This window comes from Lotus japonicus, chromosome 5 (genome assembly GCF_012489685.1).
Source record: "Lotus japonicus ecotype B-129 chromosome 5, LjGifu_v1.2".
NCBI lineage: Eukaryota > Viridiplantae > Streptophyta > Magnoliopsida > Fabales > Fabaceae > Lotus > Lotus japonicus.
This window is the reverse complement of record NC_080045.1, coordinates 60,603,430-60,743,532: the sequence shown is the minus strand read 5'-3', so window position 1 is coordinate 60,743,532 and position 140,103 is coordinate 60,603,430. Positions and strand designations below refer to the sequence as shown.

Sequence of the window (140,103 nt, the reverse complement as noted above, 5' to 3'; positions counted from 1 at the left end):
CACAGCCTGCAAGTGGTGGTGGAGCTCCTCCAACAGGAACAGGAGCGGCACCACCATCTCAGCCACCATCTGACCCTGACAAGATTATTCTTCAGTTCGGGAAGGTTGGCAAGGACATGTTTACAATGGACTATCGGTACCCGCTGTCTGCATTTCAGGCTTTTGCCATTTGCTTGACTAGCTTCGACACAAAATTGGCATGTGAATAGATATTATATGTGGTGAGACAAATAGGATTTGTTTAATCTCCATTTTAGACATTCATAGGATGGTGAAACTGCATCAAGACATTTTAAGCCTCATAGTTTGTAAAGTACAGAACAATCTGTTATCTGTACCCAATGTCCCTATTTTTTTCCCTTTCTTTTAGCCATTACCCTTGTCTTTTGAATTCTCATGCCAGTTTGGTTTAAAATTCAAACTTTGTTGATGTAGACTTCCATGCTTTGTTGAAAATGGAGTAAACATCATCTTTGTCTCGGAAAGATATTGGGCGGGTATTCACCGAAAGAAACAAATCATTTTTTTGTCACTCAAAGATGGAAAGACGATCAATATAGTTCTTTTGCAACAACTGATTTAGTCCCTGAAAACAACTAAATTGATCTTCTTTTACATCGTTGAGAGATAGTAGTGATTTATTTCTTTCAAAGACTAAATTAAAGTAACCCAATATATTTTACCGGGCCAATATGATGATTTACTCGATATTAGATGTAATGAAAATGTAGTTTATACAATTTGTGTTTGGTCTCTCATGTCTAGAATCTTAATTGAGTTTTAGAGAATATGCTGGGTTCTAGTGCACGTGCCAAATAAAGTAAGAATTGGTAAATACAGATGGAAACTTTGCCATGAATTGTTTAATTTTTTCAAACTTGATGAGGAGCCTACCGTGAAGTACCATTCCAAATAGTACTGGAGCCACCATTAGTCAAACCCTGCAATAGCAGTTTTTTAGTCTTCACATATTTGTACAATTGCATCAAATCGGGACCTATATTATTTGGACTTTGCTTCTTTCACACTTCATTTTATTTTTTATTGACCTCTATTTCACTCATTTTTATTTCCATATCTTCACTATTTAATATTTTATCATCTATCACACTCATATTTTCTCTTTCTATTTTTCTTTTCTTCCTATCTCTCTCCTCCTTCATCCATTTTCCACTTATAGGTGAGTGTCAATGAAACATCATATTATTTAGTGAGCCTTACATGGATTTTAATCATTAAAAAAGTGTTAAAAAGCTGATGAAAAAAAGTGTTGCTGGTATTTCAGCATCAAGGAATATAAGAGGATCCTAACCATATATAACATCTATTATTTATGCTTATGTTTAAATGTTGAGATTAAAACTTGAGATGGAAAGTTGTTTTTACAAATGAGAGGATTTATTCTACCAAAACTTTTCCTGACTCAAGACCCCGGACCCGGTGGTTAGACTTTTATTATCTAACCAGAACTCCTGTGGAAATTCATTACGCAATAAAATTTGACATATCATTTGATACTGAGTTTAACTATAATGCAGGGACATATCTAGGTAGGGGCAGAAAGGGGTTATCGCCCCCCAAGAATTTTGAAATGTTCACCGACTATATGTATTTTTATATAGAAGATGTTATAACATTTTGTGATGCTCATCAAGTTAAAGTTCCTGACATGAAAACCCCTTATTTAATGAGTAATGATCGTTATAAGAAATAAGGTGGAGATATGGAACATCCTTATAGGATAGATGTATTTTATTCTGCAATTGATTTGCAACTATATGAATTAAATGGAAGATTTAATGTAGAGGTAGTGAAACTTCTCATACTTAGTTCAGCTTTAGATCCTAAGGAAAATTTTAAATCATTTGGTAATGAGAAAATATGTAAGCTTGTTGAGAAGTTTTATGCAGATGATTTTTCCGAGCTAGAAAAGAGAAATTTGCCGTTTCAACTAAGACATTATCATTTAGATGTTTCCCGAGATCCTAATTTAGGAAAAAATTCCAATTTATCCGAGTATTATCAGAAGTTAGTTGAAACTGAAGAAACAACAATATTTCCACTTGTTGATAGATTGCTACGTCTTGTTTTGACATTCCCTATTTCAACAACATCTACAAAGCGATATTTTTATGCAATGAAAGTTGTTAAGACTTTGGTTTTGCAACAAAATTGAATATGATCTTCTTATAAATTTATTAGTTGTATATATCGAAAGAGAAATTGTTGAAACATTTTATGTTGATACAATAATAGGTAAATTTAGTACTATGAAAGAAATAATAGTTGTATTTAAATAATCTTTTATAATATTCAATGAAGATTTTTTTAATCTTATATTTCGCCCCCAACAAGAAAATCCTGGATACGCCCATGCTATAATGTATGGTGCGCCATAATGTATTGTCAACGACTCAACGTACAAAATTTAGACATTGTGAACCAATTAAATTTTCACACATTTTCTCTTACCATGCAACTACCATTTTCTCTTAAAATTTAAATTTAGTTAACAATGTCAAAATAAATTATACCTTCACTCCTCGTAATTTTTCTCTTTCATAAAGTTGGTCCAGTATTTGGCAATCGGTTAATGGATCATAACTACTTCCATGAATTGTATTAATGGCTGGGAAGGTCCCCGCCAGTATCCTAATTACTTGTCGAGTTTTTGCCAACATATATTGTCACGTGTTTATCGCTTTGGTGATTTTTTTTTTTTAAATTCTACCACCGGCTTTCTTAATTTCTTTTCAACACTCAACTAAACTTTATATAACTCCGACAAAATTGGCGTGGAACCCATGTAGACCATACATAGATTTCAAACAATAAAAATGAAGAAAGGGGAGTACAAATTGAGTGTTGGTAGCACTGTTCAAACAAAGAAAGTTGTGGAATTCAAGAGCACTTTCAAAAGAAGAGTAGACCTTGACATTCTCCACTAGATTAACCATTTACACTTTGTTTGGTTAGAGTGAGAAAAAAATAATATGTGTGAAATAAACTAAATCTAGTAAATTGTTCGATAGGGTAGAAAGATAAGAGAAAAAATAATGTGAACATTTTCTCCTCTTATTTGGTTGAATAGAAAATAAGAAAAAAATGTTTTTTTTTGTGAAATTACATTAAATTCTTAACTTAGATATTTAAATATTTATATTTAGGTATAATAATAATTGAAGTGTAAATGGAAAAGTGGATACGACGGTGTGATGAAAGGACCCAAAAGTCTTACAAATTAAAAATTCAGAGATTAAAATTGCTCATTTTAAACATTAGGTAACCAATAACTTATGGTTCTCAATAAATTAAAGACTCGGGAACCCGAAATTTTGTTTCTTATAGTAAATAAATTACTCCTTAATGCATGTCACAATCTTAAAGTCACAAATATTAAGAAATGAAGGGAGTAAAGAGCTGGTCCAAAACGAGAGCACACCTAAAATATGTTGAAGCATAATCAACACAACATTATCCCTAGCTAGATGCAACTGGCAGCATATAGATTAACATAGATTAACAATTGCACTAAACGAACCTTCTCAAACAAATAACATGTTTATTTTCAAAACTTGCTCAGGATACAAGAATACACATTTACTCAGAAGTTAAGATTTGTAATTTCTAAGCATAACTGATTTCAGAGCATTTCACCTGATCTATGGGGGTTGAAGCCCTTGACAGAGTTACGAGATGTGAGCACTGGTTGTTGCAACATGTTAGTACTAGTGAAACATGATCCTATGATGCTTGCTCTTTGATCTGATTGCAGAAGAAGCTGATCATGGAGGGTGAAATGCAGATATCCCTGTCATTGTGGAGAGTTAGCTAGCTAGAGGAAAACACAGTCATCAATTTCTCTCCTAACCACCTCCTCTTTCTCTCTCCCTATCAGTGGAGATGCAAAGTACACCATACATAAATATACTGCGCGCGAGGCACGTGCTATTTCATGGGGTTGAGAATATAATTTATCTTTGTATTGTACTGGCTTGAGGACTTGTCAATTTGTCATAACTCATAACGGCATGTTGGTAAAAAAAAGTTATTGAGTTTAACGTATGCTTCAAAAGACTTGATTTGTCTTATCCTCTCCTCAACTTATAATTTAAAATAAATTTTCAGAAATAATTTTCAACTTTAATCAGAAAAAGAAAATAGTTTTGTTTCTTGAAATCAGAAAAAGAAAGGCTTAATTGTAGTTTTTCTCCCTCATCTTTCACTCATGTGTGATTTGCCTCCCTTATGTTTAAAAGGAGCACATTTACTCCCTCATCTTTCAATTTGTGCAAATCAACTCCTTCCGTTAATGAACTGTTAAAAACTTAACGGAGCTCGCTGACGTGGCTTGCTATTTCCACCCCGTTTTCTATTTACACCCGCGCCCCTATTAGAAATTCTAATAGATAAATCGTAAAAAAAAAGGAAAATGAAATTGAGGAGAGTGATTAAAACATTTTAACCTTAATCCTGAATCAGATTCCTAAATCTACACGGAACCGTTAGAACCATTTATGCTTCATCTTCCATCTTCCAGACAAAAAGACTTCCACCAAATCAATAACCAAAAATTAAAACTTGATACAAATGAACAAGCTTTGAACCCTAGATTCAACCCAGATCTCAAGCACTCCACATTAACCAGCACTTCCATTTCCCTTCCCTTGCAGAGAGCCCTTCTCCCCTTCGTCCTATCTGACCTTGAACTCCACTGATCGCACACCGCCGAAGAGAGTAAGAGCAAGAGCAAGCACTTTCACCTTCTTCGCCACATCGTCGATCTTGTTCGACCACGCCACCGTTTCTTCGCCATCAACCCTCATCCGCGGGCCGCGGAAAAATAAAAGAAGGGAAGGAGAAGCTGATAACAGAGGTGAGGGTGGGTGACTTTCCTGATTGTTCTTGGGCGTTGATGATGAAGACGAAGCGACGACGTTGACGGTGAGACCGTTGGGACTATAGAGGAGTTGATCGATGGTGAGGATGGGTTTGGGATTTGGAATTTCCTTTGTAGCTTCAAGATGTAACCATACCAAAATGAAATTCATATTCAGGATTTTAGCTTCATCCTCTTCCCCTCTTTTTCTCTTGATTGTTTCAAATCTAGAGTTTCTGGAAAGATTTATGAAAATTTCAGATTCTGGGTTCAGCTCCATCCTCTTCCCCTGCAATCACACTCTTTTCTGGGTTGCCTAGGTTTGATTCAGTGACAGTGGGTTTCATGGTGTGAGATTCGAATTCGATTTCATGGTGGTTAAATGAAGAGAGAAGAAGAAGAATGGAGCGGTGGTGTTGGTGTTGTGATAGATGGAGGGTTGATGTTGTTTAATGGTGGTGGGGGTCTGTGTGTGGCGGTGGTGTTTAATCGAGAGATTGAAGATGAAGATTGAATAAGATATTAAAAGAATTAAAATTGAATTAATAGAAAAAGAATTATTTTTAAATAAACAATATATGACATGGTATCCTAGTGGCGGGTAATGTCAGAGCCACATCGTTAATGAAGTCCACATAGACGATTTCCGTCTGAAATTGGATGACAACTTAACGGAAGGAGTTGATTTGCACAAATTGAAAGATAAGGGAGTAAATGTGCTCCTTTTAAACATAAGGGAGACAAATCACACATAGGTGAAAGATGAGGGAGCAAAACTGCAATTAAGCCAAAAAGAAAATAGCTACTTTTTGTTTGAACAATTTATATATTTTGTAAAGTTTAAAAATCTACAATTAAAAAAAATAAAAGTAAAATATGAAAATTGTTCTTACATAAACAATGAAGACCTTTCTCTAGGGTTATGGTAGGATCGGTAGTCATTGTTATGTCAAAGAGAGAACATCCTTTTTTATGAATGGGGGTTAGCCTTTTATAGTGGGGTTGAACCCTAAATCTAAATCTATTATATTTGGGCCTTGTTAATGGTCTATTGGGCCTTAGTATCAACCCATACGCCTAAAAAGTCCTTTTTGAAGGAGGTAGTGGGTGGGTAGCCTTGCGATTTCTAGGATCCTTGTCTTTGTACATGTCGCCTTTAGTTTCTTGCTTCTTTTCTTCTTTGTATTGGGTTGAAGTACCCCTTGTACTTCACTTCAATATAATTATAATTGCTTATCAAAAAAAAAACTAAGCCTATATGGACACTAGCGAGCTCCTCCGTTGACTCGCCTTGCCTAGCGTTGTCCTAACGTTAAGGTCTCGCAAGTATCTTGTTTGGCGGGACCTGTCCACATGCCCGCAAGACGCTGAATCCTTGTGCAGAAGGATGAAGTGCGTCTTTATTATCAGGTCCTGACCCGCCAACATAGGGCGAGTCCTGTCCACATGCCCGCAAGACGCCGAGTCTGAAGCAGGAGTGTGTCCTAATTGTCTCAAGTCTCAAAGAACATGTGCCGCCCTTAGACGGCTCGTTATGGAGATAACCCTTTGACTAGCGGTCACGACCAATACCCTCGGGTGTCCCCCCACAACTAGCCTTTCAGGTTACACCGTTCTAAACTCAACTTTAAAAGTGAAGTGTGCCCTCTATAAAGCATATAGGTCGCCAACATGGCGTAGTAGACATACAACTCGCCATAAAAGCGACTAATAAATACAAGTGCCAACAATGGCGTAATGAACATACAACCCGCCACAAAAGCGACTAATAAATACATTTGCTACCATGTTTGAAGAGGTCATCCTATGTGGGAAGTATCTGACCAGTCCACATGCCCGCAAGACGCCGAGTCTGAAGCATGAAGACGAAACGCGTCTTTACTCCAAGATGACAATGATAAGATGACGAGATCAAGCCACCAAAATCTGTTGCACAATGTCGTTCCTAACGACGCAGTCATATGTTCTCAGCTCAACATATAGCCATGGAGAATCATGCGAGCATTGAAGATATTGACTTGTAGAATCATACTTTTGAACTCATCATTAATTCACTAAACATGTAACCTTGAAATAAAGTTCAAATACCACCAACAACCAAATGTTTTGAGAGTGACAATAGTGGCGGGATGCAAATAACTTGTTTGTTGACCTTGCTTTTACACTTGGCCTGTTTTCACTTCGTTATGAGGTCGCTTCATTCGCGCCCCAAGTCTTAATGCGGCTCTTAAAGCGCGAACCATGCGATCTTTATCTCACATATAGTAGGCGAGACCATCCTAGGTTTTGGAGATGTGAACAACCAAGTCACATGAAGCGGCTCCTAGCGCGCTAAACCGTGTGGCCACTATCCAACATATAGCTGGCGGGACCAGCCCGGGTTTGGAGATGTGAACAACTAAGTCACATGAAGCGGCTCCTAGCGCGCTGAACCGTGTGGCCATTATCCAACATATAGCTGGCTGGACCAGCCCAGGTTTGGAGATGCAACGTACGCTGCACAGAGTCGTTCCTAGCGACACAATCACATGTTCCCAGCCTAACATATAGCCATGGAGAATCATACAAGTGTTGGAGATATTGACTTGTAAAATCATTCTTTTGAACAAATATTCAATTGCATCTTTGAATATAGATTGTAGACAACAGATTAATATCAAATTCATTCGCATTTTGTGAATGACAAAATTTCAATGGTGTGTAAGTGTAACCATAATCAACAAGTGTAAGATGGTTAAATCTGTGGGCGCCAAAATGTTCTTACATGAACAATGAGGACCTTTCTCTAGGGTTATGGTAGGATTGGTAGCCATTGCTATGCCAAAGAGAGAGCCTCCTTTTTTATGAATGGAGATTAGCCTTTTATAGTGGGGCTGAACCCTAAACCTAAATCTATTACATTTGAGCCTTGTCAATGATCTATTGGGCCTTAGTATCAACCCATACGCCTAACTAAGCCTATCTGGACACTAGCGAGCTCCTCCGTTGACTCGCCTTGTCTAGCGTTGTCCCAACGTTAAGGTCTCGCAAGTATTTTGTTTGACAGGATCTGTCCAAAAAACATTACTGAATTATATTTAAAAAATAAAATTAAGAACTATTAGTAACATCGGTGTTTTTTATAGCAATTTAAATTTTTAACATTTTTCGAATATTTTTATGGAAAAAACTTAGATACTTATTTTATCATTTTTTTAACTAAGGGTTGACATATTGGTTCAATACTTCGTTCTACTTTCAACTCTTGTGAAGTATAGAAATTTCTTGTCAGAGCCACACCACTTAATGCACTGCCCGTGTAGTGAAGGACTAGTCTCACGACTATTGACCTTTATAAAAAATGACAAGTATATTAATTTTTACTATTGACTATTTTAATTATAACTAGATATTATACCCGTGCGTTGCACAGGTTTACTTACAATATTATTTAACATTATATAAAAATTATTATAGTTTAACTAAATATAAATTAAAATATTATTATAGTTATTTTGTATAAATAATTAATATCACTCAAATTTAATTATTAGCATAGAAATAATTTTAACAATTAAAAACTTTATTTATTTAATAATGTGAAAATTTGTTAAGTTAATTTGAAATATTTCAATTACGTAAAAATGTTAAGTAATAAGTGTTTAATGTCATGAAATAAGTTTTAATATCATTTTTTATATTTTTTACTTAGAAAGTCATTTGTTGTGACATGTCAAGATCAAGAAGAATAAATTAATGTTAACTTAATTTTTGAATTATATTAAGTGGTAACTTAATTAAATAGCCTTTTGACAAAAAAGTAGCATAAAATATTATCTTTTGAATTTAATTTTTTTCAGCTTATTTGGTTTGTGGATGTTTTCTCACATCCGATAGCCATGAAACTAATCCCTTGAGGCTCTACAATCACGTTAAGTGGATATGTCAAGCCTCTCACAACAAACATTTATTCAACTTTGACCATTATTATTTTTCTCTATTATGCTTCCTCGAGTAATTTGTACTAATATATCATAGATAAAAAAATATATTCAAATTTGTTTTTCAATAATGCGCATATATGTTATAGCTAATATTAAATACATTTAAGCGACATTTCTCAATTTTAAAATATTTTAAATATTATTTATTGTTAAATAATTTTTATTTTTGATATTTGTCAAATGCATAACTTAAGATAATTTCATTATTTTTTTAAAAGTCAATTTTAATTTGATAAATGTTGTTATTTAATGTAAGTAGTTGAATATTTGTGGAAAATCCAATTTTATTTTTTAGTTTTTAATATATATTTTTTGGTAAATCGGAAAGATAAATTGCACACTTCAGGAATCGATCCCTGGACCTCCCCCTACCCAACTCATATGTCCCCCCCAGCTCCTAAAACTTGAGATATCCTATGAAGACATTTTTTAATATATTATTACAAAGAAAATTTATTATTTCTTAATGTATTTTAAGGGGTTATCTAAATGACCCATGTGGGTTACTAACCCACAACTCAATGGACCAATCATATTTTTTATAAATACATTACTAAATAAAATATATAAATTCTAACTCATTTATCTTCAATGTGATTGAATTTTGAGTTATTTAACCCATACATCTCATGAGTCATTTAGACAACCCCGTATTTTAATACAAATGTATGAGAGTTTTATGGTTTAATGTATTTAATGTAAAACTCAAGTCTCTTTGACTTATAAATATAAATTTCTTAATTTTAAAACCATTTTATCTAAATTATTTTTTAAGAAATATTTTTTTCTTATTGAATTTAATTTTTAATATTTGTGAAATATAAAACTCATGTAAATTTTAAGTTTATGAATGTTGTTATTTAATGTAAGTAGTTGAATAATTTTTTACAATATATTTTTTTTAATTTTATTATTGTTTAATATGTTTATTAATTTTTTTTTTGTTTGGATGCTTTTAATACAATGCAACACTTGAGTTTTACTTATGTATTTAAGGGTTAAAAACTATAACCGTCCCTGAACTTTGAGCGAGTTTTGAAAACCGTCCCTCGCCGTAAAATTATCTGAAAACCGTCCTCAGACTTTTAAAAACAAATTTGACCCGTCCCTCCGGCCACCATAGGTCCTGCCGGAGCTTACGTGGCCGTCCACGTCATTAATGAGAGTCCGACGTGTATTTTTTTTAAAATAATAAATATTTCCTAATTATCTGAATTACCCCATTTATCCTAAATTAACTCTAAATTCCCAAATTAACCTTAAACCTAGTTTCTTCATATCTTCATTATCATCTCTCTCCTTTACCGTTTCTGTTCTTTCTTATTTCTTCATCTTCATCTCATTTCATCTAACAACAATATCATCATCTTCTTCATGTCTTCATTTCCTCCAACATCTCAAAACACGCCACCACCCCCAACCCTAACACATCGCACCACCGTCGCAACCACATAGCGTCGTCGCCGCAACCACACCGCACCGCCACCCCCAACCCTAGCCCAGACCGCGCCTCCACCTCCAACCATCAACAAACCTCAAAACGCGACCTAGAAAGAAGGGGGTTTTGCTGGGTTTGAAGAGAAAGAGGGGGATTTGGCTGGGTTTGAAGAGAAAAAGGGAGATTTGACTTCAGATGTGAACAACAGTGGAGGAGCTGCCGAGTTTCGTTTCAGATCTGAACAACGACGGTGGGAGACTACCTTCTTCTTCTTCTTCTTCTTCTTCTTCTAGGGTTTTCTGGGCTTGATGTGTTTCAATTTGCGCTTTCTGGGTTTCGATTTGTGTTTTGGGTTTTGTGGGTGGTGGTTCTGGGTTCGATGTTGAATATGTTGCAGTGGTGGTTCAATTTTGGAGCCTGTGTATTCTTTCCTGGGCTCTGGGTTTTAGGGTTTGTGGTGGGTTCTGGATGTTAAAGATAATAATGAAGAAGATGATGATTTCTAAATTTGTTTCTTCAAGTTGTTTAAGACTTGATTGTTATCAGATTTGCTTAAATTTCTGGACTCTGCGTGTTTGAAGTTTTGCACAAATATGGTGCCAACGCCTAACATAATGATAAAGACATATTAACTATTATTGTATTCCTTGAATACTTTCGTCAGGATTTTTGGTATGCCCAGCAATTGAAGCTTATTCTTATTTTTATTTTGCCATGGAATCTTATTTTGCCATTGAAAATTCCCTGAAGCTTATTCTTATTTTGCCATGGAATCTACAGTAACAAAGTTTCAATGGAAGATGATGAAGAAGTTTTTTTATTTTAAAATTCAGGATGAAGATGTTTATTTTGAAATAAATGATGATGTTTTTTTTAGAAATATTTATTATTTTAAAAAAAATACACGTCGGACTCTCATTAATGACGTGGACGGCCACGTAAGCTCCGGCCGGACCTATGGTGGCCGGAGGGACGAGTCAAATTTGTTTTTAAAAGTATGAGGACGGTTTTCAGATAATTTTCCGGCGAGGGACGGTTTTCAAAACTCGCTCAAAGTTCAGGGACGATTATAGTTTTTAACCCTGTATTTAATGCTAAAATTCAAGTGTGCTTTACATATATAATATAAATATATAGGGGATGTATCTTATGAGAAAGGTAATCTTATGTGAGAAAATGAGAATAAATCACGACCGTTAGATCTAACAATCAACGGTTAAGATTAAAAGAATTTAATGGTCATGTGATTGTCACATGATCACTTAAAAAAATCACATGACTTAATGTTTTAATCTTGACCGTTGATGGTTAGATCTAACGGTCGTGATTTATTCTCATTTTCTCACATAAGATTACCTTTCTCATAAGATACATCCTCTATATATATATATATATATATATAGATAGATATAGAAACTTTCTCAACTTATGATTAATAACTAAAACTAAAATAAACAATTAGTGAAGAATATAAACAAATAATTATTAACAATCTATTATTATCATTAATGTAAAGGTATAAATTTCAATTATTATTATTGTTTAAGAATTTACCTCAAGTTGTAATGAATAATTAAAATTTAAATATTTAATTTTAAATAAGAGAAATTGAAAATTTAAATATTTACTTTTAAATATGAGAAATTGAAAATTTTAATAATTAATATTTAATATAATGAATAATAAAGTGGATGTAGTTTTTATTTTAGTCTTCAATTTTTTATTTAATTTATTCAATACAAAATAAATATATTATTTCTTTATGTGTTTAATGCTATTTTTTCAAGTCTACTTTACATATGTATACATGTTTAGATAGAAATATTTTTATTCTAAAATTATTTAATCTGAATTATCTATGAATAAATATTATTTTATTATTAATTTAATTTTTAATATTTGTCAAATGCAAAGCTCGAGTCAATTTTAAGTTTATGGATATTGTTATTTAATATAAGTAGTTGAATAGTTTTTTATGATTTAAATTTTTTTCTTCAGTTTTTAATATATTTAATATTTATTTTTTAATGTATTTAATATTAAGGTATGAGAGCTTTATGGTTTAATGCATTTAATACATGCAAAAACTCAAGTCTCCTTTACATATATATATAACATATATAGAAGAAATGACAAGTATATAATGAAAAATTGAGAACAATCATAAAATTATGTAAGGGGGCGTTTGTTACATGGGTATATAAAACATTCCCGGGAATGATGAGTGTGGGAATGGAGATTCCTTTGTTTGGTAGAAGATTAGGAAAAAAGATACACAGGCATGAGATATTTCCGGGGAAATTTTTTTAGTTCATTTCAGCAACTCTGCATTCCTGGCTTCAAGGGTGGGTATGCAAGATTCCTGGGAAAGTTGTTAAAGTGGGTGAGTAAATTTAGGATTGAAATTTCATATTTACCCTTCTATTAACCCACGTTTCGTCAACCCACGTTCCCTCAATTTTTGCTAGTTCTTGTTGCAGAATGGGTCGCACACTTTGGCACCATTTATACTTCCAATTTACATTTTCTTCTCTGCGTGTGGCAGCTTGTTACACAACCAGTTTATTATATTTTCTAGCACTGTGGTAATACTAATTTTTTTACTGGTTTTTTAGTTACGTGCAAAGTCATGAATAACCAATGTTTTTTTACTACGAAACCAATGTATGGATAATGTTTGTATAAATAATATCTATAAAAATACATTTATTTCATAATATAAGCATAATAATCACGTTATTTTTATTTTTATTCAATTTTTAATAAGTCCATTTAAAATATGTATATAATTTACAGTAAGGATAACTTGGTAATTTCATTACCTATTCCTGGGAATATGCATTTCTAATCAAACGTGTTTTATAATTATGCCCAGGAATATAAAAAGAGATTCCCGGGAATTAAATTTGTTAACCAAACACATTTTTTTAATGATTCCCAGGCATAACATTCCTATCTTAGTGCGTGTTTGGTTTCAAATCTGGAGAGGCCAAACGTAGATCCAGAAATCCAAAAACAACTATTTCTTGCTTCTGAAAAACGTGGATCGGGCCAAACGTGGATCCTGAATAAGTTTTCCAAACACACCCTTAATATTCCTGGGAATCCTCTTACCCGGGTATCATTTTTCATAACTTGTAACAAACGCCCCCTAATAGTATTAAGAAAGTTGATGAGTGAGTTTTTAATTTGCCAACACCAAAAACGTTATCAGACTCACACAGGCCCAAAACAGCTAAAGGAAAAGCCCACACACGACCATGAGGGGAAACCGGGTTTACGACAAAGGTGTCTCCTCCGTCAAACAAACCTTACACCTTCTTCGTCTTCCATCTTTGGTTCTTTGATTCTTTCCTTCTGCTACTTCACTCCATTTCGCTCTTCTTCTCTCACACTCACTTGATTTTTCAATTCAACCGTTTTCCTTCTTTTTTAGCATTCACATTTTGATTTTGCTGTAACGCAATGCTATGGTGATGCCCAATGATGCTTAACTAGCTTCCATTTTCAATGAGATCTCATCAGATGAGCCACTGGTTCTTGTTTTGTCATTTGCTTTTCCACCACTGCAACCATCAACTCCTCTTCCCTCTCTCTCTCTCTCTCTCTCTCTCTATCTCTCTATCTATCTCATGCATGCATACCCAAACCCACACACACATATATGCAAATGAATAAGGAAGCCAGTGATACTGTGTGGTGGTTTGGGAAGGCTTTTGATGAACGCTAGTGGCTTTCAACTGTGTGATTACTTCTAAGCTATCAGATCTGAGGGCATTTTAACTCAGTTTTCTAGTTGAATAGTTTCACTTCTCTAATTGTGGTTTTTGCTCACTGAAATTTTGTTGCATGCCCTCATCTTTAGCAAGTTTTTTTTAGTTTACTGCGCTTTTTAGCAATTGAAGTAGTTTGTGTTGTGTTTGCATTTGCCTGATGTTTGAATAACACGGTTTAGACTGTTGGTTTTCATAGAACCCTTAGCAGTTAGCATCATCTTAGACTTTGCCTACTCATTATGTTTATTAATTTGTGGTGATTTTTACAGTCTTGTTTGTTTGTTTGTTTGTTTCTTTTCACTGCAGATACTATGTGCAGAGACAATGATAGTTTCATGGTTAAAATACCAATGACCGACCGTAGAAGCCTTCGAGATGGTAAGGGGTTTTGTTTTTTGTAGATATTTATGTGTGCTGAGTGACAGAAATTTGCTCTAGTTACCTGATTCATTGCGTCCAACAAGGAATGGTATATGAATTGTTTTTATTATTTTTTTGATTCTGGTTAGTTGATTCTTCATGGTTTCCATTGATTTAAAATGTAACTGGTTTGCTTCTATGTTGGCCCCATGATGAAAAAAGTGGACTATAGAACAGCCACGTGGTTTTGTTCATAACTGGACCTGCATCCCCCCCCCTCTCTCTCTCTGTCTATATATGTGTGTGTGGGATTAGGATCCTTTTATGTGTGTATGTGTGTGTGTTATGTGATGGTGCAAGAAGGATGTGAATGAAGCCCGTGGAAAAAGCTGTTAATGATTTGTATTTAGCAATGGGATCTGAGGGCTCTGCATTTTTTTTATCCCAATAAATTGGCTTACATAGTTCCTGAAATGAATACTACTGTGTCTGTGTGTGTCTGTCCATGCTATATATCTTCAGTGAGCATTTTAATCTTGTCTTGTTCACTGCCTGTTTATCTCATCCCATCCTACTTGTATTTTTGCATTATAGTTATCTAATTTATATCCTGCCCAATGATGGACAAATTGAACAATGAGCAGCTGCACAGTTTTGTTCATCACTCGACATGTGCCATCTCTTCTTCCTCCTCCTCCTCTCTCTCTCTCTCTCTCACTCACTCACTCCTCCACTCTCTATATATCTATATTTATGTATGCGCGTGTGTGTGGAGATGGTGCACGAACGGTGTGAATGAAGCCTGCTGCATAAGCTGTAGATGATCCTTATTAAGCTATGAGATCTGAGGGCTATGCATTCCTCTCCCCTTGACTGGTTACATTTGGTTTCAATTTAATTATTAGTATGTTGTTGCTCTTGCACTTAATGAATTACTCTGTTATCCAGCGTATCATTTTCACCTTCAAAAATATATTTCTTTCTTTCAGTTGTTTTTTGCTTGTTTTCACTTTTAATTTATACTTCTTGTGAATTTTGCCTTGTACTGTCAATATTACTTATTCAATTTCCTCTGGGTTAATTGATTGAAATATTTCTTATGGATCCTTGTACGATATGGTACTCTGAATATTATTCAAATCCTTTGCATCTCTCTGCCTTTCTGCCCACTGCCATAGATGACTGTGCTGCTATTGCTTTGGTTCCTCTCTCTCTCTCTCTTCTTGTACTTCTCCTTATTACTCCCTTTGTTCCTAATTGTTGTTGTTGTTGTTGCTGGTGGTGGTGGTGGTGGTGATGGTGGTAGTGTTGTTGCTGCTCAGTCTCTAAGTGTGGGTAGAGATGGTGGAGGTGTGAGGTTGTCTCGATGGATGTTGAATAAACTGCTCTGGTGATATCTGAGGGCATATTTTTGATCTCGGGTTTGAATAATTTTGTCGGTTTGTTTTGTCGGATTTTAAATTTTAATATTATGCTCTCTTTAGAGCATTTGGGTGACTTTAATCAAATATGGCCCATGGATGGACGATTAGGTATCGTCGAGAAGTGTTTCATGACCATGTAAATTTTTATATTATGCTTTTTTTTGACTCTCGGTTGATTTTTCCATTCAATATTCTTACGTATTTTTTAGCATAATATTTTGATGTTGTAACGCGATGCTATGTTGATGCCCAATGATGCATAACTAATTTCATTTTGCAATGAGATCAGATGAGCCACTGGTTCTTGATTTGTCATCTGCTTTTCCACCACTGCCACCATCACCTCCTTCTCTCTTTCTCTCTATCTATCTATCTATCTATCTATCTCATGCATACACACACACATACAAATGCAACAAAGAAAATATCAAAATAATAATATGTGGTGGTTTGGGAAGGCTTTTGATGAACACCATTGGCTTTAATCTGCGTGATTGGTTCTAGCAATGTTATCTGAGGGCATTTTCTGCGTATTACCTCGATTCCCTGTTTTTCAACTCCGTTTTCTCGTTGATTAGTTTCAGTTCTAATTGTGGTTTTTGCTTACTGAAATTTTGTTGCATGCCCCTGATCTTTGGCGAGTTTTTATTTTATTTTACTGAACCATTGAAACAAATGTACAGCCTAGAAAGCTTCATCTCACCCCTAATGTTTTTGTTTTTTTATTATCGGGATACATGAATATTTGTTCCATAATAATGTATGTTATTTGAATGGTCTTTTGATTGATAACAATGGGCCTGGTGCACTTATTTTTTTTCTTTTTGAGGAAAAAAGTGACTCCTTCTTGCCCTGTTGATGTTTAGCAATTGTAATAGTTTGGGTTGTGTTTGCATTTGCCTGATGTTTACATAACACGGTTTAGTCTCTATTTTGTTGGTTTTCATAGATCCCTTAGCAGCATCATGTTAGACTTTTCCTAATCATCATCTTTATTAATATGTGGTGAATTTTACTCTTATGTTTCTTTCTTTCTTTTCACAGCAGATACTATTTGCAGAGATGATGATAGTTTCATGGTTAAAATACCAATGACCGACTGCAGAAGCCTTCGAGTTCGAGATGGTAAAATCTAAGGGTTTTTTTTTTTCCGGTAGATATTTATGTGTGCTGAGTGACAGAAATTTGCTCTAGTTACCTGATTCATTGCATTTTTTTTTAAAGTTATTGTTTCTTTTTACGTTTTTCTTTTTACACATAATATTTTGATGTTGCAACATGATGGTGCCCAATGATGCATAACTAAGTTCATTTTCTTTGATATCAGCTGAGTCACTGGTTCTTGATTTGTCATCTGCTTTTCCACCACTGCCACCATCAACTCCTCTTCCCTCTCTCTCTCTCTCTCTCTCTCTCTCTCTCTCTCTTTCTCTCTCTCATACATGCATACACACACACATAAACAAAAGAAACAAAGAAAATGATCATCATATGTGGTGGTTTGGGAAGGCTTTTGATGAACGCCATTGACTTTCAACTGCGTGATTAGTTCTAAGCTATGAGATCTGAGGGCATTTTTACTCAGTTTTCTAGTTGAATTGTTTCAGTTCTCTAATTGTGATTCGGCTCACTGAAATTTTGTTGTATGCCGTCATCTTTGTTGAGTTTTTTTTGGTTTACTGCACTATTGAAACAAATGTACAGCCTAGGAATCTTCATCTGACCCCTAAAGTTTAGGTTTTTTTTTGTGGGATACGTGAATATTTCTTATGGATATGCCCAATGATGAATGCTCCTTGTACGATATGGTACTCTGAATATTATTCAAATCCTTTGCATCTCTCTGCCTTTCTGCCCACTGCCATAGATGACTATGCTGCTATTGCTTTGGTTCTTCTCTCTTTCTTCTTCTTCTCCTCTTCTTTATTACTCCCTCCGTTCCTAATTGTTGTTGTTGCTGGTGGGGGAGGTGGTGATGATGGTAGTGTTGTTTCTGCTCAGTCACTAACATTTGGTAGAGATGGTGGAGGTGTGAGGTTGTCTTCATGGTTGTTGAATAAGTACTACTCAGGTGATATCTGAGGGCCCATTTTTTATCTCGAGTTTGAATAATTGTCTGTTTGTTATGGAGGATTTTAAATTTTCATATTATGCTTTCTTTAGAGCATTTGGGTGACTTTAATCAAACATGGCCCATGGATGGATGGTTAGGTATCGTCGAGAAGTGTTTCATGATCATGTAAATTTTTTTGTTATGCTTTCTTTTCTCACTCACTTGACTTTTCCATTCGGTTGTCTTATGTATTTTTTTTAGCATAGTATTTTGATGTTGTGTTAACGCGATGCTATAGCGATGCCCAATGACGCATAACTAAATTCATTTTGCAATGAGATCAGATGAGCCACTGGTTCTTGATTTGTCATCTGCTTTTCCACCACTGCCACCATCACCTCCTCTTCTCTCTCTCTCTATATATATATATATATATCTATCTCATGCATACACACACACACATGCAAATGAAACAAAGAAAATAATTATATGTGGTGGATTGGGAAGGCTTTTGATGAACTCCATTGGCTTTAATCTGCGTGATTGGTGCTAGCAGTGAGATCTGAGGGCATTTTCTTTGTATTACCTCGATTCCCTATTTCTCAACTCAGTTTTCTCGTTGAATAGTTTCAGTTCTCTAATTGTGGTTTTGGTTTACCAAAATTTTGTTGCATGCCCCTGATCTTTGGCGAGTCTCTTTTATTTTACTGAACGATTGAAACAAATGTAATGCCTAGAAAGCTTTATCTCACCCCTAAATTTTTAGTTTTTCTTTAGAGGGATACCTGAATATCTGTTCCATAATATGTATGTTATTTGAATGGTCTGTTGATTGATAAACAATGGGCCTGGTACACTTTTTTGTTCTTTTTGAGGAAAAAAGTCACTCCTTATTGCCTTGTTGATGTTTAGCAATTGAAATAGTTTGGGTTGTGTTTGCATTTGCCTGATGTTTGAATAACACGGTTTAGACTCTATTATGTTTGTCTTCCAAGAGCCCTGAGCAGCATCATGTTAGACTTTGCCTACTCATCATCTTTATTAATTTGTGGTGAATTTTGCATTCATGGTTCTTCTTTCTTTTCACAGAAAATACTATGTGCAGAGGCAATGATAGTTTCATGGTTAGAATACCCATGACCTACTGCAGAAGGCTTCGAGATGGTAAAATCTAAGGGGTTTTGTTTTCGTAGATATTTATGTGTGCTGAGTGACAGAAATTTGCTCTAGTTACCTGATTCACTGCGTTTTTCTTTTTAAAATTTATTGTTTCTTTTTATCTTTTTTTGCATAATATTTTGATGTTGTAACATGCTGGTGCCCAATGATGCATAACTCATTTCATTTTCTGAGATCAGGTGAGACACTGGTTCTTGATTTGTCATTTGCTTTTCCACCACCGCCACCATCTCCTCTTCTCTCTCTCCCCCACTACACCAGTATTTGCTATATTTCCAGGGACCAAAAACATATTTAAGCCTTTTGTTTATGCGGTGGTTTGGGAAAGTTTTTGATGAACGCCACACCTCTCCTGTGTGATTTGTTCTAAGCTATGAGATCTGAGGGCTTTTTCTGGTTATTACCTCGTTTCAATGATTTTAATTGTGTTCTCGTTGAATCGTTTCAGTTCCCTATTTGCTGTTTTGTATTACTGAAATTTTCTTGCTTGCCCTCATAGCTTTTAGTTTTACTCCAGTATTGAAACAGGTGTACAGCCTAGAAAGTTTCGTCTCACCCCTAAGTTTTTTGTGTTTTGCGAGGCACATTAATATTTGATACATAATGATGCAAGTTATTCATATGTTCTTTTGACTGATAACATTGGGCTTGGTACTCTCTTTCTTTTTTTTTTTTTTTGAGGAAAGAAATAAGTAACTCCTCCATTCCCTGTTGATGTTAAGCAGTTGAAGTAGTTTGAGTTGTGTTTGCATTTGCCTCATGATTGAATAACATTGTGCAGACTATATTTTGTGGGTTTTCATAGAGCCTTTAGCATTATGTTAGACTTTGCCTTCTCATCATTTGTATTAATCTGTTGTGATTTTTACTTGTCTCTTTCTTTCTTTTCACAGTAGCTTCTATTTGTAGAGACAATAGTTTGATGGTCCTAATACCTATGGCCAGTTATAGATTCAATTGAGTTTCCCTTACTTGATCGTAGTAGCATTCGAGATTGTAAAATCTGAGAGGTACGTTTATTGTATTATTTTATTGTTTCTTGTTGGGGGATTCTTCATGTTTTCCATTGATTTAGTGGAAAAAGCTGTTGATGATTTGTATTTAGCTATGAGATCTGTGGGCTCTGAATTTCTTTTTATTTCCCCCCAACAAATATGCTTCCATATTTCCTTAAACACATACGTAGTGTTGATACTTTCTTTGCTTCCATAGTGAGCATTTTACTGTCACTTCTTGTTCACTGCACATTTTATCTCTTCCTTTCCTGCTTGTATTATTTCATTTATAGTCATCTATCCTGCCCAGTGATGGACAAATTGTATCAATGAGCAGCTGCACAGTTTTGTTCATCACTCGTCAAAATTGGTTTCAATTTAATTATAGGTGTGTTCTGGCTCTTGCATACATTTCTTGGTTATCTGAGATATTATTTTGTATCTTCCTTTACCCTTTTTCTGTTACTCTGGAGTATTTTTTTCAGATGTTTCTTTCTTCTTTTCACATTTAATTTCTAATTGTATATTTTCTTTGTACTGTCTGTAATTCTTATTCAATTTCTTCTGGAGTCTGGATTATTTGATTGATATATTTTTTATGGATATGCCCAATGATGAATGCTCATTGTAAGATATGGTACTCTGAATATCGATCAAATCCATTGTATCTTTCTGCCTTTCTGCCCACTGCCATAGCCGACCAGCTGCTGTTGCTTTGGTTCTTCTGTCTTTCTTCTTCTTCTTCTTCTTCTTCTTCTCCTTATTACTCCTTCCGTTCCTTATTATTATTATTATTTTTGTTGGTGGTGGTGGTGGTGATGCTGCTGAGTTGCTTACAGTGGGTGGAGATGGTGGAGGTGTTAGGTTGCCTTGTGGAAACTTGCTTGATGGATGTTGAATAAGTACTACTCCAGTGACTTCTGAGGGCACTTTTTTTTATCTTGAGTTTGAGCTTACCAATTTGTTTTTGGGGACATTTGAATTTTTATGTTATGAATCCTTTTGAGCACTTGTGTGACTTTAATATCATTGTTAAGTGTTTCATGACCTTATAATATTTTTTGGGGAGGTATATGTTGTAATGTGATGGTATGGTGATGCCCAATGATGCAGAACTAAATTTATTTGAATGACATCAGATGAACCGCTGGTTTTTGATTTGTCATCTGCTTTTCCACCACTGCCTCCACCTTTTCCTCTTCTCTCTCTCTCTCTCTCCAACTTGCTTACACACACATATATATGATGATGAATTGACGATGATGATAATAATTAATAATTATATGTGGTGGTTTGGGAAGGCTTTTGATGAACGCCACTGGCTTTGATCTGTGTGATTGGTTCTAACTTTAAGCTATGAGCTCTGAGGGCATTTTTCTTCGTATTACCTCGTTTCACTGTTTTTTAAATCTTTTTTCGTTGGATTACTGAAATTTTGTTGCGAGCCCTATTCTTTGCAGAGTTTTTAGTGTTACTTCAGTGTTAAAACGAATCTACAAGCACAACCTATAAAGCTTTGTATAACCCCAAAAAGTTAGTTTTTTTTTTTGTTTTTTTTTGCGGGGCTATATGAATATTTGATCCGTACAAATGTATGTTATTTGAATGGTCTTTTGACTGATAACAATGGGTTTCCTACTCCTTTTTTTCACCCTATGAGGAAAAAAGTGACTCTTCCATACCCTATTGATGGTAGCAATTGAAGCAGCTTGTGTTTTGTTTGCATTTTTCTGATAATAACGCTGTGTAGAGCCTTTAGCACTGTAGCCTTCAGCTTAATTAACCTGTGGTGATTTTTACGTCCTTGTTTCTCTCTTTCTTTTCACCTTCCACTGTAGCTACTATGTGCATAGAAAATGATAGTTTGACAGGCAATATACCAATGACCGCAGAAATCTTCTATGTGCTAACATACCAATGATGCTTTGAGTGACTGAAATTTTGCTCTCATTACCTGATATAATGTCCAAATATCAGTGCTATTTCAATTGTTTTATTAATCAGTGGTAGGTTTATCTTCGATTTAAATTGTATCTTGTTCACTGCACATTTATCTCTCCCCCTCCTGCTTGTATTATTGCATTATAGTTATCTATCTTGCCCAATGATGGACAAATTGAACTATGAGCAGCTGCACAGTTTTGTTCATCACTCAGCTGCATTATTCCCTTGACTGGTCATATTTATTTTCTACACGCAAATTTAGAAGTATTATTGATGAAAACCCTAATTCCCAAATAGGAATTAGAGGAAGATACAAAGAGAGATGCCAATTTGCCAAACACTCTCCTCAGAATTACAAACTGGTATCCAATAACCAGCCACCCAAAACCTAATTCTCTCGAAAACTCATCCTAATAAAGGTACACTCACCTCTATTTATACTAAACCAAATAACCTAATATAATATAAATAAAATATAAAATCTAATGCTGACTGGATAAAAGATATAATAAAATCTAATACTAACTAGCTAACCCCGTGTACCTATCACACACTGTTTCATACATACTCTTTATTAACTATTTGATGCTCTTAGAAATGAGGACCTGAAGTCATTCTCATATAAAGTAAGTTTTCCATGTATCTCCTTAGCCAGTTAGCATCAATTTGTGCATGATCTAGTTATATGCATATGCATCAATTTGTTGTAAATGCTTTCCATGTTGTAGATTTATTGAGGTAAGTTATAACCTAACATGAATAAGTAGGTATGTTTTTGCATTGTAACTTACATGTACATAGATAGGTTCTTGTTCCTCCCTCCAATTATCAAACACAGGCCTGGAGGCTTTTGATTTATTTTTTGTGTTGATATACTGGTATTACTTGTGCCCACTATATTGTACTTGACTGGGTGATTTAGCACTTGTACTTATCATTACATGGTTATCCATTACTTTCATCAGCAAATTTACCTTCCTTTTACCTCTATCTTTATCTTGAGTTGTTCCTTGCTTTTTTTGTTGATTTACTTTGTCATTGAAGACTGTCAATACTCAATATTTATTATTCATTTTCCTCATGATTTTGATTGCCAAATTTCTTCTGGATGAAATGCCCGATGAAGAATGATCATTATGAGATATGGTACTCTGAATATTAGCCTTTCCATCCCTTCTGCCTTTCTTCCCACTGCCGTAGCAGCAGCAGTAGCAGCAGCATCAGCATCATCATCATCTTCTTCTTCTTCTTCCTCTACTTGTTGTTATTATTATTATTATTATTATTGTTACTGACAGTGGGTAGAAAAGGCGGAGGTGTGGGGTTGTGTCCTGTTTGCACTGCCTTGACCGATGTTGAGAGGCTTTTATGGATGTTAACGAAGTACTATTCAGCTGAATCTGAGGGCATTGTTTTTATTGATGTTGTGTCTTGTGTACATTACATTTTTGTTATTCATTTCCTTGAGTATTGGTGTTACGTTTTTTATTCATACTTCTTGGTGCTTGCTTTCTTTCCCTGACATCTGCATTTTTTTTATTAGGGAGCTGCTTGATAGATAGTGGAATGTCAAGTGTAATCATCTCCTTTGGGAAGGTAAATGCTATGTGGATTTCCTTGCTAAGCTTGCTTGTAGATGTAGTGTAAAAGGGGCAGAAGTTTGTTATTCTACTAGATCCTCCTATTGAGTTGGATGCTATAATAACTTTGTTCATTTGGAATTAGTTTTTATTCTCTTACTTTGGGGTACATCTACTTTTGTGCACCTAAAAACAAAAATTCCCTCTTGTCTTAGTTTTCTCAGTTATGGTGTCATCATTTAATCAGAGAACTTTTTTTTGAGTAGTTTGTTAATATTATATAACCCTTCTCCTAGTGATATTTAAATGGAGAAGTTCATTAATATACAAAAGAAAAGGGACAGAAAGATATTGCATATGCAAAAAGAGCAAGTTTTCAACTAAAATACAATTGATAATCTAATCTATGTTCACAATTTGCATCACCTGGATTTTAAACCCGTAGATTTTCATTCCAAAGTAAATTCCAAAAGATTTTCATTTAAACCCGTGGATTTTCATTCCAAAAGAATGTTAAAAAAAAGTAAATGACTGTAATATGATGTGTTTAATACTGGAACATGTTTGTTTTAATAAATATAATATTTTAAAAAAGATGGATAAAAAATTAATCAACTTGTGTGGTTGCCTCCTTGACTTCGTAAAGATATATATTCTAACAAATTTTCTAAAAATATTTTGGATGATGAAAAAGTTAGTTGAGCATTATATTTTTTCTAAATTTGAGAACCTATAATCTAGAAATAAAAAATAAAAAATTGGAAACCTGATTATTTTTGAAATATATTTGAGATTATTTTAAATTTACTACAATAAAACCCAGAGTCTCACAGGCCCAAAAGTAAGGAACCAAACACAGGCTCGTTTCGCCCAAATTCGCATACAGTTTGTCTTCTCCACTTCTTGATTTTCAAATTCAAGATTTATTCTTGCGCTTTTTTTTGCATGGTATTTTGATTTTGCTTTAATGCAATGCCCAATGATGCTTAACTAGCTTCATTTTGCAATGAGATCAGATGAGCCAGCCACTGGTTCTTGATTTGTCAATTGCTTTTCCACCACTGCCTCCACCAACTCTTCTGTTTCTCTCTCTCTCTCTCTCCACACACACACATACACATGCATATATATGATGATGAAGATGAAGATGAAGATGGATAGATTATATGCGGTGGTATGTGAAGGCTTTTGATGAACGGCACTGGCTTGAGTCTTTCTGATTGATTCTAAGCTGTCAGATCTGAGGGCATTTTCTGCTTATTTCCTCGATTCCCTGTTTTTTAACTCTGTTTTCTTGTTCGATTGCTGAAAATTTGTTGTATGCCCTAATTTTTGTGTTGATGTTACGCAGCTGAAGCATTTTGTGTAGTGTTTGCATTTGCCTCTAGTAATTCGTTCGATTGCTCTAATTTTGTTGCATGCCCTAAAATTTGGTGTAGACTGTTTTGCTGGATTTGCTTAGAGCCTGTATTACCATGTTAGATTTTACCTTCATCTTAATTATTCATTGGTGATGTTTATATTCTCCTTTCTTTCCTTTTCACAATAGTTACTATTTGTGTGGATGCAATGGTTGTTTGATGGTCAAATACCAATAACCTTAGAAACATGTGATATAGTAAAATCCCAAGGGATTTGCTTCGCATTTCTTCAATCACTGATTTTAAAATTTAAATTGTCTGTTTACGTTTTTTATTCGCATGATATTTTGATGTTGTTGCAAGGTGATGCCCAATGATGCATAACTAATTTCATTTGCAATTAGATCATCTTTGGTTCTTGATTTGTCATTTGCTTTTCCACCTCTGCCACCACCACCACCACCACCGCTACCGCCGCCTCTTCGCTCTCTCCTCCACACCTACATTTGCTATGTTTTCAGGGACTAAAAACATATTTAACCCTATTATTAGTTATATGCAGTTGGGGAAGGCTTTTGATGAACGCCATTGGCTCTAAACTGTGTGATTGGTTCTATGCTATGAGATCTGAGGGCATTTTCTGCTTGTTACCTCGTTTCACTGTTTTTTTAACTCTGTTTTCTTGTTCAGTAGTTCAAGTTCTCTATGCCTCTATTTGTTGTTTTGTATTACTGAAATTTTGTTGCAATCCCTCATCTTTGGCGAGTTTTAGTTTTACTGCAGCATGGAAATAAACCTACAGGCATCATATTTGTTGTTTTTTTTTGCAGGGTAGATGAATATTTGATACATAAAAATGCTTTTGACTGATACCAATGGGCTTGGTACTCTATTTTTTTAGGAAGGAACTCAATACACTGTTGATGTTAAGCAATCGAAGTTGTCTGTGTTCTGTTTGCATTGAATTGCTTTGTTTCTATTTTGCGGGTTTTCATAGAGTCTTTAGCATCATGTTAGACTTTGCTTTCTCATCATCTTTATTTATATCTTCTAATATTTACATCCTTGTTTCTCTCTTTCTTTTCAGAGTAGCTACTATTTGCAGAGCCTATGATAGTTTGACAGTTATAATTTCCTATGACCAGTTATGAATTCCATTGAGTTTTCCTTACTTAATGGTAGAAGCATTCGGGGCTGTAAAATCCGAGGGGTTTTATTTTTGGTAAATTTGTATGTGGTCTGAGTGACCAATATTTGGATCTAATTACCTGATTTATTTTGTCCAACTAGCAAGGGTACATTTATTGTTTTTATTAATTGCCGTTTCTTGTTTTCGGCTCTTTCATGTTTTCCACTGATTTAACGTAACTGGTTTAACTGGTTTGCATTTGCTGCCCGATGATGAAAAAGTAGAGTATTGAACGGCCATGTGGTTTTGTTCATAACTGGACCTGCACCGCTCTCTCTCTCTCTCTCTCTCTCTCTCTACTTTTTTTTTTGATAGGCAAATGTTAGTATACAATATAAAACCATTCATGTGACCCTTCCCAACAGCTTAAGCATTTTGGATATGGTGCAAGAAGGCTGTGAGTGAAGCCCATGGAAAAAACTGTTGATTGAAATTAGCTATGAGATCTGAGGGCTCTGCATTTTTTTCCTATCAATTATTGCTTAAATACATCCTGTTATTCCAAGGGAAACAAAAAAACATCGGTACTATTGATGCATTTTACTGTTGCACCTTATTCACTGCACATATTATTTCTTCCCCTCTGTTTGTATTATTGCATTTTAGTCATCTATCCTGTCCAATGATGGACAAATTGAACAATGAGCCGCAGGTTTGTTCATCACTTGACATGCACCATTTCTTCTTCCTCTTCTCTCTCTCTCTCTCTCTCTATCTATCTATCTATATATCGATCTCTGTGTGTGTGTGTGTGTGGAGATGGTGCATGAACGGTGTGAATGAAGCCTGCTGCATAGGCTGTAGATGATCTTTATTAAGCTATGAGATCTGAGAGCTAGGCATTCCTCTCCCCTTGACTGGTTAAAATAGGTTTCAATTTTTTTATAGGTTTGTTTCGGCTCTTGCATAAATTTCTTGGTTATCCTAGATATTATTTTCAACGGCATATGTATCTTTTTTTTTTTTTGCCTTTCTCTTTAACTTTGGGATATTTCTTTAGGATGTTTCTTGCTTGTTTTCACTTTTAATTTCAACTTGTATATTTGCTTTGTACTGCCTTTATTAGTTATTCAATTTCCTCTGGATTATTTGATTGATATATTTCGTATGGATATGCCCAATGATGAATGATCATTTTAAGATATGGTACTCTGAATGTCATTCAAATCCGTTGCATCTTTCTGCCTCTCTGCCTGCTGCCATAGTCGACTATGCTGCTGTTGCTTTGGTTCTTCTCTCTTTATTACTCCCTCCGTTCCTAATGATTGTTGTTGTTGTTGTTGTTGATGGTGGCGGCAGTGGTGAGTCGCTAACAGTGGGTAGAGATGGTGGAGGTGTGAGGTTGTCTTGTGAGAACTGGCTTGTTGATGTTGATTAAGTACTACTCTGGTCACTTCTGAGGGCACTTTTTATTATCTTGCGTTTGAACTTGTCAATTTGTTTCTGGGACATTTAAATTTATATGTTATGCATCCTTTTGAGCACTTGTGTGACTTTTAAAGCTTTGCATAGAGTCTGTAGCATCATGTTTGGCTTTATCTACATCTTCATAATACTTAGATGTTGTAACATGATGGTATGGTGATGCCCAATGATGGATAACTCATTTCATTTGTAATGAGATCAGATGAGCCATTGGTTCTTGATTTGTCATTTGCTTTTCCACCACCACCCTTCCTCCTCCTCCTCCTCTCTCCCTCTCTCCCCCCCCCCCCATGGCCCATGCATGCATACCCACGCACACATATACGATGATGATGATGAATATATGTGGTTGTTTGGTAAGGCTTTTGATGAACACCATTGGCTTTATCCCGCGTGATTACTTCTAAAGCAAAGCTATGATATCTGAGGGCATTGTTATCATATCATATTGAATAGTTTCAGTTCTCTATTTGTGGTTTTGGATTATTGAAATTTTGTTGCATGATCTGATCCTTGGCTGAGTTTTTAGGTTTACTGCAGTATTGAAACAAATGTACAGCCTTGAAAGCTTTTCTGACCCCCTAATTTTGGGGGGGGGGGGGGGCTCTCACCTATTTGCACTTGTACATGAGTTCCTGCCAGCATTCAGAACCAACATGGTAAGTACTTTTGCTGTGCATGTCCCCCTAAACATCTAAACTTCTTTCAACATTGACACTTTATTTATTTAATGATTTCATTTGATCTTGGATTAAGTTTTAAATATGATGTAGCTTTCATTTGAATTTGGTGTTTCATTTTATATAGTTTTATCAATATTTTCTTATTATTTTCACTTTTAACTATATTAAACACACACACACACGTATATATATATATAAAATAATATGCTTCAGGGTTTTCTTTAGAATGCTCATCCAAATGCACTAAAATCTAAGTGTGCTATTAACAACATTGATCTGATGTTGCACTTTATCAATTTGCTGTTTATAAGAATGTATACATCTTTGTAATGGGATGCACTAAAATCTAAGTGTGCTGTTAACAACATTCATAATGCATGTATATCTTCATATTGGAATGCCCGATGACGAATGAACATTATAAGATATGGTACTCTGAATATTAGCCTTTCCATCTCTTCTGCCTTTCTTCCCACTGCCATCACAGCTTCTGCTGCTGCTGCTGCTGCCACTACTCTTCATCGCCATCTTCATCATCATCTTCTTCTTCCTCTTCTTATTATTATTATTATTATTATTGACAGTGGGTAGAAATGGCGGAGGTGTGGGGTTGTGTCTTGTGTGCACTGCCTTGACATATGTTGAGAGGCTTTTATAGATGTTGACAAAGTACTATTCTGCTGACATCTGAGGGCACTGTTTTTATGGATGTTGTGTTGTGTGTTGTGTATATTTCATTTATGTTATTCTTTCTTTGAGTGTTTGTGTGACGTTAGCTATCATGGAGAAGTTCAATGACATGCTTTGACACCACTCTATTCCTCTATATTGCCATTTATTTACTGCTCCTCACCCTTTATACTTCTAGGTGTCTCTGTTCGTGGTACCTGCATTTCATCCTTTATTTGATGAAGGAAAGAGAAGGTTGGTCCCTATCTATTAAATTTTCAGAATCAGTTGACTGTTGATATGTTTATCTTTCTCCCTATCCTGCAAGCTGCAATGTGTGTTCAGATACAAAATGGGACCTAAAGAGTGAAGACACAAAATGTCCATGGATTCAGGCTTCTATGATATTAAGATTCCGAATCATGTTTGTAATTTTCTGTACCCTTTCAATCTTACATTAAATAAATCTTAGGTACAGTTTCATCTATGCCTTGTGAAAAATGGTAATTGTGAGATGTTATCAAACTAAATAAAAAGGGCGTAGCTCTCATGCCTTTTTTAGAGTGAATTGGTTAAAATCAGGTTCTCCCATTTCGTCAAGCATTTCTTTTATGCTAAAGACATTGCTATATGTATTTCAGGGCCACATTTATTATATGATAAACGGAAATGATTAACTTCATAATAGTTTTATCCATCTTTCTTTTCATTCAACCATATCATTTATCACATCTTTTATCTTTCCATTTTTTATCTCTTTCTTCTCTCTACTCCATTTACATTTAAATTTGAGTAAGAACAAAACTTTTCTGGAGATACTGTAGAGTATCAAAATGCATTTGGAAGATAATTTGATTTAATATATTTCCATTTAATGTTGGATTTTAGCCTTTTTGGAACAGCTATTTAAATGGGAAAAGGAATGTAAGTTTAAGGGAATTGTTGGAGGAAATGTTATTAATTTGTAGCAAATAGCAATGCCCAAATGGAAAAAAGAAATTGAGATAGAATAATTTGAGGGAATAGGAAATGGTTTTGAAGAAAAAAATTACAATAACTGCATCATGGCCGCATTGCCCGCAACTAAAATTGCAATCGTGACAGTAATCGCAATTTTTCTTCCTCTCGCAGTTATAGAAGGTAATTCGAGATCCTAGTTGTCCCTGGGTTTCCTCGCGTGGTTGACAGTGAATGTGTCGGTGTTTCACCGCTAAACCCTAGTTGAGACGAGACGTTTCTTAACTAAATTATCTAATCCGCTTATATGATTCTCGCAATCCTATTTCTAAAAAAAACTAACTTACACCGGCCCAAATCACTTGCAAAAACAGCCTAACCCTGATCCGATCGGCCCAAAGTAAAAGCCCAGACGAACCATATAGAGATAGTTACCTCCTCCGTCAAACAAACCCTACTGCACCTTCGTCTTCCTTCTTTCTGCAACTTCACTCCATTTCGTTCTTCTTTTCTCACTCTCACTTGATTTTTCAATTCCATTTTTTCTAACTTTTTTTTCCGCATGATGTATTGATTTTGTTGTAAAACGATGGTATGAGTATGGTGATGCCCAATGATGCATATCTAGCTTCATTTTGAATGAGATCAGATAAACCATTGGTTCTAGATTTGTCATTTGCTTTTCCACCACCGTCGCCGCCACCACTGCCACCACCTCCTCTTTGCTCTCTCTCTCTCTCTCTCCTCCTCATGCATATGATGATAATAATAATAATAATAATGATAATATGTAATACTCCCTCCGTTCCAATTTATATGTGGTGGTTTGGAAAGGCTTTTGATGAACGCTACTGGCTTTAATCTTTGTGATTGCTTCTAAGCTATCAGATCTGAGGGCATTTTCTGCTTATTACCTCGATTCCCTGTTTTTAACTGTTTTCTCGTTTGATTCCTGAAAATTTGTTGCATGCCCTAATTTTTGTGTTGTTGTTACGCTATTGAAGCATTGTGTTGTGTTTGCATTTGTCTGATGATTGAATAACGTTGTTTAGACTATTTTGTTTAATCTGTGGTGATTTTTGCATCATTGTTCCTCTCTTTCTTTTCAATGTAGCTACTATGTGCAGAGACAGCAATGAAGACTATATGATTGTTGAATTCGAAGGGGGTTTCGTTTTTGGCAGATATGATATGCTTTGATTGACTGAAATTTTGCTCCAATTGTTTAATCCTTAGTTTAACATCCATTTGTGTATTAACTATTTCAGGTCTTCCTTTAAAATGTATGTTTGCTTGCATTCAATAGCATGCATTAGTTACATGCTATCTATGTTGTAGATTCTTGGTACTCCTTCCAATTATCAAAGGAAGTCCTGGCAGCTATTTATTTATTTTTTCCTTGTTGGTATGAAGCTATTATTTATGCTTACTATATTGTGCTTGTCTGGTTAAATTATGTTTCTTTTTAATTATAGTTTTGATTTGGCACTTGTAATTTATTGTTACTTGGTTATCCATTACTTTCATCAGCAAGTTTACCTTTCATTTTCCTTTATCTTTAGCTTTTGAGTAGTTCGTATTCTGTTTGTTGATTTACTTTGTTATAGAAGACCGTCGATGCTAAGTTATGAACCATTTTGTTTTCCTCATTTATGTGGTTGTCAAATTTCTTCTGGATGAAATGCCCGATGACGAATGATCATTATGCGTTATGGTACACTGAATATTAGCTTTTCCATCTCTTCTGCCTTTCTTCCTACTGCCATCACAGCTGCTGCTGCTGCTGCTAACCTTCATCATCCTCATCATCATCATCACCAGCATCTTCTTCTTCTTCTTCTTCTTCCTCTCATTGTTATTGTTGTTGTTATTATTATTATTATTACTGACAGTGGGAAAAAATGGCGGAGGTGGGGGTTGTGTCCTTTGTGCACTGCCCTTAACAGATGTTGAGAAGCTTTTATGGATGTTGACAAAGTACTATTCTGCTGACATCTGAGGGCACTGTCTTTATAGATGTTGTGTCTTGTGTACATTACATTTATGTTATTCATTCTTTGAGTATTTGTGTGATGTATGTATTTCATGACTAGACATCTTGCCTTTTGATCTGTTGGTCTTCATACTTCTTGTTACTGTCTGTCCGTGACATGCACTTCATCCTTTTTTAAATGTTCTGATGATCTATTGGATGCGAAAGTTGGTCCTTATGTACTAAATTTTCAGAATCAGATCATGTTACTGCAATACTGCTTGAATCAGATCAGATCACTGCTTTTTGTGGCCAATGTCATTCCACATAAATATTCTTGATCTTTTTATTTCTTTTGCCCTATTGCCGCAATATTCATTCAAATACAATTTCAATGAAGGAGTGAATGTGTTAGGACCCCATTGCAAGGTATGGGACTTGAGTCCCACATTGGAAGTATGGGATTCTAATGTGGGGTTTATAAGGCCTTGGGCTCTCCAACTACAACAGCTAGCTTTTGTGGTGTGGTTCTCCCAAGGTTCTTATCAATGGTATCAGAGCCTTCCACCATGTCTCTGAGCTGCAAACGAGCGGCGCGGGTGGTGACGCCGGCATTGCAGTGTTCGCCCGGGACTAGTCGTGGGGCTAGTGCACAGCCAGCCCGCGTGGGCGCCGGGGCTGCGGAGCGTGGTGGGATGTTAGGACCCCATTGCAAGGTATGGGACTTGAGTCCCACATTGGAAGTATGGGATTCTAATGTGGGGTTTATAAGGCCTTGGGCTCTCCAACTACAACAGCTAGCTTTTGTGGTGTGGTTCTCCCAAGGTTCTTATCAGAATGTCTTATTTATGGAACTAAGTTGCTGAACTATTTTTGAATTCTTTGCCCTTGCAATTTCAAGTAGTTGACAAGTGAAGTTAGAAGTTGAGCATGGTGGTTGTGACAATGGTGGTCATGAATGGAAGACGAGGTAGCTGTTCACATCATTATTTATTTTTATTAAAAGTAATGGTGTGCATCGCAACTTTACATTCCATTTCCAACCACAATTGAAACAGTCACAATGCCTCATTTTCAAGCTCTTGTTCATTTCTTAAATATCACCCGGCACATCACTCTCCAACATATTTTTTGCCTGTGATTCCTGCCGATTCCTTCTGTTATGATGGGTTCCAAATTCAACGTTTCTTCTTAACTTATTTTTTTTCTTAGGATCATAGTTCCCATGGATTTAAGCTCTTATGAATTCAAAACTAGACCGTGTATATTGTTATCACATCTAGAATCCTTCAAATTTTAGTTATGTTGGGAACTATTGGCATGAGGGGATTAGGATCTTCATATGAATACTCATGTACCATCACGTGATGATTAAATAGCTACATCATTTCGTTTTTCCCAATGTTTTAAAGAAAGTACAGGAATAAAGTTTTGTATTGAAACAGCCAAACATACACCTCAATAAGTGCTGTTAGTTATTAGTTTTAGGACTACAACTCTACAAGTTGATGCCTAACCTACAACTATATGTTGGAGTTATGTTTGATTGTTCTTCTCGCATATGATTAAAAAGTAATGTTCGATGATGATTATGGATCTTCAATGTCTAATTAGTGTATAATATTCTTTCTTACAAAGTTGAACATAACTAAAACTATACATTCTGGCTCTCTAAAGTAAAGGAAAATAGAAGTGTATAGTCTAGAAAAACACAAATACTTTGGGAGCAAACCTTCTGTGTTACATGTGCCATGACACATTTTGGTGTGTGAAATGGGATATATAAACTTTTATATTTGAATATTATGGAATTGCCGGCTTAAGCAAGTGAAATAGTAATTTTTATCCTTCCTTCACGATTATGTTTTAAATTAGAAGTTGTTACATAAGACAAAAAAATGTAAGTTTTATAGTAAGTGCCAAAATATTATTTACTGTTGAGTCTTGAAATAACAAAAGCTTTTTAAAAATGTGGCAGTTACCCAAGAGGGGTAGATCAGTTTAGCACGCAGGTTGAGTGTGTGGGAAGAGTTCTCGGGTTCGATTCCCACACAATACACAATGGGAGAGGGATGATGAGTTTTAACTGTGACTAAATCTTGAATTTGTCAGCATCTAAAGGGTGAGGCGGATGTTTATAAAAAAAATGTGGCAGTTTAGAAAAAAAACAAGAGTTATTAAAATTCAGACAAATTAACATGACACATAAGCACAATATGTCAATACTCAATAGCTTAAACTATAGAGAGATCTAGTTTAAGGACCAAACAATGTATAACGATGCCATTACATAGAGAAGAGCAAACCACTCCACGTGAATATTCGATCAAGAAAAGTTTAACAAAGACCAAGACTCCCTTTTGAAGTTAATTAATGCTCCAATTTGCTTCTCCATCCAAATATTGTGGGCTTCCTTATCCTTTATACAATACTATTTTTTTGCATATTTGATTGCTCCTCTTTCTTTAGCAGAAATAAATTTGAAGACATGGTGCCATTCACCAACTAAGAGCTTGCTGGAAGCTCGAATAGTCAAAGCAGAATGTCCTTACGGGAAAATTAAATTGAATGATTAGAAGATACAATTTTCATTCTGATTTCCATTTGCTAGATGCCAATTGTATGTAGGAAAAATAGTTGCCAATTGTAATAGGAAAAATAGATGTGATAGGAAAATGAGTAGTTTTGTTTTACACATCATCCAACTCTTAATATGTGCTATGTATTAAGTTATTTTAAATTTATAATTTTTTTTTAAAAAACTGCCACCTTATGAAAATGATGTACTGAGTTTTTAGTTTTTTCTTTCATGGTGCAAATTCATATGGGCAATTGATACAGCTGTTGACGTTAGGGGTGGAAATAGGCCATGCGGCTCGTCAGGGGCCTATAGCTCATCTCGTTTGAGGCTCGGCCCGGCTTGACTCGTTTACTAAAAAGGCCAAGCTTAGGCTTTTTAAAAGGCTTGTTTAACTAAAAATGTCAGGCCCAAACAATTTAAAAAGCCTATTTGGCCAGATAGGCCGGCCTACTTATATATTATATTATTAATAATATAAATATAATATAATTATATATTTTTTTTAAACTGATGTATACTTTAGTATAAAAGAAAACCCTAAGTCTATGCCCTAACCTAGACTAGAAACGTTCCAGACATATTCAGCATAACACATCCTCAGCCGCACAGGACGTAGGCTGCAGCCAGTCGCCACTGTTGATCTGCCGCTACCAAGTCCACCTCTCTTGCAATGATATAGGTTTAGTTTTTGAAATGCAATGATACAAGTTTTTTTATTTGAAAAGAAAGTGCAATGACATATAAAATGCTTATTAGTCCGCCAGCCTAATGACCTTCTTTTGATAAAATTGTCTGTTAAATTAGGCTTTTAAGAAGGCTTGTAGGCCAGGCCAGGCCTTTTCATAAAATTTGGCCTATTGATAGGCCACAGGCCAAGCTTGGGCCACCAAAAGAGAATGCAGGCCAGACCTAGGTCACGCAAAGCTTGGCTCAGCTCGGCCTATTTCCATCCTTAGTCTATTGTGCCAATCCATTCTAACAAATAATTTTCTCATAGTACTAATAAGTCTTTAGTACTACATGGAGAAAATTTTATCCCTTAACAGAAATAACGTCTCTCCTGTCCAGTGCATTGAATTGTTCAAAACCAGAAGAACATGCTGCCTGCCAACTACCACATGTTTTTTGAAGTTAGCCATTTAATTTAATTAAATAGGATGAAATCCTTTGATGTGTTCAACTTCTTAAAGTAAGCTACTCATATATAACGCCAAATATTCCAACTTATTTTGTCTGCATCGATATCATCCATTTCGGTGGACTTCACTTCTAGAAACGTCGTTGAAAGAAACCTAAATTTACATTATACTCTTCCTTTCTGAAGAACATTGGTGAAGAGGATATATCATTTAGAAGAAAACAACTAGGAGTATTATACTCCCTCCGTCCCTAATTATAAGCTAAAGTTGTAAAAATCACACTTATTAAGAAAGCCTTAATTGATGCATTGGTTTTCAAAAAAAATGTACAACTTTCTATGTTTACCCCTATTTATGATAACACTTTTTCATCATTGTACTACTAATGGTGGTGCTCCACTACCAATAAATGCAAGGGTGAATATGGAAAGAAATATTAACTTTTGCAAGATTAGCTTATATTTAGTGACACAAAAATGGTCTCAATGTTAGCTTATAATTAGGGACGGAGGGAGTAATATTTTGTCTACTTATTGTTTCTTCAATTATAATATTGATTAATAGGTTGTAGGTTAATACAGCAAGTATATATACATTTTCAACGGGAAAATAATGACGACTAAAATATCTTGATGGAGTTAAACCTTTTTAATCGCAAATAGTGATAGGTCTAACTCAGTGTGATCTTTCACACATAAAAATATGAGAGGGCCGGGTGTATAAAATATTTATTTAATAGGTGAAAGTACGTAATATGATTAATAATGTATTTTTAAGATTATCACTTATAGTGACTATTAAAAATTGGAATTAATGACAACTTGTTTGCATAACTGGTCACACAGGTTTTAAGTTCAACTCTCTCATTCTCATAGGTTGAGGATTTAAATCCATCTATGTCTAGTAAAATCTCGGTTGGTGGATAATCCTTCTTAAAGAGTTTCCTTGACGCTCATGCTGGTTTCCCTAGCTAGCATGCTACCGATACTCTATCCGATCTGAAAGTGTTTTTTATCTGCTGTACGTAGTATTATTTTTAACCAAAAAATTATATTTAGAATTGATGACATCTCATTTGGTGTGGACCTTATAGTGTTTAAATGAAAAAAAAAATGTTATCAATATTTATGATGAAGTAAAATAAAATTAAAGAAGAGAAATGACTCTCAATGAAAGGATATGTCTTAATTATATAAAAGTTATGGTATGAATTATTAAATCAAAAGCTTAATTTTCCTTTTAACATCTCATCATTATAGATAACTCATGGTGAGAGCAGAATGACATATGAATTGAGGAATTAGAGGTCCAAAGATGAATTCCCCTATAAAAAAACTAGTCGATAAAAAAACACTATAAATGAGTCTCATTGTTTTTAGATTTTTTTCGGTAATCAATAAGAATTATATTGATCATGAAGTGAAGTACAAGGGGCACTTCAGTACTTCAACCCAATACAAGAGAAAAAGAAGAGAGAGAAAACAGTAAAATACATAGTAATTTCAGTGACAACTTGTCTATGAATGCATAAAAGGCCAAGAATGTAAATCTCCATAATTCGATATTAAGTTTTCTAGAATTGGATTGCCAGTACATAAAAATTCGTTGTGAGTGATATGATCGTCGAAAAAGTGAAAAAAATTTCATTTGGATGTAACAATTAGGGGTGCATACGGGCCAGGTAGATCCAATGAACCCGCCTGATCCAACCCGAAATCCAAACAAACAATAATAATATATTATTTAATATATATTTTTAATAGTTTCACCTAACATACATGTAAATTTTAAAACCCTTATTTTATTTCACAGTTTCACTTATCACATTCTTTACTTTTTGTTTCAATTTTATTTGACATGTCGGAGAATGGAGACATTTAAATTCCAAGTGTCATGCCATTGTCGTATGGATTAACTTAATTCCATTGCCGCAGTTGTTTTTCATGGTATTTGGCTCTATGTCATTTATGTAATACTATTTAATGCTATTTAGTATAATGTTTTGTGTCTTTTTTATGTTATTTGGTAGTATAACGTATTTACCAATATTTTCTTTTTTCTTTTTTAAGTTTTAATATTTTTTTTTCAACATTTAAAATTTATTATTATTTTAATATAGTGATCCAATCAATCCATCCAAACCAACTCGAAGATCGTCGGATTGAGTTGATTCGGATCCGTAGGTGAAAACTCGCAAAATCCAACCCAAAACATTTTCATTAATCCGGATCCTGGTTAACCTATAAATCCATCCAACCCAACCCATGTACACCAATAGTAACAATATCTTTTAACAAGTTGAAAAAAAATAAAAAAATCTCTTTTAACATGAGATTGTCCCGTTTGAACTTGTATCATCTCCTTGTTAACATGAGATTTTCCCATCTGAACTTGTTGCATCGCACTTATGCTCTACTTGATCAACACATGCAATTTTAATGTGTTAAAATTCATTTTAATCATGCCCAAAAACCTTACAATTCGTCCTCAACGGACCACATCCCTCCACGTGACACCAAATCACCACGTGGTCCACCATGTGTCGCAGTTACACAACTCCTCAGCACACAGCCTGGTAGCTTTAAATTCCTTTCCCTTCAGGTAGTATCGTACAGAGGAGACAACCCAACTGTCTCTGTCTCACAAATCCAACGGCTCACATTCCTTCCCTCTTCAAATCTCCGCCGCTGAACTCCAAATCTTGGTCCTTGCCACCGTGTCCCATACGTGTTCGGTTCGTGTTTAACCTCAACCTTAATTACCCACCTAAACACTAAAACGAGGTAAATAAAACACATGATTATGCTAATTAAGTAATTATAGAAAAAAATCATTTTCCTTTTTTTTTTTTGGATTCACTCTTTTTTTGTTCCGGCGTATGACACTATTTTCCATAAAACGCGGTCCAAATGTCAGCAATATAATCCCTCACCTTCCTACTAGGGTTCCATGCCTCACTTCTCCCCACATCTCTCTCTTTCTCCCTTGTCTGATTCTCATTCCATTTTTCCATTTTTCCCTTTTTTACTTTTTCATTTCTGGTTTCCAAACTCAATTTTTGGTCCTCACAAGTTATAATTGGAAGTTTATTTTTGATCCAGGAACTTCAATTGGAAGAAAAATTGGGTTTCTGATTCCAATTTTTCAAATTGGATACAATTCAATTTTTTAGGGTTTTCTTATTTTTTAGAAATTGGATTTTGAGAAACGGGTATGGGAAAGGGAAATTCAGGATTTTAAATTCTGGGTATTGTAATTGAAGATAGAAAGTTTTCAAATTTGGTGGAAAGTTTTGGATTTGTTGAATTTGATTTTTTGCAACTGTGTCTGTGAGATTTTTTTTTGGATTGTTCTATGTGAGAATGCCAGCGACGGACTATCAAGGTTCGTCTCCGTCGTCATCGCTAACTCAGTTTGGCCGTTCAATCTTCAGCACCAACCGTCGTGATCAGGTTCACTCCATGGAAGGTGGTTCAACCTTGGAGCATGAGCTTGAGTCCTTTCAGCAACATGTCACTGATCGGTTCCTTGATCTCTCTTCAGCTGGTCCTGACGATTTGCTCTCGCTTTCTTGGGTTGGGAAGCTTCTTGATCACTTCCTCTCTTGCCAGGAAGAGTTCAAGGCCATTCTCAATGCACACAAGGCACAGGCGTTGAGACCCCCCTTGGATCGAATGGTCGCTGACTATTTCGAACGGAGTGTCAAGGCTTTGGATGTTTGTAATGCAATTCGTGATGGGATTGAGCAGATTCGTCAATGGCAGAAGCTCTTAGAGATTGTGCTCTTTGCATTAGGGGGGAATCAGAGAAGCATTGGTGAGGGTCAATTTCGTAGAGCGAAGAAGGCTCTCATTGATTTGGCAATTGGGATGCTTGATGATAAGGATTCCAATGCTTCTGTTTCGCATCGAAACCGGTCTTTTGGCAAGAGTAGAGACAATCATCAGAGTCAAAATCATAACAATAACAACCATCACCATCGATCTTTGGGGCATTTTCGGTCACTTTCATGGAGTGTTTCTCGTACTTGGTCTGCTGCAAGACAGCTCCAAGCAATTGGGAACAACACGTATCCGCCTCGAGCGAGCGATCTTGTTGCATCTCATGGCCTTGCTATGCCTGTGTTCATCATGAATTCGATCCTGTTGTTTGTGATGTGGGCTCTTGTGGCTGCAATTCCATGCCAGGACCGTGGATTGCACGCGCATTTCACCATTCCGAGGAATTACACATGGGCTGTTCCATTGCTCTCTCTTCATGAGAGGATCTTCGAGGAGTCGAAGAAGCGGGAGCGGAAGAATGCTTGTGGTTTGCTCAAGGAGATTTATCAGATTGAGAAATGTGCTAGGGCCATGAATGAATTGGCTGATTCTGTGCAGTTCCCATTGACAGAGGAGAGGGAAGGGGAAGTTAGGAAGAGAGTGCAGGAGGTTTCACAAGTTTGTGATGCTTTGAAGGATGGACTTGATCCTCTGGAGCGCCAAGTGCGGGAGGTTTTCCATAGAATTGTTCGCAGCCGAACGGAAGGGCTTGACTCTCTTGGAAGGCCAAACAATGCTGAGTAAATTGGTGGATGCTCAAATGAAAATAGAAGTTGAGATAACATTATCATCTAATTTTTCTGCCATGGTAATAGAAGGCTATGAAAAGAAGATGCAAGAGATTGAGAATGGAGATAACAAGAGGAAGAAAGGCTGAGATTTGTGATTTCAATTGAAGATTAAGCCAACAATAAAGTGGTAAGGGGGAGGATTCTTGCACTTAAGAACCAAGTCTAATGTATAGAATTTAGGATATTTGAAGTGGATTCTTGTGATCTATGCTGTTTGCATTCCTCCCTCTTGTTTTTTGTCTTTGTGATGTTGCTTTGTCTAATCCATTTTCTGTATTACTTGCTGCAACCTCACTGGGGCTGATTTTGTTCATGAATATCTAGTAGATAAATTTTATTTTTTTGGTCCATATACTTACAATTATATTTGGAAGAGCAGATTATTGTGAAGCATTGTCTTCTTCCTTTTGGATTGTTTTATTTTACTCTATGAACTAACTGTAGAAGTAAGGATAGCCAAATTCTGAGTAATTTCTGTCTGTATCCAATTGCTTTTGTCCTGTTTTATTCGTTTTCACTATCATTTGTGGTATTTTGTTCTATACCAGGCTTCCAGCCCCACAATTTGTGATGGGAAAATAGTGCTGAAGAAGTTTTCCAGAATATTTGTTTTATTTGGCCTGTTCTTCCCTTGCTAAGATTTCAGTCTTATGCATTTGAAAGATATTACTGGAACTGTTTAACTGTCATAGATGAATCTTGAATCTTTAATGAGATTGAATTTCCAGTCAAGTCATTCAATTGAGTACTTTGACCTGGCTTGTTGCCATCCAAAATTGACTTCGTTGTTAACATGACTTGGTTCCTGGTCAAGGCAAAACTTGCTGACCATATGTCAATATATTATTTATTCTTTATGACCTCATGATTATTTCTGTAAGTATGTATATACATCTCTTTATCTATCTGTATCCATGTGCTGTGTCTGCGACTTGGTACTTTGGTTTGGAAGAATAAATGATTTTTGCTTCACTAGCAAACTATTTTCTTTCCAGCTCAATAGACTGAAAATATAAGAAAATTGTGTGCATGATTATCTGGTCCTGTATAGAAAGAATTGATTTCTGTTGGCTAATTCAAAAGGACTAAAAGTTGAAGGAAGGCCCAGCCTCCTTTCTAGCAAGTTTATGGTGTAGCATGCTAGAAAGGTGCATTAAAAATGATAATAGCATAGTGCCTACCTTAGCTTGTTATGCATATGGTGGTTAGAATTGGTCCTCCCAAGTCTGGAAGTTGATTGATGAAACAATCTACTCACCACCAATTAATTTTCCACCCTGGTGTCTGAAACAGTCTTTTTCTATTATGATAAGGCAATTTAACCTAAAAATTAGAACTTGGTTTCATGTTATTTGGTGAAATTGTTTCTTTTCGAATACATTATTTTTCATGTCACTATCTTAGCCACTTAAATAAATTTCCAGATCCTTTCTCATTCGTTAGGTCCCTCCTGAGGAAGATTCGGTCAAGCTAAATTCTGATGGTACCTTCTCTTTCTCTACAAATTTGGCAGTGTGTGGAAGGGTAGTCAAAAATCATTTTAGTGCTTTTGTTTCACCTTCTCAAAGCATTTAGGCACTTGTTAAGCTATTCTTGCAGAATTGTGAGGGATACTGACGGGTTTATGATTCCTCCAAAAGTGGGGATTCCATAAGATAATTATTGAATCAGATTCATCTTATAGTATTAAGCTTATGAGTATAGTGTGTGCAAGCTCTCATCCTTGTGTGCCTTTGATCCATCAAATTCGCCTTCTTCTACGAAGATTACTCATATCAGTTGTGTCATTCCTTAAGTCAGTTGCGAATGTGTTAGCAAAATATGGCTTAGTTTTGGCCATGCAGATGAGAGTATTTGACTTTTCTCCTGGTTCTTAATCTGTTCTTTTTAGTTAGATAGTGTTGCTACACTCTATTCGAAAGGCTTGAAGGTTTCTTATTGTTTGTTTCTTGGGTATAGAAAGCATTCAATTGAACATTTTTAAAGGGTCAATTAATAACCAAAGATCTTTAAATCAACTTAAGTAAATCAAAACTTTCTCACTTTTTTAAACCATATGCATTAACAAATACTCAAAAACCCAAGACCTCTACTTAGAATAGAAAAGCCCTAGTCAGTTGATTAACGCATTTGTTGTTCAATGCTTTCTCACTCTAATATAATGAATTACAAGAAAAATAAGAGAAACAAGCAAAGTTGATCCTCCAAGATACAAAGGAGGACAAGGTTTCCAAGGTTTGGGACCTCTCTTCTTCACTGGAGCTGTTTCCTCTTCAGTCTTATCAGGAACCTCTTCTGGTGCACTTTGCTCTGCCTCTTGTATCACACTGTTATTAACAACCTCTTCTTCCTTTACCTCCTCAAGTCCATCCCCTGATATTCCTTTTGCCATTTCCATTTTTGGCATCACAATTGTCAAAGCTGCATCTTCTTCGTCATACTTAGCCTTGATCCGATCCAAAACCACCCCATCAGGGATTTTGAACTTCTTTCTGAACCCTTTGATTTTTAGCTCTTTCTTGAATGGTATCATCTGCATTTCCTGCACTTCCTTCTCCCCACTAACTGAAATCTCAGTACCATCTTCACTAATACTAATGTCAATGTTATCTTTCTTATATCCTGCATTTGCACATCAACATGCATTTTAGTATAGAAAGGGAAGAATAAAACAAAGAAGAGCATTTTTGGAAATCCTTCTACAATTGATCTCGAAGCGAAAATCAATTTTGGGAAGAAGCTGAGATGTCTATTGAGAGGGGAAAAAACCATATTCTCAAAGATAGAATCTTAGGAATGCCTTGTAGTTGAAGTAAGTGGCTTCAAAATGTACGAATTAATTCCAAAGATAAGCTGATAGCCTAATGCAAACATACTAGAATAACTTTATTCTGAAGAGTTGAAAGAGTGAAGAAGAAACCTTTAAGATGTGCAGTGAGGGTGAACATTGCATCAGTTTCTTTGGACAAGAACAGAGGTCCTGCTCTGTCTTTGGCAAACTGAAAATCAGAAATGGAAGTGGTATCATCTCTGGTTCTTGTGATCTTGAGCCCCAACTCAACCTCCATAGCTGTTGATCCTTAATTTTTCCAGCAAATAAAAAGGAAATTAATGCTTCAAATTTTTGTGTGTTTCTTTGAATAGCATAACGGTTAGCATATTTTAGAGTATCCTTAGTACAATTTTGTAGTTCTGGGAACTAAACTGTGCAAGTAAAGCACATATTCATTTCTTCACTATACAGTATATATGGGCAACAACAAAGTACAAAGTGCTAAAACGTTGGTCAGTTGCTTTTTTGTTACTCTTCCTATTCACTCCTTACTAGTTACTACTAGCTTGAAGAAATCAATTGAAAAATTATATCTTCAAACCACTGACACACCCACACTTAGATATAAATAGATAGAGAAGAGAGAAAAGTTAGTGATATAATAGATGATGTTAAAGAAAAGAAAAGAAAATAGATATGGGAATATAAAATAAGTGGAAATGAGATAAGAAGAAGGTGTGGACACTAAAGGAGCTATGAGCTGAGAGAAAGAGGTGGTGTACAAAGTCCATATAAGTTTTGTAAGCCTAAATTATCATTGTGTTGAGGCCCAACAATGCAATATACAAAATGTAGCTGAACATTTAGTCCAAGACACTTATTGGGTTTTATTTTGTGCATGTACCCAAAAGCATTTATTACACAAAATATTCTTCTTATGTACTCCTATTTTGTATGCCCTACTTACCCTGCTTAATTATTGATGATTTGATCCAATTTTTGTTTTTCTCTGTCCATCATGATTTGTTTGTGCTTTGTGTTTTGTCTTTATTTTCGTAATCTCTAAAAATAGTTAATGAAATCAATTAACTATGACCAAGGGTGTTCTTGAAGTCACAAGACTAATATCATAAGGTTAATTTCTCATATTTCTCGTGAAGACATGATCTTTTGTAGAAGCATGATCATTAAATTTTTTTAGATGAATAAAAGTTTAGGTGAGTTAGCTCTGGTCACGACTATAATCAGGACATACTTTAAAGACGATAGTTTATTTATGATGATTGTATTTATAAATTGTTAAGCAATACTGCTCTTATATTAATCAATAGCAAAGATTAAATTCATAATCTTGTAAAGAAAAGTGGTATATTCCTTAAAATTGAATCAAAATGTGTCAGCACATAGTCATTAGATACAAATCACAAATGTGAAAGCTGCAAGTCCCCAATCCCATCAGTTGGTGAGATGTTAGATGTATCATTTACTCCACTAATCAAAGACCAAAGAACCTCTATAGTAAAGTTCGCCCTTGTTAAGGTTCATGCTGCTTTCAACTTTCATTAATGTCCAACTTGCCCCCACAGTGTGTTCTTATTAATTGTAACACACGTGCCCACCGCTTACTAGTAGTTAGCACATATCTATACGAGTGATTGGCAATGACTTCTCCATCGCTTTCTTAAAGTGGTCAGTAATGACGATTTGGATATGGGTTTGTTTGGTAAAATTGCCAATTTCATAATTAAAACTTTAGCACCGAACTTTGGAATGACCAAAATGACTACTAAATTTATAATGTTTTGAAATAAAAATCATTCTAGATATCTAATTAAAACATGTATATTATAGAAAACAACTGAAAGAACGATATATCAAGAACGAAGCTGGGGAAGATTGAGACAGGGGAAGGATGTAATGAATAATGATCCTATGCAGTGAATAACTGGAAGTGGATTGAAATGAATATACATACGATTTGTGGAGGAGACAAGTGAGGTGGGCAAGTGGATGATATATAGGGTAAGAGTACAGGTGTGTGATCCAAGAGTATTAGCATTGTTGATGTGTTGAAGTTTGATGGCTTTGATTGTCATCACTAAGCTATCATGAGAATGATATATATTAACACCAATCAATTACTAATTATGTTAAAAATTGCTTCAATGAACTATGTTTTTATTTTTACATTTAATACATGTTATTTATAATATGTTATTTAATTTGTGAAGAAGCTTTTCCAACTTAAAAATAAGATTTTTATTAGTCCACCATGGACAAAGCTTAAAATAAAACAATAAGTTTGGCCCCTTTGAGATTGGGCATTCTTTTCCTTCACTAGGTTTTTATTACAATGAGTTTTTTCGAATAAGGTTTTAATGAGGCCCTCTATCAAAGACTTCTAGTGGCCATAGTTTGGGGTTTTTTCTTCTTCTTTTGTATCCTGTTTTTGGGTTCGCCAGTTTGTTTTTTGTGGAGGTTTATCAATAAAATTCTTATTCAGCTTTAAAAAAAATTATTTACATCATGAGAATTAAACACTACATTTTTTTGGTATATATTTAACCTCTATAGATGGACCAATATAAGATAAGTGAATTAGAAATTTCAGAATTTTTTATTCATTGTTTGTAAATAATTATGTTGGTTCACTAGAATGTGATTAAATAATATTTAATTTCTCTTAATATTTTTGCAAATATTCCTAAACTTTTTTGTCCTTTATCTAGGTGTCTCCATCTTTTTTTTTTAACTCTAGGTGTCTCCATCTTTTTTAGGGAAAGATTGATCTCGTTCGAAAAATAAACAATGACAGTCCCTCCTGTCCTATTTGATGATGTTTCTAAAATCATAACTTGCCTCCTCAACCTTACAACCTAGTTTGATTTAGAAGAGAAAAAGATAAGAGCGAAAATGAATAAAAAGAAAAAGAGTAATATGGCACTCGGTATGATAGAAGAAAAGGAGAAGAAGGTAAAGAATGATGTTGAAAAGAAAAATAATTATTTTTAGAATAAAAGACTACGGTTTAATCTAATAAAAAGATGTTCTCTTGGACATATCATATTCACTCGAAAAATGATATTAAACAGAATAAGAGTGTTTAATTGGCGGTGCAAACGACTTATGATATATATACGCATTTTCACTTTTTTTCCACCTTCATTTTCTATTTATTTTTATTTTCATCTATCACATATTTACTTTCTCTCTCCTTTCTTCATATCTCTCTCTTCCCCACCTCTCCACACCTGAATATATAATTATTTGCTGCAAACACATTTTCACTTAGTGAAATAGAAGAATAGAAGATAGGAAAATGACATATTTGATAAATGATGTCATAGAAACATAAGAGAGATGAAGGAAGAGAAAAGAGTTGTGACATGTTGACACTCTACCATATCGACCTTATAATTTATTTACACATCATTTATCTTCATATCTTTCTTTTAATTTATAGTTTTTATCACATCGCATATCATATTAGTTATTTCTTTTTCTATGTTTCTTATATCTCTCTTGTGATATTGAGCGGAAAGGTGTAAACCAATAATAATATATACACACCTCATTTTCTAAACACTTTATTTCCACCTTTATTATTTCTATGTCTCTCCTCTTATCATTTATCACATCTCATACTTTCTCTCTTTTACTTTTTCTTTTCTTCTTATCTCTCTCCTCATTTCACTTCTTTCCATCTCAAAGAGAGGTGTGAAAGAAACATTATTCATTAACCAATATGCTTAGTAGTGTTGGGAATTGGCTCATTAGGAAAATCTGGGGCCCACATATTTTATTTTGAGGCCAAATTTTCAGTTTATTAGGATTTGATTTAATAGGGAACACAATCTCGGAAATCAAGATTCAAGAGCTGATCAGTTGATCTTCACGAGGGTTCAAGAATTCGCCAATGTGGAGATTGTTGGGATTGACTCATTATCTTATTAGTTATTTGGATTTGATTTAAGGGGATTGTGATATGGGTGTAGACGAATTCTATCTTATCATATGGTTTTAGATAAGACTTATCTTATCTTATGGGTTTAGATATGATTATATCTTATCGGTTAAGATTATCTTATCTTGTAATACTAAAGTTAGTAGTGTCCTATAAATAGATAAAACCCCTAACCCTAAAATTGTGCTAGTGTGCACCAGGTGCGCCGCAATTGGGCGGTATGCAAGTGTCCCGCAATTTGGCGGTGTGCGAGGGCACATAGCAATAGAAACTGCTATTGTAAACACAATTGATTATTGAGAATCAATAAAGGGAGCTATAGCTACTCTATAGCCGCAGAGGTAGGCACAATTAGCCGAACTGCGTGAACAAAATTTATGTATGATTTATTTATGTTTTCTCGCTCTATCATACTGTCTGAATCAAGTTGTCGTGCCTTTTCCTCACCAAGTAGAAAGTAAAAAAAGTTGTCTCAATTATCATATTTCTTGTTGCGTAGAAGAGAGACCAAAAAGCACACTTCCCCCACCTGTTTCGATTCCCTCACTCTTTTCTGTGAAGCAACCAATGGTTCCTTTTTCTTCACTAATTAACTCTCTCTTCAATTCTCTATTGGCCATAAGCATCCTTTACGAAATGGGAGCCCTTACCAAATAGGGCATCTACCTTCTTTACTAGTGGATTAAGATCTTATTGGTAAATATTTATATACTTTAATTATGCATAATACATAAAAAAAAATAAAAAATGGAAACCTCATGAAAAGTGAAAAGTCGACAATATATAAACCCAACTTATTACATTCTTACATGTACGTATACACATGAAGCAACATCAAGGAAATAAACATTCTCCACACCACTCAAAGTAATAAAACTGAAAGATGAATAAAGATAAGACAGATCGATAATTAAGCCAGAAGCATATAATAGAAGACGAAGCTAAGTAGAATAATTATTGATGATGGTACGTGCTTCTGCATGTGCTTAATTATATATGCATACACGCGCTCTCGATCGATCAGTCTCGGCCAAACAAATGGTGGTGCTTCTTTCCATGAGATTCCTCTTCTTCCTCTTTGGCTTCCTTTTTCTCATGATGCTCATGAAAGGCGAATCCACCAGCTCCCACTGCAGCTGCTGCTGCAACCTCCTCTTCTAACTTGTGCCTGTGAGCGTTCTCTGGATCTTTCTCTGACTTGTGCTTCTCATGCTATAAGAGTCAACATAAATAATTAAAGTAAACTCAAGGACTTTTCTCCAAATTATGATAGGATTTGTATATCGCAAACCGAGAAAAATGTACTTCACATGTTGAAATGACTTTTCTCTTGCAACAAATTATAAATAACATATACAGAATGTTAAAGTAAAAAATCATGGGTAAGCCAATTTTTATATAATTGTCTGTCATGATGAACTCACTATTCTTAAAGTTGAAACTATATATTAGATGAAATATTAAGAATGATTGTGTATTTACTAATGATTTCATTTTAATTTTGTTAGGATAGTTAATATTTTCATATATCTGTGTGAAGAGAAAAAAAGCAAATAGTATTAGTAAAGGGAAATTACCAAGGCATAAGCACCAGCAGCTGTGGTGCCTAATTCACCAAGGTGCTCAAGCTTCTTGTGGTGCTTCTCCTCCTCCTTATAATCAACCTCATCACGTCGGTTACCAGAATCATCATTGCCATAGCCACCACCACCAGTGGAGTATCCTCCACCACCACCACCGGTAGAATATTCGCCACCACCTCCACCACCAGTGCCATAGCCTCCACCTGTGGAGTATCCACCACCAGCGCCACCAGTGCCATAACCGCCACCAGAAGGCTCATCAGTGGAGTAAGCTGTTTTGTTGTATCCAGAGTCATAGCCGCCACCACCAGAATTAGGCTCATCAGTAGAGTATGATGATGTCTTGTTGTAACCAGTTTCATAACCACCACCAGAAGTCTCATATGAGGATTTTTTGTAACCAGAGTCATAGTCACCACCAGAAGGTTCATCAGTGGAGTATGATGTTTTGTTGTAGCCAGTCTCAGTATCTGTGGGCCTATCCTCATTCTTATGGTGGTGGAAGAGGCCACGGTCGCGATTCTCTTCAGCCATGGTGATTGCAAGGGGAAGATTAGATGAATTGAATCAAATGATAATGGAAATGGGTGTAAGGTGGGGTGTGATGCTATTGGAGAGGATTGGTTACCTATTTATAAAGTGGTGATCATGTTAGACATGCTGGTTAAGTTCCTGCTTTTTTGGGGAGGTCATAAATGATCTTGTGGAAATATTTAAAATTATGGGTCCCCCAATTGCTTTTTTTTTTATCTGTATTGAAAATTTCGGGTGAAATCAGCTCAGGTCACCACTATAAATTAGAGCATGCCAATCAAGGTCGTTTATAGAAATACTTATAAATTGCTCACCAATATGTACAATTTTAACATCAACAACAAGAATCGAACAGACCACCTTTTAAAAAGAAGTCTTTTATATGTACTAACCAGTGAGAATGTGAGTTACTTTATGTTCATGCATTTAAACATCTTTAATTTTAATTTTCAAAAAATCTTTAATTTTGGAATAGCTGTACACACAAAATTTTCAAAAAGTTTGTGCATAGCAACCGGTCTAACCGGTTGAGCTAGGAAACAATAAACCAATAATGTTATCTTCACACCTCTTTTTGAGGTGGAGAGAGGAAAATGAAGAGAGAGATAGGAAGAAAAGAAAAAGTAAGAGAGATAAAATATTAGATGTGATAAATGATAAGAGAAGAGAGATAGAAATAAAAAGATGTGGAAATGAAGTGTTTCAAAAATGAGGTGTGTATATATCATTACTCAACAATAAACAAGTGATTGATTCATTTGAAGAAAAATTAATAGATCTTGCAAATAGCGAGAATCGGACGAATCACATCAAATACATGTTATTGAATTGGCTTGAACCAATGTGAACCACAATCCAAAAATTAATTCTTATTTTTATATTTTTTACTACTATTCAATTTTTGACATGTAAAATATACAATATGGCGATTTTATGTCAACTTAGAAAATTAATTCGATTTTTTTAACGTTTATGTTAATAAAATATATAATATATTATCCAATATTAATCATCTGTTCAACCACGGTCTGGTCATGGTTGAATTGTGAACAAGCCATGTCTTCACTAGTTTTTAAACCACTTGTAATTGATAAGCTTGTGTTTTACTATCTACATGAAAAATAGAGATAGTCTATGTCACACTTGTCACATTAGAATACATTATCTAGTGAGAAAATTTGGTTATGGCTGTTGTACTAAAAAAACAGCTTGGAACTTAAAAAAAAAAAAGGAGAGCTTGAGGTCATGAATCTCCATTATAGGCATGGTCTTCAATTTCTAGAGATTACCTAATCTCGTAGAGATGAGGTAATCTCGTAACTTAATCTCGTAAGAGATTACTTCGTGGAAAAATAATACTATTAAAACTATAATAATGATTAAGTCACGAATAGTACTAAAAATTATTCAAATTATCCAACAATGACAATTAAAATCATGCATAAAATTATGAAATATCCAAACCTAAGGTACATAAATCATAACAAGTTAGCAAAACATCGATACAAGGTAGGATAAACTTAAATTAAGAGCAAATAAGTCACTAGTCATCCAAATTTAAAATCCTACAACACCGTCGAATTTAGAACAACTAGAATTATCATCTCCATGATCACCATCAAGTTCTTCCTCATATGAGATAGACTTAGACCATCCAACATTAAGTAGATCAAGAATCAAATTCTCAATGTTGTCTTGAACTAATTCAATGATATACACAATATCACCATAACCATCAATATCATTCTCCTCTACATCTACCTCTTTAGTGATTCATTCATCATAAGATTGGATTTCATCAAAAGGAGGAGGAAGTTGCGCTGGTGGTCGCGTGAGAGGATGAGTGAAGGCTGCCACGCCGAGATGAGAGAAGAAGTGGAAAGAACGACAGAGTTGAGTGGCAAGAACGACAGAGATGAGTGAAAACCCTAAAATTTGTGGGTCAAATGACTGAAATAGCCTTAGACAAAACATTTTTGACATTTTTAACAAACAAGCTAATCTCGTAATCTCACGATATTACACGAGATTAAGTGATATCAGCCGAGATTTGAAAAACAAAGTTATTACCCTCCGCTAGTTTCGTTTTTTTTACGTAATATCGTAATCTTGTAAGAGATTAAAAGATATCTCTAGAGATTGAAAACAATGATTATATGAACATTCAGACAACATAGAGGTGCGAGATTATTGTAAAACCTAGAGTATATACGAAACGCGTATATTAATTGATATATGACTTAGTTATAGTTTAAGCATCACTGGTCACATAGAATAACTCATTTATCTAAATTAAATGTCTGAGGTTCGAATCTATGCACGTGAATGCAATTGTGTCAAACACTTAGTGATGATATATGTGATTTGAAAAGAAAAACTTGTGGAGTTTACTTATTGTTGCTTTGAGATTTTTTTACTGTGTGTTTCAAGGTTTTATATACAAATATATATTTTCAATATTAGAATGCTTACATAGTTACATTAATGTTCACAAATTTGGTTGAAAAGCTACCTTATCCATTGGAACTTGGAAGATTATCGGTGAGTCAATGGCATTTTCAAATCTCTTCTCTTTGTCCTTTCGTTGCTTTTTTTCAAATGAGATAATTAAAGTTGAAACACATAGTTAATCAAAAAGACTAAAAAGTGAAAAGTTATAGCAACATATTTTTAAAATTAATTTCTTATCTAAAAACTCAATAAATAAATTATAAATATTACGTACAATGATTAAATTCCATTTCCAAATAAAATATAGTACTAAAAATATGAAAAATATATTATATTATTCTCTGTCAAATAATGTGTCAATGAATGAAAAGCATTGAATTTCCAAAAATAAAAACAAGGGCAGGACAAAACATAACATAACAATAATGAAGTTGAAAAGTAATGTCAATAGATAAAGAAGCGGATAATATGGACGGTGATTATGACCCATTTGAATGGCAGTTGCAAGTTGAACAGTTGGTTAGTGTCGGCAAGGAAAGGATATTCTCATATTCCATCATCACCACTACTCCCTAAACTCTAAACATATTCCTTTTTCAAGTGAAGAAAATACATTTTTTGTAAAATCAAAATAAAATAAAAAGCTAAAATAATTCTTTTGTTATCCTTGTTGGTGTTGACATGCTTGGAACGAGTGACAGTCTCTCTCAATAAATAATTTTAAGGTGTTTAATTTCATGACCTTATTTTTACGGAAAAAATTACAAGAGTTGTCTAAATGACTCATGTGAAAGTTTTGGTTAAATAACTCATAATGCAATCACATTTGAGATAGGTGAGTTGAAATTTATATATTTTATTTATTAATTTATTTCTAACTAATTTATCTCAAATATGATTGGATGATGAATTATTTAACCCAAACTTTTACATGGTCATTTAGACAACCCTAAACTACAATAGTTGTGAATCCATATTAGAACTGTTTAAAAGGGAAGATAGATGGATAAATCATTGAAAAACTTTTTAAAATGAAGATTAAATAAAATAAATTAGGGAGGAGAAATTAAAAAGAGAGGGGGTTGTTATGTAAGGTTAAGGTAGGATGTTGATACTTGATAGTATAGATCTCATAATATATGGTCGTGGTAGTTGAATTAATGAATCAATTAATTGGGCTTTTGGTAAGTGCCGCGTAAGGGCAGTGGCTAAATTGGTGGCACGTCGTGACGCCACGTGCAACAACCAATTGAACTGTTCAGTGATGGAATATGGTAGTCGATTCGTATAATTTGGTTTTAGTGGTCTATCTCATTAATTTTTATATGATCGATTTTTTTTTTTTTGAAAAAATAATATCACCTCTTAAGATATATATTTGTTTTGAGAGACGATCGGAAAGTCATCTTCCGACCAAAACTCAATCACTCTTATCTCTCGTTCCACAATCCTTGTGGACTAGAATTGAGAGACTATTGCTCATTGACCTACCGACTCTCATTGGAGTTGAAGATCCTTATCACTTAACTCGTTCCAGTATTGACTCTACAGCCTAACAATAGATGTAGTCGATTCGCATAATTTGGCTTTAGTGGCAATTTTTTTTATGTGGTCGATTTTTTTAAGAAAACAATATCACCTCTTAAGAAATATATTTGTTTGGGAGACGATATGAGGTCATCTGCCAACATCCAACTCAATCACACTTACCTCTCATTCTACAATTTTACCATAGCCGAGAGACTATTGTTCCTTGACATGCCAATTCACTTTGGGGCTGAAGATCTTTATCACTCCACCTATCTCATCATTGACTCTACAACCTAACAATAAAGGTAGGCATAAAAGCTCAGAGCCTAGTCGATCCCCACTAACGAGGTACCCTTGTCCGTTTGATCATTGTAGTCCGCACGAGAAGATTCAACGCTCAATTTCCACTAAAGACCTAAGTACTCATTACACTCTTCTAGATAACCCCTAACCTAAAAAAAATTCTCTTTAAATTGTGGGCCAATAGTAAAGAAGGGCTTGCAAAAAACAATCCCCTTTCAACCTATAGAAAGAAGAACAAAAGTAGCCAATAAGGCCCAACCCAAACATTGAGTTGCAATACATGGACTTAGAAACCTAAAGCCCAGCCCGTGAACAAGGGCAATAGAAATATAGGAAACCCTTTTTCTGATGGTTTGAGGTTTAAGCTTGAGACAGAGAGAAGAAGAGCCGCAGTGCCGCCGCGCCAATCTACTCAGAGCAGCAATCGTTCTCTGAATCTCTGCCTTCAACATGGTATGTCGATGTTCTCTTTCCCTCTCTTTCTCCTGTCTCTGCTTCTCTGATGGTTTGGCATATGAAACTTCAGTTTTATTTATTTTTCATTTTTGTTTGAATGATCCTGAAAAACGTCAAGGTTTTTAGCTTGTGATTTGAAATCAACGATTTTGAAACCGACCCATGTCGTTTCTATGATCATATATGGTGTAATGATTCTCAAATTTAATTTTTGATTGATTTTGGGTGATGGGGGTTTGCAGTCTCTTGTGGCGAACGAGGATTTCCAGCACATTCTGCGTGTGTTGAATACCAACGTTGATGGGAAACAGAAGATCATGTTTGCTCTGACCTCCATCAAGGGTATTGGAAGGAGATTCGCCAACATCTGTTGCAAGAAGGCTGATGTCGACATGAACAAGAGGTAAAAAGCCTTTGAACTTTTTTGATTGCAAATTTGCGTGATGGGTATTTTGTTGAAATGAATGGTTTTTGATGTTGTTGGCAGAGCTGGTGAGTTGAGTGCTGCGGAATTGGACAATGTGATGACTGTTGTTGCCAATCCTAAGCAATTCAAGATCCCAGATTGGTTCCTCAACAGGAAGAAGGACTACAAGGATGGCAAGTACCATCAGGTTGTCTCCAATGCCCTCGACATGAAGCTCAGGGATGATTTGGAGAGGCTCAAGAAAATCAGGTGATTAACATTTGTTGGTTTCATGGAAGTAATTGTTTAACTGAAAGCCTGGAACTAATTCACTATTAACTTTGTGATTGTTTGATCATTGATGATATTGCCAATCAAGCTATTTAATCTTAATTATATGTTTGTGATACTGATTTATCTTAACAAAACATTCCCTTCTCGCAAACTGTTGATTTCTAAACTTTTGCATACTTACTTTAGAAGTGTTTTTAAATGACAATCATGGGATCAGCGTGAATAAAACAACCCATTACCCCATTGCTCTAACATATATTTTAAGGAGACATATATGAACAATGTTGTATGTGTAGCTTATATCTTTTCAATCATCAAAGATATCATAAAGTCGCTAAGGTATCAAATGATGTGTTTGAGAGTAAGTACATGGAACATCATTGTCTCTTGAACTCTTATGCATTGTTTTCAAAGGTTAGCTTAAATGAAATGCATTACTCATTAAATTGCTGAAAGATTGTTAAACCAAACGAAAGCGTAGATACATGTTATCATGCTAATGTTGTGCTTTGAGCCTATTGATATATTGCACCCTATGAATTTGATTTGTATGCCTTCAACACTGTTTGCTCGTCAGGGTTTATTTGGTTTCATTGGTAGAACTATATGGACCTTGATTTTGTGCAATGTTGTCAACACAGGACCTTGGTTAGTGAAAAATAAGATTGCAACCTGACATTAAGTTTCAATGCAGGAATCATCGAGGTTTGAGACACTACTGGGGTCTTCGAGTGCGTGGCCAGCATACCAAGACTACTGGTCGTAGGGGTAAAACGGTTGGTGTCTCAAAGAAGCGCTGAGTTCTCATTTCCTATATTTTTCTTTCTTTTTGTTTCGGAAGAGTGAGATGTGTTGTTTGGACAAAATTTTATTTTGATAATGCATCCGGATTTTGTTGAAATTGAATGTGGATTGTGGTCAGGTTTGTTGATGTGATTTCTATATAGACGTGTTGTTTTTAAATCTTTTTGTGATGGAAGCTATTTTCGTTTCAATTAACTGTCTATGGCCAAATCTAAAGCAAGATTAGTGTTGATTACTCCCTCGTTTGATTATCAAATTGTTTCATGTTCTACTGCCTAGTATAAGGAGTATGAGGTTGTCCGTCATGGGTGAGCTTCTTTATAAGCTCTTATGGAAAAGAGTTTTTTTTATTGAAGTACTCAATCAAAAGCTACTTTTAGATGAATTATTGTCTTTGTACAAACATGAGTAATTGTTCATTCTAATTTCCATGAATGTGGTAAACACTTTTATTTTATGAAAGTACTAAAAGGGCATGTTTTAAAGGTTCATATGCCTAAATACTAATATTGGAACGGTTTTTTATTAGATTTTACTTTTTAAAAAATATTTAAGCTAATTTATAAAGATTTCATTTTTACTATTATTTTAATTAATATCTTAATTGATTCTGTTTAAATACTTTTGGCAAAAAAACTGTTTTAACATTTTTCTAACAATAATTGTGATGTTTTGCCTGCTCATGTTAGTGCTTAAAAGAATGGGCTGAATAATTTTCTGGTCTATCTAAAATGAGCAAGATTCGGCTTTAGTTTCTCATTGGAGAAACTCTGGGTTTTTATCCACACAATCAGGGAAATGGTTGGCTGTCTCTTTTTTTTTTTTTTTTGATAATTTGGAGGGTCTGAGACCCATGGTTGGCTGTCTCTTGTAAGCTTGAGCTCATGTGACTTTATGGTTCGGTTGACCAATGTCCTAGAGTGGCATGTCTGCGTATATATAAGTCTAATGTAGGGTCGAAATGTGATTTTAATTTCAAATTTAATTTATATGTATATAATTACAATTAAAAGTCCCCTAATTCCCAATTTTAGAAACCTTAATCCTAATTCCAAATCCACCAAAAATCCCTTGTGCTGAGGTTATTGTTGAAGTGGGTTGTATAATGAGGATGGATGAGTTAGGGTTTGGAAAAGGACCACAATGGAAAGAGAGTGGGAGTGCAAAAGAGGGAAAGGCTTTGCGATTGGGAGGGAATTCAAGGAAGGGCATCCTAAACTAAGTATATTGTGGATAAACTGGGTCAAGATGGAAATGGAATGCTTAGTAGTTAGTACCGTACATGTTCTGGGGTCCAATTAATTGATTAGCTTAGAAGAGTTTCAGAGAGATATTAGGCCATCACAAATGATTCGCAAACATTTACAAAGAGATGCTGGAAATCAAATAGTCTTGGGTGTTGCAAAAAGGAAAATGAAGAAGGGGTGGACTCTATGGCTTGTATATGGAAACTAGAATACAAAAAGTATAGTAGGGGTTTGGACACAATCAAGTAAATGTGACTTTTTAGCTTAACAATTTTAAACATGCTATTAGTATCAAACTGAGCAATTCATATCAAACTTGCTAGCGTTGTTGAGCTTTGCTCTGCTCTCAGTCAGCGCCCTAATCAAGACATTGAGCTGCATATACCGACACATGCCTCTAAACATTCGTCACACATACAAATATTGAGCAATAACGTGATCATGTTAAGATCGATTGTGGGCAGAACCACGTTGCCATCTTGAGGTCATGATGTGACCTATCCATTGTTGCCAAACATGCATCTATGGTTGATCTTTTTCCCATGCGATTCAATATGTGCTTAGCTAACAAGAAATCAAATTTAACCTCCATAAACTCTCACTTTGTTTCTAAACTCAGAATATTAATGTAAAATACAGATGGGGTGGATGGAGTCTAGGGGAGAGACAAGAATTAAGACACTGACAAACTCACAACAATAACCAGGTTTACTAGTGAGCTTCTCAAAAAAATGCCCCTGCTAATTAAACAATCAAATTTTTATAAGCCTGGCTCTCAGCATTTGGAGATAATGTAATAACTACATGGGGAAAAAGGTCTGAAAGAGGTTGAAACAGCATGGTATCCTCCAATCCAATCAGTTATGTGATCGAACATTCCAATAGACAAGCTTCTTTGTGTCTTCATTATAGCTGCTGCAAAGGTTGGCATAGTAAAGAATGTAGAGGGGAAGGGTTAGTGGAGAGATAGAGTTAGACAAGTCACTTAAAGATGTGCGAAAGCTAACTTTGAATACAACAATAATCAATTAATGGGATAACGATAAAGACTTACTAGGGTTATTGCTTAACTTTGAGACTGGTTTCTATGCGTTCAATTAACTGATCAGCAGCTAATGCTCCCTCCTGAAAATCGTAAAGATCAAAATTTTCTTACTTGGGTAAAATAATAGTTAAGATAGCAGTCAACATCCTTGTTTTCTTTTGGGCTGTCAAATACTCAAATAAATAAAACATGAATGAAGCTATAAAATGAAATGAATATCCGTTAAGGGATATTTCTTCGGCACCGACATAAATTGGAGGGGCTACATACCCTTTTGAATTGAACATAGTTTTTGCATGGGTCTTCTTTAATAAAGTTTTATAATTTACAATCTAGTCCTAAGATTTTACACAATACTGAAGGGTACTAAAACCCTACCCTTTTATAAGCGTACCGGAGCAATGCCCCTCTTTCAAGTAATGAGGCAAACAGGCCTTCAGGCAGACTTCAAGACCAAAAATGAAAGAAACAATTTGTACCCTTGAAGGTGAAAGTCTATTCAATTTTGTTCACATTGAATGCAACTTATTATGACAGACTAAGTAAATACAGATTCAGTCCATGAGAAGCTGTCAACCATTTAAGATGATGCTAATGAATTTTGACAATGTATGTATTCCATTCCAAATGACGGTGATAAGATTTAGCATAATAACAATTGACAATAACATCAAAGAAAGGGTTGCAAACGGCTAAATACTACATCAAGCTACCTATCTTCACTTATTCAAATATGATGTCAGGAGAAACCATTCGAATTACTAAGAGACAATCTTGTGCTATTATCCAATTAGGTTCTTTACATTCTAATCAAAGCAACCTCACTTTCATTATGTTGTAGACAACAAGACTTTGTGAATAAAGGTGAATGTGGCAAGTATAAAGTTAACACAAATTATGAACTATATGATTCCTGTCCATGCTAGTCCCCTAAGCACAAAACGTTTTCCACTTATGATAGCTTAGCAATCAAATGCAATAGTATTATGATGGTTTGTGACCTTCACATATCACAATTGTGTATAAAACCAGCACTAGAAGCAAGGCTAGTTGTAAGAACAGCATATCTCAGAACAACGCGCAACACGGTCATATAACATCAGAAAACATGATTGAAAACAACTTACAAAGCGATCAAAGGGTTCTCCATCCTTGAAGATGATGAAAGTTGGCAATGCCTCAATGCTGTATTTGTTAGCAATCTCAGGATACTTCTCAGTATCAATCTTGACAACCTGTATCTTATCTTTAAGCCGAGTACTCACTTCATCGAGTATCGGAACCATGAATTGACACGGACCACACCTGCAAAAAACAACAAAAACCAAAAACAATTCAAATTTTCATAGAAACTACAGCTTAAAACAACAGCAAAGGAGAAAAAAAAAAACATAGTACCAGGTAGCATAGAAGTCAACGAAGACTGGCTTATCAGAATTTGCGAGCATATCATCGAAAGAGGAGAAGGTTTGTTTCTTAGCTTGAACCACAGGGAGGAATCGAGGGGGAGCGCGTGAAGTTCCTATGCGGAGAACGCGAGTGCGAGAAGGGAAGTGCAGTGAGGGTGTTGTGGAGGAGAGCCTTGTGGAAGAAGATGGAGAAGGAGAAGATCCGAGACGCGTGGAGTTGAGAGAAGGGATTACAGAGGAAGTGACGGCCATTGGAAGAGAACGATGCCAACGAGGAACAGAGAAATGTGTGTGTGTTTGTGTTGTTTGGATTGGATTGGATGATAATATCTCTGCTTGTTTGGAATGGGAAATTGGGTCGGGTCGACAAGTCAAAATAAAATAACTTCCAGAAAAACAAATATTAATACCTTATCACACACTTTTCCTTGTCAAGCTATAGACAAACAAGTGTTCTTCCAGAAAATGAGCTAAAGATGCTCTGATCTCCATATGGTGGTTCATGGTTGTGTGCGTGAGGCGAAGCGTTGAATGATTGTGACAGTGCTCGGAGGGGAGCTCTTTGCAGAAGACATTCCAACCCTGAAGTCAGCTCAAGATTAGAGAGAGAAACTCAAAGTTATAAAAGAGCGTATAATGAGCAAAGCGAGCAATGTTTGTGTCATTGATTGATCAACGTGTATTTTATAGAACTTGATATGAACTAAGGGATGCATTTTACATTGCTCAAGCTATTGTGAATAACTATTGAGAAAATGACTAGCCTTTGGCAGTCTCCGAATCATTAATAGGTGTTGGACGAGATAGAAACTCATGTTGAATCCTCTAAGCCGACCAAGACGATCATTGAGCCTTATGACCATTTGAGTCGGCCAAAACTGAAGCCAACTAGGACTCGTGAATGGGCACATTGTGATATTGCAATTTCTATTTGCATCCACCATAAGTCTTAAAAATTCATTTCTGTTATACAATCATTCAATCAAACAATGTCTCTCTACCAAAAAAATAAATAACAACAAATACATGTCTAGTGATACAAGATGATGACAATAACAAACAACAGTCATCATACTAAACAATACAAATCCTAACTCAAGGAGTCATCTCCGATTAGCCTCTTTACGCCATGTAGTTAACCAAAACTACTGCTGATAGCAACAAAATACGTGGGAAATACATACAGAAAGTTGAAAACTGTGTGGCAAGAAGATCATCATCCATCACTTGTCAATGTGAAAGCCAGAATAACTATGGTCAGTGCAAAGACAATGGTGGCAGAGCTAAATAACTTTGAATATTTTATTGAAGTCTGTTTCTTGCTCTCTTCACTGCTTAATTCAATCTCTTTGAGAAGCTCCCTCACTTCCTCAATGTCAGAGTCCTTTGCAGCCTGGACGAGCCTACTTTGAATCTTCTCAAGTTTAGACAGATTCCTATCTCTGGATGCATCTTTTTGTGACCAGATAAAACCTGTCATCTTCCACAAGAGGATCCCCACATAGATGGCTACAATGCAGTCTACAGAGTAATGATGGCGTTCTCGCACTTCTCTCTGGGCACTGTGCGCTACGAAAAGCCATATAAGAGCTGAACTGAAACCTCCATAAGCTTCCTGCAGCCATTTTTAAGATATCACAGTCAAGAACTAAACTCCTACTTTAAATTAAATGCAAAAAGCGAGATGATAAGACATTGCAGTGTTGATCGAAATGAACTTCAAATCTTACTGTCCAAGCCATAGCTGTGAGCACAGCAACAAGCATGTGGCCACTATATAGGAGGTCATTGCAGCCACCTCCAGCTTTCTTTAACAAACTGAACCATGAAGGTCCTTCAGAGGCCGTCGGCCGAAGAAAATCGATCAGAAAGCTCGCCGAACCCCATTCTGGCTGGTAGTCAGCAGCAGGACTTCCAATGTCAACTAAGAATGAAGAATATTAATTTTCAGGATCTTCGCACACAAACAAAATTTCTGTAAAGGTGGACAGGTTCTTGTAGATGCAGAGGAAAAGGAATTAATGATAGAAGACATTTATTATGCAGCTTTGAGAATCAAATTACTAAAACAATAAAATCTAAAATTCATACAATCATACAGAATGTAATGTTCAGATTTCTTGATAAAATCTCATCAGGGAAACCCAAAGTGACTGTAAACAATTCCAGCATTCAAAACCTAGTATTTTTCAGTTTCAACTTTCAATTTGAAGTTACTTACTCTTTCTGGCCAATGAAGTTTATGAAAAACAAAAAATGTCAAAGGATAGTTTAGATGACCAACTCAAGTCAAATAAATTGATTAATATTACGGGCCACTACGATATAAGCTTCCCTGGAGTAAATAAGTACAAAGTCTGGGGACTAAGCTTAATAAGAGTAATGACAAGAACCCAGTGAAATAATAGTGTGCATACCATAAGCTTTATCTAGCTTTATCAGCTGGTTGATAGCATTATGATCTGAAGCATAGGGAACATAATATTTTTGAGCCCAACGATGAGGATATGACGGAACTCTAAACCGAGAACTTGCACACCAAGGACGGGCTGATGGCAGAATGGTAGATGGAAAACTTATGGCACGGAGAAGGCGGCCAATTGCCATGGTAAACATATATCTAGCACCTAGTCCAAGTCCAGGAGCTCTTACAGAGTCAAATAGCACAGAGAACGCCAACATCATAAACAACATCAAGAAATGGTGCAATCCAATAATGCGTGCTCTTAATATCTCAACAATTACACTAGGAAGTTTCTCATTTAATGCCAGGAGAAACCATTGACCAGTGTCTGGAAGAGGTGGCGTATTCCTGTAAGACAACAAAACTAAATAAGTTCATATTTCAAAAAGTGAATACAAAAGCAGGTTGAAGTTAGGTTCATGTCAAATAAGCCAAAACAAGCCATAGTTATAGGAAATCAGATACTACATAATAAGAACCAAATTGGAGGTATAGTTTGGGAAAAAAAACTAAGATAAATTTTTTTATATCATTTCCATCAAGTTGTCCATTCAAACATTAACAAGTGGATTTTATTTCTAGAAGTAAATGGCATTCCTTAAGAACTTAATGTTGAATTTTAAAAAATTATACGCGTGTCATTGGAAAACTTGTTAAAATGGATATAAAGAATTTGATATACTATAAGTTTTGTTCTTTTTATGACGCATTAATGATGAATAGAAAATAAGAAAAATATGTCATGAGTAATTTTGGAAAGTTCATATAAATTGAGAACAAGTTTAATATTGTCAGCTACATTACCTAAATTTCTTAAACGGTGTAAGGTAGTTATTTGGTTCTCATAATAGAACTTTCTCTCTCTTTCCATTGTGTAACAATTTTGGAAAAAAAATTTGAGAACAAATTTAATGTTGCCAACATTAACTACACTTCTTAAGGGATGTGCGGTAGTTATTTGATTCTTATAATAAGGAACAAAGCGAATACTAAAAAGTAAGTAGTAATTATACACTTGTTAAAACATGATCATTTGTACTAACCATCCCATTAATTGTATAGTAGTTCATAAATATCAACATAGGTCCAAACAAGCAGGACTTGATTTCTGATGAAACTTTCTAATAATACCACAATTTACACTTTAACTTTAATCTCTGCAACAAATACTTAGAAGGCTAAGATTCTACCTCTGACCAATTCACTGCAAATAATCCATTTTTGTAAAAATCCAACTTCAACATAAGTTTATTCTAACTGCACCAACCCAAGCAGCTAAAAGTTAACATTGTTACCAAAAACAGCTAAAACTTGAAACTAAGATCTGAACTTAGAAACTTATCACTCAAATCCCAGAAGCTCAAAATTAGAAACAAACTGTGAATCATTGCACACTGTGATCAAAACTAATAGCTTGGATCTCTAACAGAACATCATTAAAATTGAAATATGAACTCAAACAAACAACATAGTGCATTTACTAGCTCATGATTCACCTTCAAAATTCAAAACCCACTTTTCAAACAAGATCCACTCTCTAGAACCTCGTTAAGATCAATATTAAGGATAAGAAGCAACGAGCTGAAGAAGAAAACTGGTGAGAGTGATCGAAGTTACCGGTGCCAGTCGAGGCCGAGGACGGCGGTGACGGAGCGAACGGAGATTGCTTCAAAGAGGAGAGCGGCGAGCATGAAGAGCATGGAGGCGAGGAAAGGAATAGCGGCACGAAACTCCGCCGACCAGTGCCGGTAGGAAGGGACTCGAGCCACGGCGGCGAGGGCGAGGAGGGTCCACAACGCCGGTTGCAGACGCGAGTGCCATGTTGGTGAGAGGTGGCGGAGGTAGTCAACGGCCACGTAGGACATGGCGGCGACGCCTAAGCCGGCGTTTCTCGCCGGCGGCGCCTGCCACCGCATGATGGAGGAGTGCAGCTGAGAGAATCTGGTTGAGCTGAAGGAGGACGAATCGGGAAACTGTCGCAACTTAGGGGAAGTAGATTTTCTGCATGGGACCCACCTTGAGTGAGTAACTATATGGAAAAATGAAAACAAGGTAATGTTATTTGGAATTGGTGGTAAAATGGATTCTAAATTAAGAAGTAATTAAGGTGAGAAGCTTCTATTGGTAGCCTTTAGATGGAAAGTGATATATCATGATATAAATGAAGCTTACTTGCTCTTATGATTAACATAATGCTAATAAATGACTCGAATAATAGATGTGATATATTATGATATAAATTTTTATTTTGAAAGTAAATTAGATGCCCTTAAGTTTTTAGACTTTTTCATTTATTCATAATCGATTTTTAAATTCTTACGAGTTTCATAATAAGTCATTTCACTATATGGAGGTTATTTAGACGGAGCCACACGAGGGTGACTAGGTGACTTCCCCTGCTTAGTCACCCTAGCTTTTTAGAATTTCTCAAAGAAAAAAAAAATTGAAGCTGAGCTCTTAATAGGGTGATAAGAAGCACTGGTTGATGTTGTATCAATGTTTTGGTCTTCTGGAAATTATTGTGTGGAAATCTGAGTGGTTGTAATGATGGCATCAAAACTAATATGATTGGTTCATCACATCAGGTGGAGTAAAACGATGGCTTTGGCTCTGTTTGGTTTGGCGTTTTAATACCCAAACGCCCGTTGCGTTAAGATGGACGACGTTGTGAAGCTTCACCAATCTGTTTGGATATGCATTTTCTAAATCGCAGAAGCTAAAAGGGGGTCAGAACGCCGTTTTGTTCAAAGCGATATTTCGGAGCGTTCGTGTGTGGCGTTGCCGTGAATTTTGGCTTTCACCAAATCACCAACACACATGCATCCCGTTTACGCTCTTTTGTTCCCATATCCGTTCCTGCTCTTGCTCTATTATTTCTCAAATCTTGCTTCGTTATTTCCAAATCTGTTCTTGGCTTCTTGCTCAAGAGCACTGGCTGTGTGCATCAAGATGTGGGGTTGGCCATTGGGTGGGTTGTGGCTAGGTGGTGGTGGCGGTGGCCACTGACCCGTGTGAGGTTGCAGCCGGGTGGGTCATGGTATTTGCAATTCTTGCGTCGGTGGAGACAGGGTGGGGCCTAGAAGAACAGAGGATGATTTTTTTTATAAGTCAAAGAATTGTATTCAACCTGCACAAGGGGTGCAAAACCCAAATACATATAAAAAAGAAAAAAAGATAAAAAATCTAGTAGTTCAAAGACATGCAAATAACATAGTCAATGACCACCTACTAAAACACAACCAACAAATGAGGGCAAGACCAAAGAACCATCAAACATGACCAAGCCCTATAAGATACAAGGCTACCCCCACTCATACTCCCCACCTAAAATTACAGAACTGATAAACAACCAACTAGATTTGTATTCCATTCAAATAAAGAATTCTGAACTACGGCCTGGGTTGTTTCTTTGATTTTTCACTCTACGTGTCATTTTCTTATACAACATTTTAGATCTCATTATAGCCAATATTAATCATTCTATTATTATACGTAAATTTTGTCATTTGAGAGACTTGGATTTTCTCATTTGATTAATGTCATTAACTCAACCAAGTACATAAGCATAATGTTTTTTTTTAAAATTATAGTTCCAAAACGTGAGTTTAATTAACACAATCCAAATTTTTAAAAAAAAATTAACACTATCCAAACAATATTCATTTTATTCAAAATCACGTTTGTTATAAATCATCAAAACATAAATCATGTTTACATAAACACAATTTTACTCAAAATCATGTTGATAAAATCACGCATTCAGACATTCAAAAAAAATCACGCATTCAAACACCACGTTTTTAACATAAATCGAAACGAGCACTTTGTCTTTTATCTTTTAACATTACTAAAAAAACAGTAGCAGAGGCTAGAGAGTGACAACCATATATCACACAATTTAGTTTTTTTTATTGATTATGTTTTTTTTTTTCCTCACCATAATACTATGTTTTTTTTTGCACATTCTTTATTTGATAAGATTTAAATTTTCATCTAAATGATATTCATTTAAATTTTAGTCTAGTTGACCCAAAAAGAAAAAACACATTCGGCCCAAAGCACACAAGGTAGTCGAATTTAGACTAAAGAAAGGAAAGGAAAAATGCACCAAGTTAAAGAAGTAGTCGAATTCAACAATGGGAACTACTGCTACAAACATAGGCACATTTAACATGTGCAGCATTGACCAAGTCAGATTCTCACCACGTTGGTTGAATACGTGGCCAAGAAGCGGTTGGAGCAGTTGAGGCACACGATCTCCACCACTGCACAAGGAACTTCCAAAACCAACTCCAGATCGTGGGAAGAGGGGATTAGACCCACTAACCCATCCAAGAAGAAGAAGAAAACCGCCGAGGATATGCTCTATAAATGGGAGAATTCAAGTCAGAAAAAGGGTTCCCAACTCAACTCCTTAAAAACTCACTAAAAAGCTCTAATGTCCGCATCAATGAGACTCAAGGAGCAAGACGTGATGATGGAGGAGTACGTTGCAGAACCAGTTGTTTATCTTTACTGCGTCTAAGCTTGTCGTATTATTTGTTAATTTCCTGGGATTCACTAGTCCTGTTGTTTAATTTCTTGTCAAAATTTACGTTCCCTGCAGTTTTCTTTTCACTTTGTTACACTTTGATCTTCATGTAATTGATCTGTGTTTAATGAAATTCAGTTCCTTTCGAATTGTGCATCGTTGTCGAAAATATCAACTCACCACACACAACACTTTGGCAAGACGTTTTCCCAAAATGACCCCGAATCTAAACTTCATTTAGTCGAACTAAGAGGATATTTGTTTACAAAAAACCACCGTAAACAAGTCCCCTTTTGAAATTCCTGCATTCGCCCTAGGAGTTGAAGTTTACTTTCATCAATTTAAACTCAATCTCAACTAATCTTTGATTTTTTTAAATATTTAAATGAACAAAATTCGAGTTTTAAATTTTTGTTTGGAAAAAGAAAAAAAAGTCCTCTTATGTATCATGTTTGTATTCTCTTTAATGTAATTCAATCCCTAATAAAAACTAGCCGAAATTCAGACCAATTCCCAACCATTATCTTCCTATAGTTGTCTATTTGTGAATATCCTTAATCTTAATGATTAATGTCGTCAAGCAAAACCTAAAGGTACTCAAAACGAGGATTTTCCTAATGTCATTCTCCACAGTCTAAGGATTGATATATCTCCTACCATATAACAGTGTTTGTCTATGTCAAGAGCTATTTCCACAAGGGGAATTTAACTCTTTCACAAATATTATGTTCACATGAAGCCTAATCAAACTCTTTTGGCGAGTGTTATTAACACGTGTTCCGCTATGGGTGCCACTAAAATAAGGCAAATAGATCCTTACATTGACAAAAATGGTTTTGAAGATGAGCTTGAGCTCAACGTTGGCTTGATAAACATTCCTCCAACCTAACTCTTCTTCAGAAGCTTTTGTCATACCAGCTTCTTCTACCCATACCGCCGTTGAACTAAAGGAGAATTTAGTGTCATTTTGCTGATGTATTAATCATGGTTAATTCAACTAGTCAGCCTAACTAGTATTTACAGTAAAATCAAAAACAAAAACATCATTAAAATATGAAAAATGACACACACTACTGGATATTTTTATACTTTCAGGGGTATTTACCTTTCATTGATTAGATTATTCATGTCCTTTAGGACTAGATCAATTGAGCACACTAAACGGGTGACAATCTGATTAAGACCGTCATTCCCCAATGGATGACCAATGAGGTCAGTAGATCCGGAGTGAAACAAGTGATACATAGTAAGAAAAATCTCAAATTATGGCTAATTCTATCGTCTCTTCCATGTTGGGAAATAGTGTAGTAGGTCTACTCCAGCTTGTCCTTTGTCACCAACTTGTCCATGTTGTCTCTTTGAGAGATGCAGACAAAGGACAAGCTGGAGCAGACCTACTACAATATTTCCCAGCATGGAAGACCTACAATGAAATTAGCCATAATTTGAGGTATTTCTGATTTTTCTTACTATGTATCACTTGTTTCACTCCGTATCACTTGTTTTATCATACCTGATTTGATTTCAGCCTTCTTCATGACACGGTGGATCTACTGACCTCATTGGTCCATCCATTCGAGAATGACGGTCTTAATCAAACCGTCACCCGTTTAGTGTGCTCAGTTGATCTAGTCCTGAAGGATATGAAGAATCTAATAAATGAAAGGTCTATAAAAATATCCAGTAGTGTGTTATTTTTCATATTTTAATGATGTTTTTGTTTTTGATTTTACTGTAAATACTAAATACTAGTTAGGCTGACTAGTTGGATTAACCATAGTTAGTTTATGAGCAGAAAGACACTAAATTCTCCTTTAGGTATTTCAACGGCGGTCTGGATAGAAAAAGCTGGTATGACAAATGCGTGCAATGGTAGGGGTGTGGATGGAAGAATACTATGTGAATGCTTGTGAAATATTTAATGAAATGTTGTGTAACATATTTGTAAGTATCTTATCTTGTAGTCACAATAGTCGTGAGAGAATATAATATTTTCATGACCATGAGTGGAGTATGGCTTGCAACTGAAGCTTGATAATTTTGGTTGAGTCCTCTGCTTCTATGTTTGGTGCATACAAGTTAGGGGATAAAATAGGTTAAGCCGTTCTGCCTCACCACCAACCCGGCTTACCAGTAGCCACCACCATTCTGAAGATGGACCAGTCGCTGCAACAAACAGTGACAGAAGATGGGTAGGAAAGCAAAGATTGTTGGCCTTAGGACTTAGAAGGATAAACATTTTTTTACGTTCAATAGAAGGATTAACTAATCATTTACCACATGTTCAAGCATTAATTTAAAATAATTAAATAAACAGAATTGTTCTTTATCTTCACATCGCCTCTGGGCTGGTGCTTATACTGGGCTTAGTCTTTGGGCATGCCCTTCTGTTTGCTTTTATGACACGTACCAAAATAGTAAAATTAATAGGAGGAAAAATAGTAATTAGGACCTCGAGCTACACAAAATTCTTGTATGATCTTATCAACTATCAACTTCAAAAAAAATAATAATACAAAACCACGTACCAAACGATATGGAGAAGTCGCTACCCTCTACACTACTCATGCTACCCAGCTCTTTATACAACAAAAAACCCTCAACTCTTATTCTATCACAAATGACACAAACTTTCTATACAAAAGGTGGAAAGAAAAATAAAATCTATTGCTAGTCAAACCCTCACATAAAAGACTTGACAAAATGAATGAAACCCCTATAAAATGTAATCATATAATGAATGAAAGAAAATAAAAAAGAAGGCTTGTTATATAAAAAAAGAAGACTTAAACACCACCACAAGGGGCACAGCACCACTTTCCTATTTGGAGAAAAAACCACTGCAAAGGATTAATTTGGTCCTCCTCCTGTGGAGATGGAGTTGGCAGTGGTAGCTCATCAGGTAGATGGCGATGAAATGCATCAACTGCGGCAGCAACACCATCTTCGTTCTCGACCAACTTAGCAATTAACATCACCCGAGATTTCACCTGAAGATTTATAATTCCATTTAACTATCAAAATAACGGTTAAACCATGACATTTTTTTACAGAGAACAAGTATAACATCATGATTATAAGTATGCAGAAGGGTTAAAAAAAAGACCCAAATTGAATGAGTAAGGGCTTTCATAACCACAATATAATAAGATAACTCTTTGGAAGTGCAAGAGAGGAAGGTTGAATGTGATAATCTAAAACAAGGGATGAATAGAACTTGAATTTACCTCTGGCTGGAGCATGAATTTTATGGCATTTGATAAATTCTCAACATTGAGCTGAGATATTGGAATTGGGGCTGGACCTAACTCTTTCTCATGTATCCTATCTCCCCAAAAGAATTGATCTCCAAAGAATGGGACTATGGTTGTTGGACACTACAAGTTATTGTATTCATATTAGGCTAAAAAACAGCAATGTGCACCAAAATCATGTCATAAAAAACCTGAGGCTTTCAAACCATGAAATAAGGTTTAGAAGAATATATCAGTCAAGATACTATTGAACATTACCCCAGCTTTCAATCCTGTAGCCGTGGTTCCAGCTCCACCATGATGCACCACAGCAGAACATTGAGGAAATAGCCAATCATGAGGGCATTCCTCCAGAAGGAAAACATTGTCAGGAACTTCAGCCACTGCATAATGAAAAAGACATGCAAGTGAAACTAATTTCAATTACATAAAATGTATTGAACAAAATCTATAACTTTCTCAATCCATATCATAATATAATATAAAAGAAAAGTTTATCATTTCTTAAACTTAAGACCGTCAAAATACAGAAAAATAACAGATAGTTCTCACTATTAGTGGCCAAAAATTTGTTAAAAGTATATTTTCTATAAGGTAGTCATAATAAGGGAGATTTGCAGACATACTTGAATCTAAGTTGATATTTTCAAGCTCTAAATTATTAACAAAACAGAACATGGAATAAGAAGTTAATTATAACCTCCTCAACAGTGATGAGTCTTTAGTCTTTACAAAAGGGAAACAAATAGGTGCAGACAAAATTGAAATGGAGTACTTACAACTCCCTAGATTGCCCCAACCACGGTCAATAATTCCCCGTTGTTCTGTATCCTTTAGTGCCTCCAATATAACATCTGTTGTTCTTGTGGGATCTTCAAGAGGCTGACAGAGTAATAAAAAAATAAAAAAAGATTTCACTATAAAGACTTAAAAAAATCATTTTTTAAAAATATTTTGCTCATGGTGTCAAGATATAAAATGTCAACTTCACTAGCTTATGAGTATATCTGAAACAGATATTTTATGTTCTGCTGTTTCGATTATCATTCAAAACCTTTATACAGAATATAGGTATACCAAATATTATACATATGCCAACCATGCACAATTACTGATACCACAATTTAATGAAAGTCATGAAAATACTTAAGAAAAATATCTTGATCACAGTCACATGCATGAACTAGTCTAGAAATGTTAGAATCATCAAACTACAGTCATATTTGCTATACACTACAGATAAATTGATCCCAATGAAAGAAAAAATTAAATTAACCCCACGCAAACACAAAGCTTAAGGATAATTTTTTTTCAACAAGTAGGGGATGGGGTCAATGATTGGGGTTTAGGTATTAACTATCAATAATCTGAGAATAGAATTTAATTAATAGTACGCTAGGATATTTTATCATTATATCCTGTTATAGATTTCAGATTTATGGAGTCCAAAGTTCAGGTTGCTTGTCTTAGTAGAACTATGATGATTAGAGTTTCCTATAAGGCAGATTATAGGGATTTCTGAATTCAGCCTCAATTGAATATGAACATTGAAAATTGAGTACTTGTTCTCTACACACTGATTGATTGCAGATTATCTATTGAATAGTCAAGCAGCCATTAACAAGTAAGATTAAACTTGTGTTACAATCCAAACATGCAATGGATAAAAATACATTGCTCCATTCTCAGACATCATAAGTGCCATGTCTTTAAAGGCAAAAGGAACAAATAAATCCTTGCATGCAATATCTCATCATACTTCATTGGCTTGAAATAAAGTTTGGTCCTCTAACAACGTAATAAATAATTAGACCACAATTGGTAGTGAAATCCACAAAATCCAAACAGAGAAGTTAAATTTACAGAAAAAAAAGTTATTCATCACAGATAAGTTTATTAAAAAAAGAAGAAAGACTTGTGGTAAGTGAAATTACTATACCATGCTCCCAAACCCAAAATATAAAGGAGGTGGTCCTTTTTTAATCCATTGGACAAAATCTTCCCGAGGTTTATACTTTGATGCAAGGCTCAAGAAACAGTAGCCAACAACATCAACTAAAGGGCCCCAATCTGCAAATTTGTTAAATGTCATTAGTTCTAGTAACAAATTAGGGATCTAAGCAAGATATGTCTATCAAACATGTAACATGTCTACTATTTACTCTCAAGAACCAATTCTTCTAAAGCTTAAGCTGTTAAATGGAGAGACTTATGATTGATTTGAAGTTTCTAACAAATAGTGATATTATCACAAAAAATCTTACTGGACTTCATACCTTATTGAAAGGAACAACCACTGATGAAGAAATAAAACTGATTATATTAAAGTAATACTATGAATTTCTAGGTTATTCAAGAGAACATAGTCTCGCCTAATTCCCAATTACAAATTATTCGCATAGATCATGTCCGTCTCTAACTCTCTTTTCTATAATAGGATTTTCCCTTTCAATCTCTAACAAACTTCCTAAACTAACTACGCATCTAAGCTACTAACTAATTAACCAAACAAGGGAAGGGTGGTATCATTACCTATCAAGTTACAAAGTCTTTGCTAACAAAATTATGTAATAATATGATACTTTCCGTTATTTAATTTCAGCAGATAACTTTATATACTCAAAATCCAAGTCAACAGGTACTGTGCATCTAAGCCTATTTTATAGAGTCACAAGTGACGACTACTGAATATATCTCCTACTTACTGACTTAAATATAAAATGACCACTGATTTAAAAAAAGTACAAAGAAGACTTCAGATGGTGTAATTAATGACTGTACCCAGCACCCTTGTCCATACCACTGGGTTTCGGAACAACATGGGGACTCCACATATAGCCAGTTGGCAAATGAGATATTGATCCACGGTACATACTGAAGTATGCAATAGGCGGAAGCTTCAATTTCTTTTTCCTAAAGTCATTGATAATTCCTCGCATACCCCACCACGTCATTAGATCCACAATTATATAGGACATCTGAAGACAGCAAGGGAACATTGAAACGGGATGTTGGTAAGGTAGTCCAGCAATTACTGACAAAATTATCAAAATCAGATTATAAAGTGATGTTTCAGCAAAGGACATACCCAGTAACCAGCACTTTGAGGAACACGTGCTAATGGGTGGGGGAAATCATAGGTTGGCCTGCATAATTAAAAGAAAAATGCAATTGACATAAAAAAGGATTTTATTAAACAAAAGCACTAGAAAAGGATGATAAAAAGAATTTGCATAGAGTATTTGAAAATGCAGCTGTTCCTGGTCTTAATTAAAACATTTATGTACTGCATAAATATTTCAATTCAAGCATTTGAAAGTTATTTATATCGGGTGATGAAACTTTCTCTTCCTATTTCCTAACATATAAAGTGAAGCAGCTCTTATAACAATTTAAACATACGTCCATGGCATTGTGAAGAAGATGTGAAGAGGCACCCCAAGGGCTTCAGCAACATGTGCATGTCCTGCAGGCCACAATGACAATATGTAATACTACTTTGTTCTGAAAAAATCACGCGCTAGGCAAATTTGGAAACAAGTATGAAATAAAGAAAACAACAGTTTCTGCTAAAATGAGAAAAAAAATTCTTGAAAAAATTGCAATTAAATAACACTAATGAATTCAGGAAAACGTAGCAGAATTAAGTTCAACTCCACAGGCATACAAATTACAAAGTAGCCTCAAGGCTAATGGTAGAATCATCAAATATCATGCTTGCAAAGCATGTGATATATGATTATCATGTCGCAACAAAAGAACTATCGGCAATTAATTCTTCAAAGAAAAAATCAACCATATTAAAAATCTAGGTGGAGAAAAACACTATAATAATCTTCTAACCACTCACCATATGCAGGAGGATTGGCAATAATAGCCTGAGCTCTGAAAGGAACACCAGTTTCCAAATCAGGTGCTGTGCAAGCTGGAAGAAGGGAATCAATGATGTCTTTCAGCTGCTTTAATTGGATAGATACTTCACCCGGACCAGAAGGGATTAAACCTTTATTTCTCGCCATATCTATTATTTAAATAACTCATTTAGTATCTCATAATATGCATATGCATAGATAATGAGTCGGATAGAAAATGGAATATGATTAAAAAAAAGCATACATTATTGTTTCCAAAATAAAAATTGAGGAGACTAGGTCAAGAGCAGAACAGACTCAGCTTGAAATTTCACAGTCAATATCTATGGGTCTATTTCTATTTTCAAAGTTTACTAAAGGAAACAGTTAATTTTATAAAACTTTGAAAACAGGAAACAGAGTGAAAACAAGGGTAGAATTTTATAATCAAAACTGAAAACAGGAAATGGAAACAGAGTGCATGTTGTGTAAATGCGGCTATCGGACAATGATCTCAGTAATGACTAATGAGAATGTTTTTGACAATTTTAAATTATCCTACAACTTGGTATGTCAAAATCCATATGACTACAAGGATTGCTATCTGGAAGTTAATTATGTAAAAAAAGTGATACTATACAACTTCAATGGTTTTGATCAGACATATGATATCTTAGGATTAGACTTATGTATGATAGGTCACGACTAGTGTAAAAACGATAGGGCCACAAGAGAGTTTCTTATAATTATAGGACCTCCCCATAAGATATCAGTGCATTCCAGCATGTTTTCTGATCTATACACCAAATTTAACAGTTGAACCAATATGCAGGAGCTTAAAGAAGGCTATAATAAATTTAAGCACAAAATACTAGACTAAAATATGAACTATTGGCTGTTAATGAAATTATTTAAAGGGAACCTCTTACATCCTGCCAATATACGAGGATCACCACCCAGAGGATAGAAATCTATGCCAGCTGACTTTACAAATGTGTTGAAATTACTATGAGTTGCAAGCCTGACACGATGACCATACTCCTGCAAGTAAATATCAGTACATCTATGAAAGTAAGAAAGTATGAATTCAACAAAATTGTCTGGCAGGATTCATAATATATTAAAAGAAGTTAAAAATCAAGATTTTGCATCCTTTAAAATAGATCAGCAGTGCAAATATCATGACTTCAATCAGATCAATTAGTAAAAGCCTAGGGATCTTCAACTTAAGCCCAAACAAAGCTAACTGAAAAACTATAGAATACCAGAATAAGTCCTTCCAAAAATTTAGATATCTGATAAAAAACTTGAATCACAAGTTGTTATAACCAATGAATACATCAAAATAACAAGATAATGATACATTACAACATAAAGATTTTTCAGAACTAAGAAAATAAAAGGAAATTTATATATGATATGATTTCTGGGAAAAGTAATCCAAAGTTCTAATTTAAGCCCCATATAAAAGTAAAACACATGTCACCAATTTATTCACTTCAATGTTATAAGCAGTGTCTTGTAAACATATCAGTATAAAGTGAAGGCAACCTGTAACCCTGATTATGTTAATTTAAGTAACAGAAGCAGCAGCAATGTGTAATGAAGTTACCATTGAACATAACAAAATTTATGACCTCAAAACAAGTTTACATAAAAGATTCAATTTGGGAAAATTAACTCGTGCACGGCAAATTAATATCAAGATATTAGGGAGATCTAAATCATAAGATATGCAGGTAAGCACAAATGAAAATCACAATGATTTAATGATGCAATTCTCATGTGCACTAAGATAAATTGAATGAATACATATTCAAAGTTTCAAACATACCTGAAGTCTCTTTGCAATGGCCAGAAAAGGTTGTACATCCCCTCTAGTTCCAACAACAAGTATGGCAATTTGTAACCGTGGAACTGATCTTTTCAGAGCAGAACTAAGACTTCCGCTTACTGTTGGCTCTCCGAAAGATTGGAGCTCTAACAGTTCTGAAGGAACAGATGCACTCCTTTCCATATCAACTTCAACAGTCCCATCATTTTGTATCTTCACTAGCTCAGCTATCAGTTGTTCCTGCAAAGAAAAACAAGAAAGTGTTATCAACATGCAAATAATTTGGAAGCTCTAATGAAAAAATCAGAAATACAGCCCATGACAAGACCAAAACTACAAAGATATAGCATGACCACATTTTTCAACCAACCCAACCACATGTCAAGAACCATAAGATATAACGGTAATTGAGAAGTAGATAAGCTCTTAATACTTCTCAAGGGCCAAGAAAGAGAAACAAGATGAAGACACCAGATATCTAGTATTTACAGATGAGCAGTTATGAAGAATGGAGTAGGATCGGTAATAATAACTAAATTACAATGCAATTGATGTAAATAGAAGGCCGCTAGAAAGGCGACATCACTCTCAATAAATGAAATGACAAGGAAGCACTTAAACATGAATATGTCCAATACACAAGAGCAGATAGAACTGCTCCAGATTTGCATTTTTCAAACAAGATAAAACAATACAGCCAAAAAATATAAATATCTGGATTCAAGACTTTCAAATTTTAGATCATCCACATGCAACAAAACATGCCTATACCTTTTCATGCTCTGACAGTCTGTCCAATATTAGGTCATGCCTTGGGAGCCCTCTCTTGTCAGTCATTGATCTAGAAAGTATAATCTCATTGTCAGCTATTAGTGGGTTTCTCTCAGTCCCAACAGGTGCTGTGATGCAATGTCCCAATCCTTGAAGAAAAGAATTCAACAAACAAAAATTAAAGCACACAATTAAACCAAGGTAGGAGGCTAAGCACGCAATTATTCTGAAAACTAAATAAAACTATTGATGTTTTTTTATGGAATTGGGCTTTTGAGATTTAAACTTGTGAACCTAAAGGATAATGGAAAGTAAAGACTTTATAAAAATGACAGTGCATATCAGACAAGGCACATCACAGAACGCAAGTAACTTAAATACAACAAAGCAATAATAACATAAAGGCTTGTCTTGAAGAAGAGGTTCAATGAAGCAACATTTCTTACTCTCTAAATCTTAGCATGAATCCTATAGAACATATGATTCTTCGTTTTTTCCTTCGCCACTTTAGAAGACAAGGGAACTAACTACGTCGACAAGATTCTATAGGGTTATACAGTGCCGGAGCTAGATAAGGATCACAACACAAGTGCCAATCCAAACCCTCCTTAGTCCTTCCTCCTTTGAGTCTTTTCCCCTTCTCCCCCTTTTAACCTATGTTCTGTTGATGTGTTCCCTTCTCAATATCACAGACATGACCACTTTCAAGTTAGTTCTTCAATACTAACATATTACATGCAAATTATCATTGCCTATTTCACAGTCATCAATTACCTAACAACCTAACAGTCTCACAGAAGAAACTGATTCAGATAAAGCTAATTAGCACAAACCTTTTCGCGGCGAAGAAGTAACTAGCGATGATGATTTATGTCCTAATTTTTCCCTCCAATCCTCTACCTCCTTAGAAGAAGCTAAATCAAACTTCCCATCTTGAGACTTGATGTCTACTCTCACCAACTTATCATCACCACCATCCATTTGCCAGAGACCCTTCTTCTGTTGGCTATCAACACCTCCTTCTAATACTTCTTTGCACAAATAATCAATCCCATCACTACCCATCCCCAGAATCAGCAACTCCAATTCACTTATTCATTTGCACACAGTTCACAAACAAACTCAGCATAATCAAAAGTCCCTTATAATCCCAATCAGCCCACAAATTCAAGCAAGTGCTCAACAGTTGCAACACCCTTCAACTTCTCCAACATGTAGTAGCTGTACCCTTAATCACACCATAAGACCAAAACAAAGATTCAATGATCCAAACCTTATTGAAGCGCGCGCACCCACCAGTCAATGAAGCACAGAAAGAATGGTTGGTATACTTAAACTTCAAACCTTTTTCCAATTCTAACCACAACCCTGTTGAATTATGAAGGCGTTATACACGAGAAGTAGTTCAAACCAAATAGTAGCAGAGAAGAAGCCAAAGGGGTATCACTATAGCACGAGTTTGTGAAATTGTACCCTGTAATCGCCTTGTTCTATGGTTCATACACCAATGGTGACACCGCTTCAGCTTGCGTGGAAATTAATGAGGTTTCAGAATCAAATGGAAAGTTGATTTGATTTGACTAAATTGTTGTTGTTCACTGTCTGAATGAATGATTACAAAAGTGAGTTACGGTACGGAACAAAAACCTTGTAGAATCGAGTGACAATTTTAACCATTCACATGAGTTTCTACTCCTTTGAAAATGTTTCAACTATTTTATGTGAGTTCTTATGTTTTTGGAAAATAATTTGACTAATCAGAATTAAATTAATAAACATTTTTAATAAAGTTGAAAAAAAAGTTGGAATAAAAGAATTATCAAAAAAAAACTAAGCAAAATATTGTATAAGCATTTTTTAAAAATTAATAAGCATTTTTAATTTTATTCCGCTTAGATACCCACAACATCTAGCACTTTTCCTAGTAGCCGCACTATTTAGGAGTCATTTAATCTTTTATGCACGAGACATAATTGTGAGTCGCAATTTAACGCACACAAAAAAAAATAGCTGGACAACTAGTCTTGAGAGCTCTTTAAACATATCGTCCAAGAGTTTCATCTCTCAATTTCCATCCACTTAATCTAATATCAAAACCTTATTAGATCAATTTGTGCATGTCAGCAGATAAGATCAGGATTCATATGTGCTTATACTCAATATCTTTTGATAAGTCAAATTAATCTCCTACCAACTAATCCATTGAATAGATGATGAAAATGTTATATATTATAGTGACTAATACATTATTTTATTTAAAGTTACAATGATTTTAGTTTTTTATTAATAATATATGGCACTTAAACTTCTTTACACGTTACTTCAAAAAAAACTTGTTTACACGTGAATAATAAATAAAAATATAAACTAAATTGATGTTATTTTTTCATATTAGAAAATTAAATTAAAATAGCTTTATAGGAGTACTTTAGGGTTAGGGCCTAAGGGACTTCATTATGACATTGCCAATGCCAACTTACAGTGAGAGGTAGCTTCGTTGGCTGAAATTGCGACGTTCAATGTTTTTTTTTTTTTGAACTAACGTTCAATGTTCAAAGGTAATCAAATAATTTAATGATGAATCATGGAATTAATTAAACAGCTTACGAATGTTTAGGAAATGAAGTAAATTGCAATGTCAAAAAAAAAATGAAGTAAATTGTGGTGATTGGATTGGCCTTTCTAAGATATCATCATGGAATCAAATCATTATTAAAGAATTAAATAAGAGCCTGTAACCAAAAATTATTTTGTAATAAGAGTCAAGTCAACAGCCCAAATCCTAAAACACAAAACTCAGAACAGCCCAATAGTTTGTCCAAAAAACATAGCCCAATAGTGATTGAAGATTTACAAAAATGAGTACTGCCTATGAAAAAAAACAAAAACAAAAATGAGTACTGACTAAAAAATTTATGCATTTATCCACAAAGTACTTTGGATCCTAATAAAGAACCAAAATAACTAATCTAAAAAGTAATTTTACACGAAACGAATCTTAATATGTACAAGGATCTTATATACACGTTGTCTAGCGTCTACCTTCCTACCTCACATTATGGACGTGAATTTTTCATTTCCTTAATGACCAAAGCCCTTGCCCTGTTAATTGTGACGAGGCACAAGTACACATGCTCTTCAAGTTCTTCCACATGCTTCCTGAACCCAAAATCACTTTTCTTAAGCTCTTTCACAATCTGCATAGAAACTCTGTCCTCTTTCCTGTCCAAACAGAATTGCACCATTGCCCTGCTATGCTCAATTTCATCTTGAAGCCTAGCTACAAGCCTACTCATTGTATCAAAGTCCCTATTCATTATATAAGTTCCCTTGGCTGCTATGTCAAGCTGATCATAAACTTTACTAAGAGAAGACCCACTTCCTGAAAATTTAAAGCCTCCAATTTTCCTCTTTAGATGCTTAATTTTCCTTCCTACCCTTTTTCTCATTGACTTCAGATGGTGCAACACTGATGAGTGCTTATCATGGATGAGCTTGAAGTCATGGTTTTCAAGGTTTGAAAAAGGGTCACTTGAGATAATGAATGAGCTTAGCTCAATGATGATTAGTTCAAAACTTTCCAAAGAGTCACCATCATCAATGTCTAATGCCCTCTGAAAGAATTGGTAATCAGAGTGGACTTGGTTAATGCCTTTGAGAAGATTGCTGCAAATATGTGAAGCCTCAGCACTGATGTCAAAGTAGGTGAGCATAATGTTTTTGAGTTCTGGAGTGTTTGAAAATGTTGCTGAATCAAGAATTGAAGGTATGGTTTCTTGGTCAGGTTCAAGGAGGAATTCTGAAAATCTCTTGATTTTTGAAGGATGGTTTGCAAGTAATTGAGCTTTGTTGCAGAAATCAGCATAGGATTTTGTCCTTACTGCCCTGTGGTACTCTTCATGTATATTGGTGCTCTTTGGGGCATCTCTATGTTCCTTGATCACATCTTCAAAAAAATGAAATAAAATTGTAGTTTAAGAGCAGAAAATGATAACTTCATTTCATAATCATTAATCAATGATGTTCACAATCATGTTGTTTAGATTTCAATGGATTCAAACAAGTTGTGAAGATTATTGCCAAATGAGACAATACTGAAGTCATAACAAGTACCACATACCTTTGTTGGCCTTCCAAGCTTTTAATTTTGAAAACATCTTGGTCTATCTTTAGAGATAATGGGAACTAGTCTTGTATGAACAAACTTGGTTCTCAACTACTTTGAAGAAAGAGATCTAGGTATCAAACAATTTCAGTAGCCCAATTAATTTTAGTCCTTCATAACAAAGAATGATGATGTACTGATATTGATACCAATAATCAACTACCTAGCAGCAAGTTACATGTTTGCTTATAAAGCCTCTCACGGTTGTTACAGAGAAGTTTTTTCTGGATTATCTGACCATCATCTAATCTTATCTACAGAGATAGAGATAATAGTTGCTTTTCCAAATTGTTAGCAAGCTTTTGAGGCTGAAATTGTTGGAATTCCTTTTATTTCTTGAGAACTTTATTGCATCATCTGGTATGCTCTTTTAATTTGATTCCTTCCTTATCCTCTGTTTAGCCCTCATTTTAGTTGCACAATTTTGCAAGATTAAACCAATTCTAACCTACAAGTGTATCATATAGGCCAAGATATTTCTTCCTTAACAAGTCCAACATTTAAAAAACAAAATGTGGATTAAAATTACCATTATACCCTTCAAATTTCTTTTATCCATATTTTCTGCAATAAAGAATGCTCTCATGTGAATGAAAAGTTTATTAAATAATTAATGAGTTTAATGGAAATACACCGTCAGTGTAAACTTTTTTTACACAGACGCCCAATTGAATTCCGCCACATCATAAAATATATCTTTGTGAGAAGGAATATTGAATAAACAATATTCATGAGAAGGAATATTGAAGGAACCTACCTACAGGGATTACCTTTTGATTGATGAATGGCCCATTTCATGCTATTGGTGAAGCTCTGCCTCAAATGCAATCACTGAACACAGAAGAGCTTTTTAAACCTCGCAAACAATCTGTTTCTTATCTTGTTATCATGTGCATGCGCGTGTGTATTGCTTTTCAGGATGAAAAACCTTGAATTCTTAGTTTTTTTTTCTTTTTCCCGTTGAGGTATCCTGATCGTCATCAATCACCTCAATACTTTGAGATTATAGTAAGTAACTATATCCCTCCAAACAAATCATTTTTTATATCAAACTCTCAATTAAATATTTAAGTAATTTAAGTATTTAACTATATACCAACGATGTAATTGGTTTTAAATTCTTAGTTCAGTAACGAAGCATTGCTAATGTCATTATTAACCACGGCATAACGATATATTAGTAGTTTTTTTGGTACAAGAGGAAGGTTATATATTAGTAGTTTATTCCTTTTGAGTTCGAATCTCTTTATCTCAATTAATTGAATATCTCTTTTAATAATAATTTTTGGAATGATTTTTTGCCTAAATAGAACTCGAGTCAATTAAAATTGTTCAAGTTCGGTTGGATCATATTTCACAAAATTTTACCTTCAGACTAAAACAACCCAATTCAAGATGTTCAGATTCGATCAAGCGGATTGATTAGATTGCTATTGAAATAATTTATTTTTCCTATCAAAGAATTGATCTCCAAAGATTGATCTACGTCATTCTTCCACACTTACAAAGAAGCCAACCAATGTGCGGACTTTATGGAAAAGTTTGGTGTTAGTAGTATGAGTGATCGAGTAATATTTGATGAGTGACATTTAACCTATTCAAAATGTGAAATCTAGCACATAAAATATCGCATGAAATTTTTCAGTTAATTATGTGCAAAAGGTTAAGTCTTCATCATAGACAATCTAATATTTATAAAAAACAAATTACCCAACACTTTATTATTTTATCATGGGTAATGTTGAAGACTCTTTATAACTTTCTATATGTTAGCTATTTATTCATTATTAAGTGTATTATTGTATTTTCACTTGATCATATAGGGCAGGTGATCGGGAAGACCAAGCCACTCGGAGAGCGGGAGTGGCGGAAAGGGGAGTGAAGAGGTGGAGGGTTGGCGAGCTGGACGATCCCGGGAGGGGCTCCTGCAAGGGACTCCGATGCCAAAGTAAGTATGGGAATCAAGTAAGTGTGAAGTGAAGTGAAGAGAATAATGTACCTTAGTGTGGAGAAGGAGCCTCCTTTATATACACGTAGGGATATTAGGGTTGGAGCCATGCAACGTCATGCATGGTCCGTACAGGTAGATTCAGGACCGTTGGATCCTCTGCTTCTCCTGCTGCTAACAGTGATCTAACGGTCTAGGATTTCTTGGGATCCACACCCAACCACCCTAGTTTCATAGGGTGGTGGGCCTAGGTCAACTCCTAGGTGGTAGGGTCCCGGTGTTTGGGTCTTGGGAGGACGCCGCCGTGAGCGGCGGTCGTTCGGTATGAGGTCGGGCCTTACCGGGCACTAGCCTCGGGTCGTCCCAGTTGGACGCTCGCCCCGGGTCGTCCTAGTCGGGCACTAGTCACGGTCGGTGAACGTCCCGTACTATACTGAGGCTGCGGTTGGCCGGTTCGAGCGGTCTCCTAGTCGTCCGTTTCCGGGGTTTCCCGGAACAGTAGTCCCCCAGCTCTGGTCCACTGCCTTAGTGGAACTTGAGCTTGGGAGGGGCTCCCCTAGGAAAGGGTTGTTTGGGCGGCGCCTTGCTGCCTTAGCCGCCCTCCGTTGGGCCTCACCGGAACAGCAGGGATCTTGTGGGCAAAGACTATAATCCTCATCCTCGTTCTCAAATTTGTCTCGAGATATTTTGTCCCTATTCTCATCTCACAATAAAAAAATTCTCAAGGTCAGGACCTCAAATTAGACAATTCTCACGAGACGCCCCATCTTAAGTAAAAATGGTCATCAATGTTACTCTCTTCTTTTCTAATCACATCATTCACTATATCTCTGAAATATATATCTTTCATCACTATCTCCCTTTAAACAAGGATTAAGAAAACATTTTCCTTAATGATCACTATAAGGACATTTGGATAGCCATTGAGTATTAAAACGAGAAAATATCATATCCTTAGACTCTTTCGTTAAAGCAACTAAGAGGGTGTCTAAAGATGATGTGTCGATTTTGTGCTCCGCAAGACTTTCTTAGCAACAAGTCGCTACTTCCATAAAAAGTGTATCATATTCGAACGATTTTTTTTCTTGTGAGTAAAAAGTTTGAGTGAGTTCGGCTGTGACCACCACCACTGCGGTCAGAGTCTTTATCATGGACCATAAGTCTCTTAGGTTCTCACCTATCACTCACCAACACAACCCTCATACAAGTTGTGAGAATCGAACACATAATCTTTAGAGAGCAAGTGATTTTCGTCGTTGCTAACTGAGCCGACATGTGTTTTATCCAAACGAGTTCTTAAGTTGAAAAGAAATGATTACACAACAAGTGGCGACAAGGCATTGGGAGTGACAAGTCTGCAGCTTCCATACTCACTGCATCGATCCCCAATCCCCAGCAAAAACCCTAACACACACACAGACACCGCTTCAATCGATGGCGTCGTCGAAGATGATGATGTCGTCTTCCAAATCATTGGATCATCAACAACCCTCTTCTCCTCCTCCTTCTTCCATGCCCCAATTCACCACCACCAACTTCATCGACCACGCCGATTCCACTCTCACCGATCCCTACGTCCCCAGAACCGTCGACGACGTCTGGCAGGAGATCATCGCCGGCGACCACCACCAGTGCAAGGAGGAGATCCCCGACGAGATGATGACTCTCGAGGATTTCCTTGTTAAGGCCGGCGCAGTCGACGGCGACGACGAAGATGATGAGGTCAAGATGTCTATGCCTCTGACTGAGAGGCTCAGCGGCGTGTTTTCGCTTGATGGTTCTTCGTTTCAGGGGATGGAGGGTGTTGAAGGTGGGTCGGCGTCGGTGGGTGGGTTTGGGAATGGGGTTGAGGTGGTTGAAGGAACGAGAGGGAAGAGGGGGAGGCCTGTTGTGGAGAATTTGGATAAGGCTGCGCAGCAGAGACAGAGGAGGATGATCAAGAACAGAGAATCAGCTGCTAGGTCTAGGGAACGCAAGCAGGTATGTTTGTTTTTGTGTGTTGTGTTGTGGCATTGGAAATTGGAAATTGTTTGTTTTGTTGTGGCATTGAAAATTCAACTTGTTTTGTTTTGATTCTGTGAAATTTTCAGGCTTACCAAGTTGAATTGGAGTCCTTGGCGGTGAAGCTAGAGGAGGAAAATGACAAGTTGTTGAAGGAAAAGGTGATTATGTTTTGTTTTTGGTATTTATGACACAAGACAACAAGTGTTGCTTTGTGCTGAACTTGAATGGTTTCTGCGCTGATATTTTAATTTTGGTATGAATCATCATATACTTGGTGATTTTGTGTGGGTGGTAATTCTGGGTGGAAGGAATCTTGGTCCTTAGTGGTAGTGTGAATATAAAAGTTTGGACTTTCTGTTGGATTAACTTTTGTTTTGCCATTCGGCTGGCGGGTCATTGATTTCTGTTTTGGCCTGGCCTTGGTCCCTGTAATAATGATGCCCTTCACCAGCCTGTCATGTGCTGCGATTTGTGAATATGTGGCATTGCATATGATGCTCTTATCTCCAACTCTTAAATGCTTTGGTTTTTATATGGTTTTGCTTTTAAGAATTTGTGTTGGCACTTTGTTGGATATCAAATGACTGTTTGTTCATATTTTGTGAGTAGGGATTGTGTTAAGTGGTGACCTTTATAGTATGAATTTGATACCAATATATAAATTTCAGATTCTTACTTGTTAGGGAGTTCTGGTTTGACATTACATTATACTACTAGTTCCAATTTGCTGTCTATATGGCTAGCATTTAATGTAAAGTGTTTTTTTTTCACAATCTTTTTCAAACCCTTGACGGTTTGCTGAGACGAACTTAACTTTTTTCAACAAGTACAGCACTATCAAACTTCAATAAGTATAATTAGTGTGCTAACTGGTGTTTGTAAGGGGTTTTAGTGTAGAGTAGCTTCTAATTTTTTTCCTGTTTATGCTCTTTTAGCCCTTCTGCTTTCCAGTCTTCGTGTTTATCAAGTTTTTTTCCTGATCTCTTACCAAAAATATTGTTGTGCAGGCTGAGAGAACAAAGGAGAGGTTCAAACAGGTACTGATTTCGGCGATTGTTAGTTGTGTTGGGCCTTTCGGTAAAAATATTTATGGTGGATTAATTCACATAATCTCTAGAAGAATTTCTTTCCAATTTGATACTGTAGCTGAAGGTTACTTGAAACTGATTAATGTGTTCAGTAAATATTCCTTCTAGATTTTTTGCCATAGAACATAACTGGTAAATTAATCATGAATTCACATGTGTTTTATGGATTCTTGAAGGCTGCTTGACATTAAAATATAGGCAAGTTAACTCAATTTTCATACTGAAAGATTTAAGAGAGATGCTAAATTATTAGTTTGCCAAATGTGGTTTTCAACCAAGTTGTTTTGTTTCATGAAGCATGTCAGCACTCAGCATTGGTTTTTCTGGTACTGGCCTGTCAGCCTATCGCCATAAACAAATGTGGATTTATTGAATAGGTGTTAGCTATAAAGAGTGATTGGATCTCAACTGGCCTGGTTGATTTTTCTGCAGCTTATGGAAGAAGTGATCCCTGTTGTAGAGAAGCGAAGGCCACCACGTCCGCTCCGAAGGATTAACTCCATGCAGTGGTAGACCTTGACCTTGATTGATTTGCTCCTTGCTAGTGATGCAGGATGGGAACTGAAGATGCGCGCGGGAGAAGTAATAATACGGGCAAATTATTCACCATCTCTTGAATAAGAGTTCTCAATGTACCAGTTAGTTTCAAGGGCAATCGCTGTTAATGGTATGAAGAGATAGAAGGAATTGGAGCCTGAGTCGCAAAGGGAAGTTCCGATCACATAAGAAACAGTTTTTGCTTATTCTTACGAGATAAAAGCTATATATGGAATTGGAACGTGTAGGTTAGATATTGAGTAAGCATCCTGGTCTGTTCTCTTCCATGTGCAGAATGCAAATGTATTACTAGTAAAGAGCTAAGGGAATTTGTAGAGGAGTATATAATGTAGACATGGTATATTTAACATAGAGAAAAATAATATAGAATTTTTTTATGTGATCCGGCAATATCTTTTAGTGTATGTTTGGATGGAGCATGAAAAATTCACACACTTCCCATCAGCATGTTCCTTCATGACACCATCTTCCATCTGGTGAGAACAACTTCTCCTCCCTTTTGCTTAACTTCTTCTGCACACTTCCTCCATTCTTCACTTTCTTTTACTTCCTGTTAAAAAGGTTTTCGCTCTATGCCTTCATTACCTTTGTATTTCTGGTGTTTAAAAATTACTCCTTTCTATTTCTGCGCATGTGCTTCGACCCTTCCCCTTCTGTGACTGTAATAACAATGATGGTGGGAATTTTGAATGCAATATTTGCTTTGATTTAGCCCAAGACCCTGTAATTACCTTATGCGGTTATCTTTTCCGCTGGCCTTGCCTTTACAAGTGGCTTCACTTCCACTCACTGTCACAACAATGCCCTGTGTGCAATGCCCTGGCTGAAGAAGATAAGTTGGTTCCCTTACATGGCAGGGGAAACACATCATCATCATCATCATCATCATCTATTCCTGGTTTTAATGTCCCGCATCGTCCTGCAGCAACAGCAACAACAACAACAAGAACTTAGTGGTTTTATCTCATCCTTGTTTCATGGTTTCCCTATGGGTTTCTGCTGTGCTTGGTTATCATTGCTTTTGTAAAAGGGGTTGAGATATTCATGAATAGATATCCTGCTATGATGTTCTTTGTTATTTGCTTTGTGGTCAGTCGTTTTAAAACAAAGGTTGAAACATTCATGAATGGATATCCTCCTATGCGCACAGGTCCTCAAGGGCAACAATGTTATAGGCGCCTGCTGTTTGTTCTTTGTTGCCGTATGCTTGGTGCTTCTATCGGAAAGGTACTCAACAACACATTTTCTAATAAGTGAAAGAAATATGTTAAATCGCATTGGAACGTGTTAGGAGTATCCTAAAAGAATATCTTTCTAATACTTATATCCTTTGTAATAGGTTGAGTAGAGTTTTTTTTTTTGAAAGTAAACATGAAATATATTAAACGCCAACTGGCTTAAGGTTTATTACATCAGCATCAAACAACGGGAGCACGGCTAAAGGAACCTCTTCCACCCAAACCATATTGGCATAAGTGTTCGCGTTCCGAGCCAAAAAGTCAGCAACGGCATTACCCGTGCGACGGACAAAACAAAGAGAAACAAACTCAAAAGCAGAAATTAATAAACGACAATCTCTAATAAGAATACTCAAATAAGACCGATCCTCCTCAATCGTCCTCCAAGCGTTAAAGAGATTCAAGCAGTCCGTCTCTAAGACAATCTAATGAAAACCCAAGTCAATTGCTAACTGCATCGTCCATCGCATAGCCATAGCTTCCGCCAAAAGAGGGGAGCTAATAGGAACAGGAAAAGAGCATGCTGCAGCCATTGCCTCGCCCTCTGAGTTGCGCGCAACCATGCCAAGGCCCGCGGTGCCACCCCCTCGGAAAGAAGCATCAAAATTGCACTTTATGGTACCTGGTTGTGGCCTCCTCCACCGTGCTGGCCTAGAACCCGTCTGTGGACCACCGTCGCTCTTTTGAGACGCACTATTCATGGCAGCAACGCGACGGAGGACACCGGTGACAGAGAAAGTGCGCTGTTGGAACTGCACCTGATTTCTGGCCTCCCATATTGCATAAATAATCGTCTGGACAGTGGAAATGAATTCGGAATCGCCTTGCTCGACCACCCACGCCCAGAAATCTGCAAAAGCAATGAAGCTGTCGACTCGAAGAGACAAGGAGGACGCGTACTAGACCTGCTTCGCTGCTGGGCAAAGCATGAAAAGATGCTCCGCGGTCTCGTTCTCACCCGAGCACAAACAACAACCTGGATCAACGTCAACGTGTCGCCGGAACAGCCTATCTCTCAGAGGCAAGTAACCCGAGATAGCTCTCCAGCATGTCTCCTTGCATCTAGGCAATGCAGAGGTAGCCCAAAAACCTTTCCAGAACCTGGGACTAAAGCCAACCGCCGTGGACGAGGAAGGAGCCTCAATGCTTGCTAACTTTCTCAGGAAAACATACCCAGCCTTGGAAGTGTAGTGTCCATTGGAGGATTCTGGCCAAAATAAAATATCACGACCCCCATTTAAGCTCAAAGGAATGGAAAGGATAATCTCCGCTGTGCTTGGACTAAAGACAAACTCTATCAAGTCCCTCCGCCAACAATGCCTATCATGATCAATTAACGATGCAACGTTTGATAGAGCCATTTCGTTAACAAGATCGTGTCCATAAACGAGGGACGCTCCATTCGGCACCCATTTATCAGTCCAAATATTGACCTGTGTTCCATCACCAATGCGCCACATACCTCCTCGTTCAAAAATCCAACTAGTCTTCATAATGCTTGTCCATGCAAAGCTTGGACGGTAACCTTTCTTAGCCCCACGAATGTCACCACTACTAAAATATACCGCCTTGAAGACACGGGCCATCAAACAATCCGGATGTGTATAAATTCGCCACCAATTCTTGCCTACTAAGGCCAAATTAAAAGATTTGAAGTCTCGAAAGCCAAGGCCACCTTCCATTTTTCCTTTACAAAGATTTTCCCACTTGGTCCAATGTAAACTTTGGCGAGCTGGATCACCGCCCCAGAAAAACTTGGAAATCATGCGGTCAATATCTGCACAAATACCATCAGGCAAGACAAAGCAAGACATAACATAAGAAGGAATTGCTTGTGCCACAAATTTAATTAAAATTTCCCTCCCAGCTCTTGAAAGAAACTTTTCCTTCCACCCTTTAAGCTTTTTCCAAACTCTTTCCTTGACAAAATTAAATATTTGGGTTTTAGACTTACCGGTGATAGTCGGTAAACCCAGATACTTGTCATAGCCTTCAACCGCCTTAACATTCAACAGCTGCTTAAGCTCATGGAAACAATTATCATGCACATTTCGGCTCACGGAAAGCATAGACTTATCAAGGTTGATCATCTGGCCAGAAGCTCGTTCATAGGTAGCAAGGATCTGCTTCAAACACTGGGCCTCTTCCACCCTCGCACGTGCAAACAACACACTATCATCTGCAAAGAGCAAGTGTGAAATAACAGGAGCACGCCTACTAATTTTAATGCCACTAAGCTGAGAGGACATAATAGATTTTTCAATCATGGCTGAGAAAACCTCTCCACATAAAATAAACAAGTATGGGGACAGAGGATCCCCTTGCCTCAGCCCCCTCTGCGGGGTGAAGCTAGGCTGAGGGTTCCCATTCAGCATAATAGAAAAGGACACTGATGTCACACAATTCATAATTAAACTTACCCATGTTGATGGAAAACCCATATTCTTAAGAACCGACTCCAAAAAGGACCATTCAATACGGTCATACGCTTTGGGCATGTCCAATTTAAGCGCCATAATGCCATTGCGGCCAGTGATTTTCTTCTTCATAAAATGAAAGCACTCATATGCTATCAAAGCATTATCGGTTATCAAACGCCCTGGAACAAAGGCACTCTGGTTTTCACAAATTAAGTCTGATAAAATCAACTTCAGTCTATTTGCAATTGTCTTGGTTACAACTTTAAATATAACATTGCATAAGCTGATTGGCCTAAAATGCGTGGCATGCTCAGACTTTTTAATCTTAGGGATAAAAACCAATAAAGTATGGTTAATGATACCTGGTGATACGTCACCTCTAAGAATTTGCAGGCAAAAATCAGCTACCTCCTCCCCTATAACATGCAAAAACTTTTGATAGAAAAGCGCTGGGAGGCCATCCAAACCTGGTGCTTTTGTCGGGTGCATCTGAAATAGGGCTTGTTCAACCTCCTCCTTTGTAAAAGGCTCTGAAAGTGTTTCCAAATGGGAGGGTGAGATGCGACCTGCAACAAGAGAAGTGGCCTCCTCCACCCCTGAAGGGTTTGAAGTGGCAAAAAGGTTAGTAAAATAGTCCATTAGGACACTCGATATATCTTTGTCCTCTTCGTATTTTCTGCCTCTATCATCTCTAATCAACTCGATCATATTCCTCTTCCTCCGTTGGGATGCTTTATGATGGAAAAACTTTGAATTTTTATCCCCATGTTTGAGCCAAGTTGCTCGCGATCTCTGGCTCCACCAAATCTCTTCTTGTTCTAACAAAGAGTCTAGTTCCTTTGCCGCCTCGTGAGACGCCATAATCACTTGTTCAGTTTGTGTTTTCCGCTGAAGCTCTTGTAACCAGGCTTGCTGATATGAAATTTTCCTCGGTAAATCCCCAAATTTAGCTTTCCCCCAACCGTCAAGAGCAGTATTAACCTCAGAAAGTCTGGAAAGGAGATCAGGACCTCCGTTACACCAAGTCTCTGCTACCTCAGAGTTGAGACTACTTGCATCTGCATTATGAAAAAAAATCTTCATTCAAATAAGGTAAATCAATGTCTGAAAATTATGGAAGGAAAATGTTTAGTACACACCTCTCCACCTCTGGAAATTCAAGAAGGAAATGAATGATATGATAAGTGAAGTAATAGAATGTAGGAGAAAGAGATAGAAAGAAAAACGAGGTGGAAATGATTTGTAAGAGAAAGAGACGTGAGAATATCATAACTCAAAAATTATATGCAAAATAGAAATCAACTTGGAGATTATGGTCCTCGTTGCAATTGAGGTTTACGACGGGTGCAATTTTTTTAATTGGTGAAACAGAGAATGAGAAGCGACGAATGCAGGGATCTATTATAATTAACTTAGAAGCATAAAAAAAAAATTACCTTGAAAATCTGATTCCTTCATGCATCAAAATATGAGCAACATTGCATCGTACAAAGCAAGGGGCAAAAGCTTTTAGTCAAAATAAATGGGGTAAAAGAGAAAGGCATTTTTAATTTCTCACAAGTGAAAACAGTATCATGACTGAGGGCTCATAATCACCAGACTAATCATTTTAGAATTATAATCCCCATCATCATGATTCACCAAATTTTCCTTGTGATTGTGTTCATGCATATTTTTTCAACCTCTTCTTATAATTTTGAGGTTAGATTTCCACAAACAAAATCATGCAACCTTTTGATGTGTAAAATAATATCAGTCCACCATCCCCAACACCCATGTCTGGCACCCATTCAAACACTTTCTTATCAAAAGCCAAACACCTCTGACAATTTAACAGTCTCCTTCCCCACTCTCTGTCTCTTTCCCCCACACAAAACACAGTTTTCAAAATCCTTTTTTATTTTCAATTTTTGCTATTCCATATTTACCCACAGAAATGGGCCAGACTCCAGAGATAAATACAAATACAGTGCAAAAGCTACAAAGCCTCTTCTAAATTCACTCTTCTCTCTGCTATTTTCCTCACAAAAAAACAAAGCACATTATCATAATGTCCTTCCCCATCTTCTTCTTCTTTCTTCTACTTTCACTGTTCAAGCTCTCACATTCCACCACAATTGTAGTAGATGGATTTTCTGAGTGGAAGAACCCAACCGTTCACATTGGTGATTCTATCAGTAAGTACTACTAACACACAGGAACAAAAAAAAAACCATTTGGAATCTTCATACTCAATGTTTAACAATAGTAGCTAACATGATTACTCTGCCTCTCCTCTGTTTCAGTTTTCAAGCACAAGCAAAATCACAGCCTCTACATTTTCAAGAACCAGAATGCCTTCAATATTTGCAATCTCACCCAAGCCACTCTTCTCACCAATCCCACCACTACCTCCTACACGGTAAGGCTTTTTCAATTTCATCTGGGTGTTTGAAAACAGCTTCAAAATTCTTCCTTTATCTAACACATGCAAAAACAGGGGAAACAGGGGAAAAGAGTTATTGAACTTTCTAATTTTCTTAACCAATTTTTTGTTCATGTTCCTAGTGGCATCCATCTCGCACTGGTTTCTTCTACTTCACCTTCAACAATGGCTCGCTCAAAACATGCCAAAATTCTCAGAAGCTAGCTATAAAGGTTTCTTCAGCAGCAGCAGCACCACCACAAGGTTCAGAAGTGACTCCAGAACCTTCTCCAGTGGTAACTACTCCAGCTCCTTCTTCAGGTGGAGATGTGCCATCTTCTCCTTCATTTCCATGGCCTTTCCGTCCTCACCAAGCAGCAGCTTCACCTGGTCCAGCACCAGCAGCAAGTTCACCGGCGGAGACAGTTCCACTGGTACCAGGTAAAGGGGGTAGCACTAGCACTAGCATGCCCTTCATTAACAGCAACCCTGCAGTTCCTCTGCCTACTGGTGAAGTTGATTCTGCTACCATACGCCCCCTCCCAACCTCTGGCCATCAAGGACAGGTGCCCATACCCCTCTCTCACTCTCTCCAAAAAAAAGTATGCACTCAATAGTGTCTATCATTTCTGCATTGGGTCTGCTGTTATGCACTTTTCCTGAGAATGCAGAAACTTTAAATTATACTACATATCACATGTTATGTTGTAGTACCAATTAATGTTGATGCATCTAATAACATGTTAAGAAACTCTTCTGTAGTTACTAGTTAGTTTTAAAGTCTAAATCAATTATGGTTAAAAGTAATTATAGTTAGAAGCTTATATATGAGTACTTATTCTGATAAAAAAACATAAGTGTATGCTAAATGAGTGAATCTATGTTCTCACAATTGATTTTGGTAAAATTGATTATCAGTTAAAGTAAGTTGAAAGTGAAGTTTTTTTATACATTTGTGAAAGACGTGATTTTTGTAAGGTAATATTGTGAAATTCCACAGTTGATTATGTTTAACGCTGAACCTACTCTCTCTAACTTCTAGCAAAATTGATTTTGAGACTGAAATCAATTTGCCAAAATGATTCTTAAATATCTACTAAGCCAATCGCCACATGCTATTAATGTGCGTGCTTGTCTCAAGAACTTCAATGTGATTTGTTAGCTAGCAAGCACGCACATAAATATAAATGTGTTTGTTTGATGCAATGCTTTAAGAAGTAGTGGGATTTATGGATTACTGATTGAGAGTTGAATTCTATTGTGCGTAACTGCAGGTGATGATTGGGTCATTTGGATTTCATATTGCTGTGTCCACCATGGCTTTACTGCTGCTGTAAGAGGAAGAGAAAGAAAGAACTATGGGGGCCATTTTATGTCACAAGAGAGAGAGAGAGAGAGAGAGAGAGAGAGAGGGAACGGGGCAGGGAGGGTAATCCAATGAGCTAAGCATCATGGAGTGTCTAAAGTAGCTTTAAGAGTGATGATTATACCATGTATTAAGATGCTCTTACATTCTACTGTGGAATATTAAGCACTTTTAGTTTTTTGGATTTGGAAAGCAATTGATTGCTCTGCTTTTGCTTTTTTCCTTTTCCTCTAATTCCCCCCTCCTCTTTGCTTTGGTGCTTTTCATATGGATGTTACATTATTATGAGGTCGCTAACACCATTGCCCCATGATGAGCAGTGCAACAACAAAGCCATATGGTGGGGGATCTCTGAGGTCAGGCCAGTTCTAAAGCACCTCTGCCTCACTGACAGACAAAATTGTTGGTCTAAATTATAATATAAAGCCACTTTGATTTTTCAGGACACCTTGCTTGGTAATGGTCCCTTTGTGCTAATAGTCTCCAAAACTTTATAGGTGAAAAGAGGTTCATTTGTTTAATTAAAATGGTCCTGCAATAGAATAAGATCGAAGATGAATTACAGACAAATTTTGAAATTTGCTACTTATTTCTTTTTATCTGTCATAATTTCACGAGAGAAAATTTTGTTATTAATTATTTGTCGCTTTTAAAGTTTTAAGAGAGTTTTAATTATGTTTTACCATTTATACTTATAAAAGTTAAGGCTCATTCGTCTAGTACACTCTGTTAACTTGAGAAACCATAAGCTAGGAGCCCTTGCAAACTTTCACCCTTTTTGTATGGACATCCTTCATCCTTGGCCATCTACATTATGGCCATGCATGTTTCATATTTTGGCCGGTTGTTGGATGTCGGAAAGTCAAATAAGAGGGATAATTCTAGTGGATCTCTTGGGGATTCACTAGGACAACCCTTGCTTCACTTCCCCTCAAGTTTGAGGAGCGATCAACGTAAATCATTCATTTTATTGTTGTCCTATTTTCAGGATGAGGCTAAACATTTGTGAGTTCGACAACAAAATCTGTCGGATTGGGAGAGTTTAACTGACCATGTGATCATACGATATGTCAAATCCGACTTTTGGAGTATGGAGTTCATAGATAGTATACTTATCGATATTGATGAGTGGGTATAAATGTAGTTATGAAATCCTCTTAAGTGAATACAGCAAGAGGATTTTCTCATCTGCTCCTTGAAACGCTTTAATAATGAAGAAAATTGATTGGTGGTTGTCTTTGTCTTCCCGGAAAAGTACGAAGCTGAGGGATGTGGCCGACATGGACATGTACAAGTAGAGGTGTTCCCCGCTTACTAGCTTTAGAGGACTCACAACATGGTTAAGGCTTGTTTGAAGGCTCTGAGTGCATGCTTTCATTCTTCAAGCCATTCAAACTACTTATTCTTCTTCTAGAATTGGTGCAAAGGGATTGCTTTGTGAGCTAAGCTAGTTATGAATCTTGAGTGTGTTGCGATCTGCCCAGCAAATTGTTGGACTTCCTTGACGCTCTGCGGGCTTTGCATATCCATCACAGCTTGACACTTGTTCGGGTTAGCTTCAATTTCACGATTGGTTAGCATGAACCCTAGTAACTTATCTACTTCTAGCCCAAAAACACACTTAATTGAATTGAAACGCATGTTTTGTATCTAAGCTCTTGAAAAAACTCTCCAATGCCATCTGTGGTTTTGTTGGTCTAGTGTTTTGACAATAATATCGTCCATATATACATCAATGTTTCAACATATTTGCCTTATGAAGATCTTCATCATTCTCTATGCGTATAAATATTTATTAAAATTTTGAAATTACTAAATATACATTATCTACCATTTTTTTATCAATGATAATTTCTCAATATTATTTCACCGCTGACCTGAAACAAAAATGTGTAGTAACATTGTTTTTTATTTTAAATATTAGGATAGCAATAACTTGGTCAAGTTGTTATAGACAAAAGAATCAAATTTTATGTAGCAGACAACATGAAATTTAATTTTATTAAAATTTAAAAATTGAATTTTGGGTATGGGGTTTTAGCCCAAACTAGCTACTAAACCCTAATTTAATTTAGGCCCAGTTTGGAAGAGCTTATTTGAACTTATCTGACAGCATAAGCTCTTATGCCAGTGTTTGGGAGGGCTTATGCAAACAGTTCATGGCCTGCCATAAGCTATTTTCAGCTTATTTTCATAAGCTACTCAGGATAGCTTATGAAAAACAGCTTATGCTTATATACAGCTTAGTTTTAATTTATTTCAATAAATTTTTAAAAATAGCTTATGAATAAGCGCTTATGTCATAAGCGCTTAATTAAGCTGTTTTTCCAAACGGGGCCTTATTCTTATATTGTGAAATTGTCACAGTGTTGCTAAGTCTCTTACAACATCACCTTCAAAGAAGATTGGCGGTATTGATGTTTGGAAGACATGGTCGTGTTGCCATCCAATTCAGTTTTAAAATTGAATTTTGGGCTCGGGCTTTTGGCCCAAACTAGCTACCAAACCCTAATTTAAATATAGTTGTAACATTGTCACGACGTCGTTGAGTCTCTTACAACATCACCTTCACATGTATCTCTTCCGCTCTCTACTACTCTTTTCTTCTTTTTGTATCTCTTCACTTTTTCACGGCCGATCCACAGATGTGAAGTTGTCGATGATCGGAGAAGATTGGCGGTGTTGATGTTTGGAGGACATGGTGGTGCTGTCGTCAAAACTAGGGCTGTCCAAATTTATCCGGTCCGACCTAACTTGCATAAAACCGGAGCTTTTATGTTGAACTTATTGGTTCAGGTTGCGATTAGCTCGGGTAAAAAACTCAATTTTAAGTGGTTTAGATCAGTGATTCAGTCGAGCTTCTTAAACTGAAATCGATCGAAGTAAATCTTCAAAAAAATGAAACTCCAGCGGCCTAAGCCCTCTTTCACTCTCAACTCCAACGGCCCAACTCCCAAAGGCATCTATAAATTTCACTTCTACTGAAACCCTAGTAGTCACACTCTCCTCTCACACTCTCTTATCACTCTCTCAATCTCTCTATCACTCTCACCTACCAACGTTGTCCTCACCTCTCCCTCTCTCTCTCTCTCTCTCTCTCTCTCTCTCTCTCTCTCTTAGATCGTAGAAGCTTCATCACATCTTAAAGGAGGATGAGGAGGAGTGGGTTTGTCGCCTCACATCTTGCAGATCGTTGTCCTCTCTCTCTGTAGCAAATCTTGCATGCCTCAAATTGAAATCCTAACCCCAAAGGTGAGAGGGAAAAAGAAGAAGGAGGACAAAGAGGATGAAGAGATGGAGGTGAAAAACCCAGAAGCCACAGATCTTCTTAGTTTCTTCCCCATTCGCCATGGATCTCTTCCCCATCCACCACAGATCAGGTGTCCTCTATGGATCTGGTGTCTTCTTTAATTTTTGTGTGATTTTTTTCTTGTTTTGTGAATATATGAACTACCCTTCTTGTTTGTTATATTTTGTGAGTTTTTTTTTTTTTCTGGATTCATCATTGTCCTCTCTCTGTTGCAGATCGTTGTCCTCTTTCTCTGTTGCATATCTTGCATGCCTTAAATTGAAAATCCAAACCCCAAAGGTGAGAGGGAAAAAGAAAGAGGAGGACGAAGAGGATGAAGAGATGGATGCGAAAAAATCAGAAGCCACATATCTTCTTAGTTTCTTCCCCATTCGCCATGGATCTCTTCCCCATCCACCACAGATCAGGTGTCCTCTATGGTGGTGTCTTCTTTAATTTTTGTGTGATTTTTTCTTGTTCTGTGAATATATGAACTACTCTTCTTGTTTGTTATATTTTGTGAGTTTTTTTTTCTAGTTCATCGTTGTCCTCTCTCTGTTGCAGATCTTGCATGCCTCAAATTGAAAATCCCAACCCCAAAGGCGAGAGGGAAAAAGAAAAAAGAGGATGAAGAGATGAAGGCGAAAAACCCAGAAACCACATATCATCTTAGTTTCTTCCCCATCCGCCATGGATCTCTTCCCCATCCACCACAGATCAAGTGCTCTATAGATCTGGTGTCTTCTTTAATTTTTGTGTGATTTTTTCTTGTTTTGTGAATATATGAACTATTCTTATTCTTTGTTATATTTTGTGAGTTTTTTTTTCTAGATTCATCACTGAAAAGCTAAACCTTTCTCCCTCCTCACTTTTTTTTTCATCGGAAACCAATTAGCCAACTGAATTGACCAGCTCTGGCATTTTTTAGATCCAACCAAACTGGAACTTTAAGCGGATAGTGGCAGGCCTGGGTTTTTGGTGATTTTCACCTGATGAGACCGACGTTGATGGTCCGAAACCGACCGTAACCAACCGATGGACACCTCTAATCAAAATAACCATCATCGGTGTTCAATTTTGTTCATTTACTTCAAGCGGTTTTAAAATGAATCGAGACTTATTTTCAACTGATTCTTGATCGTATGGTCTTTTTCTCGCCTCTTAATGAATTATACTCTTTTTCAGTTTTGCCTTATTTATTATATTACAAGTTTTCCAATTTTCATTATTTCTTTCCTTTATCTTATTCATTCATCATTTTGTCTCTTCACTCTTCACTTTTAGATCCCAACAATGAACGATGACGTAATTGATTTTCTTTTTTTTTTGACAGTGACACCATTGATTTTTTTTTGGTTACAAGAGGAAATTGACGCCATTGATTTAACCCAAGGTAATAAATTTATTTTATTATTTTCTCTTAATAAAATTATGTACTACTTTTATTAGTTAAGTGTTTCTTTTTTCAATCATAATTTATTTTCTTTAATGCTGTTCATGAAATTGTATTGAAATACTTCTTCACGTATGAATCTTTATTTGTATAAACTATCAACAATGAAGTTTCTAATTTACATTGTATATCTGAGTGACTGTGTTCGGATGCCATTGTCAGCATAGGGTTGAGAAAGGGAGCTCCTTCAACATAAGACTTTTTGCTGTTAAGGTAAATTTCTTTTTCTTCTAATTGTTAGTTTTGTGTTATTCCATAATTATTGTTTTGTTGTTTGTTCATTACGTTGTTCTACAAGTTCGATGTATATTTGATGTGTTGTGTGATCCTTTAATTAAAAAAAGTGGTATTTTAATGTATTGTAGTAGTAGTATTAAATGTAATATTTTAGTTTATTTTTATAAAAATAACTTTTTTTTGGTACATAAAAATGACTTTAATATCACACACACCTTTGTCTTTTTTATTGATGTAATTTTTTTTAGTTAAATATTCTATCAGTATTTGGTAATAATGGTTTCTGTAAAGGGCATGTCTCAAGGTTTTACATAAATTTCACTCATCAAATTAAACCATTGTAACCATATGATCAGTTGATATTTCAGAATCTTTATTCAGTAAGTGAAATTTATATAAAAACTTGAGACATGCCCTTTATAGTTGATATTCCATTGCTCACCCCACCAAAGTCACTGCTCTGGTTGCAGTCGAATCTACCCAACCGAGGAAGTGTAATAGAAACATCACCATGATGATGAGTGAATTGAAAAACAAAAATCATGGATTCTCAAAGGAGGGACACGTTGTCGCATCTACCATCGCCACCACCAAAGACCACGAGGGGTGCACCTCCACTAAAACTTTTGCATCGTGAAGGCATGAGGATACACCACATATTGATCAATTTTACCATTTATGTGCGAGGTAGTAGAGGGAGTTATCATTGTCTGATTACGTTGATGATCGCTCTGGGAGGACCATTGACTTTCTATCACTAACGAACCTAAACCTCTCTCTTGTGTCAAGTTCAACCCTTGAACCTAAAATCTTACGAAATGAGTCAAATGAGTGTGAAAGATGAAGAGGTTGAAGGAAAGGGCATATTGATTGGAAGCAACACGATTGACTTGGAATTGAAGCTCTAGTTATGTAGGGATGTGAGTTAATTAATTGTGTGAGACTTTACTAGGGTTGATTTGTTTTCTTTCTATGTTGTTTAAACTTTGATGGATATCAATCTAATTTTTATTGCTTTCATTTTCATTAAGATATGTTTTTTATCCTCGAATCATGGTTGATATGGCTTATTTTATACAGGCTTGGTTTCTCTACTAACAGAGAACCAAACAAGTACAAGATAAACCAATCCACCCATGACACAAAGATCTTATTTACAAATCCTAATTAAACTAAAAATCAATAACATGGATAGATATCTAGCAAAATTTAAACAATGAAGAGAGACAAACCCAACCGCCCTAGTACAGTCTCATGCCAATTAATTAACTCAAAACCCCAACATTGATCAAAGCTTTAATTGCAATTTGGTCACGTCACTTCCAATTGATACACCTTTTACTTCCAACTCCTTTATTTTTCGCACCATTTTGACTCAATTCGTAAGATTTTTTTGCTTCAAGAACGAATTTTACACGACATAGTGGTTCAAGTTCACCAGTGATTGAAAGTCTATGGTCCGACCAGAATGGTCATTAACGAAATCCGGCAATGGCTTATCCCTCTGTTGCCTCGTGCATAGATGGTAACTTTGAAAAATATGTGGTGTTCTCATGCTTTCACCATGCAAAAATGGTGGTGCAAGTGATGGTGATAACAATAGATGCGACTGAGTTATTTCATCCTTAGGGCACCCATGAGGAATCTCTTGATTTTTTTAATTTGCTTGTCATGGTGATGTTTTTGAAGCGCCACCTTTGTTGGGTAGATCCGGCGGCAACAGGAGCATGTGACTACAGTGAAGTTGGCGACATCGTCGATGGTGTTGCTCTTGTTGACATATATGTACATAATGGTTTCGCCAATTTTCATGGACATGGTGGCCATGAAAAAATTCAACTAAAGTCAACAAAAAAAGGTCATGTCAAAAAATTCAAACATGGTTATCTCACCTATGTCAATTAATGTCGCAACAACATTTTTAATTAGTCACTTGACCAAACACTAAGAGAGGATATGATTGCAATGCCATGGAAATTTTGAGACTCAATTTGTTCGTCTGAAAAACAGAAGGGAGTCCAATAGCAGTGAAATAATATCAGTATCAATTTTTTAAGTGAAAAACAAAATTTACTCTATATTCCTTATTATATTTTACTTTGAGGTGGATAACGTGATATTCGAATCGGACTCTGGCACTCTGCCACTATGATTAGAGCCATGAAGATTGAAGAGTGCGGATTGCAAGTATGAGATGACAGTCATCATTCAGGATTGTAGGTCACATATTAGGAGGCAAACTAACACTATAACCTTACAGAGATTGAGAGTTGGATTTGACACCCCAACTATTAGATTTCACACCCCAAATTTTCGGATTATCAGGTTCCGAATTATTTCGGAATCTTATATTCCGAAATTAATTCGTGATTTGTAGTGAAAAATACATGTAACACCTCACTTTTGAATGAAAAAATACTTCGGAAACCTTATTTCCGAAATATTTCGGAAACTAAGTTTCCGTAAATGGGGTGACATTTCTAATGTGTGAGGTGTCAAATCTAATGATCACATATACACTTGCATTTATTGCTATCGAACTCTGCTATTTTACACACACATATATATATATATATATATATATATATATATAGTTTAACTTATTTATTTAAAAAAATGGAAATAGAAAATATAATATTATTGTGCAGTCATATACAAAAGTAATTTATGATATTTTCAAATAGTGTAACCAGGGCCGTCTTAACCAATATTGAGACCTAAAGCGAACTCTAAGAATTGAGCCTTTATAAAAGAGGTTGAGGAAGAATTGAAGAGGGTAGAAGAAAAATAATTCAAAGAGATTAAATGAAAAGTCACACTCCTTCTCTACTTTTTTATCAATTAAAATACACAATAAATTTAATTTAATTTAAAATAAATGTTACACTTAATATATCTATTCTTTTAGGCACTCAATATGTTATTTAATTGGTCTATTCTTAGATAATTTCCTTTGAAACATATACTAGTTTTTTATTATTATTTGGGGCCTAAAAAATTTGGGGACCTAAAGCGAGGGCTTTACTAGCCTAAGGGTTGGGACAACCCTGAGTGTAACCATAAAAGTTTGGATAGATCAAGCTTCAGCCTCCATCACAAGTACGAACATCTCACAGAGATCATCGGTTGCTTACAGAGAAGTGATTAGTCTTTATTAACTGAGCCAACTTGCCTCCACCTCTCTACTTTTTTTCACAGGGACCCTCAGCTTCATATATAAAGGTTGTCTGCCCAAAACAGGGCCAAATACAAGGATAAGGGAACCCGTACATGTAACTGTGATTACGATCATTGTGTTTTATTAATTTCTTGTTGGGTTTTTTAGCCCAGCCCGCCATCAAATTGCCCCAATCATTCACGGCCCCGTTTGTTATTTCTTGAAATTTAGTACTCATCTTTATAAGTGTCTAGTCTATTTTTCACTAAAACAACACCTTGTTGATTTGTCAATCTAATGCTTAGCAAGTTTTATATATTTTTCAAATTCATTTCATTCCATCATAAACATTTGTTAATTCTTTATCTATAAAGAAAAAAAAAAAGAGCAATTCATGATTTTCCATATCAAAATCTGCGTTAGTGGAAGCTACTCGTTGTAGTTGGATGTGCGAAGAATAATAATAATAATAATAATACTTCAAAAAAAAATACTTAAATTTTCATATAATGAAGAAAGTGGTAGAACGCAAAAGGCACATATTTTCCATTTCAAAATCTGGCCAATCAAAAGAAATAAATAAACAATCCCATCATTTTTATTAACCAAAGCACAAGATCTAGTATAGCAGCTTTATTCTCTAAGGAAGCACTTGTGGAACAGTAATTGGTGATGGTGGGAAATGTGGTTGTTCTTCAGCATCACAATAACCTTGCAGAATATCACCCTCTCGTGAAGTATACCCAAGGGAATGAAGCATTCCGGGCCAACAGTCATGGCCCACGATCCTTATGGCCCGGCAGCAACTTGGGCCCAAATATGTCTCACCGTTGAGGAAGAATGTTATGACCTCACCGGTGCATGCTTGCAGCTCAAACAATGACTCCCAGCAATTCGGAGGAGCCTCACCACCTACCTTCAGCCGCGCCGCCAGGGTTGTCGCCGTGGATGAGTGCGGCAACCTCATTGCACGTGCAGCATTAGTAGTGTTGGATATAAAAGCCATCATTATAAGAGCAATAAAAATGGACACAACAATGTGAGTGGAAGCCATCTTTGGGAGAGGAAAAAAGAGTGTATGTATATAGAGAAATGCAAGTCGAGATTTTTGTGATGAGTATAATGTGACTATGAGGTGAGCCTTATATAGAGCTAGGTGAGTGTGATTCTATGATGAATTGGTGAAAGGAAAGGTCAGGGACATGTGAAGAGACCATGAAAACGGCTCAGAAAAGTAGTGACTATTAATTTCATTGATAAATTCATATTTATTAGGCCGTTTCTATGCATTTTTCATTTATACCTCAATATATTGATCACTACACGTACATTTGAGCTATCATTCTTAAATCATACTACAAGGCGGTTCATGCTCTTAATTCCTAATGATCCACATGTTCTCTTCCTAATGTTCTTAATTATAATGAATATTAATGGACTATGAAAGGTTTATACAATTGATTCCCTTTTTTTTGGGTTACAGAATTGAATCCCTTTGTAGATCCAAGAATTGGACTATTGCCTTTCATTGTAAACTTTCTCATTTTCATATTTGTCCTTGGACTCACATACTTGTTTTAAAAACTAAGCTTGATTGGAATTTGGATTGATTCGCATAGAAGAAACCTAAAAGCCAATCTCGTATACCACTCATTGTCTACCATTACCACATACTTTACAATAATTGATAATTGATCCTTTAGCCTTTGCTTCTTTAAGCCTTTGCCTTTTCTACTAAGTCTTCCAATAATATATAGAGTCACAATGATGGAAACATGCTTTTTCATATGCGTTGTTGCATACGTGTATATAGTATATCCAAGTCCTACCTGCAGGGAACAATTATAAAAAGGAAATTATGTGAATTAACTTTCTGATGCAGAGAAATTGTTTCTTTTTGTATATATGCAACAAGTGTGAAAGAAAAAGTTCAATTTCTAATTTACAATTACTATGAAAATCAAGTACATATGAATTCAGAGTATAAGCTAAATCCATACAAAAATATCCTGTCATTTAATGAATACAACAAGAGGCATAGGGAAAGTGAGGACTTCTCTGATCAACATTGAAGACTATATGCATGGTCCCCTATTTTTCCTTTTAACCAAACTCACAAAGTTAGTGCTTATCAAAATAATTACTTTATTTGTTAAACCAGAAACTTATTAGTTAAGCTATCTACATAGGATGGTTCTTTTGTTAACATGTACCACTATAAGCACAGATAAGTAGTTAACTAGGTCCAAATTGAGTGGGTGGCAGGGCAGGTTCACCTTAAGCAATAACATACCCACCAAACCTGATCTCAGCCATCAAAAGTTAAGTATGATTGAAATCAATATAATGCTCTAATACAATTAGACTTTTTTAGCTTAGAAGATTTATTGGATCTTTAATAAATTATTCTAAAGGATTTTCCTCTCCAATGAGTGACTATCTCAGAGAGGTTTGGTGCTAATAAATTTTCAAAACATTAATGATAATAGATGGGTACAACCTGCTACATGATAAAGGAATCATCCCCACTTCCCTACTTATGTTTTAGGTACCATATATGAGCATGTGATTGTGATGCATTTGGGGACTTAGTCATATAGTTGTAAACATCTGTGCTATTCCTTCTCTTGTATTCTCTTGTTTACATGGAAAATTCAAAATATCCTCACCGATTGTGTATATTTGGAAATTTGGTACAGAGGAAATGATGGTGCGGTTGTTGTAAGCATATTCAGAGCCAAACCAGATCAGTCTATAGTGAAACATTTATCATACATATAAAAAGGGGCAGCATTGTGCATCAAAGTTCCCCTTAAGGCGAGTTCAGGGAAGGGTGCGACCACATAGTCTAATTGTACACAGTCTTACCTAGTTTTTCACACAAAAGACTTTTTCCAGAACTTCATCTTGCGGCCTTAGACCTTATTCACATGGCTAAGGCTCCCCTACATGTGCCATACATATGGTATTAAAAAATTGCTTTGTCTATTCCCCAGGAAATAGAAAAATGAAAAGTGCTGCTGTTTATTAATATTGTAGTTGCTCAATCACTTTCACAAAAGTCAGAAGGGAAATAATATGCAGTTATTTGCACTATCCGTATCACCATTTATTTTTTGTCTTGATCTTCTTTTGTTACATTTCATGAACAGAATATTTATTTCAGCCCCCTGAGTGAGAATTCAGTAATTAAAACAAAATTAACTAGCATGATTAAGAAAGAATGCTAACAAAAGTTGAATATATTTCTTGCTGAAATACAATTGAAGTCCCTTTTACAGAGGTTATACATGGAATTAATAGGATAAATTAGCTAGAAAAAAGAAAAAAAGAAGCTAAGATATTCTTATCAGTAATTTTCCGGTGAAGCAAAAAAAAAAGATATTCTTATCAGTGAATGTACTATAATGGTGCTTGATTATTCAACCTAATTTGAATATCAACTTATTTAACTAAAAGAGCTCAAATTGATTATAGATTATACAGATGTCACATGTATCTTAGAAAATTTCAGCTCGTGAAACATGTCAAAATATTAGTGTACCACAGCTGAACTTACCTAATTCACATAAAAAGCTAACAAACCCCCCATGAAGTCCTCATTTTATCCTCATTATCCTCCTCATGCCATGTAACCACGGTGGGGCTCCACCGCCACCACCGTCCATGCCACCATCAACAAACCATGGGCCCCGCAAAAAGTTCCAAGAAGCCATACCTACCATGTTTCATATGTTGCTTACTGTTAAGACTTAACAAACAAACACATAGTTAGTTACATCATGATTTCTTAATAACTATAATTGTGACAGTGTATTAGCAATTAGCACACATTTATCAACAAACATAAATAAATAAAATGGAACCCCACAGACAAACACATACATACATACCACACTGACACAAACACAGTGAGTGTCACACACTATTTATACTTCATCAGTTCATCCCACCTTGTTTTCCATTTTCTGTGTTCGCTTCTTGCTTACACGTTGAATTTCCCACCAAACCCGTGCCTAGATTGATTCTCTTTCACCTTTTTTCACAGTCCATTTTCACCTTGCTATAGCAAATGCAAGATAGTGTCAGTAACAGAACAACCCCAGTTCTTTTATCTGTTAGAAAACTTGGTTTCTCAAGAAAAGTCCCTTTCTTAATCCCTTTCTTAATCCATCTCTTAATAACTGCAATTTAGTAATGTGGGGTAGGTGGGTGTTTCATGATGTTGAGTGTGTGTGTGTGTGTTCAATGTAAAGTTGTGTTCTTTGTGATCTTTTGTGAGATGGGTCTCTCCTGTTTTTGAAGATTCAGGTGGTGGTATTGAGTGAGTGCTGCATTCAATGGACACCAATGGGAGACTAATTGCAGGTTCACACAACAGGAATGAGTTTGTTCTTATCAATGCTGATGAAACTGCAAGAGTGAGTGTGCTTTCTCTTTTCTTATGTTGCTTTGCTGCTTTGAAGAAATTGCAGCTTCAAAATGTGCTATTTTTACTTCTGTCCCTTGTTTCTTTCTTGTGGATTTCCATGCTGAATTACTAACCCAGTTTGTTTCTCTTGCATTCTAAGTTCTTCATTTTATTCTCATGGGCACTTCACACTTTGTACCTGCGTGAGTGTGAGTTTTCGTGGGAATAGTTTCTGAAAGTGTATTTTTTTTTTCTGATTGCAATGAGAGTTTCATTCTGCAATGATTTTACTAGCTGGTTTTTTCCTCCTCTTTGTTGATTGATACTCTAGGAATTTTCCATCCAAGCTCTTCCATTTGCTTTTCTGTTTTCCTCTACTTTTCGTCCAATTAAGTATCTTAGGGTGAACTATTTTGTTTCTTGCCTGTTTCTGTTTTCTACTCTTTCTTTATTTCAGAGCTAGTAATTAACTGCATGAAAAGTTTCCAATTTGATGCTGATTATTGTTCTTTCCCTCTTCTGTTAGTGTACTCTACTTTCTAATTTTCATGGCCTGGTGAGGTTAACATTAGCAATAACTCATTTTATTTGCAGGTCAATGCTGTTACAGAATTGAGTGGGCAAATTTGCCAGATCTGTGGTGATGAGATAGAGGTGACAGTGGATGGGGAACCATTTGTTGCTTGCAATGAATGTGCGTTCCCCGTGTGCAGACCTTGCTATGAGTATGAAAGAAGAGAGGGGAACAAAGTTTGCCCTCAGTGTAAAACCAAATACAAGCGCATAAAGGGTGAGGCTTCTTCAGCCAACTCTTGCTTTGAGCTCTTTGTTATGTAAGATAACCTGAAGAAATAGATTTGGCTAACAAAGTGACTGATATCAGGTAGTCCTAGAGTTGAGGGTGATGAAGAAGAGGATGGTGTTGATGATTTGGAAAATGAGTTTGACATTGGAAGCAATATCAGGTGCGACCATCATCACATTGCTGAGGCCGTGCTCTCTGCTCGCCTCAACACTGGTCGTAGTTCACAAATGGATGCTTCAAGAGTCACTACGCCATCGGAGTTTGATGCGGTTTCTGTGGCTGCTGATATTCCTCTCCTGACATATGATAACGAGGTTAACTGATTTGCAAGTCTCATGGTTGTTCTTGCTTTGGCTATGCCTTTTCTGTATCATAGTTGTCTAAATATGTGTTTTGTCAATTAAGGATGTTGGCATTTCTGCTGATAAACATGCGGTCATTATTCCTCCATTTGTGTCTCGTGGGAGACGGGTTCATCCTATGCATTTTCCTGATTCAACTGTGCCGGGTAAGTTGTTTTATTTTGTTCTGGTTTGTATGCACACATGCCTTGTTAACCTGTTGTATGTTCAAACTAGTTTCTTTGTCCTCTATCTTATTACAATTAATGGTGGTGGTGATGCAGTTCAACCCAGAGCTATGGATCCTAAAAAAGATTTAGCTGTTTATGGATATGGAAGTGTTGCATGGAAGGAACGAATGGAGGAATGGAAGAAAAAGCAGAATGAAAAACTTGAGGAGGTTAAGGACAAAGGGGGTAAGAACTGTGAAATAAATGGTGACCAGATTGATGACCCTGATTTGCCAAAGTAAGTGCTATTAATAATTCTTATCATGAACTTCAAAAAAAAAAAAATTCTTATCATTACTGTCAAAAAAATAATTCTTATCATTAGTAGATGGAAAATTTGATCCTAACTTGGTCAGGTTTTAGTCTTTATTTTAGATTGCTCAATACTGCAATTGAAGACTCGTCAATTGCTATCATACACTTGCTTTCTACTTGGTTTAACATATCTGATTTGAACCTGTGTTAACAGAATGGATGAAGGGAGACAGCCACTGTGGAGGAAGCTTCCTATTAGTCCAAGCAAGATAAATCCATATCGAATTATAATAGTGCTCCGAATTGCTGTTCTTGGCCTCTTTTTTCATTATAGAATCCTCCATCCAGTCAACGATGCATACGCATTGTGGCTTACATCAGTAATATGTGAAATCTGGTTTGCTGTGTCATGGATTCTGGATCAGTTTCCAAAATGGTGCCCAGTTGAGCGAGAAACGTACCTTGATCGTTTGTCACTAAGGTATATAAATATTATATCTTTCTACGTTCTTCTCCCATTGTGTGCCTGAGAGATTTCTGGTTCAATTATTGTATAGCTAATTTTATACATCTTAACAGGTATGAGAAAGAAGGAAAGCCATCTGAATTAGCTGATATAGACATATTTGTTAGCACAGTAGATCCTTTGAAAGAGCCTCCACTTATAACTGCAAACACGGTTCTGTCCATCCTAGCTGTAGATTATCCAGTGGGAAAAGTTTCATGCTATGTGTCCGATGATGGTGCAGCTATGCTCACATTTGAAGCCCTTTCGGAGACATCCGAGTTTGCAAGAAAGTGGGTTCCATTCTGTAAGAAGTTTAGCATTGAGCCACGGGCTCCTGAATGGTATTTTGCTCACACGGTTGACTATCTGAAGCACAAAGTGGATGCATCATTCATAAGGGAGCGCCGCGCTATCAAGGTTTGACTGCTTGTTCTTATTGTGCTTTTTCTTTGCTTCATTTGTGTAGTCTCAAACAAAACCAATGATGAATTGCATTACATTGCATCTTGTGTTTCTAATGGTACAGAGAGAATATGAAGAGTTCAAAGTGCGGATTAATGCACTGGTTGCAACGGCACAGAAGGTTCCTGAGGATGGCTGGACAATGCAGGATGGGACTCCATGGCCCGGAAACAATGTCCGAGATCATCCTGGAATGATTCAGGTGAGTAGTATTGTATGATGCAAATTTTTCTCTTTAGTCTAGACTGTGAAAATGCTGAGTCCATTTGGATAAGATTAAGTGTGATTCACTTGTATAGGTTTTCCTTGGCCAAAATGGTGTTCATGATGTTGAGGGGAATGAGTTACCTCGTCTTGTCTACGTGTCTCGAGAGAAAAGGCCTGGATTTGAACACCACAAAAAAGCTGGTGCTATGAATTCCTTGGTAGAGTCCCTTTATCTCTCTCACATAAACTTTTCTGATTTCTAGTGTCTTTACCCTTTTCATTTTCCCAACCAAATTTTTACAATGTGTTGGTTGATTGTTAAGGTGCGAGTCTCCGCAGTGATATCAAATGCTCCTTACCTACTTAATGTCGATTGTGATCACTACATAAACAACAGTAAGGCTCTTCGTGAAGCCATGTGTTTCATGATGGATCCTACATCAGGGAAAAAAATATGCTATGTTCAGTTTCCTCAAAGATTTGATGGCATTGATCGTCATGATAGATACTCAAATCGCAATGTTGTGTTCTTTGATGTAAGTAAGAATTCCTTGTTGATTTGTGCTACATATTTATACTTGGTTTGTGATTTAAAGGGAAAGGCTAAGATCTGTTTCAATGTATTTTCATAGATCAACATGAAAGGTTTAGATGGCATCCAAGGACCAATATATGTAGGAACGGGGTGTGTCTTCAGGCGGCAGGCACTCTATGGATATGATGCCCCTGCTAAGAAGAAACCGCCAACAAAGACATGTAACTGTTTTCCCAAATGGTGCTGCCTGTGTAGTGGATCTCGGAAGAAGAATAGGAATGTGAAAATGAGTCCGAGAAAGAAGATAAAGAATAAGGATGTTACAAAGCAAATACATGCACTAGAAAGTATTGAAGAGGGAATTGAAGGTACAAGATTCCTCAAATTGGCTATGCCTTTTAATCTGTGTGTATATGATGCATGGATACTTTAATTTGCTGACGCGATGTATTTGTGTTTCTCTTGAAATCCGAATCACAGGAATCGACAGTGAGAAGTCATCACTAATGTCACAGCTAAAATTTGAGAAGAAATTCGGGCAATCAGCTGTTTTCATTGCTTCAACTCTTATGGAAGATGGGGGCTTTCTGAAGGGAGCATCTTCTGCATCACTCTTGAAAGAAGCCATCCATGTTATTAGTTGTGGATATGAAGATAAGACAGAGTGGGGGAAAGAGGTAAGTATATGATAATATGACACATTTCATGGCTCTTTATTATTTATAGTTGTGTAACTTTGCTAAATTCTAATTGTGTTTCAGGTTGGATGGATATATGGTTCTGTCACAGAGGATATTTTAACAGGTTTCAAGATGCACTGCCACGGTTGGCGATCCGTGTACTGCATGCCTAAAAGGCCTGCTTTCAAGGGTTCAGCTCCCATAAATCTCTCGGATCGTCTGAACCAAGTTCTCCGGTGGGCACTTGGATCGGTTGAGATCCTGCTGAGCAGGCATTGTCCTATATGGTATGGATACGGCTGTGGCTTAAAATGGTTGGAGCGCTTATCTTACATAAACTCAGTGGTTTATCCTTTGACATCAATTCCCTTAATTGCCTATTGTACCTTGCCTGCTGTCTGTCTTCTCACCGGGAAGTTCATAGTACCTGAGGTAAGACTAAACCCTAAACCCAAACATTATTGGATTACTATTTGATTTTACATTCTAGAAATCAATTTAACATGTTTACTTCTTCATTTTGGTGTTACCAGATTAGCAACTATGCTAGCATCATTTTCATGGCACTCTTCATCTTTATAGCTGCAACTAGCATCCTGGAAATGCAATGGGGTGGTGTTGGCATCCATGACTGGTGGAGGAATGAACAATTCTGGGTCATCGGTGGCGCCTCCTCGCATCTCTTTGCTCTCTTTCAAGGATTGCTTAAGGTTCTTGCAGGAGTTAACACAAATTTCACTGTCACATCCAAGGCTGCAGATGATGGAGAATTTGCTGAGCTCTACCTCTTCAAGTGGACATCATTGTTGATCCCTCCTTTGACCTTGCTTATCATAAACATAATTGGAGTTATTGTAGGTGTTTCAGATGCAATAAACAATGGCTATGAGACATGGGGTCCTCTGTTTGGTAAGCTTTTCTTTGCTCTATGGGTCATTGTCCATCTATACCCTTTCCTCAAGGGAGTTATGGGAAAACATGAAGGTGCTCCTACCATAATTTTGGTCTGGTCTATTCTTCTTGCTTCAATCTTCTCACTTCTTTGGGTGCGGATCAACCCGTTTTTGGCTAAAGGTGACATTGTGTTGGAACTTTGTGGGTTGAATTGTGACTAGGAAATGGGAGACTTAATGCATGTTTGGAAATTCTTCCACGGTTGATTTTGAAGTTAGAATCAATTCTGGAAAGAAACATCTGTGAGTAGCACAGTCTGTTGAAAGAGAATATGATCCAAACATGTGGTTAGATGGTTAGATATATTTATATACAGAAAATATCTGCAATATGCATGAAATTGTGGTAAGAACTCCCTGCATGCAGCACAGTCTGTTGATGACAGCCAAAGGGGCAACGGCAGCAGGTTCATGTAGATACATAGAGCTATGGCCTGACTCACAAAAAAAACATTTGATTTTAGAGTTCCATTATTTTTTGTCATACATGTTTATTCTGTGGGTTTAAAAGATTGAGCCCCCAGATTACTTTGTAGTGGCAGGGGAAGTATGGTGGTTGTAATTTGTAATCAGAAGTGTTTCCAAATAGAAGAAATAGGATCTATAGTGGTTTTGTTCTCACTCTCTTGCATAATTCTTGCACATTTAACAAGGCTACCTGTGGATACCTATTCGCATCGATGCATGCCATTAAGACTCAATTCGAGCCAAAAAGTGAACAAAAATCTTATGAATTGGAATGAAAAGTTTATGTATGTTGCACTCAATTAGTATCTAAACACACAAATCACCATTTATGCTAGTCTTAGTACACCCCCCCTAAAAATTTAAAGGGCAAAGAGAAGAAGCTTTCTATAACCATAAGGTTCTGGGATCCGTCACCATCCATAATACACAAATCATTGGTGTATATTGAGCGCTTCCAAGAAAATAAAGTGCATGCTGGATGTTTTAATAGCCGCCGCCCGCCTGTAGCCAACTTTGTGTGTAAGCTATTGGAAATTATCACAATCAGAGATTTCTGTGTGAGCTACCATAAATGTCTGCACTTTATTTTTATTTGACTTTATAAAAGGCATTTATTTGAAGGGGCTTATCTCGTGAAAAAGGGAGTCCAGAGGAAAACAATGCCATTGTCTCGCGGAAGCTATCTCTGATATGACTGAGATCATTACCTTACAAAGTAAAAAACTATTCATTATTGAGAAAGGTTAGCAAGACAGCTCTGGACACATCTCATTCAAAAATTACACCACATTGAAATAAAAGAAAAAACCATAAAGATTGGTGAACAACTGAAGCGTAGAACTTGAGTGAGATGAGGAAATAAGAGATAAATTATATATGTGAATATGTGATACACAATATGTGATGTGATATGAAAAAAGAGATGAAAAATGAGGTATTTAAAAAGTGTCGTTATTGTTGAGTGATTATGAATTAAGACTAAAGAAAAAAAATATCATGTAACTTTTTATGCATGTGAAATTCTTTTTTTCTTGAAACACTAGTGTTTTTACCCCGTGCGTTACACGGCGAATATTGATCTCATTATTTAAGCACGATTAATGAATTAGGCTTAATAGCTCTTTTGGTCCCTCACTTATCACAATTTTTCACTTTTGGTCCCTTTAGGAAAAAATTAGCAAAATTAGTCCCTCATATTTACACACTTTTGCAGTTTTCGTCTAAATAGGGATCATTTTTGCAAACAAATAAGCAATGTGGAGGACCAAAAGTGCTAATTTTTTATTGGGGACCAAAAGTGCAAAACTATGATAAGTGAGGGACCAAAAAAGCTATTAAGCCTTGAATTAAGATATGAAAAATTGAAAAATGAGCATTCAACCAAACAAAATCGCAATGAGTATTACACAACTTGCAAAATTTGACAAAAACTTTATATACATTTAATCCTAAATATTTTTAAAATTATAAAAAATATACTTAAATTAGATTAAAAATTGTTCCCAAGAGTTAGCAATAGTGGTAAAAGTTAGGAGCCATAAGGGAAGGATGGGAATGAAGAGTTAGCAAAAATTATTAGTTTTTACATGAACTATTTCTTGTGTAGAATGTTTTTCCTCGTCGAACTTTTTTACCATGTAATCTAATCATAAGTATATAGTACTCATTTAAGAAAAATGTTTTAAAATTTGACTGAAAATTTGGCCTCAACTACTATTATTTAGTACTCATTTTAAATTTCAAACTCAAATCTCAATTTTTTTTTACAATTTTTAAAAAAGGAAATTCATTAACTTAAATTGAATATTGACTCATTAATCAATGAGATCATTCTATAAATTATATTTATTTCTTAAAAAATTAAAATAAACCTAATTAATTATTATGAATGAATTTACAAATGATTTAGGGTGGAAAGAAAAGCGTATTCTGTGTCTGAGCAAAATAATTTAAAATCTGAGTGAAAAATTGGATCAAATTACTTTTATTTAGTACCCATTTAAAATTTCAAACTCAAATCGCAAAATTATTTTTTACAATTTTAAAAATAATAAATTAATTAAATAAAATTAAATATTCGCTCCTTAATCTATGAGATCATTCCATTATTTACCTTTTTTCTAAAAAAGGTAAAAGAAACCCCAATAATTATTATGAAAGGAAAAATCAAAATCTACTCATTAAAACGGAACTGACTCTTTTTTTCATCATTCCACTCCGAAATTTCATGTTGCCCAATTAGAATGTTTTTTTTTTCTAAATTTATTATTCATTTCCTTTTTACTTAAAAAACGGATTTGCCTTATTTATACTCATAACTAACTAAATCTGATTTTGCATAAGAAAGTTGATTATGTACTGCCCTCATTAAATTCAATATTTATTTTATTTTTTCATTAAAACTAAAGGATTAAGCGTTTACATTTTTTTTAATATCACACCATAAATTTTGACGCAAGTACTATTATTCACAACCAATTTTCAATTTCAAATTTCAAACTCAAATTTCAATATTAAACTAGCGGAATTACCCGTGCAATGCACGGGTTACTTTACTATATAGTAATATCTAAAATTTGTATAATATTATATTTATGAAATTTTGTATAACTTTATATTATATATATATAAAAAATGTTTGTCAGAATATATATATATATATATAGATATATAGATATAGAGTTGATTATTGAATAAATTTTATATATTAATGTTTTCTAAACAATTAAGAGATGTTAATGTCAATTGAGAAAAATCTTTTAGATGACAATTTTACATAAGATCATATTTCATATTCATTTTGTTTTCTATTCTAGAACTCTCAAGCATATTTTTCCTTCATATGTTTGCAATTGGCCTAATTCATCACTCCTTTATTAAAATAAGACATCTTATGTCTTCCCTTGAACTGGTCTCACTACCTGCCCATCCTCAATATATTTTGCAATATTTGACTGAGTGTCTCGTATACTCATTCCCTTGCTTCCCAAATGATTGAGAAAAATACCAAAGCAAAGTTAAATTAGAGAAGATAGAAGAAAAGAACTCCACATAAAGTAGAAGAAAATTAGCAAATCATGCACAATTTTAAGGAAATTATCGTTGACAAAGTCATGCATGGCCGGTTAAAAAAATAAGAAAATGGGAAATAGAAATCATGAAGAAGAAGATAACACACGATATATCATGGAAAAGTGAAGAGAAGAAGTGCATACATGCCTGCGCAAATGATGAATGTCTCTGGAGAAGTAGAATCCTCGGAGGAAAAAAAATCAGGGGAAGATTAGATGAAATCATGGAGAAAAGATAGCACAATTTTTTTTGGTACATCGGAAAGATAAATTGCACCCGCAAGGAATCGATCCCTGGACCTCTCCCAACCCAACCCATATGTCCCTCAGCTCCTACCACTTGAGCTATCCTACGGGGACAAAGATAACACAATTAATTATAGTAGGGAAAAGAGAAGAGGAGAATAACTTTAAATGATAGAATACATTATCTCATGGGTAAAGAGATTAAAAGTAGTGTACAATGCACCAAGTGAAATTGAAAAAAATATAAGGATTGAGTGTTATTTTTCCATAGAAAAGGAGGAGAGGAGGAGAAAAAAGTGTGTGTGGTAGAAAATGACGTGAAAGTCTCTATCTATATAGTGAATTTGTGTTGTAAATGTGTATAGAATTGAAGATTCATGATTGTTGAGATTTCTCTAGTTCCAAATTATATGTTTTGAATTGAAATTGAAATTTCGGAATTTTTGTGAAATTTGAGAGCCAACCACTATGATTCATTATGTTAAAACCTTAGAAAAGTTAGAAATCACTTTGTTTGATTGCTAATTATTAAGAAATAAATTAGTATAATTTGAATCATAGTAGTTTGTCAAAACTACAATAGCCCAGTAACTTGAGGTGTCAGCCATATATATAAAAGATTCTACACCTTTCGCGAAATTAATGTCCAAAAGTTATCCAGTACTAATGTAGTGACCTACTGCATAAATATGTGTCAATATTCTTGATTAATTAACCGGAGGTAACCATTATTTCATATTGCTTGACGTTGAATTAATTGCTAATTCTAACCCCTATAGAATGATATAATAATATACGTAAAAGAAGAAAAAAAGATTAGGGAAAAATAAAAAATTAAACCCAAAATAAGATCATTGGTAATGATATGGTTAAATCTAGTGATTCACACATGATAGCGTAGAATAAGAAAAAAAATAAAGTAAAGTCGAAGAACATAACATAGCAACACACTTCCAGTAAATTTTGAGAGGCATGAACTGTGTCTTATCTGCACGTGGGAAAAAAAAACAAATAACAACACATTAGTAAATTAGCAAAGTGAATATGGACATACAATAGAGATTTTAAAATAGGCATATTATACGATTGCAAAAGAAGAAAAACATTGACAATGAATATAACAAAACAACCCTAACTGTATCATTGCATGTGGTATATGATTAGAAATAACAAACATTTGAACCAAAGATATTTTTAAAGAAGATTGATGAAACAAAATAAGATATTGAACTGCGCAGTATAAACAAAAAAGAAATTAAAATCTTAATTGTCAAGATGTAGGAATAAAAAGAACAAACCATTGATCATTGGATGTTGATGAGGCAAAAATGAGTGAGGAATATAATTTTCTTCTTCATGTTATGAGAGAAAAGAATGTTGAAAACGTGAATATGAGAAAATGAATATATTGCAAAACATAAAAAAGAGAAAACTGACAAAATAATCACATGAGAATAATCCTAATTGATTGCGAACATAATATTTATATGACAAATTTGTGGAATATTCCATTTCTTGGAGAAAAATTTCCAGAATATGCTCTAGATTTTTTGAGAGAAATAGAATAATAAGGATCGCTAATGGAAAAAACCTTGGGAATTTGTTTAGTTATGAAATGTTTAGTAATGATGTGTGTCTAAAATATAAATTATTTGTTTGATTTGTAGAAGTTTTAGCAAAAAAAAAAGCAAAATTTTTAAAAAATTGATTTTTTTCATTTTTGAATTTGGAAAGGTAATTAATTATATTCATTAACTTTAGGTATTAATTAGAGTCATTAATAACTATTATAAGGGATAAAATGTTTAATATAGATTAAAATTTCGGAAAAATAAATCAAACTTAATAAAAACATTATGCTTATTTTATGATTTACCAAAAAAATCATGATGCTGGAAAAAAATATTTATTTGATTTGAAAACATTCATTTTCTCATCTTACTCATTCTACAACCAATTATTAATTAGATTTTCAACAATTATTATAATTAAGAAAGTTCAAATTTCAAATGTAAAATTAATATGATATTTCCTTCCAATATATTTTTAAAAACGTGTTAAAGACATAAATTATAAGTTAGAAAATAATGATATTTTAAATTAAAAGTTTCAATATTTATTATCAACACTGCTGTTGGAGTTGCACATACAAATGATTCCAATTTTTGGTGCGTATCATATTTTTGAATTTGTAATAAAAAATTAATGTTAGATTTATTTTTAAAATAATTTCAAGTTATTTTTATATTTAAAATTAAAAAAAAAAAGAAAAAGATTCGTAATAATACTTGAATTGTTACAAACTTTCATAAATATAACATTTAAAAATATACATTCAAGTGTATCATATGGAATAAGGAATTATTAATAATAAATGAAATTAAATAGGGTGAGAGATGAAATATGTTGTAACAAAAAAAGTGGGATGTCTTTTTTTTTTCTTGGAGGGAAAATGAATTATTTAGGAAGGGACACGTGGCATAGGCTTCTAGAAGGAAACATTATTTTCATATATATATAGATGAAAGAAAAATTGAAGGTGAAAGTTGCTTAACATGAAATTGAATAAAGAATTGAGAAACAGAAAAATGAAAGGGAGGAAAGAGAGGAGTATGAAAAATATGGAAGAAAGTTGAAAATACTTACCATGGAGCATATGAACGGAGAGAAAAACATGATTGGTTTTTTTCATAAGAAATTCCAAAGATGGGAGGAAGAAGTATAAGTTGAATAGGAAATGGAGGAAAATGAAAGTCCTTACCTTGTTTTCGAGGAGGTATGCACAAAATGATGCTGAAATATTTTGATTTATTTATGCTTAATTTTTTCCTAAAATAAAATATTCATTATTGGTCAGTGAAAAATTAATCAGAAATTAAACATATCAACAAAATTATTTTATTTAAATGTTCTAAGGATTCATTAATTAAATTATATCAATTTAATTTCGAAAATGTGGAATATTTCATATTTGAAATTTCAATTCTTTAATTAATCTTGTCTAATTTAATTAAATTTTTTCGTTATTTCTTACAAATTATTTCATTGATCCAATAAATTATCAATTCTTGAGCATCAAGGTTTTTAAAAATTGAATTTCAAAAGACAATTAATTATACTCATTAATTGTAGGAATTAATTAGAGCCATTAATTTCAATTATAAGAAATCGAAATTGTAGTATCTCAAATAGGAATATTTATTCAATTGCAAAATTATCGAAAAATTAAAAAAAAATGATGCTAAAAATTTTTAAAAAATATATTTATTTTATTTTCAAAAAATTATTTGCTCATCACACTCATTTTACAACTAATCTAGTAATAATTAGATTTTAAACGATTACTATAGTAAAGGAAATTCGAATTTCAAAAAAATTAATTTATATTTTAAAATAATTTTAACCATAATATTAAAGAAAAACAAATAAATGAATTTTAGAAAAATAAAAATAAAAATAACCAATATTTATTTCTATTTGAAATAATTACGAATATTTATTATAACTATTTAGAATATTGTTAATTAAAATAAAGGGATTGCAATTATTTTTATGAATCGTATTTTCAAATTTGTAATATTTTTTTAAAATATTTGATTTATCTTAAAAAAATAATTTCAGGGGAAATAAAAATTTAATTTTTTTTAATCAGAATTGATTATTTTCAAAAAGTTTAAATCTAATTATGAATTTTTAATAATGGATGAAATGAAATAGGTTTAGAGATGTTCATGTATTGTATCATGTTTTCAAAATTATGGAGGGGCAGAAAATAATATTATTTGGAATTATATCCTTACTTTGATAGTTTTTATAAGTATTACTTATGTTTTATTCTTAATAAAGATTTTACCTATATTAAACTTAGCAATTAATGTGACAAAAAAAAGTGGAAATATTCTTTTTTGTTTTGGAAGGAAAATGAATTACTTAAGAGGAGACATGTGGCATAGGTCTTCTAGAAGAAAACCTTCATTTCATATATATATAGATATAGATTGAAAAATTAAAATAACATTTACGTTGAAAATTAAATTAAAAAGGATTTAAATTAATTTTATTTTCTGATTTTTTATTATTTTTGTTCTATTTTCGAATTCAATTTTTTATTATTATATTAGATATATTTTCAAATAAAATTCCTAGTAAAGGTTACATAAAAAATTGAAATTAAAATCAATATTAAATATTGAAAATCTGTACTTTCGAAACAGAAGAAAAATTAAAATAATAATTACGTTGAAAATTAAATTAAGAAGTATTTTTTCCGATTTGTGATTATTATTTTTTATTTTCGAATTTAAGTTTTCTTATCATATTTGTAATGTTTTCAAATATAATTCCAAGTAATGGTTATATAAAAAATCGAAATTAAATATTAAATATTAAAAAATTAAAACATTAATTGTTGTGATAATTCAATTAAAAAGGATTTAAAATATTTTTGAACTTTTAAATAAAGGTTACATAAAAATTGGAATTACATTAAATGATATTAAATAGGGTGAGTCATGATTGTATGTTGTGACAAAAAAGTAGAATGAATATTTTTTTTCTTGGAGAGAAAATGGATGAATATGGAGGTGTCATGTGTCATAGATCTTCTAGAATAAACCTTATTTTCACATATATATATATATATAGATTTCTGGAATATTCCATTTCTTGGAGAAAAAATTCCAGAATATGCTCTAGCTTTTTGGATCAAATAGGATAATAAGGTACGCTAATGGAAAAAACCTTGGAAATTTGTTTAGTAATGAAATGTTTATTAATGATGTGTGTCTCACATATAAATTATTTGTTTGATTTGTAGAAGTTTTAGCCAAAAAAAAAGCAAAATTTTTAAAAAAATTGATTTTTTTTCATTTTTGAATTTAAAAAAGGTAATTAATTATATCCATTGACTTTAGTTATTAATTAGAGTCATTAATAACAATTATAAGGATAAAATGTTTAATATAGATTAAAATTTCGGAAGAATAAATCAAACTTAATAAAAACATGATGCTTATTTTCCAATTTACTAAAAAAATCATGATGCTGGAAAAAAAAATATTTATTTGATTTGAAAACATTCATTTTCTCATCTAAGTAAACCAACAACCAATAATATTAATTAGATTTTCAACAAATATTATAATGAAGAAAGTTAAATTTATTATTCATTTCCTTTTTACTTAAAAAACGGATTTGCCTTATTTATACTCATAACTAACTAAATCTGATTTTGCATAAGAAAGTTGATTATGTACTGCCCTCATTAAATTCAATATTTATTTTATTTTTTCATTAAAACTAAAGGATTAAGCGTTTACATTTTTTTTAATATCACACCATAAATTTTGACGCAAGTACTATTATTCACAACCAATTTTCAATTTCAAATTTCAAACTCAAATTTCAATATTAAATTGAATATCCACACCATAATCTATGGAATTATTCTAAATTTTATATTTATTTACATAAAAAAGTTAAAGAAACTCAATTAATTTTATTATTAAAGGAGAAATCAAATTTATTCACTAAAACAGAATTGACATTTTTTAATTTATTTTACCTTGAAATTAAATGTATCCCAATCAAAATGATTTTTTTAAATTTGATTATTCATTTCCTTTTCATTAAATAAATGGATTTCTCTTATTTATATTGATCACAAACTAAATCTGATTTTGCATAAGAAAGTTAATATCTACCCATTATATTTATTATTGATTTGCTTATTTTGTTAATAAAAAGTATCAAGTGTTTTAAAATCTGACTGGATTTTTTTTTTTTTTTGAAAAATCAAATGATATTATGATTAAAGAGGTCATAGACCAAATTACAGAGCACAAACAAAGTGCCAGATACAGTACAGGAATGAGAGCTACTCTCTCCAACACCATTGAATTACAAATGAAAATACCACTTAAAATCTGACTGGAAATTAGGCTCCAATTACTATTATTTAGTACTCAATTAAAATTTCAAACTCATATCTCAATTTTTGTTTACATTTTATAAAAAAAAGAACTCCATTAACTTAAATATAATATTATGACCTAAAAAAATATGACCTAAAAAATATAATATTCACACAATAATCTAAACGCAAAACAGTAAATAACTCAAAGTGCACAAATAAATAAATAAATTACAACATAAAACGACAATCTTTGCTAAGTTGGAAGAAGATGCATCAGCCTTTAATCTAGAAGTAGTTGTCATGAACGGATCTGAACTATCCTGAAATAAGAGTAAAAATCGAAATTCACAATGCATAACTATCTATAGTGATAGCATGTGCATATATAATAGTATTTAATTTTACTTTAACTTACATCACTTAATACTAATTATGTAAGCCACAACTGTTCAACACTGTCATCATCAACCAAAATCTGTGAACACCAAAAGAAAAAGAGTATAACCAAATTGTAACATGCTAAACATTAAATCAAGCAGCAAGGTCAGTAGATGAAGATTCATGCCTAAAATATAAAGATGTATATGTTTCCTGAGTTATATGTTTCAATATGCTTTGCTCAAAATAAATGTGAATCAAAAAATTCATAAGGCTTACCTCTCCTTCCTCGTATCTCTTCTTTGGTTTTTAATTGTAGAACAAAACTCAACCAAGTCACTATGGAAAAATAAACAAACAAATTCAGCAAAATCTAACAGAAAGTAGGAAGAGGGCAGAAACCTCACTTGTTGTATTCACTCTTGAAGAATCTTTCATATAAGCTCACCATCCCCAATTCCAATTCGCAATAAAAGTCCCATGGTGATGAGGCCTATGAAATTACAGAAGGAAAAGTAAAAAAGCATCACTCCAATCAAAATCATTTCAATAAATCACACACGTTGCAGATCATTTCATAATGTTCATAGAAATGTAACTATACCCTTATGATATGGCAATAAACTGGTTGAATCAGAAGCAATACTTGAACTTTTTTTGCTTTTTCAACATTTGCTTCTCAATTTCCCAATCATCACAACAATAGTTATTTCAAAGCTCTTAGATGATGGTTAAATAATGGAATGATAGAGGAGAAGAATTACATAAGAGAGTTTATATAGATGAAAACAATTAGGGTTTATGTTGTTTGCACGTGAAAAAAGGAAGGAGAATATTGTTTCAAAAAGAATATTCAAAATTTGATTTTATAGGTTGTCAAAATTTTAAAATTTGAATCTTAATTTCAAAAAAGTACTTTTTGAAATGTTAGCAAAATCAGTTTTTTAATCACATAAAAAAAAAAGCAAAATACGTATAACAAAAGTGAGAAAGTTTTTGTTTTTAAGACTCATGTATGAATAAGAATATTAAACATCTATTAATGTGATTTTGAATGATTATTCCATAGGTAGTCAATGATGGGTGATGCCTTTTGTTACAGCATTAATGGAGAGTTTAAAAAAAATTAAACAACAATTAATAGTATTTTGAATGACTATTCCATAAGTAGTTAATGATGGGTGATGACTTTTGATTCAGCATAAATGGACAGTTAAAAAAAATTAATCAACAATTAATGAGATTTTTTATGATTATTCAATAGATTGTCAATGATGGGCCACAAAACCAAAATTAAGGAGAAATTGTCTCACCATAAATTTGTCAGAATGATTTAGAGCTTGACACTTGTCAGCTAATGAGGGAGGGTGGATAAGAGTGAACCTGGGAGTGCCAACTCATCTAAGTGGGTCTCACAGTCACAGAGTTCTTCTTTTCTATAGTATATAGATTCTTTGGGTCAAATGGCTTATATGAGTTGTTCGGATATTGGAGTAAGCGGGTTCTTGCAAGTGCGTTGTTTTCCAGACTAACTTCAAGATGTTTCTTTAATTGAGAGTCCGCCTCCTAAGAGAAAAAAATTTCATTAATTTTTTATACGACTTCTTTCAATTAGTGACCGTTGATTTTACTTGATGTGTTAAATTTTCGCTCGCCTGGGCCGTGAGGAGCTCACGGGGTAGGAAGTATGGTTCTTTTCTCCATCCCCACAATTTAAGTTAGAAATATTTTTACCCGGATCCCCATCTCTAAAAGGAATTTTTTAAAAATTTAAAGCCCCAAATAGGACAATCTCCACGGGATCTCTATCGTTGGATTAAAATTGTATTATCTACCCACTCTAACTAATCAAATTCCAAATATATGAAAGAAAAATGTGTTTAATTTAATTTAATTAATTAATATCACTGATTTCTAAATCATGATTAGTTAACATTGCATAAAAATTTGAGTCCAAAAAAAAAAGTTTGAAAGGCTTTCAATACAAATTAGAAGGTCCATCAATCAATAAGAAAAAAAAAATACTAGCCCATCATGGAACTTTAGAAGCCCAACCACAAACAACAATAAAGCCATCGAGAAAATAGGGTTTAGGTCAGTCAGTGCTTGGAAGCAGGGACTTCACTCGCGGCTGCAAAGGTAAGCTTGTTGATTCCATGTTGCATCTTGCATGTCTGATTCGGAACAACAACAACCTGCGATGTCTTCTTCAATTGTCGTGTTGAATCTTTCATTCTAGAATCTCCATTTTCTGCTATTTGATTTGTTTTTCGTTGTTTTGATTTTGAAGGAGGAGAAGGAGAAGGATGTCTCACAGGAAGTTCGAACACCCCAGGCACGGGTCACTGGGATTTCTCCCCAGGAAGCGTGCTGCTCGTCACAGAGGAAAAGGTTTTTTCATCGTATCTGGGCTTCTGTTATTTTAATTACCAACTATTGCTGCTGTAAATTTGTGAAACAATTTCTATGATGTGATGTGATCATGTTTTTGCTTGATTAAAACTATCTTAAAACACTTGGATATGGTTCCGTTTGATCCATTCTTTTGAGTGATTAAACTTGCATCCATTTCATCAAGTTTTCCAATCAAATAGTGATATGTAGTAAAGTTTTCAAAATTCATAAACAAATTCCTCATAGAAGTTATTCAATGTTGAAAAATGCTAGTGTTATTGTTTGACTGTAATTTTCTATGTTTATTCCTTCATTTCAGAATCTGGGTTTTGACATTTGTAACTTTTACTCGTGCAGTGAAGTCATTCCCTAAGGATGACCCTTCCAAATCACCCAAGCTTACTGCCTTCTTGGGTTACAAGGCTGGTATGACTCACATTGTTAGAGAGGTCGAGAAGCCAGGATCAAGTGAGTCTCATTCTTAAGAAGCTTTAGTTATTTACTTATTGAAAATTTGAAATTCATACATTTTTTGTATGGTAGGTTGTCACCTTTATATTTTACTCAGCTACTGGATCTTCTATAGAAGGCTGTAGTTGGTGTTGTTATTTCCTTAGTTGTTCTAAGTCTAACTAAATAAATTACTTAGGAAGCCATTAGTTGTATCCATGAAAAATTTCATTTTTGGTGATAGTGCTTTTCTCCCTCCAAATTATCTGAGTGGATTAGTTAGTTATTCCTGAGAAACTAATGTTTTAAAGTACAGTGTTTCGTGTCCTGTTTCTCTTACTTTGCACAATTGTGTCGTGGAAATAAGTCCCTTTTAGTTTTTAATGTATTTGGCATTATTAAAATGCATGGTTCAGCTAAATTTCATTTTGAAGTTTATATTGCGGATGCTGCTGCATGCTTTTACTGTTGCAACAAACCATTTATGTATGTGTTCTGAGTTATTTATTGTTAATTGTATCCTTTGTTTTTCTATAAATATATCACACGTTATATTATTTTACAACAGAGCTTCACAAGAAGGAGACTTGCGAGCCAGTTACAATTATCGAGACCCCTCCAATGGTTATTGTTGGTGTTGTGGGCTATGTGAAAACTCCTCGTGGTATGCGAACATTGAAAACTGTTTGGGCTCAGCATTTGAGTGAGGAAGTGAAGCGTAGGTTCTATAAGAACTGGTGCAAGTCCAAGAAGAAGGCTTTCACCAAGTACTCCAAGCAGTTTGAGTCCGAAGAAGGGAAGAAAAACGTTCAGGCCCAGCTGGAGAAAATTAAGAAGTATGCAACTGTTGTCCGTGTGTTGGCTCACACTCAGGTACTTCCAATGACAAAGTGATTGCATATTATTGAGCCTAGGTGTTCTACGTTTTGAAGGCTAACTATACATTTACTTAAATGTTTATGCCTTTTGGGTGATGAGAATGATGAGATTCTTGTTCTTGTGCTAACGCAGTGCCTTTTAATTTGGTGCAATGAGCGGCACTTTCCACACGAGATTTCTGACTCCTTTCTAATTCTTTTTGTTGTTTGACTGAGTGTCAAGTAAAATTGGGCAAAAGGAAGTTGTATTTTTTTCACCCAACCTCTATATAATAACCTCATCTCCAAGTGATTGCATGTTCTTATTTTGTTAAATATGAAGTCATCGGTTCATTCTGCAATTTATAGGTTAACCATACATACATACAGAATGTGTATCTTTTGAGAGATGAGCATGATGAAATTCTTTTGCTAACGCAGTGCCATTTAATTTGGTGCCATGAGCGGCATTTTCCACACGAGATTTCTGACTCCTGTTTGTTCTCATTTCCTTTTTATGTTTTTTGTGCTGTCAAGAAAAATACAGGGGGAAAATGAAATTGTATTATTTTCTCTAGCAATGTTTTGAGTTTCTGTAGATCACCTGATGTCTACCCCTATGCTAAAATTCTTTATTCGTGTTTTATCTCTCTTAATTTGTAGTTTCATGTTACATAATTTTAAATACTAATTTAAAATATTACATTGTTATCCAAATTCTATATTCTAAATCACCTTCAAACCTATTTATTTGGTATATGTTTCTAATATAATTGTCTGTCTATTTCAATCTCAGATCAGAAAAATGAAAGGGTTGAAGCAGAAGAAAGCCCACATCATGGAAATTCAGGTCAATGGCGGCACTGTGGCACAGAAGGTGGACTTTGCTTACAGTTTCTTTGAGAAACAGGTTCCAATTGATGCTGTGTTCCAGAAGGATGAGATGATTGACATCATTGGAGTGACTAAAGGTAAGGGTTATGAGGGTGTTGTGACCCGTTGGGGTGTTACCCGTCTTCCTCGCAAGACTCACAGGGGTTTGAGGAAGGTGGCCTGTATTGGTGCCTGGCATCCAGCTAGAGTTTCTTTCACTGTTGCCAGGGCTGGTCAGAATGGATACCACCACCGAACTGAGCTGAACAAGAAGATTTACAGGCTTGGCAAGGCTGGAGATGAGTCTCACTCAGCCATCACTGAGTTTGATAGGTGAGTAACTTGCTGATTATTTATTATTGCATGCAATAAAGCACTGGACAGCAAGTAATATGCTGATTGTTTGTTTCACATTAGTCTAGCATTGAGGCTCAAACTAATCCGACTTGATTTCTGATCCAGGACTGAGAAGGAAATTACCCCAATGGGTGGATTCCCACACTACGGTATTGTGAAGGATGATTTCCTCATGATCAAGGGAGGCTGTGTTGGCCCCAAGAAGAGGGTTGTCACATTGCGTCAATCCTTGCTTACGCAGACTTCTCGTGTTGCTTTGGAGGAGATCAAACTCAAGTTTATTGACACCTCTTCGAAGTTTGGACATGGGCGCTTCCAGTCAACACAAGAGAAGCAGAAGTTCTATGGACGCCTGAAAGCTTAATTATGCTATTTTGGTGGAAAATCTGGAACTTAGTTTTGAACTTGTTTTTTATTACCTTGTCTTTTGAACTTGGTCTGTGTTTTCTTCAATGTGACAATTTATAAGTCATGGATTTTCAGTTTAGTTTGAGAATAGTGAAAAGGGAACCTGATTAATTTGAGGGATTAGTATTTTGTTCAATTTTGACATTTTATATGATTAGTCATTGATAATTTACGTGTTTGAGAGTACTGAAAAGGGGCGATCTTACTAAATAGAAGGATCGTGTTGAAGTTGAAGTTCTATGCAGCCACAATAAAGCTTCTCCCCTATACAACTAAGGCATATGGGCTTCCAATAATGACACTCTTACTAGCTCCTCTAAGTGTTGATTTTTTCACTAAGCAACACCATTTTGCTCTGGTGTATTAGGACAAGTAGTTTGATCAATGATCCAAGTGCTTCAAAGTAACTCTACATAATTTCTGTACCCATGGACATCAGAAACCTTCTCTTCTCTTCACTTTTTATTTGCATACCATTTTAGACCATTTTACATGACGCCAGATCTTCCCATGTAGGAGGCTTCTCTTTTCTAGAGTATATGAGAGTTTATTCGTCTTGATGCTCATGCATTTCCCGTTAATTGTGACCATAAATTGATTTAGTGAGAAGGGTTTTCACATAGGAAACACTGTCTTTTTCTTTTCTTTTCAAAGATGCATAGATTAAAATCCAAAGTGTTGCCCTACGACACTTACACAATGTTCCCTCTGAAACCCTAAGGTTGATACAACAATGCAATAAGATGAGGAAATCATAGACAATACATGCTTACTCGTAGAACTCGGAACCCTAAGGTTGATACAACAATGCAATAAGATGAGGAAATCATAGACAATACATGCTTACTCGTAGAACTCGGAATCCTTAAGAGTGATACTGCAATGCAATAGGATGATGAAACTAGAAATACATGCTTACTCGTCTTACATGAAGCTAAAACACTAATAGTCTTACAAAACTCTCAAACTCCAAAGTCATCAAAGAAACATGCTAATATATATATATATATATATATATATATATATATATATATATATATATATATTTTTTTTTTTCTAATTTAGTTCGCGCTTCATCATGTTGGTGGATGTGGTGGTGGGGTGGTAATGGGTGGTGGTGGAAGAGGTGGATTGGAGAAGTAAAAATGGAGAACAAAAACTTGAAAAAAAATATCTCCCTTGTGGAAAAAGAACTATCACATAAAAGAGAAGAAAACTCAATGAAATAGTAGAAATGTCCATTGGGAAAAAACCTTCTGACCCTACCCCCAATGATGTGATGCTTTCAGATTGATTAAGGATGTACTAGGGTTTCATGAAAATACACCACTTTCAGATTGAACAATAATAAGAATTGATGAGGGCCCAGACTTTTTGGGGTTATTGATTTAAGGGGTTCATATGCAAGTGTGTAGCAGATCATATGTAACTAGATTCTACTTATAATCTATTTTGAGCTTATTTTAGTAAACCATTTCGATTAGTTATTTAGATTAACTTTATGAGTAAGAGGTTATGCTTACCCATGATATAATTTCAACTTACTTTAATATGCTTCCCAGATTATCATATGAATAAACCCGTTAAGAGAAAAACTTCCTCAATAAACTAGTACTAAAGTGTTAAATTTCCACTCCCCTCGACCAACTTTATGGTTCCATTCCAGTATGCAAGGCAGGGAAATCGTCGGTTGGGAAGCACGATCCTTGTCCCCATCGCTAAAATTTTAGTTGGAGATATTATTACCCTTTTTCTCATCTTCAAGAAGGAAATTTTCACAAAATCAAAGTTCTAAATAGGGAAATTTCCACGACATCTATATCGTTGAATTAAAATTGTAATATCTACACACTCAACTAATCAGATTCCAAAGAAGATAAGATATGGAAGATTTATCTGACCATATTAGTGAATATTGTTTTGGTCTTGACTAAAGTATCCATACAACCGACAGCCGTGAGACTAATCCCTCGCCCCGCGGTCAGCGCACTAAGCGGTAGGGGGCTGGCCAAGGAGTTTCCTCTATTCGCAAGAGTTAGGATTCAAACCCTCAACTACTTGCTTAAAGGATGAAGTGCTGAACCACTACACCAGCTCACTTGGTTACCATGTTAGTGAATATACATATACATTATGCTCTAAAAATAAAACTTCTTTTTCATTTTAATTTCTTACAATTTTTTTCCTAGCTCCATTCATTTTGTTGGAAAAAATGAGTCCAAGCTCCAAGCTAGAAGGTCCATCCCAAACCCAACAAGAAACAAAAGCCCATAGAACTTTAGCAGCCCAGCCACAACAAATAAAATCAGAGAGAAATTAGGGTTTTAGCTCAGTTCCTGCAACTCAGGTCTTCACTCGCCGCTGCTGCAGGTTCTCTTCCAAATCTCATCTTCTCCACCATTTTCCCCCATTTTCTCACCTGCCATTGCTTCCTTCGTTGTCTTCATTATTTTCGTTTCAAGATTCTCAGTACGACAATCCATTTTTCAACCAAACTTGTTGATTCCGTGTTTTCTCTTGCATTTCTGATTCTTAACGCGATTATTATCAATTGTTGTGTTTAATGCATCATTCTGGAATCTCCATTGATTTGTATTTTTGTTTTGATTTTGAAGGAGAAGGAGAAGGATGTCTCACAGGAAGTTCGAGCACCCCAGACATGGGTCACTGGGATTTCTCCCTAGGAAGCGTGCTGCACGTCACAGGGGAAAAGGTTTGTTCTTTGTATCTGGGCATCTGTTGTTTCAATTGCCAAGTATTGCTGCTGTGAATTTGTGAAACAAAACTACGAGGATGTTATGTTGTAATTTTTTTGGTGAATGGATCCTCCTCATGTTTTTGCTTTAAATTGTTGATTACAAACTTGCAACAATTTCCTTACACCCATTTCATGATGTTTTCCAATCAAATAGTGATATGTAGTCAAGTTTTTAAAATTCATATACAAGTGTTATTGTTTGAGTGGAGAACTTGATTGTGAGAATACAAGTGACTTGATCTATGTTTATTCCCTCATATCAGAATCTGATTTTTTAACATTTGTAATTTTTACCTGTGCAGTGAAGTCATTCCCTAAGGATGACCCATCCAAGTCACCCAAGCTTACTGCCTTCTTGGGTTACAAGGCTGGTATGACTCACATTGTCAGAGAGGTCGAGAAGCCAGGATCAAGTGAGTCACATTCGTATCAAATTTTCTTATCGTTCTCACTTAAATGTATCCTGTGGAAGTCAATATTGGTGCTGGTTTTTATTTCCTTCAAATTATGGGATGGAATGAGTAATTTTAGGGAAACAGATGTTTTGAAATACACTTGTTCATGTGCTCTTTCAGGTTATGGATATAGCTCCTTCAGTTTTTTTTTTCTATGTAGAATGGTATTATTAAACTGCATGTTTTAGTCAATTTTGGTTGTGAAGTATATGTCAGTAATTATGCTTCATTCTTTTATTGTTGTAATGAACATTATAAGCCGATGTATGGTATCCATTTTTATTGTAAAATTACATTAACGCAATTCTTTTGCAACAGAGCTTCACAAGAAGGAGACTTGCGAGCCAGTTACAATCATTGAGACCCCTCCAATGGTTATTGTTGGTGTTGTGGGCTATGTGAAAACTCCCCGTGGTATGCGAACATTGAACACTGTTTGGGCTCAGCATTTGAGTGAGGAAGTGAAGCGTAGGTTCTATAAGAACTGGTGCAAGTCCAAGAAGAAGGCTTTCTCCAAGTACTCCAAGCAGTTTGAGTCTGAAGAAGGGAAGAAAAATGTTCAGGCACAGTTGGAGAAAATTAAGAAGTATGCAACTGTTGTCCGTGTGTTGGCTCACACTCAGGTACTTCCTATGACAAAGTGATTTCATATTCTGGGTGTTCTACGTTATGAAGGTTAACTATACGTTTTATAAACGTTTATGTTTTTTGGGTGATGAGAATGATGAGATTCTTGTTCTTGTGCTAACGCAGTGCCATTTAATTTGGTGCAATGAGCGGCACTTTCCACACGAGATTTCTGACACCCTCTTGTTTTAATTTCTTTTTGATGTTTTTTGTGCTGTCAAGAAAAATATAGGGGCAAATGAAACTGTAATATTTTCTATGGCAAATGTTTTGGGTTTCTGTAGATCACCTGGCAATTCCAAATTCTTCCATTTGTGTTTTATCTCTCAATTTATCATTTCATGTTACATGATTTTAAATACTAATACCATTGTTAGCCAAATTCTAAATCACCTCCAATTATATTTATTTGGTGTATTTGGTATAAATTTCTAATATTATTGTATATCAATCTCACAGATCAGAAAAATGAAAGGGTTGAAGCAGAAGAAAGCCCACATCATGGAAATTCAGGTCAATGGTGGGACTGTGGCACAGAAGGTGGACTTTGCTTACAGTTTCTTCGAGAAACAGGTTCCTATTGATGCTGTGTTCCAGAAGGATGAGATGATTGACATCATTGGGGTGACCAAAGGTAAGGGTTATGAGGGTGTTGTGACCCGTTGGGGTGTTACCCGTCTTCCTCGCAAGACTCACAGGGGTTTGAGGAAGGTTGCTTGTATTGGTGCATGGCATCCAGCAAGAGTTTCTTTCACTGTTGCCAGGGCTGGTCAAAATGGATACCATCACCGAACTGAGCTGAACAAGAAGATTTACAGGCTTGGCAAGGCTGGAGACGAGTCGCACTCAGCCATTACTGAGTTTGATAGGTGAGAAACTTGCTGATTATTTATTATTGCATGCAATAAATCACTGGACAGCAAGAAATATGCTGATTGTTTGTTTCACAGTAGACTATCATTCAGGTTCAAACTAATCCGACTTATTTTCTGAACCAGGACTGAGAAGGAGATTACCCCAATGGGTGGATTCCCACACTACGGTATTGTGAAGGATGATTTCCTCATGATCAAAGGAGGCTGTGTTGGTCCCAAGAAAAGGGTTATCACATTGCGTCAATCCCTGCTTAAGCAGACTTCTCGTGTTGCTTTGGAGGAGATCAAACTCAAGTTTATCGACACCTCTTCAAAGTTTGGACATGGGCGCTTCCAGTCCACTCAAGAGAAGCAGAAGTTCTATGGACGCCTCAAAGCTTAATTATGTTATTTTGATGGAAATCTGGAACGTAATTTTAAAATTATATTTGATTACCATGTGTTTTGAACTTGTAAGTGTTTTCTCCTGTCATTTGATACATCATGGATTCTCTCGTTTGTAGTTGAGCTTCTGAACCTTCGTTTCTCAGGAGTTTTGAGTTGTACTCAAATTTTGTTTCTAATGTTCATTTTTACTTCATCTATTCGTTTCTGTTGTAGTTTGCAAAGTATATTCTCTATTATGCTTTGATTTTAGGGATTCTTAACATGCTTTTATCACGGAATACGGCAACTTGTTCCCCTTACCTTTTTCTAATTTAAACTAAAATTCTAAACGCGATAGGTTTAGAAATATTTTGACTAACTAGTTGGGTAAATTTCTTGGAAATAGATTTTTTTGTTGAATTTGACATTTGGTTCTTTGAAATCATGCATGAAATTTTGTGAGTCTTCGTTGAATCTTGCTTATAGAAGTTTGTCTTTTACTTCAAATCCAAATTTTTGATTAGAGACTTTAACAATTTGGCAGGTAAGTTACATCACATGATAAGCAAAGTAGAACAGATATTCATTATGTTTTTTAGTTTTTCAAATTTTTGGGTTTGTTTATATGCTTTTTTTGTCATGTATTATAAATTACACCTAGATGCAAGAAAAAGAAAACTATTGTTAGCACATTTAATTTCAGCTGTCATTGTAATTTTCAAGTTATGTAAATAGTTTATCCTTTTGAGCTTAATATAGTAAAACACTGCAACATCATTTCATAAATATAGTTAATTTCATTTTATAACTATGTTTGGTTTGGCGTTAAAACCATCATAAACATGATTTCAAGTATCTCAAGACCTAAATAGAGAAGCTAAAATCTGTCACATTGAGTTTAACGTGAATTGGAAAAGCAGAATTTTGACACTTTGGTTTTGGCTTCGACATAGATTACGTTGAGTTCAAACGGAACCCATCATAAACATGATTTCAAGTATCTCAAGACCTAAATAGAGAAGTTAAAATCTGTCACATTGAGTTTAACGTGAATTGGAAAAGCAGAATTTTGACACTTTGGTTTTGGCTTCGACATAGATTACATTGAGTTCAAACGGAACCCAAATGACCATTAGCTAAGTGTCGAATTGAGAAAGTTTTGAGGCCAATAGTTAATATGGCAAGAGCATTTCTCTTTTTGGTTGGACAATTTTTAACACAAGTATTTCCTCCGCTAGTGGTCCATGCAAAGATATAAGTACAATCTTTTCAATAGTTCAACATTACATTTTCTGTGTTTTTCTTCGACATTATACAGTAGAAATCATATAATCTGTGATTTATGTCCTTAGTCATCCACATCCCGAGCCATTTGTCACGAGTCCCGTCCTATAACCATGTTCTGTGTAAATACATCTTGAGATAGGAAACAACGACCCAAATCCCCACAATCTTGTGTGATTATGCAACGACTTGAAGCGTAACAAAGGAGAGGGGAAGGTATGAAAACCTAGTTGTCGACATATAAATACTCATGTAACCCTAAGGGGAAGATAGAGCGAATACACAACTAGGCTAACTTAAGAAGCTTGATTCTTGACTGACTTAGGTACATAAACTTCCTGCAAACACAAATATGTTAACTAACATAATTCTCTACTTATTGTTATACCACCATAATTCATTTAAATATGGTAGGGACAATAAATCAATTTTTTAAAGTAATCTTGTTTAACGTGTGTATGTATTTTCACAATAGATTTACGTTGAATTCAACACGGCAAAATCTTATTCTTTTCATCCATTAATGTTAAACTCCATATTAAACTCACATATCTATTGGTACTTGAGATGTGCAAATCACCTTTGGGTTTGAACCAAACACACACACACATACACATTGTACTTACTTAGTTTCAATGTGTTGGCCAATGTCCAGATAAGCATGAATGTCCAAATCAGAAGACAAAAATAGATGTGGATAAGTTTTGGCTGAGTCCAGTAGCATGAGTGTGGTGGTAACAAAAGTTAGGTCAAATCTTCAAACATTATGTATTACCTTAAAAATTCAAACCAAGGTTATCTCAGAATAATATAAATAATCTCAAACAGAGTTACAAGTGTATATATGTAACAACAACATAGGGTAAAGTAAATTCATGTGTGCCGCGGCCACTCTGCGATAAAGCTCTCTCTCTCTCTCTCTGGTTTCTCACTTTCTCTGTCTCTGTCACTCTCTTCCAGGCAAGTTCTCTCTCTCTCTCTCTCTCTCTCTCTCTCTCTCTCTCTCTAGACCTATCTGATTTTCTGTTCTGAACCAAGTAATGTGCAGGGTGTTTGTTGTACTTTCTTTGCTGAGATGTCAATGATTTAACGCAGATTTGGGTCTCTGACCTGGAATTTTGACATGCCCTTTTCTCCTTTTGGGGTTTTTTCACTGTTCTTTGTTCTGGGTAGTACCTAGATTCAGGTCTCCAATTGGGTATGCGAGTTTCATCTGAATTTGATTGAATATCGGATAAAAATTGAATCTTTTTGTTTCCCGTTTTTCTTGTTTCTTGATTTATGAATACCCATGATTCTGTTTAATTTGCATTGTGATTTCTTGGTATCTTGATTTAGTCCAATTGGATTTTGAAAGAAAATTGGAATGTGGGTTTTACTTCAGAGTGAAAATTTCCAAGCTTGTTGAATGTGATCTTTACTTCAGATTGATTCATTTCAGACTAGACAGCTTTGAATTGAACTAGTTTTTTTTATAAGCCTTTGAATTGAACTAGTAAAATGAAAGAGTTGAAGTGATTGAGTATTGTTGATTTGAACTAGTTGTAATCTTTTTTTTGTTTCCTGGTTTTTACAGGTCAATTTGCCATGACTGAACCCTCCAAGGTCATTCACGTTCGAAACGTGGGGCACGAAATATCTGAAGTACCTTTCTCTCTCTCTCTCTCTCTCTCTCTCTCTTGCTTTCTTTCTCTAATGCTGGATGTCTGCCTTGTTTGTATCTATTTGTTTTGATAACATGATCATGTCATGGCTTTGCTAAGGGGCTGGATTGCTTTAGCTTTGTTTTACCTTGAGAAATTGCGGATAAATGCGAGGATTTCTTTCTTTATTGCTGGATGTCTGTTGTTTCTACCAGTTTGTTTTGGTAACCTGATCATGTCATGGCTTTGCTACGACTCAATTGCTTTAGCTTTGTTTTGAAGTGATTTATTGCAGTTATGGTTGCCTCGCGGAATTGTGGATCAATGCGGCCTTTTCTTTTTTGTATTGTTGGACGTCTGCATTGTTTGTACCTGTTTGTTTTGGTAACATGATCATGCCACAGCTTTGCTATGGCTCAAATGCTTTAGCTTTGTTTTAAAATGATTTAAATTGCGGTTATCTTGCCGAATTGCGGATAAATGGGAGTTTTTCTTTATTTATTGCTGGATGCCTGCTTTATTTCTACCTGTTTGTTTTGGTAACATGATCATGATATGGCTTTGCTACAGCTCAATTGCTTCAGCTATGTTTTTAATTGGTTTAACTTGCGGTTGTGGGCATCTCGTGGAATTGCGGATAAATGCGGGTTTTACTCTATTTATTGCTGGATGTCTGCGTTGTTTCTACCTGTTTGTTTTGGTAACATGATCATTCATGGGTTTGCTATGGCTCAGTCACTTTAGCTTTGATTTGAAGTGATTTAATTTTAAATTGCGGTTGCGGTTACCTCGCGGAATCGTAGATAAATGCCGGTTGATGCGACAGCAATTGCAAGCCCAATGCCGTTGCGTAGACTAAAAAACCCTTTACGCTGCGGCCGCAATTGCGGTTGTTGACCGCCATTTAAAACCCTCAGAACATGATATGGACCATTAGGGTGGGTGGAAACTACATGTCTCAACCGTACAAATTATAGTAGAAAAATGGTTATTAACTAAAGCTGGAGTTGGATGAGTGTTTGGGTCCATAACTTTAAACCTTTTATTTTTATACTAAAATTTTATTAGAGTCTTTACTTTCTGAAGTTCATGAAAACCTTCTTTGATTGCAGAATGATTTACTTCAGCTATTTCAACCTTTTGGAGTAATAACAAAGCTTGTGATGCTGCGTGCTAAAAATCAGGTTTTAAAGGCTGTCTGTTTCCCTCAGAATTTTATGGGTTCTTCATTTATCATTTTTTAATTCAACAATCTGTCTGCCATATTTGCAGGCTCTTCTACAAATGGACGATGTATCTTCTGCAGTTACTGCTATACAGTTTTATGCAAATATGCAGCCAAGCATAAGGTACAAATAGCTTGTTTTACATGTACGCCTGTCTATTGTTTCGATAACTTGATCTTTGTTATCATATTCGGAGATCTTAGTGCTCTATTTATTCCCATTGATATTAAAATTTTCCCAACAATAATTATCTTTTTGTTTTATTCTAGGGGGAGGAATGTTTATGTTCAGTTCTCCTCACATCAAGAACTAACAACAGTAGATCAAAGTCAAGGACGAGGAGATGAGGTTGGTATTTTCTTGTTCATATTTTGGAATTGAAAAGTGCGTGCTTAATCTTTTTTATTTCTTTCAAAGCCGAGAGAATGAGATATTTCCTCCCTACATCTTTGTTTTGTTATCGCAGACTGTTCCATTTCAGTGGGTTCAGTGTACTAAATTGTTATTTTGTAGTTTTCTTTTTCTCTATATCATATACTTCTCTATTTATTCTCCTCTCTATCTCTTCTCTTTCTCTATGCTGTCCTGCTGTTGGGAACTCTCTGGATGCACAGCCAAACCGAATTCTCTTAGTTACAATTCATCACATGCTCTATCCTATGACTGTGGATGTGCTCTATCAAGTATTTTCTCCCCATGGATCTGTGGAGAAGATTGTAACATTTCAGAAGTCAGCTGGTCAGAATCTCTTAGATTTCTCCCTTTCTCTTCTTTCTTTCCCTATTATTGTTTTTTTTCTGTGCGTTTGGACTTTAACTAACTCCACCTATGCTTGCATAGCCGGTCCTAAGCCTTTGGCAGCCACCGTAAAACTGGCCGATATCTTTAATATGGTTTGGACAGGGTGGATTGAGGTTATATTTTGGTAATGCAATAATTAAATTTGAAATATGTGTTGAAGTTATAGGACTTTCAGTAAGAAGGGAGGGAATAGAAAAAATAGAGACTTGAATTGTGATTATGGTTTGATGATACAGAACATTAAGTACTATCCCTTATCTATACTAATACTAGAATCTTAATCTTTACTAAATGAGGAAAAAATCATGAAGTATAAAGAATTTAAGATATTCTAATTTACTCTAGGATACTACCCAAATAATGAGTTATTTTCATATATTTTAAGTCACACCCTCAAGCTAATGTTTACTTTTCTTTAAGTATGTTACAAATAAACTCTTATAAAGAAAAATATAATATGGGTTCCACAAAACATGGCTGGAAAGGAACATAGGGATGTTGGAGCGCTGAACATTGCTGGAAAGAGAATTCAGCATGATGACTTGAGTGATTATCAACTTGAAAAGGTGGTTGGAATGCTGCATAACCAAGGAAGAAGAGGTTCCCTAGAATGATCATGTGCAGAAATTTCCTGTCGAGCATTTATATGCAGCAAGAATAAAACTTCTCCAAATCCACCATGAACAACTTTGGACACTTCAAAGTTTAAACTACAAGACAGTTTACTATAAGTCGATACCAAAAAAATGATATTGCATTTGTTTTTTATGTTTGAAAAGTTATCGTTATATTTTATCTGATTATGTACAGTTAGTGTGTTTTACTAATTGTTTTATGATATATTGGCAAACCCCATAGGCTTTCAGGCTCTGATCCAGTATCAATCACGTCAGAGTGCTGTTACTGCTAGAAGTGCACTTCAGGTTGTTTTAACATTTCCTTTCTGCTCGGGGCTTTACATGGCTTGTTAATTCTGATTTTATTTCTGAATACTGATTGAACTTTTGGTAATTTCTAGGGTCGCAATATTTATGACGGTTGCTGTCAGCTGGACATTCAATTCTCAAAGTAGGTTAAATTAGTCTAAACAATGTCTACATGTATTGGCTTGTGGGTTTATAATTTATCTTATCCTTGTGTTTGAGTTTAATTATTAACTTTCTGTCTATTCCCTTTCTCTCTCTTCTCTTTTCCTTACATTAATTTCTTATATGGACATTTAATTCATCTTAATTGCAGCCTTGATGAATTACAAGTGAACTACAATAATGACCGTTCAAGGTGATTCAATCACCTTTTTTCTTTGTATTGGTTTACTTTTTTCCTTTCTTTTTACACTCACTGACTTTATTCCGTGTCTTTCTCAGGGACTTCACTAACCCAAATCTCCCTACAGAGCAGAAAGGCAGGCCTTCCCAAGTATGTTGTGTTTGATTCTCAACTTATCTATTTATGAATCATATCTTCTTATTGATCTTTGTGAAGTCCATTCTAATATACATATTTCTTATTAACTTTCACTTGTCTTACATCATCTTTTGTGAAACAGCCTGGATATGGTGATGGAGGAAACATGTATCCTGCTCAAGGTTCAGGAGCTAGGGGAGGAGGTATTAAATATTTAAACTGCTTTAGTTTGCTTGGTTCTTTTTTCATGTAGCGTGATTTTTAAGTGTACTAATATTTACCCTTTTTCCCTCCTTTCAGGTGGATTTCCACAGGTGAGTATTTTCCACATCAAGTTGAAGTCCTAATTTGAAATTATTATGGCACAGCTGAATATATGATGAAGTTAATTTCCTCTTTTATCTTATGAGAAGTAGCATAAGAAATCTGTGATGGTGAATTTCTGATTTTTCTGATCTTTCTAATATATAAAGGTACAAAACACCGAGCTTGAATGAAGTAGCCACCCAGTTTGAGGATTTTATTTTGATCCTAAAATATCTTCAATTTAAGGCTTTGCTTTTAAATTGATTTTGTTTTTCAAATTGGTGCTTGATTGGGAGAGCGAGGAACTTGTGTTTTGTGCTTCTTCCCCTTGAACTGTGTGGCATTGTCTTCCATGTTTACCTGATAAAATGGACATGTCACAATTGTATTCCATTTTGTTGACCTGTTTTCTTCTTCTTCTTCTTCTTCTTCTTCTTCTTCTTCATGGAATTGTTAAATTTTTTTTTTTTTGAATTATAGATGGGCAATGCTTCAGCCATTGCAGCTGCCTTTGGGGGAGGTTTGCCTCCTGGGATAACTGGGACAAATGACAGGTGTACAATTCTCGTATCAAATCTTAATCCTGATGTAAGCTCTTCATCTCGCTTCTTTTACAGAGTTCTATCAACTCTCAGCTTATTTAGCTTGAAATTTCTTTATCTCAGAGAGTAGATGAGGATAAACTGTTCAACTTGTTCTCCATTTACGGGAACATTGTGAGAATTAAACTTCTCCGAAACAAACCAGATCATGCACTTATCCAGATGGGAGATGGTTTCCAAGCTGAACTTGCAGTGCACTTTCTGAAGGTTTGTTTCATTTATACCTTGTTTAACATATATATTGTGATACTAGGTTTTGTAATAACTTCACTGAGGAAAAATATATTGTCTTTTACTTTAGTTATAGTTGTTCCTAGTGATATATCATTGTATATATTATTGATTTATTTCAGTGGTTTTAGCATGCATACAATGTGAATATTTGACAATTTGTCACAAGTTGGCTTAGTGTTTTTGCACAATTTCAAAACAAAAGAAGGTTTGATAAAAGAAAAATCACATGACATGTATGTTTCTAGCTGTCAGATTTTTTTTCAATCTATATCTAGGTGTCCGATTAATACTTACCATATTTTGACTAAGCTGTTGATGATAAATTTATATGAGTGCATCTTCTTCCTTGAAGAACTTAATACTCTGTCTTCTGGCATTGTCTCCAACAGTCCATGGAAATTTGTTGGTTGTTCCATTTTCTTGATGCCTTTGTTTTTGTATGTGTTTATTCTGCGGATCTTAGTGTGATAAGGCTTTTGTTGTATGTTTATTCTGAAGATCTTTTTTTCTTTAAATTGAAATGTTAGGAGTCTGCGCTATTGTTCATTCGTAGTTTTATATTTGTTGATTGGTATGCATTGGTTTTATCGAATGATTAGTAGTGGTCCTGTTTTCAAGAGGGTAGCACTCAATGTACTGTTGATAAAAGTCATAGTTGCAAATAGTAATATCCTGATGTGACCCACATTGTTTCATGTCATGAAATTTGTATAAACTAAACTTATAATACTTTTAACTGAACTTATTTTTTCATTTTCTATACTGGGTTGCTAGCAAATCAATCTGTGTACCTTGTTTTCTAGTTCTAAGCTGGCCATAAACATTTTCAACTTTGATATGTAGGGGGCCATATTGTTTGGGAAGCCACTAGAGGTAAACTTCTCCAAGCATGCTACCATAACCCAAGGTGCTGATACGCACGAGTACTCAAATTCAAATCTCAATCGTTTCAATCGCAATGCTGCTAAAAACTACCGCTACTGTTGCTCCCCAACGAGAATGATCCATTTATCCACACTCCCTCAAGACGTCACTGAGGAGGAGATTGCGAGCCTTGTTGAGGAGCACGGAACCATTGTCAACTGCAAAGTGTTTGAGATGAATCAGAAGAAACAGGCTCTGGTTCAGTTTGAGACTGAGGAGCAGGCTACTGAAGCCCTCGTGTGCAAGCATGCCACCTCGCTTTCTGGCTCAGTGATCCGGATCTCCTTTTCCCAGTTACAGAACATTTGAGACTTTGTTTAAAGGACCAGTGGATTGTTAAGCTTATTAGAGACAAGGATTTTGAATTTGGGAAGAATTTTCTTTTATGCAGATGATGGTCTTCTTCATTATCTTGTAATAGTTTCTTTACTTTCTGATTTGCTGATATTAAGACATGCTATTTGACTTATCTCCCTTGATCTATTTGTTTTCTCATCTCATTTGCTCTCTTTAGGTTACTAACATAGTTTAGTGTTTTGTTGTGGGAATATACATTTTGTGATTGTTGATAGGTTGAGTTCTGAAGAATAGGAAGGAGGGGAAATTCACTACCTTCTTATTGCCTTCTTTTGAGTCAAACTTATTATTGCCTATACTTTGATTGTTGTATATGTTTGTAAATTCAGGATAAGTTGGCCTTTCTGTTGTATTCTCAATCCACATCAAGATTTTCTAGTCCAACTGAGCAAGAAGCCCATATAT

General features: G+C 35.2%; 16 protein-coding genes and 2 long non-coding RNA genes across 36 annotated transcripts in view; 11 read left to right on the top strand and 7 right to left on the bottom strand.

Moving 5' to 3' along the window:
- LOC130717312 (tubby-like F-box protein 8) overlaps window positions 1–436 on the top strand; it is a 3,709-nt gene extending 3,273 nt beyond the window's left edge. For all 3 annotated transcript variants that reach the window (XM_057567496.1, XM_057567495.1, XM_057567497.1), the window contains one exon: window positions 1–436. This exon is cut by the window's left edge and continues 527 nt beyond it. In XM_057567496.1, coding sequence (XP_057423479.1) covers window positions 1–209 — 209 coding nt within the window. In that variant the 3' untranslated portion in view covers window positions 210–436.
- Window positions 437–13,555: 13,119 nt separating this feature from the next.
- LOC130716873 (uncharacterized) lies at window positions 13,556–29,593 on the top strand. 8 transcript variants are annotated; one of them, XR_009012216.1, is made up of 7 exons: window positions 13,556–13,588; window positions 14,383–14,454; window positions 16,905–16,985; window positions 19,003–19,077; window positions 19,986–20,475; window positions 23,575–28,245; window positions 29,138–29,593. It is a non-coding gene; the product is annotated as an uncharacterized LOC130716873 (long non-coding RNA). The 8 variants fall into 8 exon arrangements; XR_009012220.1 differs by having other exon boundaries at window positions 13,573–13,588; window positions 16,908–16,985; XR_009012215.1 differs by lacking the exon at window positions 13,556–13,588 and having other exon boundaries at window positions 13,596–14,454; window positions 19,986–20,102; window positions 20,398–20,475.
- An 8,933-nt stretch (window positions 29,594–38,526) lies between these two features.
- Window positions 38,527–40,549, top strand: LOC130717616 (protein ROH1). The gene has a single exon (XM_057567918.1). It carries the CDS (start codon window positions 38,950–38,952, stop codon window positions 40,150–40,152), a length of 1,203 nt encoding a protein of 400 aa, XP_057423901.1. The 5' UTR covers window positions 38,527–38,949; the 3' UTR covers window positions 40,153–40,549.
- A 1,668-nt stretch (window positions 40,550–42,217) lies between these two features.
- On the bottom strand, window positions 42,218–43,343 carry LOC130717617 (22.7 kDa class IV heat shock protein). Its single transcript, XM_057567919.1, has 2 exons — window positions 43,120–43,343; window positions 42,218–42,821 (listed from the first exon to the last, which is right to left on the bottom strand). Exons 1-2 carry the CDS (start codon window positions 43,265–43,267, stop codon window positions 42,337–42,339), a joined length of 633 nt encoding a protein of 210 aa, XP_057423902.1. The 5' UTR covers window positions 43,268–43,343; the 3' UTR covers window positions 42,218–42,336.
- Window positions 43,344–47,695: 4,352 nt separating this feature from the next.
- On the bottom strand, window positions 47,696–49,139 carry LOC130718360 (glycine-rich RNA-binding protein 3, mitochondrial-like). The gene is made up of 2 exons (XM_057568947.1): window positions 48,514–49,139; window positions 47,696–48,148 (listed from the first exon to the last, which is right to left on the bottom strand). Exons 1-2 carry the CDS (start codon window positions 49,051–49,053, stop codon window positions 47,957–47,959), a joined length of 732 nt encoding a protein of 243 aa, XP_057424930.1. The 5' UTR covers window positions 49,054–49,139; the 3' UTR covers window positions 47,696–47,956.
- A 4,496-nt stretch (window positions 49,140–53,635) lies between these two features.
- On the top strand, window positions 53,636–55,456 carry LOC130720886 (40S ribosomal protein S18-like). Its single transcript, XM_057571590.1, has 4 exons — window positions 53,636–53,790; window positions 54,036–54,196; window positions 54,281–54,469; window positions 55,188–55,456. The coding sequence occupies exons 1-4, from the start codon at window positions 53,788–53,790 to the stop codon at window positions 55,291–55,293; spliced, it is 459 nt and encodes a 152-aa protein (XP_057427573.1). The 5' UTR covers window positions 53,636–53,787; the 3' UTR covers window positions 55,294–55,456.
- Window positions 55,457–57,124: 1,668 nt separating this feature from the next.
- LOC130717151 (thioredoxin Y1, chloroplastic) lies at window positions 57,125–59,325 on the bottom strand. Of its 2 annotated transcripts, none has more exons than XM_057567280.1 (4): window positions 58,988–59,325; window positions 58,717–58,894; window positions 57,599–57,669; window positions 57,125–57,456 (listed from the first exon to the last, which is right to left on the bottom strand). In XM_057567280.1, the coding sequence occupies exons 1-3, from the start codon at window positions 59,248–59,250 to the stop codon at window positions 57,604–57,606; spliced, it is 507 nt and encodes a 168-aa protein (XP_057423263.1). In that variant the 5' UTR covers window positions 59,251–59,325; the 3' UTR covers window positions 57,125–57,456; window positions 57,599–57,603. The 2 variants fall into 2 exon arrangements, with proteins under 2 accessions (XP_057423263.1, XP_057423262.1); XM_057567279.1 differs by having other exon boundaries at window positions 57,125–57,459; window positions 58,988–59,322.
- A 616-nt stretch (window positions 59,326–59,941) lies between these two features.
- On the bottom strand, window positions 59,942–63,505 carry LOC130717150 (protein PHLOEM UNLOADING MODULATOR). The gene is made up of 4 exons (XM_057567278.1): window positions 63,080–63,505; window positions 61,416–61,810; window positions 60,729–60,922; window positions 59,942–60,613 (listed from the first exon to the last, which is right to left on the bottom strand). The coding sequence occupies exons 1-4, from the start codon at window positions 63,376–63,378 to the stop codon at window positions 60,215–60,217; spliced, it is 1,287 nt and encodes a 428-aa protein (XP_057423261.1). The 5' UTR covers window positions 63,379–63,505; the 3' UTR covers window positions 59,942–60,214.
- Window positions 63,506–68,452: 4,947 nt separating this feature from the next.
- LOC130717581 (sterol 3-beta-glucosyltransferase UGT80B1-like) lies at window positions 68,453–77,346 on the bottom strand. 3 transcript variants are annotated; one of them, XM_057567855.1, is made up of 14 exons: window positions 77,177–77,346; window positions 76,537–77,071; window positions 75,704–75,852; window positions 74,933–75,172; window positions 74,028–74,139; window positions 73,098–73,268; window positions 72,650–72,713; window positions 72,336–72,393; window positions 72,048–72,225; window positions 71,187–71,317; window positions 70,027–70,129; window positions 69,506–69,630; window positions 69,221–69,370; window positions 68,453–68,983 (listed from the first exon to the last, which is right to left on the bottom strand). In XM_057567855.1, exons 2-14 carry the CDS (start codon window positions 76,766–76,768, stop codon window positions 68,780–68,782), a joined length of 1,917 nt encoding a protein of 638 aa, XP_057423838.1. In that variant the 5' UTR covers window positions 76,769–77,071; window positions 77,177–77,346; the 3' UTR covers window positions 68,453–68,779. The 3 variants fall into 3 exon arrangements, with proteins under 3 accessions (XP_057423838.1, XP_057423840.1, XP_057423839.1); XM_057567857.1 differs by having other exon boundaries at window positions 76,977–77,071; window positions 77,177–77,343; XM_057567856.1 differs by lacking the exons at window positions 76,537–77,071; window positions 77,177–77,346 and adding an exon at window positions 76,150–76,503.
- A 1,413-nt stretch (window positions 77,347–78,759) lies between these two features.
- Window positions 78,760–79,860, bottom strand: LOC130719924 (UPF0496 protein At1g20180-like). The gene is made up of 2 exons (XM_057570517.1): window positions 79,824–79,860; window positions 78,760–79,649 (listed from the first exon to the last, which is right to left on the bottom strand). Exons 1-2 carry the CDS (start codon window positions 79,858–79,860, stop codon window positions 78,760–78,762), a joined length of 927 nt encoding a protein of 308 aa, XP_057426500.1.
- A 3,036-nt stretch (window positions 79,861–82,896) lies between these two features.
- LOC130718832 (G-box-binding factor 4-like) lies at window positions 82,897–85,850 on the top strand. 3 transcript variants are annotated; one of them, XM_057569459.1, is made up of 4 exons: window positions 82,897–83,796; window positions 83,907–83,978; window positions 84,828–84,857; window positions 85,206–85,327. In XM_057569459.1, the coding sequence occupies exons 1-4, from the start codon at window positions 83,251–83,253 to the stop codon at window positions 85,260–85,262; spliced, it is 705 nt and encodes a 234-aa protein (XP_057425442.1). In that variant the 5' UTR covers window positions 82,897–83,250; the 3' UTR covers window positions 85,263–85,327. The 3 variants fall into 3 exon arrangements, with proteins under 3 accessions (XP_057425442.1, XP_057425440.1, XP_057425441.1); XM_057569457.1 differs by having other exon boundaries at window positions 82,899–83,796; window positions 85,286–85,850; XM_057569458.1 differs by lacking the exon at window positions 85,206–85,327 and adding an exon at window positions 85,341–85,850 and having other exon boundaries at window positions 83,004–83,796.
- Window positions 85,851–91,027: 5,177 nt separating this feature from the next.
- Window positions 91,028–93,117, top strand: LOC130721303 (early nodulin-like protein 14). Its single transcript, XM_057572069.1, has 4 exons — window positions 91,028–91,301; window positions 91,410–91,525; window positions 91,672–92,094; window positions 92,803–93,117. The coding sequence occupies exons 1-4, from the start codon at window positions 91,175–91,177 to the stop codon at window positions 92,863–92,865; spliced, it is 729 nt and encodes a 242-aa protein (XP_057428052.1). The 5' UTR covers window positions 91,028–91,174; the 3' UTR covers window positions 92,866–93,117.
- A 2,617-nt stretch (window positions 93,118–95,734) lies between these two features.
- Window positions 95,735–98,903, top strand: LOC130718826 (uncharacterized). The gene is made up of 5 exons (XR_009012805.1): window positions 95,735–96,274; window positions 96,420–96,611; window positions 96,748–97,576; window positions 97,799–97,849; window positions 98,344–98,903. It is a non-coding gene; the product is annotated as an uncharacterized LOC130718826 (long non-coding RNA).
- Window positions 98,904–101,554: 2,651 nt separating this feature from the next.
- Window positions 101,555–102,256, bottom strand: LOC130720251 (egg cell-secreted protein 1.1-like). Its single transcript, XM_057570880.1, has one exon. It carries the CDS (start codon window positions 102,082–102,084, stop codon window positions 101,671–101,673), a length of 414 nt encoding a protein of 137 aa, XP_057426863.1. The 5' UTR covers window positions 102,085–102,256; the 3' UTR covers window positions 101,555–101,670.
- Window positions 102,257–104,895: 2,639 nt separating this feature from the next.
- Window positions 104,896–111,094, top strand: LOC130717547 (cellulose synthase A catalytic subunit 2 [UDP-forming]-like). Of its 3 annotated transcripts, none has more exons than XM_057567799.1 (15): window positions 104,896–105,234; window positions 105,336–105,451; window positions 106,036–106,231; window positions 106,325–106,560; window positions 106,652–106,754; window positions 106,872–107,055; window positions 107,287–107,553; window positions 107,652–107,997; window positions 108,107–108,244; window positions 108,342–108,467; window positions 108,573–108,785; window positions 108,882–109,152; window positions 109,265–109,461; window positions 109,546–109,896; window positions 109,998–111,094. In XM_057567799.1, the coding sequence occupies exons 2-15, from the start codon at window positions 105,371–105,373 to the stop codon at window positions 110,577–110,579; spliced, it is 3,291 nt and encodes a 1,096-aa protein (XP_057423782.1). In that variant the 5' UTR covers window positions 104,896–105,234; window positions 105,336–105,370; the 3' UTR covers window positions 110,580–111,094. The 3 variants fall into 3 exon arrangements, with proteins under 3 accessions (XP_057423782.1, XP_057423784.1, XP_057423781.1); XM_057567801.1 differs by having other exon boundaries at window positions 104,896–105,238; window positions 105,342–105,451; XM_057567798.1 differs by having other exon boundaries at window positions 104,897–105,451.
- An 11,441-nt stretch (window positions 111,095–122,535) lies between these two features.
- LOC130717810 (60S ribosomal protein L3-1) lies at window positions 122,536–126,001 on the top strand. The gene is made up of 6 exons (XM_057568176.1): window positions 122,536–122,633; window positions 122,785–122,885; window positions 123,246–123,356; window positions 123,907–124,211; window positions 124,992–125,401; window positions 125,531–126,001. The coding sequence occupies exons 2-6, from the start codon at window positions 122,801–122,803 to the stop codon at window positions 125,787–125,789; spliced, it is 1,170 nt and encodes a 389-aa protein (XP_057424159.1). The 5' UTR covers window positions 122,536–122,633; window positions 122,785–122,800; the 3' UTR covers window positions 125,790–126,001.
- A 2,058-nt stretch (window positions 126,002–128,059) lies between these two features.
- LOC130717864 (60S ribosomal protein L3-like) lies at window positions 128,060–131,132 on the top strand. Of its 2 annotated transcripts, none has more exons than XM_057568243.1 (6): window positions 128,060–128,203; window positions 128,449–128,546; window positions 128,894–129,004; window positions 129,365–129,669; window positions 130,133–130,542; window positions 130,672–131,132. In XM_057568243.1, exons 2-6 carry the CDS (start codon window positions 128,462–128,464, stop codon window positions 130,928–130,930), a joined length of 1,170 nt encoding a protein of 389 aa, XP_057424226.1. In that variant the 5' UTR covers window positions 128,060–128,203; window positions 128,449–128,461; the 3' UTR covers window positions 130,931–131,132. The 2 variants fall into 2 exon arrangements, with proteins under 2 accessions (XP_057424226.1, XP_057424227.1); XM_057568244.1 differs by having other exon boundaries at window positions 128,189–128,302.
- A 1,874-nt stretch (window positions 131,133–133,006) lies between these two features.
- LOC130717577 (polypyrimidine tract-binding protein homolog 3-like) lies at window positions 133,007–139,810 on the top strand. 2 transcript variants are annotated; one of them, XM_057567845.1, is made up of 15 exons: window positions 133,007–133,158; window positions 133,775–133,842; window positions 134,954–135,025; window positions 135,114–135,190; window positions 135,337–135,415; window positions 135,682–135,805; window positions 136,727–136,791; window positions 136,887–136,936; window positions 137,108–137,149; window positions 137,236–137,287; window positions 137,418–137,478; window positions 137,576–137,589; window positions 138,062–138,169; window positions 138,247–138,390; window positions 139,261–139,810. In XM_057567845.1, the coding sequence occupies exons 2-15, from the start codon at window positions 133,786–133,788 to the stop codon at window positions 139,648–139,650; spliced, it is 1,335 nt and encodes a 444-aa protein (XP_057423828.1). In that variant the 5' UTR covers window positions 133,007–133,158; window positions 133,775–133,785; the 3' UTR covers window positions 139,651–139,810. The 2 variants fall into 2 exon arrangements, with proteins under 2 accessions (XP_057423828.1, XP_057423829.1); XM_057567846.1 differs by lacking the exon at window positions 133,007–133,158 and adding an exon at window positions 133,307–133,396.
- The last annotated feature ends 293 nt before the right edge of the window (window positions 139,811–140,103 follow it).

Coding starts and splice junctions, on each gene's coding strand:
- LOC130717616 (XM_057567918.1), top strand. CDS start 38,950: ATGCCAGCGACGGACTATCAAGGTTCGTCTCCGTCGTCATCGCTAACT.
- LOC130717617 (XM_057567919.1), bottom strand. CDS start 43,267: ATGGAGGTTGAGTTGGGGCTCAAGATCACAAGAACCAGAGATGATACC. Junction 42,822..43,119: donor CCTCACTGCACATCTTAAAG/GTTTCTTCTTCA, acceptor GTGCAAATGCAG/GATATAAGAAAGATAACATT.
- LOC130718360 (XM_057568947.1), bottom strand. CDS start 49,053: ATGGCTGAAGAGAATCGCGACCGTGGCCTCTTCCACCACCATAAGAAT. Junction 48,149..48,513: donor CTGCTGGTGCTTATGCCTTG/GTAATTTCCCTT, acceptor TGACTCTTATAG/CATGAGAAGCACAAGTCAGA.
- LOC130720886 (XM_057571590.1), top strand. Junction 54,197..54,280: donor GATGTCGACATGAACAAGAG/GTAAAAAGCCTT, acceptor TGTTGTTGGCAG/AGCTGGTGAGTTGAGTGCTG. Junction 54,470..55,187: donor GAGAGGCTCAAGAAAATCAG/GTGATTAACATT, acceptor GTTTCAATGCAG/GAATCATCGAGGTTTGAGAC.
- LOC130717151 (XM_057567280.1), bottom strand. CDS start 59,250: ATGGCCGTCACTTCCTCTGTAATCCCTTCTCTCAACTCCACGCGTCTC. Junction 58,895..58,987: donor GTTGACTTCTATGCTACCTG/GTACTATGTTTT, acceptor TGTTTTTTGCAG/GTGTGGTCCGTGTCAATTCA. Junction 57,670..58,716: donor GAGAACCCTTTGATCGCTTT/GTAAGTTGTTTT, acceptor TACGATTTTCAG/GAGGGAGCATTAGCTGCTGA.
- LOC130717150 (XM_057567278.1), bottom strand. CDS start 63,378: ATGCGGTGGCAGGCGCCGCCGGCGAGAAACGCCGGCTTAGGCGTCGCC. Junction 61,811..63,079: donor CTCGGCCTCGACTGGCACCG/GTAACTTCGATC, acceptor GTTGTCTTACAG/GAATACGCCACCTCTTCCAG. Junction 60,923..61,415: donor AAAGCTAGATAAAGCTTATG/GTATGCACACTA, acceptor CTTCATTCTTAG/TTGACATTGGAAGTCCTGCT.
- LOC130717581 (XM_057567855.1), bottom strand. CDS start 76,768: ATGGGTAGTGATGGGATTGATTATTTGTGCAAAGAAGTATTAGAAGGA. Junction 74,140..74,932: donor CCATTGCAAAGAGACTTCAG/GTATGTTTGAAA, acceptor ATTTACTTGCAG/GAGTATGGTCATCGTGTCAG. Junction 72,714..73,097: donor TGCCAATCCTCCTGCATATG/GTGAGTGGTTAG, acceptor TGTGGCCTGCAG/GACATGCACATGTTGCTGAA.
- LOC130719924 (XM_057570517.1), bottom strand. CDS start 79,860: ATGTTTTCAAAATTAAAAGCTTGGAAGGCCAACAAAG. Junction 79,650..79,823: donor AGCTTGGAAGGCCAACAAAG/GTATGTGGTACT, acceptor ATTTTTTTGAAG/ATGTGATCAAGGAACATAGA.
- LOC130718832 (XM_057569457.1), top strand. CDS start 83,251: ATGGCGTCGTCGAAGATGATGATGTCGTCTTCCAAATCATTGGATCAT. Junction 83,797..83,906: donor GGTCTAGGGAACGCAAGCAG/GTATGTTTGTTT, acceptor TGAAATTTTCAG/GCTTACCAAGTTGAATTGGA. Junction 83,979..84,827: donor ACAAGTTGTTGAAGGAAAAG/GTGATTATGTTT, acceptor ATTGTTGTGCAG/GCTGAGAGAACAAAGGAGAG.
- LOC130721303 (XM_057572069.1), top strand. CDS start 91,175: ATGTCCTTCCCCATCTTCTTCTTCTTTCTTCTACTTTCACTGTTCAAG. Junction 91,302..91,409: donor TCACATTGGTGATTCTATCA/GTAAGTACTACT, acceptor CCTCTGTTTCAG/TTTTCAAGCACAAGCAAAAT. Junction 91,526..91,671: donor CCACCACTACCTCCTACACG/GTAAGGCTTTTT, acceptor TCATGTTCCTAG/TGGCATCCATCTCGCACTGG.
- LOC130720251 (XM_057570880.1), bottom strand. CDS start 102,084: ATGGCTTCCACTCACATTGTTGTGTCCATTTTTATTGCTCTTATAATG.
- LOC130717547 (XM_057567799.1), top strand. CDS start 105,371: ATGGACACCAATGGGAGACTAATTGCAGGTTCACACAACAGGAATGAG. Junction 105,452..106,035: donor ATGCTGATGAAACTGCAAGA/GTGAGTGTGCTT, acceptor TTTTATTTGCAG/GTCAATGCTGTTACAGAATT. Junction 107,056..107,286: donor GATGACCCTGATTTGCCAAA/GTAAGTGCTATT, acceptor CTGTGTTAACAG/AATGGATGAAGGGAGACAGC.
- LOC130717810 (XM_057568176.1), top strand. CDS start 122,801: ATGTCTCACAGGAAGTTCGAACACCCCAGGCACGGGTCACTGGGATTT. Junction 122,886..123,245: donor TGCTCGTCACAGAGGAAAAG/GTTTTTTCATCG, acceptor TTACTCGTGCAG/TGAAGTCATTCCCTAAGGAT. Junction 124,212..124,991: donor GTGTGTTGGCTCACACTCAG/GTACTTCCAATG, acceptor TTTCAATCTCAG/ATCAGAAAAATGAAAGGGTT.
- LOC130717864 (XM_057568243.1), top strand. CDS start 128,462: ATGTCTCACAGGAAGTTCGAGCACCCCAGACATGGGTCACTGGGATTT. Junction 128,547..128,893: donor TGCACGTCACAGGGGAAAAG/GTTTGTTCTTTG, acceptor TTACCTGTGCAG/TGAAGTCATTCCCTAAGGAT. Junction 129,670..130,132: donor GTGTGTTGGCTCACACTCAG/GTACTTCCTATG, acceptor TCAATCTCACAG/ATCAGAAAAATGAAAGGGTT.
- LOC130717577 (XM_057567845.1), top strand. CDS start 133,786: ATGACTGAACCCTCCAAGGTCATTCACGTTCGAAACGTGGGGCACGAA. Junction 135,416..135,681: donor GTCAAGGACGAGGAGATGAG/GTTGGTATTTTC, acceptor CTGGATGCACAG/CCAAACCGAATTCTCTTAGT. Junction 136,792..136,886: donor CTGCTAGAAGTGCACTTCAG/GTTGTTTTAACA, acceptor GGTAATTTCTAG/GGTCGCAATATTTATGACGG.